At 44.6% G+C, this 112,651-nt stretch overlaps 4 protein-coding genes and 1 pseudogene across 7 annotated transcripts; 2 read left to right on the top strand and 3 right to left on the bottom strand.

Annotated features, from left to right (window-relative positions):
• Nucleotides 1-30,628: 30,628 nt before the first annotated feature.
• Nucleotides 30,629-38,149, top strand: LOC311138836 (potassium voltage-gated channel subfamily B member 1-like; the record flags this gene model as incomplete). The annotated part of the gene is made up of 3 exons (XM_084173641.1): nucleotides 30,629-30,694; nucleotides 35,958-36,168; nucleotides 36,309-38,149. 3 exons carry the CDS (start codon nucleotides 30,629-30,631, stop codon nucleotides 38,147-38,149), a joined length of 2,118 nt encoding a protein of 705 aa, XP_084029767.1.
• Nucleotides 38,150-42,537: 4,388 nt separating this feature from the next.
• LOC311137854 (somatomedin-B and thrombospondin type-1 domain-containing protein-like) lies at nucleotides 42,538-47,356 on the bottom strand (annotated as a pseudogene). Its single transcript, XR_014615476.1, has 5 exons — nucleotides 46,949-47,356; nucleotides 45,158-45,350; nucleotides 44,014-44,092; nucleotides 43,503-43,685; nucleotides 42,538-43,259 (listed from the first exon to the last, which is right to left on the bottom strand). The product of XR_014615476.1 is annotated as a somatomedin-B and thrombospondin type-1 domain-containing protein-like (transcript).
• Nucleotides 47,357-50,836: 3,480 nt separating this feature from the next.
• Nucleotides 50,837-54,447, top strand: rdh20 (retinol dehydrogenase 20; the record flags this gene model as incomplete). Its single annotated transcript, XM_084173642.1, has 5 exons — nucleotides 50,837-51,289; nucleotides 52,875-52,973; nucleotides 53,375-53,520; nucleotides 53,757-53,888; nucleotides 54,318-54,447. The coding sequence occupies 5 exons, from the start codon at nucleotides 50,837-50,839 to the stop codon at nucleotides 54,445-54,447; spliced, it is 960 nt and encodes a 319-aa protein (XP_084029768.1).
• An 897-nt stretch (nucleotides 54,448-55,344) lies between these two features.
• On the bottom strand, nucleotides 55,345-63,160 carry LOC311138086 (double-stranded RNA-binding protein Staufen homolog 1-like). Of its 3 annotated transcripts, XR_014614013.1 has the most exons (17): nucleotides 62,961-63,144; nucleotides 61,720-62,048; nucleotides 61,504-61,625; nucleotides 61,033-61,183; nucleotides 60,658-60,814; nucleotides 60,401-60,575; nucleotides 59,863-59,955; nucleotides 59,475-59,693; nucleotides 59,051-59,194; nucleotides 58,637-58,783; nucleotides 58,384-58,462; nucleotides 57,935-58,092; nucleotides 57,203-57,370; nucleotides 56,967-57,089; nucleotides 56,615-56,709; nucleotides 55,850-56,441; nucleotides 55,345-55,730 (listed from the first exon to the last, which is right to left on the bottom strand). XR_014614013.1 is itself a non-coding variant. In XM_084172745.1 (16 exons), exons 2-16 carry the CDS (start codon nucleotides 61,919-61,921, stop codon nucleotides 56,345-56,347), a joined length of 2,130 nt encoding a protein of 709 aa, XP_084028871.1. In that variant the 5' UTR covers nucleotides 61,922-62,048; nucleotides 62,961-63,160; the 3' UTR covers nucleotides 55,345-56,344. The 3 variants fall into 3 exon arrangements, 2 of the variants coding, with proteins under 2 accessions (XP_084028871.1, XP_084028872.1); XM_084172745.1 differs by having other exon boundaries at nucleotides 55,345-56,441; nucleotides 62,961-63,160; XM_084172746.1 differs by having other exon boundaries at nucleotides 55,345-56,441; nucleotides 60,658-60,811.
• A 2,112-nt stretch (nucleotides 63,161-65,272) lies between these two features.
• On the bottom strand, nucleotides 65,273-112,436 carry LOC311138410 (protein polybromo-1-like). Its single transcript, XM_084173081.1, has 32 exons — nucleotides 112,327-112,436; nucleotides 111,823-111,849; nucleotides 111,479-111,630; nucleotides 108,805-108,902; nucleotides 108,439-108,586; nucleotides 105,959-106,108; nucleotides 105,505-105,690; nucleotides 105,096-105,194; nucleotides 104,739-104,916; nucleotides 104,359-104,575; nucleotides 103,954-104,095; nucleotides 103,299-103,396; nucleotides 102,624-102,762; nucleotides 100,165-100,302; nucleotides 98,895-99,006; nucleotides 98,572-98,779; nucleotides 96,930-97,230; nucleotides 96,532-96,668; nucleotides 96,205-96,416; nucleotides 95,843-96,034; nucleotides 95,581-95,738; nucleotides 87,928-88,170; nucleotides 82,692-82,837; nucleotides 82,249-82,406; nucleotides 81,875-82,058; nucleotides 81,405-81,615; nucleotides 70,503-70,701; nucleotides 70,008-70,148; nucleotides 69,272-69,433; nucleotides 66,933-66,997; nucleotides 66,524-66,731; nucleotides 65,273-66,288 (listed from the first exon to the last, which is right to left on the bottom strand). The coding sequence occupies exons 3-32, from the start codon at nucleotides 111,611-111,613 to the stop codon at nucleotides 66,125-66,127; spliced, it is 4,929 nt and encodes a 1,642-aa protein (XP_084029207.1). The 5' UTR covers nucleotides 111,614-111,630; nucleotides 111,823-111,849; nucleotides 112,327-112,436; the 3' UTR covers nucleotides 65,273-66,124.
• Between the last annotated feature and the right edge of the window lie 215 nt (nucleotides 112,437-112,651).

The raw sequence follows: 112,651 nt of genomic DNA on the forward strand, positions 1-112,651 counted from the left end.
CACATGCACGCATACAGACACAAACACACACATGCAACACCCACATTGTATATTTAAGTGCACACATGGCGCAAGGATGACATTTTGATCTCATTTATCGTCATTCTCCATACCTACACACACTTTTACAGTAGTAGACACACTAACATATATGCAACATACAGTTTATAATGTACACTACTGTATAATCTTACACAGCCAGTCAGTCATAATTCTCTCTATGGGACTTGAACCTCCATCTCGCCCTCATCTTCACTCTTGATACTAGTTTTATGTCTGGCCTTTCAATCCGGTAGCATCCCCTGAACCTACACACACAAACACACACTGAACATGGATATTATCACACACACACCCCTCCCTCCCTCCACACACACACACACACACACACACCCCTCCCTCCACACACACACCCTCCCTCCACACACACACACCCCTCCCTTCACACACACACACCCCTCCCTCCACACACACACCCCTCCCTCCACACACACACACCCCTCCCTCCACACACACACACCCCTCCCTCCACACACACACACACCCCCCTCCCTCCACACACACACACACCCCTCCCTCCACACACACACACACACACCCCTCCCTCCACACACACACCCCCCTCCCTCCCTCCACACACACACACACACCCCTCCCTTCACACACACACCCCTCCCTCCACACACACACACACCCCTCCCTCCACACACACCCCTCCCTCCATACACACACACACCCCTCCCTCCACACACACCCCTCCCTCCACACACACACACCCCTCCCTCCACACACACACCCCTCCCTCCCTCCCTCCCTCCACACACACACACCCCTCCCTTCACACACACACCCCTCCCTCCATACACACACCCCTCCCTCCACACACACACACACCCCTCCCTCCACACACACACACACCCCTCCCTCCACACACACACCCCTCCCTCCATACACACACACACCCCTCCCTCCACACACACACACACCCCTCCCTCCACACACACACACACACCCCTCCCTCCACACACACACACACACCCCTCCCTCCACACACACACACACCCCTCCCTCCACACACACACACCCCTCCCTCCACACACACACACACCCCTCCCTCCACACACACACACACCCCTCCCTCCACACACACACACCCCTCCCTCCACACACACACACACCCCTCCCTCCACATACACACACACACCCCTCCCTCCACACACACACACACCCCTCCCTCCACACACACACACACCCCTCCCTCCACACACACACACCCCTCCCTCCACACACACACACACCCCTCCCTCCACACACACACACACCAGTCTCCAGGCTCTGGCTGCACCTCTCCGCTCCGGGAGCGTTTGATCCAAACACCAGATTTCCACCTGGAAGGGAGTTTAGGCTGACAGATAGAAGAAGAGAATGGAGGGAAGGAGAAGATTATTCATGTCTGCCGTGACGCTATGGCAACAGCGTGCTCTGACTCTGATTGGTTGTAGATAACGCTGCTTGGCTGGCCATCACTTCTCCTCCTGGGAGACTGAGCTGGCGAAATGATGAGACTGTTTTTAAGGCCCTCGCTTTCAATCCCTTCTAAACAACCGCTCCTATTGCCTTATTTAGACTCTTATCTCGTCGCCAGTGTTTTATCAAGCAGTATGGTGGAGCTCTACATCTGTGCGTGTGTGTGTGTGTGTGTGTGTGTGTGTGTGTGTGTGTGTGTGTATGTGTGTGTGTGTGTGCATGCGTGCATGTGTTTAGAAAAGCCTACCGTATACCCTACTGTAATCGATCACACACAACAAACCATCTAATATGTGATTTCACATTACAGAACAAATAGTCTTGTAGGCCTATGTAAATCCATTACTCTTGCATTTAACATGCGACTCACATAGACTTAGACATAATAAACCATAATTTAAATTAATAGACTTTGAGACTATAACATAATGATAAACCAGCTAGGTGGCCACCAATGTAACCATGTAACACTAGGAGAGCCAAGAGTGTCATATTGACTCAAAACATATAAACACAAGTAAAGTAAAGTGTTGGTCCAATGTTTCATGAGCTGAAATAAAAGATCCCAGAAATTGTCCATATGGACAAAAGCTTATTTCTTTAAATGTTGTGCACAAATTTGTTTACATCCCTCTTAGTTAGCATTTCTCCTTTGCCAAGATAATCCACACAACACAATGCCACCGATGTCTCAAGTTTTGAGGGAGCGTGCAGTTGGAATGCTGACTGTAGGAATGTCCACCAGAGCTGTTGCCAGAGAATTGAATGTTAATTTCTCTACCATAATCCACCTCCAACATTGTTTTAGAGAATTTGGCAGTACATCCAACCGGCCTCACAACCACAGACCCTGTGTAACCACGCCAGTCCAGGACCTCCACATCCGCCTTCTTCACCTGCGGGATCGTCTGAGACCAGACACCCTGAAAGCTGATGAACTGTGGGTTTGCACAACCGAATAATTTCTGCACAAACTGTCAGAAAACAGTTTCAGGGAAGCTCATCTATGTGCTCGTCGTCCTCACCAGGGTTTTGACCTGACTGCAGTTTGGTGTTGTAACTGACTTCAGTGGGCAAATGCTCACCTTCGATGGCCACTGGCATGCTGGAGAAGTGTGCTCTTCACGGATGAATCCCGGTTTCAACTGTACCGGGCAGATGGCAGACAGCGTGTATGGTGTCGTGTGGGCGAGCAGTTGGCTGATGTCAACGTTGTGAAAAGAGTGCCCCATGCTGCCGGTGGGGTTATGGTATGGGCAGGCGTAAGCTACGGACAATGAACACAATGCATTTTATCGATGGCAATTTGAACGCACAGAAATACCGTGAAGAGATCCTGAGGCCCATTGTCATGCCATTCATCCGCCGCCATCACCTCATGTTTCAGCATGATAATGCACGGCCCCATGTCACAAGGATCTGTACACAATTCCTGGAAGCTGAAAATGTCCCAGTTCTTCCATGGCCTGCATACTCGCCAAACATGTCACCCATTGAGCATGTTTGGGATGCTCTGGATCGACATGTACGACAGCGTGTTCCAGTTCCCACCAATATCCAGCAACTTTGCACAGCCATTGGAGTGGGGCAAAATTCCACAGGCCATAATCAACAGCCTGATTAACTCTATGCGAAAGAGATGTGTCACGCTGCATGAGGCAAATGGTGGTCATACCAGATACTAACTGGTTTTCTGTTCCACGCCCGTACCTTTTTCTTTAAGGTACACTACATGACCAAAGGTATATGAATACCTGCTCATCGAACATCTCATTCCAAAATCATGGGCATTAATATGGAGTTGGTACCCCCTTTGCTGCTATAACAGCCTCAACCTTTCTGGGAAGGTATTCCACTAGATGTTGGAACATTGCTGCGGGGACTTGCTTCCATTCAGACACAAGAGCATTAGTGAGGTCGGGCACTGATGTTTGGCGATTAGGCCTGGCTCGCAGTCGGCGTTCCAATTAATCCCAAAGGTGTTCGATGGAGTTGAGGTCAGGGCTCTGTGCAGGCCAGTCAAGTTCTTCCACACCGATCTCGACAAACCATTTCTGAATGGACCTTGGTTTGTGCATGGGGCATTGTCATGCTGAAACATTAAAGGGCCTTCCCCAAACTGTTGCCACAAAGTTGGAAGTACAGAATCGTCTAGAATGTCATTGTATGCTGTAGCGTTAAGATTTCCCTTCACTGGAACTAAGGGGCCTAGCCCAAACCATGAAAAACAGCCCCAGACCATTACTCCTCCTCCACCAAACCTTACAGTTGGCACTATGCATTCGGGAAGGTAGCGTTCTCCTGGCATCCGCCAAACCCAGATTCTTCCATCGGACTGCCAGATGGTGAAGCGTGATTCATCACTCCAGAGAACATGTTTCCACTGGTCCAGAGTCCAATGGCAGCGAGCTTTACACCACTACAGCCGACACTTGGCATTGCGCATGGTGATTTTAGGCTTGTGTGTGGCTGCTCGGCCATGGAAACCCATTTCATGAAGCTCCCGACGAACAGTTATTGTGCTGACATTGCTTACAGAGGCAGTTTGGAACTCGGTAGTGAGTGTTGCAATCGAGGACAGACCATTTTTACGTGCTACGTGCTTCAGCACTCGGCGGTCCCACTTGTTTCCACTTCACAATAACAGCACTTAGTTGACCGGGGCAGGTCTAGCAGGGCAGAAGTTTGATGAACTGACTTGTTGAAAAGGTGGCATCCTATGACGGTGCCACGTTGAAAGTCACTGAACTCTTCAGTAAGGTCATTCTACTGCCAATGTTTGCGTATGGAGATTGCATGGCTGTGTGCTCGGTTTTATACACCTCTCAGCAACAGGTGTGGCTGAAATAGCCGAATCCACTCATTTGAAGCAGTGTCCACATACATTTGAAGCAGTGTCCAAACACTTGTTGGCAATCACAGAGGTCAGACATTTCTTGTAGTTGGCCACCAGGTTTGCACACATCTCAGGAGGGATTTTGTCCCACTCCTCTTTGCAGATCTTCTCCAAGTCATTAATGTGCTTCTTCTTGAGCCACTCCTTTGTTGCCTTGGCCGTGTGTTTTGGGTCATTGTCATGCTGGAATACGCATCCACAACCCATTTTCAATGCCCTTATGACACCAGTACACTTCAGCTTTACCTCAGCCTTTGTCCTAGGACTGATAGGACTCGCATTCCACCGCACCCACCTTCTCTCAGCCCTTCTTTGCCTAGAAGGAATAATACTCTCTCTATTTATTGCCCTGTCCCTGTGGGCACTTCAAATAGAAGCAACCAGTTATTCAGTAGCCCCCATGTTACTGCTAGCCTTCTCAGCCTGTGAAGCCAGCGCGGGCCTGGCCCTACTAGTAGCAACTGCACGGACACACGGTACGGACCGCCTCCAAAGCCTTAACCTTCTCCAATGTTAAAAATTCTCATCCCAACACTAATGCTATTTCCCACAATCTGGCTTAGCCCTGCAAAATGACTATGGACAACATCAACTGCCCAAAGTCTACTTATTGCCCTAGCAAGCTTATCCTGGCTTAAGTGGTCATCAGAAACTGTCTGGACCTCCTCCAACCTTTATTTAGCCACAGACCCATCATCGACACCCCTACTGGTGTTAACCTGCTGGCTACTTCCCTTAATAATCCTCGCCAGCCAGAACCACATTAATCCTGAGCCCCTTAATCGCCAACGGACTTACATCTCTCTCTTAGTCTCTCTCCAGATATTCTTAATTTTAGCATTCGGTGCCACAGAGATCATTATATTCTACATCATATTTGAAGCCACACTTCTCCCAACACTAATTATCATCACCCGATGGGGCAACCAGACAGAACGCCTCAGTGCTGGCACCTACTTCTTATTTTACACCTTAGCCGGCTCCCTACCCCTCCTTGTAGCCCTCCTCCTTCTACAAAATGACAATGGAAAACTGTCCATATTAACACTGCAATATATACAGCCCCTTCACCTTCTAACATGAGGGGACAAGCTATGATGAGCTGCCTGTCTCTTAGCCTTTCTTGTAAAAATACCTTTATACGGGGTTCACCTCTGACTCCCCAAAGCCCACGTAGAGGCCCCAATCGCGGGTTCTATAGTCATAGCTGCTGTTCTTCTCAAACTAGGCGGATACGGCATAATACGAATAATAGTCATACTAGACCCCCTAACCAAGGAGCTAGCATATCCATTCATTGTCCTAGCCCTTTGAGGTATTATTATAACCGGATCCATTTGCCTCCGTCAAACGGACCTGGGAAGGAGGTTCTCACCCAAGATTTGACGGTACATGGCCCCGTCCATCATCCCTTTGATGCGGTGAAGTTGTCCTGTCCCCTTAGCAGAAAAACACCCCCAAAGCATAATGTTTCCACCTCCGTGTTTGACGGTGGGGATGGTGTTCTTGGGGTCATAGGCAGCATTCCTCCTCCTCCAAACACGGCGAGTTGAGTTGATGCCAAAGAGCTCCATTTTGGTCTCATCTGACCACAACACTTTCACCCAGTTCTCCTCAGAATCATTCAGATGTTCATTGGCAAACTTCAGACAGCCCTGTATATGTGCTTTCTTGAGCAGGGGGACCTTGCGGGCGCTGCAGGATTTCAGTCCTTCACGGCGTAGTGTGTTACCAATTGTTTTCTTGGTGACTATGGTCCCAGCTGCCTTGAGATCATTGACAAGATCCTCCCGTGTAGTTCTGGGCTGATTCCTCACCGTTCTCATGATCATTGCAACTCCACGAGGTGAGATCTTGCATGGAGCCCCAGGCCGAGGGAGATTGACAGTTATTTTGTGTTTCTTCCATTTGTGAATAATCGCACCAACTGTTGTCACCTTCTCACCAAGCTGCTTGGCGATGGTCTTGTAGCCCATTCCAGCCTTGTGTAGGTCTACAATCTTGTCCCTGACATCCTTGGAGAGCTCTTTGGTCTTGGACATGGTGGAGAGTTTGGAATGTGATTGATTGATTGATTGCTTCTGTGGACAGGTGCCTTTTATACAGGTAACAAGCTGAGATTAGGAGCACTCCCTTTAAGAGTGTGCTCCTAATCTCAGCTCGTTACCTGTATAAAAGACACCTGGGAGCCAGAAATCTTTCTGATTGAGAGGGGGTCAAATACTTATTTCCCTCATTAAAATGCAAATCAATTTATAACATTTTTGACATGCGTTTTTCTGGATTTTTTTGTTGTTATTCTGTCTCTCACTGTTCAAATAAACCTACCATTAAAATTATAGACTGATCATTTCTTTGTCAGTGGGCAAACGTACAAAATCAGCAGGGGATCAAATACTTTTTTCCCTCACTGTAATTCTAACAGTCAGGCATCGAAAATGTATCGCAATATGAAAAAGGATATAATATTTGATCAAAAACGCATGGTGCTGAGTGCTTTTACTTAAACCACACTCAGTAAATGCATTATAATGTTAAAAGGTTAGACATGAAAGCTAGCTACCTAGCAAGTCAATTATTTTCAGTAAATGAATTAATAAGCTTGGTCCCCATTGCTTTTGCTCTATAGTTCTCACCAACATGAATAGAAAAAAGGACATAATGTCCTTGTTCCAAAGAAAAGACAAGGCAGAAAGTCAGACAGAGCCAGAGGGTTCAGGTGTGGAGAGAGCAAGAGAGAGAAGAGAGCCTGCAGAGAGAGAGCAGGAAGACTTGTCCATTGGAGAGACTGAGATTGAAGGCATAGTAGAGCAGGAAAGTGAGACAGATAGAGAGACTGAGGCTGAGGGGGTAGAGGCTGAGAGTGAGACACCAACAGAGGAGCCATGTGCATCCACAAGCAGTGGACCATCAGGTTTGTGATGTTGAATAAATCTGTGGTTACTTGTAAAGCAGTGCAATTAGTCAGTTTATATGGTGTATAGAAATGTGTCGGTTTATGATTTAAATGAATGATCTCATTTAACATGTTATTGGGCTTGTGAAATAGATATCAGATGGATTTCAGAAGTTGTCTGATGGCTATTGTATGTGGCAAAATTTACCCAAATAGATACTTTAAAAAAAATACAAATAAATCGACAGATATCTGCAAATCCCGGGAGGACCCACCGGTGCAGCCAGTGATGAACATGTACCAAGAACTCTGATGGGGGACAGGAGGAGGAGCTTCAAGGCGGCCTGCTACCACATCTACCCCTGGCTTGAATATTCAAAAAAATCTGACTCAGTGTTTTGTTACGCCTGCAGGCATTTTAGCCCTCCCAAAGTCTCAGAGACTGTATTTGATTCAAAATTGGGTTTTAACAACTGGAAGAAGGCAACTTACAAAGAGGGGGGATTTGCAATTCATGCAAGGTCTAAGCGGCACAAACAAGCAATGATTACATGGAGAGACTATCAGAAAGTTGTAAAAAGTAATACAACACTGGTAAATGCCCTAAACAAGGAACACAACAAACAGGTTCAATAAAATCGGGACTATATTAAAACAATAGGATAAGTACTACTACTTACAGCCACACAAAACATTGCTCAAAGAGGACACGATGAGTCTGCAGAGTCTGATAATAAAGGGAACTTCATGGCAATCCAAGGAACAATAGCTAAGCATGACACAACTGTGAAAAAAAGGGTGACTTCCATTCATAATGCAAAATACACAAGCAAAAGGATTCAGAATGAGGTTCTGAGTTGTTTGGCAGACATGGTTCGAACAAAAATTATAGAAGAAGTGAAAGACAGTGAGGTCTTTAGCATAATGGCAGATGAAACAAAAGATGTAAAAAAAGGAGCAGATATCTCTAGTACTCAGGTACTATTTCAGTGGAGGTGTCCATGAGAGCTTTCTCCACATTGAATCGGCTGATCGACTAGATGCAGCAGGGCTTACTGACAAAATCATACACATATTAGAAAGTCATGGTCTTGAATACAAAAACAACCTAGTAGGTCAAGCATCTGACGGGGATTCAATTATGAAACTAGCCGCCGAAATTGTCGCAACCCCTATTACTAGCCTGTTCAACCTCTCTTTCGTAACGTCTGAGATCCCCAGAGATTGGAAAGCTGCCGCGGTCATCCCCCTCTTCAAAGGGGGTGACACTCTAGATCCAAACTGTTACAGACCTATATCCATCCTGCCCTGCCTTTCAAAAGTTTTTGAAAGCCAAGTTAACAAACAGATCACCGACCATTTCGAATCCCACCGTACCTTCTCCGCTATGCAATCCGGTTTCCGAGCTGGTCATGGGTGCACCTCAGCCACGCTCAAGGTCCTAAACGATATTATAACCACGATCGATAATAGACAGTACTGTGCAGCCGTCTTCATCGACCTGGCCAAGGCTTTTGACTCTGTCAACCACCGCATTCTTATTGACAGACTAAATAGCCTTGGTTTCTCAAATGACTGCCTCGCCTGGTTCTACACCAACTACTTCTCAGATAGAGTTCAATGTGTCAAATCGGAGGGCCTGTTGTCAGGACCTATGGCAGTCTCTATTGGGGTGCCACAGGGTTCAATTCTTGGGCCGACTCTTTTCTCTGTGTATATCAATGATGTCGCTCTTGCTGCTGGTGACTCTCAGATCCACCTCTACGCAGACGACACCATTTTGTATACATCTGGCCCTTCATTGGACACTGTGTTAACAAACCTCCAAACGAGCTTCAATGCCATACAACACTCCTTCAGTAGCCTCCAACTGCTCTTAAACACTAGTAAAACTAAATGCATGCTCTTCAATCGAACGCTGCTGGCACCCGCCCACCCGCCTAGAATCACTACTCTCGACGGGTCTGACCTAGAGTACCGTATTTTCTGCACTATAAGGCGCACTTAAAAGCCTTTAATTTTCTCAAAAAACGACAGTGCGCCTTATAATCCGGAGCACCTTATATATGGATCAATTGGTTAATTGGTTGATCCATACTGGTTGTACACGGCGCTCAAGGCGCTCTGTCAAAATGTTTCAGTATGAAAAAACAATAAAAACAATTTAATAATAATTAAATGTTTCAGTACGACTGGTAAACTACAAAGCTGCACCGCTTGCAGCATTACGGCTACCGTAGTCAGTAAACACCGGTACTGTGCTTACTCACAGTCCCACACCACTTGTGTGTGTATAAAGACCCCAAAATGGCACCTTTCAAGAGACACGCTTACGACGCAGAGTTCAAGCTCAAGGCTGTCGGTCACGCAGTAGAATATGGGAACAGAGCAGCAGCGAGGAAGTGGAGGAAGCAAGAAGATGACCTGCGCCAAGTAAAGAAGACTAAACAGAGTTTCCGAGGGAACAAAGCGAGATGGCCACAGTTAGAGGACAAACTCGAACAGTGGGTTGTTGAACAGAGTAGTAGAAGCGTCTCTACAGTCACTATTCGAATGAAGGCAACAGCGCTAGCACGGGACATGATCATCGATGAATTTCGAGGCGGTCCTTCTTGGTGCTTTCGTTTTATAAAAATACGTAATCTCTCCATCCGCACACGAACTACCATCTCGCAGCAACTGCCAAAAGATTACCAAGAAAAACTGGTCACTTTCCGCGGATACTGCAAAAAGAAGATCACTGAAAAGAAGATCCGGCCAGAGCACATCACCAACATGGACGAGGTTCCACTCACCTTTGATATTCCCGTGAACCGCACTGTGGAGAAAACGGGGACCAGTACATTGTCTGTACGCACCACAGGGAATGAGAAGTCATGCTTCACTGTAGTTCTCGCCTGCCAGGCTAATGGCCAGAAACTTCCACCCATGGTTATTTTCAAGAGGAAGACCTTGCCAAAAGAAAACTTTCCAGCCGGCGTCGTCATCAAAGCTAGCCCGAAGGGATGGATGGATGAGGAAAAGATGAGTGAGTGGCTGAGAGAAATTTACATCAAGAGACCGGGTGGCTTTTTCCACACAGCTCCGTCCCTATTGATATACGACTCAATGCGCGCCCATATCACCGATGCTGTCAAAAAACAGGTGAAGCAAACTAATTCGGAGCTTGCCGTCATTCCGGGTGGATTAACTAAAGAACTCCAGCCGCTAGATATTGGTGTCAACAGGGCGTTCAAAGCTAGACTGCGAGCTGCGTGGGAGCAGTGGATGACAGAAGGCGAACACACGTTCACCAAGACGGGGAGACAGCGCCGGGCGACTTACGCCACTATCTGCCAATGGATCGTGGATGCCTGGGCTGATATATCAGTCTCAACTGTGGTCAATGCTTTCACGAAGGCAGGAATAATCTCTGAACTGCCAGGCAACAGCAGCGACACTGACTCGGATAATGACGAGAGGGAGCCGGGCAGGTTGGATGCCGTAGTCGCCCAACTGTTCAATTCGGACACTGAAGAAGAAGAATTCGAGGGATTCGTGGACGGGGAATGAACTGAAAAAGTGAGCTTTACGTGTTATACGTAACTGAACAATGTTGAGTTATGCACTAACGTTTGATTTAGTGGTATCAGACTGTTTCTTTTACTACGTGTTTACTGAATCAGGGAAAAGTTCCCCTCCACGTTTGGGAGAAGAGTGAGCTGGGCTGGGAGATATTGTTAATATGCACATTAACGTTTGAACAACGTTACCATGGGAGTGAACGGAGTTGTCAGAACGCTTAATAAAGTTTGACTTTATCTGACTGTTTTGTTGACATTCCCTTTAGCACAGCTCCATCTAGTGGATGCATAACGAAACCCCAGTCAAACGTTTGACTGCAGTATCTTCTATTCTATGCGCCTCATAATCCGGTGCGCCCTATATATGAAAACAGTTCTAAAATAGGCCATTCATTGAAGGTGCGCCTTATAATCCGGTGCGCCTTATAGTGCGGAAAATACGGTATGTGGACAACTACAAATACCTAGGTGTCTGGTTAGACTGTAAACTCTCCTTCCAGACTCACATTAAGAATCTCCAATCCAAAGTTAAATCTAGAATCGGCTTCCTATTTCGCAACAAAGCCTCCTTCACTCATGCTGCCAAACATGCCCTCGTAAAATTGACTATCCTACCGATCCTTGACTTTGGCGATGTCATTTACAAAATAGCCTCCAACACTCTACTCAGCAAATTGGATGTAGTCTATCACAGTGCCATCCGTTTTGTCACCAAAGCCCCATATACTACCCACCACTGTGACCTGTACACTCTTGTTGGCTGGTCCTCACTACATATTCGTCGCCAAACCCACTGGCTCCAGGCCATCTATAAATCACTGCTAGGCAAATCCCCGCCTTATCTTAGCTCATTGGTCACCATAGCAACACCCACCCGTAGTATGCGCTCCAGCAGGTATATCTCACTGGTCATCCCCAAAGCCAATACCTCCTTTGGCCGCCATTCCTTCCAGTTCTCTGCTGCCAATGACTGGAATGAATTGTAAAAATCTCTGAAGCTGGAGACTCTATCTTCCTCACTAACTTTAAGCATCAGTTGTCAGAGCACCTTACCGATCACTGCACCTGTACACAGCCCATCTGAAAGTAGCCCACCCAACTACCTCATCCCCATATTGTTATTTATTTTACTCATTTGCACCCCAGTATCTCTATTTGCACATCATCTCTTGCACATCTATCATTCCAGTGTTAATACTAATTGTAATTATTTTGCACTATAGCCTATTTATTGCCTTACCTCCATAACTTGCTACATTTGCACACACTGTATATATATTTTCTGTTGTATTTTTGACTTTATGTTTTGTTTTACCCCATATGTAACTCTGTGTTGTTGTTTTTATCGCACTGCTTTGCTTTATCTTGGCCAGGTCACAGTTGTAAATGAGAACTTGTTCTCAACTGGCTTACCTGGTTAAATAAAGGTGAAATAAAATAAAAATTAAAAATAAATAAAATATGAGTGGCAAGCATTCAGGCGTCCAGGCACTCATTAAAAAACAAGCAATGCATGCCTTTTACATCCACTGCAGTGCACACTGTCTAAACATAGTTTTAGTGGATACAGTCAAAGCTGTCCCTGAGGTAGGACAGTTCTTCTCCTTACTAGAAAGACTATGTCTTCACATCTGGGTCATATGTGCATCAAAAATGGCTTAGCGTACAAAGAGAGATGTACCCAGGTGCACCTAGAGAGCTTCAGAGACTTAAGTGACACTCGCTGGGCATGTCGATATATGGCTCTACATACTATTATGGGTAGATTGCCTGCCATTAAGCGAGTCCTGCAAGACATAGTCCAAGAACACAACGGTGACAGATCTGTTGAGGCACGAGGTCTGCTTGCACAGATAGATTTACAATTCATTGTGTGCCTTGTTACACTCCATAAGGTTTTTGGAGAAGCAACATTTCTATCAGATATGCTACAGTCTTCATCACTTGACTTGTCAAAGGCTGTTGATTTAGTTGAAGCCTTAGTTGAATGACTACAGGGATGAGTCATTTTTTGATGACCTATGGAATGAAGTGTTGAACACAGCTGAGCAATGTGATGCTGCAGTACAGCCCCCTGCAAAACGACCAAAAAAGCTCTCAATTGAATGGAGACCGTGTACTCAGTATAGTAGGTCAGATTCAGAAATAGATAAAGACAGTTTTCGTATAACCTTTTTCTACCCTGTCTTAGATCAGATGCTCAATGAGCTTAACAGACGGTTCTCTAGCAAAAACCTGTGACATAATGAATGGCATCCAAACTCTAAACCCCAAAAGTGATGCATTTCTCAAAGAAAAGTCCCTATTTCCATTTGCTAGAGTGTATTAATCAAATATTGAGGACTTGGGGCATGAACTACATCAGTTCAGAAGAATTTTACAAAGGAAAATACAGAGTGGCATGCAGAGACCCTCCAGTGTAGTAGAGCTAGCATTATTCATTGAGTCTTATAAATACGTTTTCTTTGAGCTCTTTAAACTGTGCAACATAGCTGTTTCAATCCCTGTTAGTACCGCTTCTTGTGAACAGAGTTTTTCTGCACTAAAGCTGGTGAAAACGTATCTTAGGTCCACAATGTCAGATGAGAGATTAAGCAATTTAGGTGTATTAAGTATTGAGTCAAGGAGGGCAAAGGCCTTGAATCTAGATGAATTTGCTGATCTTTTTGCAAGAAACCACAAAAACCGTAGAGTTGATGTAACTGATACTGAATATGTCAGGCAAATGTAAAAATGTAATGTAAATGCAAATAATACATTGTTGAATGATTATAAACATGGTCGTTTGCTTATTAATGCCTGCAATGCAGTGAAGAAAACAATATGACAACAATAATGTCTAATGTAACTGGCCCCTCTAACAGTACAACTGGCCCCAGACTGGCCCACCCCCAATTGAAATGGTCTAGAACCGCCACTGGCTACTATCCCCCGGTTTCACACCTCTGGCCCATGGAAACTCTGTTGCTAGGGGCAACTCTCTCCTGACCTGTGTCATGTGACCTGGTCAGCTGATCAGTGGCATAGCCAGGGGCAGGAGAACCCCCAACACAATCTCCGAACTCTTCAGTTGCATTTTGGAGCCAAAGTTGAGCACATCCTGTATACATGTCTCCACACCAACTGATCAGTGAGACCTTTTCTTCCTGGACAATCCTACACCCTGGACCTCCTACCTGTGTGTTAGTGTGTCACTAACATGTTAGGGTTCATGTGTATATTTAATATGTCTGTACGTTATAAGCTCCATAGTACTATAACTGCATGTTTATACATGCCTTATTGAAGTTAGTATGTTGGTATTCATGCCTGGGTACTAGTCATTTTATTTTCTCCTGTTTATGCCCTCATGGCATAGTTTATGTGTATCTTGGCTATTCAGGTCATGAGGTAAAATCTCTCCCCATTAGTTACTATGGGTCAAGATGGCTGCCAGCCAGTCATTGGTGTCACACACCCAAAATGGCCGGCCTATGACGTCATCACGTCCCAGTCACTTCCTAGCCACATCCAAAATGGCCACATTACTTTGGCCAGTTTACATCTTAGCATCTGAGCATGCTTCCGCTAACCATTATCCCCACTAGCAGCTAACTGCTAACTGTACTTCGCATGGGGTTTACACAGCTCTCCATGCTGGTCTATAGCCTGAAGCCTACTAGCCTAGTTTGCTGGTGTCTATTGTACTGTATATACTGTATGCTGTTACCTATAGCCTGAGACCTACTACCCTAGCGTGCTAGCCTCCACTGTATATACTTTGTGCTACTACCCACAGCCTGTTCCCTGCTAGCATAGCATGCTAGCTTCTTTGTATATCTTGTTTATCATGCTAGGTCCCGTGTAGCTCAGTTGGTAGAGCATGGCGCTTGTAACGCCAGGGTTGTGGGTTCGTTTCCCACGGGGACCAGTATGAAAAAATGTATGCACTCACTAACTGTAAGTCGCTCTGGATAAGAGCGTCTGCTAAATGACTAAAATGTCAAATGTAGCCGCTAATTGTATCCTGTGTATTATCCTATGCTATGCTAGCCCAACTGTACAGTGCATTCGGAAAGTTTTCAGACCCCTTGACTTTTTACACATTTTGTTACGTTACAGCCTTAATCTAAAATCGATTAAATTGTTTTTTTCCCTCATCAATCTACACACAATACCCCATAATGACAAAGCAAAACGTTTTTTTTTTGTGTGCGCAAATGTATTACACATTTACATAAATATTCAGACCCTTTACTCAGTACTTTGTTGAAGCACCTTTGGCAGCGATTACAGTCTCGAGTCTTCTTGGGTATGATGCTACAAGCTTGGCACACCAGTATTTGGGGAGTTTCTCCCATTCTTCTCTGCAGATCCTCTCAAGCTCTGTCAGGTTGGATGGGGAGCTTTGCTGCACAGCTATTTTCAGGTCTCTCCAGAGATGTTCGATCGGGTTCAAGTCCGGGCTCTGGCTGGGCCACTCAATGACATTCAGAGACTTGTCCCGAAGCCACTCCTGCATTGTCTTGGCTGTGTGGTTAGGGTCATTGTCCTGTTGGAAGGTGAACCTTCGCCCCAGTCTGAGGTCTTGAGAGCTCTGGAGCAGGTTTTCATCAAGGATCTCTCTGTACTTTGCTCCGTTCATCTTTCCCTCGATCCTAACTAGTCTCCCAGTTCCTGCCACTGAAAAACATCCCCATAGTATGATGCCGCCACCACCATGCTTCAACGTAGGGATGGTGCCAAATTTCCTCCAGACATGACGCTTGGCATTCAGGCCAAAGAGTTCAATCTTGGTTTCATCAGACCAGAGAATCTTGTTTCTCATGGTCTGAGAGTCCTTTAGGTGCCTTTTGGCTTCCGTCTAGCCACTCTACCATAAAGGCCTCATTGGTGGATCGGCCAGCTCTAGGAAGAGTCTTGGTGGTTCCAAATGTCTTCCATTTAGGAATGATGGAGGACACTTCAGAACAAACTTCCTTTAGAATCTTTGTGTACTATCTGTTTATCCATGCATGAAGCTGTTATTCAATGTGTTTCTATGGGCTCATAGCAATAAGGCCAAATTCAATGTTCCAATAAATCATTTTTTAAATATTTTTAGGGGATACCTTAAGGGGTCCTAAATGTCAAAATCAAATAGCTAAATTATCCTTGGTATGACTATCTTTAAACAATTCCATATGTTAGCTTAGTAAGGCCCTCGATTAGATCAATGCAATCAGTGATTTATATAGATGGGGACTGATATCAAATAACTTGGCAAATGCACGGTCTCTTGAAAAAATGTAACCTTGAGCTTTGTTTGGCCATTTTACTTGTTTTTGCTAGCCACGTTGGCTAGTGAGTCTTATCTAGCTAGTTAATGGTGAGTAACCTACACAGTGTAACCTAGCCTGATAAGCAGATGTTTTGTTTTTGGGGTGGGTAAATAATCAAGCATAATTCAAATTCATTACAAAGGCCTAAATGACAATTATTTTATGTACAGCACTAGATTTTATGTAAGATGTCCTTGAGTGTCCTGAAAGGCATCTGCCAAATAAAAGGTATTATTATAATAATTATTCTCAATATATATCCCTTTCGTTTTCCCACCCCCTCCCCACTGCTTGCTATGAATTCCAAGTGGATGGCGTATGCATGTTTAGGCCAGTATTCATTATGGGTGCCGGTACAGTTTATATTTAGGTGCAGGAACTACTCAATACTTTTTTGCTAATATTCTATAGGACGTGCAGGAACCCAAGCAGAAGTAAAGTTGAGGTGCCGGTTCTCAGTTACGGTGAGCTCCTGCCCAAGTCAAGTACTGTGTTAAAGAAAAATGCAAATACGGTCCTGTTTGAAAGACTGACAAGTACATTGCTCAATCTGATTGGGTGGGCCTGAGCCCACCCAGGCCCACCCGTGCCTATGCCCCTGTGGTTGGGTCATCCATTTGTAAACTAGTAATTTTGTAAGACTGCATGTAGTATGGGTGAACAAGGACATAATACAGGTGAGTAATACTACAGATTCAGATTCATTTGCATTTATATTTACATCATTTAGCAGACGCTCTTATCCAGAGCGACTTTCAAATTAGATTCAGTGTTTAATAGTCACATGTGCAGGGTTGCAGGTGTGATTGCAGGGTACAGTGAAAATCTTAGTCTCCGAGCTCCACATGCAGGAGTAAGTGAAATAAAATAATGCGAAAATTATAATAAAAATAAATAAAATATTAAATATATATACAGATGAGTTGGCAAGTTGTCAGGGTGAGTTAAGGATAATGAACGCTGAGTTGTTGGCTAGTAGCCTAATCTACTGATGAGTTGTAGGCCATAGAGTAGCTGTAGCCTAATCTGAGTATGTGAGAGAGAAGAGAGACAGGTGGAAATCTGGACCTTGGAAAAACATAAGCCTATAGGCATTCAAATATTGCTGAAGTAAGTCGTCTGGCTCGAGAGACTAGGACTGGACTGGACTGGCTGGACTTTTCTGGACTAGCTGGACTAGACTGGACTGAACAGTCGGCGGGACAAACAAACACACGTGGGAGCACATTAAATACAAACAGCAATTACCCATCCTAACAAACACACAGTGGTTGGAACAGAAGCAGCAGCATGGGATCATTATAATAGCTCTAAATCCATGTATTAAAGCACATGTCAGTTTATGCTTCTCTGAATCATTATTACTCAGTCAAGTCACTACAGAGGCCTATTGTATTATAATGTCTGGGCTGGCTCTGGGAGCTCATGAAGAGAAAGCATCGGCTGGATTTTTCCCTTTTAGGCTATGGGATTGAGAAGTGCTGATTCCATCATCTCCTCCTAATACTCTTATCAATGGAAAAGGAATGAAGAGCCAGACAGAGTGATATCCTGAATGGTCAGCTAGGGGGAAACATGGATAAGTCACTGTGAGTAATGGGCAGCCAGGCAGGCAGACAGACCGTAAAGTGTTCCCCAGTGTGTGTGTGTGTGTGTGTGCGTGCGTGTGCCTGTGCGCATGCGTGCGTGCATGTGTGTGTGTGTGTGCATGTGTCTGTGTACGCGTGTGACGTGGGAGACTATGGGCTTTTTTTAGACCTGTCACACTGGACTAGCCACACTGAGCCTGAGGCTAACCTTCAGTTAAAGTTTCATAACAAATACACCAGTGGCGGTCGGTGCCGTTTAAGATGAGTGAGGACGATAAAAAAAAAAAACATGAGCATGGCCTTATTTCTATTACAGCATATTGGATGACTGTCATTCATATTCCATTCACCCAGTTCAATGTAACATCGATAGGTTTAGGCTACTACATGATAATTTTCCCTATACCCATCATGAGGTTGCTACAACCTAGCCTATGAACGAAAGTTTGCAACGTAGGTGCACACAGGTCGAGAGAAAGATTTGAGGTGACAGACAGTGACACATGGACAGACAGTGATACATTCAATACCACCTTGCACACTCTTGCCTGCATCTAGCTGATCTAGGGTGTAATCATTAGTCCAACAGTTGCAAATTAGAGTTTCTATTGGACAAATTCATTTATTTTTATGCCTGTTTCGTTCCGTTTAAGAAATGTTTTTCAACAGAATCGGCGGAATGAATACACCCCTGATCACACGTAGACACAGTTCACTTTCATAGCAGCCACGTTGTGTTCCTTCTCTAACCTTTTCCCGTCCCTTGTGTACTTCAATGCACGACACATCAGCTGTATGTGACCAGCCAAAAAAAACTTTCCAAGCCAAACCATATCATAACCTCTACACACAGCCTACATCGTTGTCACTATATTAGCTAAAGTAACATCATAGTCAACGTAGCTAATAGAACTAATGCATTAGTAAACCCACTACAATCATGCAGTACAGTGTACAGTCAGTAAGCAGTTTAGCAGCTACACCTCCGGGCCCCTGTGGCAATACATTTGTAAAACCAAACACTTATATTTACTTGGAAGAGTTCCAGTTTTGTGTTGGATAGTCATAGCCAGCTAGCTAACATAGCATCCCTTTGTTTGAGCCGGGTGTTTGAGTAGGCTAAACTAGCTAGCTGCATTTGCTAGTTAAGTAAGTGAAAGTGAAATATATATATTTTTAACTAAATCTCTCTCTCTCTCGCTTCTCCTTCATTCCTTCATCGAATAAATTAATTTGTTGAAAACTGTTCAACTATTGTCTTTCTCTCTCTATGAGTAATCTACTCACCACATTGTATGCACTGCAGTGCTAGCTAGCTGTTTCTTATGCTTTCAGTACTAGATTCATTCTCTGATCCTTTGATTAGGTGGACAACATGTCAGTTCATGCTACAAGATCTCTGATAGGTTGGAGGATGTCCTCCGGAAGTTGTCATAATTACTGTGTACGTCTGGAAGGGGGTGAGAACCATGAGCCTCCTAGGTTTTGTGTTGAAGTCAATGTACCCAGAGGAGGATGGAAGCTAGCTGTCCTCCGGCTACAGCATGGTGCTACCCTACAGAGTGCTGTTGAGGCTACTGTAGACCTTCATTGCAAAACAGTGTGTATTAATCAATTATTTAGTGACGTGAATATACTTAGTATAGGGTTAACCAAAAATAATAACTTTTTTAATGTTTCACTATTTTTATGAAATTCACGTTCCATACATGCTCTGGAGAGATGGATTATATCCAATGTTACTACAGTTAACCCCAGGTTAAAGCACTACTGTTGTTAGATAACATCAAGATCAGACAACAGTAACCTTGGGACCTATCTTGGGATATAAACTCAGCAAAAAAAGAAACGTCCTCTCACTGTCAACTGCGTTTATTTTCAGCAAACTTAACATGTGTAAATATTTGTATGAACATAACAAGATTCAACAACTGAGACATAAACTGAACAAGTTCCACAGATATGTGACTAACAGAAATTGAATAATGTGTCCCTGAACAAAGGGGGGGTCAAAATCAAAAGTAACAGTCAGTATCTGGTGTGGCCACCAGCTGCATTAAGTACTGCAGTGCATCTCCTCCTCATGGGCTGCACCAGATTTGCCAATTCTTGCTGTGAGAGGTTACCCCACTCTTCCACCAAGGCACCTGCAAGTTCCCAGATATGTCTGGGGGGAATGGCCCTAGCCCTCACGAACAGAACGAGCAGTATTGCTGGTGGCATTGTCATGCTGGAGGGTCATGTCAGGATGAGCCTGCAGGAAGGGTACCACATGAGGGAGGAGGATGTCTTCCCTGTAACGCACAGCGTTGAGATTGCCTGCAATGACAACAAGCTCAGTCCGATGATGCTGTGACACACCGCCCCAGACCATGATGCACCCTCCACCTCCAAATCGATCCTGCTCCAGAGTACAGGCCTCGGTGTAACGCTCATTCCTTTGACGATAAACGCAAATCCGACAATCACCCCTGGTGAGACAAAACCGCGACTCGTCAGTGAAGAGCACTTTTTGCCAGTCCTGTCTGGTCCAGCGACGGTGGGTTTGTGCCCATAGGCGATGTTGTTGCCGGTGATGTCTGGTGAGGACTTACAACAGCCCTACAAGCCCTCAGTCCAGCCTCTCTCAGCCTATTGCGGACAGTCTGAGCACTGATGGAGGGATTGTGCGTTCCTGGTGTAACTCGGGCAGTTGTTGTTGCTATCCTGTACCTGTCCCGCAGGTGTGATGTTCGGATGTACCGATCCTGTGCAGGTGTTGTTACACGTGGTCTGCCACTGAGAGGACGATCAGCTGTCCGTCCTGTCTCCCTGTAGCGCTGTCTTAGGTGTCTCACAGTACGGACATTGCAATTTATTGCCCTGGCCACATCTGCAGTCCTCATGCCTCCTTGCAGCATGCCTAAGGCACGTTCACGCAGATGAGCAGGGACCCTGGGCATCTTTCTTTTGGTGTTTTTCAGAATCAGTAGAAAGGCCTCTTTAGTGTCCTAAGTTTTCATAACTGTGACCTTAATTGCCTACCGTCTGTAAGCTGTTAGTGTCTTAACGACCGTTCCACAGGTGCATGTTCATTAATTGTTTATGGTTCATTGAACAAGCATGGGAAACAGTGTTTAAACCCTTTACAATGAAGATCTGTGAAGTTATTTGGATTTTTACGAATTATCTTTGAAAGACAGGGCCCTGAAAAAGGGACGTTTCTTTTTTTGCTGAGTTTATATACTACCATTGGAATTAATTTGTATTTCAATACAGTTGGAATACTTTTGAATAAAGTTACTGTTACGTATGGCTTGTTTGTTCTAAAACAGGGTTTGTATTCAACCTTTTAGATAGAGAATAAAACATACACTTATAATGTATAATGCCAAAAATAATTTGCATTAATTTACATTTAACAATAGTAGTTTTCTGCATTAGGGCTTCCTTATGCTCTAAAATATGTTTCCATCCATTGTTTGACCTTTTTGTATTTTGGTTGAACTGTCAGATTTATGTTGCCATTCTGCTGGCTAAGCATTATCTGTCACTCTAATGCTTACTCATAGCTAGCTGGCAATTGTAGTCAGATAAGTGGGTCATCAGTTAATAACTGTTCCAAGTCAGTCCCCCTGCATTAGGCTGAGCTTCCAACCAAACACACACAAAGACTTGTCAGCTTTTTTATTGTGGGGTGGTTGATTGGAACCAGCACACTGGCTTCAAGACTCTCCACCATGGCCAAGACCAAAGAGCTCTCCAAGGATGTCAGGGACAAGATTGTAGACCTACACAAGGTTGGAATGGGCTACAAGACCAAAGCCAAGCAGCTTGGTGAGAAGGTGACAACAGTTGGTGCGATTATTCGATATGTGTTATTTAATATTTGTTATGTCTTCACTATTATTCTACAATGTAGAAAATAGTAAAAATAAAGAGAAACCCTTGAATGAGTAGGTGTGTCCAAACTTTTGACTGGTACTGTGTATATATATATATATATATATATATATATATATATATATATATATACACTGCTCAAAAAAATTAAGGGAACACTTAAACAACACAATGTAACTCCAAGTCAATCACACTTCTGTGAAATCAAACTGTCCACTTAGGAAGCAACACTGATTGACAATAAATTTCACATGCTGTTGTGCAAATGGAATAGACAGGTGGAAATTATAGGCAATTAGCAAGACACCCCCAATAAAGAAGTGGTTCTGCAGGTGGTGACCACAGACCACTTCTCAGTTCCTATGCTTCCTGGCTGATGTTTTGGTCACTTTTGAATGCTGGCGGTGCTTTCACTCTAGTGGTAGTCTACAACCCACACAAGTGGCTCAGGTAGTGCAGCTCATCCAGGATGGCACATCAATGCAAGCTGTGGCAAGAAGGTTTGCTGTGTCTGTCAGCGTAGTGTCCAGAGCATGGAGGCGCTACCAGGAGACAGGCCAGTACATCAGGAGACGTGGAGGAGGCCGTAGGAGGGCAACAACCCAGCAGCAGGACCGCTACCTCCGCCTTTGTGCAAGGAGGAGCAGGAGGAGCACTGCCAGAGCCCTGCAAAATGACCTCCAGCAGGCCACAAATGTGCATGTGTCTGCTCAAACGGTCAGAAACAGACTCCATGAGGGTGGTATGAGGGCCCGACGTCCACAGGTGGGGGTTGTGCTTACAGCCCAACACCGTGCAGGACGTTTGGCATTTGCCAGAGAACACCAAGATTGGCAAATTCGCCACTGGCGCCCTGTGCTCTTCACAGATGAAAGCAGGTTCACACTGAGCACATGTGACAGACGTGACAGAGTCTGGAGACGCCGTGGAGAACGTTCTGCTGCCTGCAACATCCTCCAGCATGAACGGTTTGGCGGTGGGTCAGTCATGGTGTGGGGTGGCATTTCTTTGGGGGGCCGCACAGCCCTCCATGTGCTCGCCAGAGGTAGCCTGACTGCCATTAGGTACCAAGATGAGATCCTCAGACCCCTTGTGAGACCATATGTTGGTGCGGTTGGCCCTGGGTTCCTCCTAATGCAAGACAATGCTAGACCTCATGTGGCTGGAGTGTGTCAGCAGTTCCTGCAAGAGGAAGGCATTGATGCTATGGACTGGCCCGCCCGTTCCCCAGATTCTGAATCCAATTGAGCACATCTGGGACATCATGTCTTGCTCCATCCACCAACGCCACGTTGCACCACAGACTGTCCAGGAGTTGGCGGATGCTTTAGTCCAGGTCTGGGAGGAGATCCCTCAGGAGACCATCCGCCACCTCATCAGGAGCATGCCCAGGCGTTGTAGGGAGGTCATACAGGCACGTGGAGGCCACACACACTACTGAGCCTCATTTTGACTTGTTTTAAGGACATTACATCAAAGTTGGATCAGCCTGTAGTGTGGTTTTCCACTTTAATTTTGAGGGTGACTCCAAATCCAGACCTCCATGGGTTGATACATTTGATTTCCATTGATTATTTTTGTGTGATTTTGTTGTCAGCACATTCAACTATGTAAAGAAAAACGTATTTAATAAGATTATTTCATTCATTCAGATCTAGGATGTTGTTTAAGTGTTCCCTTTATTTTTTTGAGCAGTGTATTTATTTATACATACAGTGAGGAAAAAAAGTATTTAGTCAGCCACCAATTGTGCAAGTTCTCCCACTTAAAAAGATGAGAGAGGCCTGTAATTTTCATCATAGGTACACGTCAACTATGACAGACAAATTGAGAAAAAAAAATCCAGAAAATCACATTGAAGGATTTTTTATGAATTTATTTGCAAATTATGGTGGAAAATAAGTATTTGGTCACCTACGAACAAGCAAGATTTCTGGCTCTCACAGACCTGTAACTTCTTCTTTAAGAGGCTCCTCTGTCCTCCACTCGTTACCTGTTTTAATGGCACCTGTTTGAACTTGTTATCAGTATAAAAAACACCTGTCCACAACCTCAAACAGTCACACTCCAAACTCCACTATGGCCAAGACCAAAGAGCTGTCAAAGGACACCATAAATAAAATTGTAGACCTGCACCAGGCTGGGAAGACTGAATCTGCAATAGGTAAGCAGCTTGGTTTGAAGAAATCAACTGTGGGAGCAATTATTAGGAAATGGAAGACATGCAAGACCACTGATAATCTCCCTCGATCTGGGGCTCCACGCAAGATCTCACCCCGTGGGGTCAAAATGATCACAAGAACGGTGAGCAAAAATCCCAGAACCACACGGGGGGACCTAGTGAATGACCTGCAGAGAGCTGGGACCAAAGTAACAAAGCCTACCATCAGTAACACACTACGCCGCCAGGGACTCAAATCCTGCAGTGCCAGAAGTGTCCCCCTGCTTAAGCCAGTACATGTCCAGGCCCGTCTGAAGTTTGCTAGAGTGCATTTGGATGATCCAGAAGAGGATTGGGAGAATGTCATATGGTCAGATGAAACCAAAATATAACTTTTTGGTAAAAACTCAACTCGTCGTGTTTGGAGGACAAAGAATGCTGAGTTGCATCCAAAGAACACCATACCTACTGTGAAGCATTGGGGTGGAAACATCATGCTTTGGGGCTGTTTTTCTGCAAAGGGACCAGGACGACTGATCCGTGTAAAGGAAAGAATGAATGGGGCCATGTATCGTGAGATTTTGTGTGCAAACCTCCTTCCATCAGCAAGGGCATTGAAGATGAAACGTGGCTGGGTCTTTCAGCATGACAATGATCCCAAACACACCGCCCGGGCAACGAAGGAGTGGCTTCGTAAGAAGCATTTCAAGGTCCTGGAGTGGCCTAGCCAGTCTCCAGATCTCAACCCCATAGAAAATCTTTGGAGGGAGTTGAAAGTCCGTGTTGCCCAGCGACAGCCCCAAAACATCACTGCTCTAGAGGAGATCTGCATGGAGGAATGGGCCAAAATACCAGCAACAGTGTGTGAAAACCTTGTGAAAACTTACAGAAAACGTTTGACCTGTGTCATTGCCAACAAAGGGTATATAAGAAAGTATTGAGAAACTTTTGTTATTGACCAAATACTTATTTTCCACCATAATTTGCAAATAAATTCATTAAAAATCCTACAATGTGATTTTCTGGATTTTTTTTCCTCATTTTGTCTGTGATAGTTGTCGTGTACCTATGATGAAAATTACAGGCCTCTCTCATCTTTTTAAGTGGGAGAACTTGCACAATTGGTGGCTGACTAAATACTTTTTTCCCCACTGTACATACACACACACAGGCACCTGACTTTGTCTGAAAGTGTGGGTGCAATTATTCTTTAGCGAATTAAACATTAAAAATTATATATATATATATATATATATATATATATATATATATATATATATATATATATATTTTAATATTTCGGAGGAATCCATATTAATGAACAGAACACAACTTTTTTTCTTAGGTTCTGCCACAATCAATTATATTGAACTCTAGTACTCGAATGAAAAAAGTAAAACATTTTAGAATACAAGGCCAGAAAAACGTGCGCATTTATCTAGGCCTATATGCCAACAGTGCACAACAATGGCACATTTCTCATAACCATTACAGATAACAAATCCTAATTGTTAAATTGCCCCATATACACCAGTTTATTAGGTACACCCATCTAGTACCGGGTTTGACCCCCTTTTGCCTCCAGAACAGCCTGAATTCTTCGGGGCATGGAAACGTTGCTGAATTTATATCAAAGGACCTAACGTGTGCCTGAAAAACATTCCCCACACCATTACACCACCAGCCTGTACTGTTGACACCAGGCAGGATGGGCCCATGGACTCATGCTGCTTAAGCCAAATCCTGACTCTGCAATCAGCATGACGCAACAGGAATCAGGATTTGTCGGAACAGGCAATGTTTTTCCACTCCTCAATTGTCTAGTGTTGGTGATCGCATGCCCACTGGAGCCGCTTCTTCTTGTTTTTAGCTGATAGGAGTGGAACCCAGTGTGGTCGTCTGCTGCAATAGCCCATCTGTGACAAGGATCGACAAGTTGTGCATTCCGAGACGTAGCCTATATTGGGCCTACAGTGGGGAGAACAACTATTTGATACATTTACATTTTACATTTTAGTCATTTAGCAGACGCTCTTATCCAGAGCGACTTACAGTTAGTGATTACATTTTTTTTTTTATACTGGCCCCCCGTGGGAAACGAACCCACAACCCTGGCATTGCAAACGCCATGCTCTATCAACTGAGCTACATCCCTGCCGGCCATTCCCTCCCCTACCCTGGACGACGCTGGGCCAATTGTGTGCCGCCCATGACTCTCCCGGTCGCGGCCGGCTGCGACAGAGCCTGGATTCGAACCAGGATCTCTAGTGGCACAGTTAGCACTGCAATGCAGTGCCTTAGACCACTGCGCCACTGAGGAGTACAAAAAGAAAACAAACAAAAAACGTTTTTTTTGTTTTTAGGGCCATAAGATTAAAAACACCAGCAAATCAGCTCCAAGTGATTTTAATTTTGGAAATCTGTTCCAAAGTATTCCGACGCATAATAGAGATATACAGTATGTGATTATATACAAATGTAAACAAGGTTTGAAATAATTATGTTTTAGTCAAAAATTATATCTGTTTGGGCTTCTTGCGGTCAACAGTCTACAAATTATTTGTAATTATGATCCGGCCCCCTGACCATCCACTCAAGAAAAAAAATTGGACCGTGGCTGACTCTAGTTGATGATCCCTGCAGAACTGAAACCACTGCATCCATGTCACTGCCGATTTTGCAGGTTTTCCTACTTACAAAGCATGTAGAGGTCTGTAATTTTTATCATAGGTACTGTAGTGTAGGTTATTCGTAGGTGTTACCGTCAATCAAGGAGTCTGCTTAGGCTGGATCGTGTTCAAAGGCCTTTATTCAAACCACGAGGTTCCAGCGTAAGTACAGACACAATGTCCGGAGAACCAGACCCAAATAAATCTTGCTGTATTCTAACTCTTCGTCGCTGCTCCCCCCTTTATATAGCCTTCCAAGAGTTGAATAGCTCCCTCTACTGTTCAATCCCCGTATCTTACAACCCACTTCCTGTCTGTCATATGTGACGTCACGCTAAAACCTTCCCTCTTGATAGCAATAATCAACCTTCCATTTCTTCATGAAAAACCTTTAACAAAGACATAATTTTAATACACTACAGTACACTTCAACTGTGAGAGACGGAATCTAAAACAAAAATCCAGAAAATCACATTGTATGATTTTTAAGTCATTAATTTGCATTTTATTGCATGACATAAGTATTTGATACATCAGAAAAGCAGAACTTAATATTTGGTACAGAAACCTTTGTTTGCAATTACAGAGATCATACGTTTCCTGTAGGTCTTGACCAGGCTTGCACACACTGCAGCAGGGATTTTGGCCCACTCCTCCATACAGACCTTCTCCAGATCCTTCAGGTTTCGGGGCTGTCACTGGGCAATACTTTCAGCTCCCTCCAAAGATTTTCTATTGGGTTCAGGTCTGGAGACTGGCTAGGCCACTCCAGGACCTTGAGATGCTTCTTACGGAGCCACTCCTTAGTTGCCCTGGCTGTGTGTTTCGGGTTGTTGTCATGCTGGAAGACCCAGCCACAACCCATCTTCAATGCTCTTACTGAGGGAAGGAGGTTGTTGGCCAAGATCTCGCGATACATGGCCCCATCCATCCTCCCCTCAATACGGTGCAGTCGTCCTGTCCCCTTTGCAGAAAAGCATCCCCAAAGAATGATGTTTCCACCTCCATGCTTCACGGTTGGGATGGTGTTCTTGGGGTTGTACTCATCCTTCTTCTTCCTCCAAACACGGCGAGTGGAGTTTAGACCAAAAAGCTCTATTTTTGTCTCATCAGACCACATGACCTTCTCCCATTCCTCCTCTGGATCATCCAGATGGTCATTGGCAAACTTCAGACGGGCCTGGACATGCGCTGGCTTGAGCAGGGGGACCTTGCGTGCGCTGCAGGATTTTAATCCATGACGGCGTAGTGTGTTACTAATGGTTTTCTTTGAGACTGTGGTCCCAGCTCTCTTCAGGTCATTGACCAGGTCCTGCCGTGTAGTTCTGGGCTGATCCCTCACCTTCCTCATGATCATTGATGCCCCACGAGGTGAGATCTTGTATGGAGCCCCAGACCGAGGGTGATTGACCGTCATCTTGAACTTCTTCCATTTTCTAATAATTGCGCCAACAGTTGTTGCCTTCTCACCAAGCTGCTTGCCTATTGTCCTGTAGCCCATCCCAGCCTTGTGTAGGTCTACAATTTTATCCCTGATGTCCTTACACAGCTCTCTGGTCTTGGCCATTGTGGAGAGGTTGGAGTCTGTTTGATTGAGTGTGTGGACAGGTGTCTTTTATACAGGTAACGAGTTCAAACAGGTGCAGTTAATACAGGTAATGAGTAGAGAACAGGAGGGCTTCTTAAAGAAAAACTAACAGGTCTGTGAGAGACGGAATTCTTACATTTACATTATTTAGCAGACGCTCTTATCCAGAGCGACTTACATTTTAGTGAGTGCATACATTATTTTAATTTTTTATCATACTGGCCCCCCCATGGGAATCAAACCCACAACCCTGGCGTTGCAAACGCCATACTCTACCAACTGAGCTACATCCCTGCTGGCCATTCCCTCCCCTACCCTGGGCCAATTGTGTGCCGCCCCATGGGTCTCCCAGTCGCGGCCGGCTACGACAGAGCCTGGATTCGAACCTGGATTGCCTTAGACCACTGCGCCACCCGGGAGACATCTTACTGGTTGGTAGGTGATAGGTGATCAAATACTTATGTCATGCAATAAAATGCAAAATTAATTACTTCAAAATCATACAATGTGATTTTCTGGATTTTTGTTTTAGATTCCGTCTCTCAGTTGAAGTGTACCTATGATAAAAATTACAGACCTCTACATGCTTTGTAAGTAGGAAAACCTGCAAAATCGGCAGTGTATCAAATACTTGTTCTCCCCACTGTATATGAATTCTAGCTACATTTGATGCACATGTTGTGCCCTAGAAACCAATATGTAACAGTGTAAACACATTAGTTTATTATAAAAGCTAAAATGTTGCTAAGAATACCTGTCATTGAAATTACACTGAACAAAAAATATAAATGCAACATGTAAAGTGTTGGTCCCATGTTTCATGAGCTGAATAAAATAAAAGTGTTCTATACGCACAAAAAGCTGACAGGTGTGGCTTATCAAGAAGCTGATTAAAACAGCATGGTCATTACACAGGTGAACCTTGTGCTGGGGACAATAAAGGCCACTTTAAAATTTGCAGTTTTGTCACATAACACAATGCCACAGATGTCTGAAGTTTTGAGGGAAAGTGCAATGGGCATGCTGAGTGCAGGAATGTCCACCAGAGCGGTTGCCAGAGAATGTAATGTTCATTTCTCTACCATAATCCGCCTCCAACATCTTTTTAAATAATTTGTCAGTACATCCAACCAGCCTCACAACAGCAGACCACGTGTATGGCGTCGTGTGGGCGAGCAGTTTGCTGATGTCAACGTTGTGAAAAGAGTGCCCCATGGTGGCGGTGGTGTTATGGTATGGGTAGGCATAAGCTATGGACAACAAACACAATTGCAATTTATCAATGGCAATTTGAATGCACAGAGATACTGTGACGAGATCCTGAAGCCCATTGTTGTGCCATTCATCTGCCGCCATCACCTTATGTTTCAGCATGATAATGCATGGCCCCATGTCGCAAGGATCTGTACACAATTCCTGGAAGCTATAAAAGTCCCAGTTCTTCCATGGCCTGCATACTCACCAGATGTGTCACCCATTGAGCTTGTTTGGGATGCTCTGGATTGACGTGTACACCAGTGTGTTCCAGTTCCGCCAATATCCAGTAACTTCGCACAGCCATTGAAGAGGATTAGGACAACATTCCACAGGCCACAATCAACAGCCTGATCAACTCTATGTGAAGGAGATGTGTCGCGCAGCATGAGGCAAATGGTGGTCACACCAGATACTGACTGGTTTTCTGATCCACGCCCCTACCTTTTTTTTAAGGTGTCTGTGACCAACAGATGCACGTCTGTATTCCTAGTCATGTGAAATCCATAGATTAGGGCCTAATGAATTTATTTTAATTGACTGACTTCCTTATATGAACTGTAACTTTAAATTGTTGCATGTTCATTGCTATGATTATTGATCTCCTCAATCCTACTTCCCGCAGCTATGCACGACATGGTTTCTGAATGTAAAATGAGGTCCGGGTGATTTGCTATAGGAAGATACAAATGTTGTGCCAGTAATATGGGTCAGGGGCCTCATTTATAAACGTTGCGTTCGCACAAAATATGCCCCGAAACATGCATGCGCCAGTTTTCACGCAAAAGTTGGCATTTATAAAAACTAAACTTCACTTGAGAATGTGCTTATCCCCTGCAAACTTAAATTTAGACCATGCGTAGGCCTAATCACAGTTTCTAGTGGTTTGTCACGGATTCTGCCAAGGCTGCCTCTCCTTGCTCGGGCAGGCTTCGGCGTTCGTCGTCACCGGAATACTAGCTACTGCCGATCTATGTTCTATGTTTCTATGTTCTACCTGTTGTCTGATTGTTACACACCTGTTTCCCATTATGTGATTACTCCTTCCCTATTTAACCCGGTGGCTCCTAATGTGTTTTGTGCGTGTTTGTTTGTTTTTCGTTTCGTGTGTCGTTGGTGAGCGGGTTTGTTCCTCCCTGTGTGGAGGTATCTTGTATTGATTTCTTTACTTATTTCAGTAAAGTGCGTTTCATAGAGTTCTGTGTCCTGCGCCTGACTTCGATCCACCGCATTACACTGACACTCGTGACAGAAACACGCACCAAAGATGGAGTAAACAGGTACAGCCAGTCAGTCCGGATCGATGGAGGAACGCGTCCAACGACAGGAGAGCATGATCCAGGCTCTCGGCACCGCTATGGAGAGGGTGGTGAATGGGAGAGAGGAGAGTGGCTTTCCTACCCCTCCTCCAACCACTCAACCAACCACCCATACCACTGTCCACCCCTTCGCCACCTGGGTCCAGTGGGATTCGGCTCTGGCTCCCGAGGGCATATGACGGTACACCAGCCGGGTGTCAGGGTTTCCTTTTCCAGGTAGGGCTCTACCTGGCAACCATTCACCCGGCACCCTCGGGATACGAGAGCGTTTCCGCCCTCATCTCCTGTCTGTCGGGGAAGGCGCTCGAGTGGGCCAACGCCGAGTGGGGAGGAATTGATGCTACATCTGTCCGCTACGAGGATTTCACCCGCCGCTTCCGGGCGGTATTCGATCATCCACCGGAGGGGAGAGCGGCGGGCGAGCGTCTGTTCCACCTAAGACAGGAGAGGAGGAGCGCCCAGGATTTTGCGCTGGAGTTCAGGACTCTGGCATCCAGCGCAGGATGGAATGAGAGGGCCCTGATCGACCACTATCGTTGCAGCCTAAGGGAGGACGTTCGGCGTAAACTGGCCTGCAGGGATACCAACCTCAACCTGGACCAACTGGTGGACATGTCCATCAGGCTGGATAATCTGTTGGAGACCCGCGGACGTTCTGATCAGGGCCCATTCAATCCATCTCCCAGCACCTCCGACCCTACCCCCATGGAGCTCGGAGGTGCTGCGCTTAGGGAGACCAGGAGAGGGGCCGTTCCCTGCACCAACTGTGGCCGCAGAGGACACACTGCGGGTCGGTGTTGGGGAGGGTTCCCAGGGAGTCGAGGCAGTAGGCAGAGCACTGGTCGACCATCTCAGGTGAGTAAGCACACGACTCACCCAGAGCTCCCTGTTGGTCAGCTGTGTATAGAGGTTGTTTTCTCCTCATTCCCAGCATAAGGCGCTAGTAGATTCAGGCGCAGCTGGGAATTTCATTGATCATCAGTATTCACTTAGTTTAGGGATTCCCACTGTTCGTGTTGATGTGCCCTTCCCTGTACATTCATTAGATAGTCGCCCATTAGGGTCAGGCCTAATCAGGGAGGTTACCGCACCACTCTTGATGAGGATGCAGGGGGGTCATGAGGAGAGGATTAGTCTCTCTGATTGATTCTCCTGCGTATCCTGTGGTGTTGGGACTACCCTGGTTAACCACTCATGACCCCACTATTTCCTGGCAACAGAGGGCTCTCAAGGGATGGTCCAGTCAGTGCTCAGGGAGGTGTGTAGGAGTTTCCTTAGGGGCTACTACGGTGGAGAGTCCAAACCAGGTCTCCACAACGCACATTCCTTCCGAGTATGCCGATTTGGCTCTCGCCTTCAGTAAAAAGAGGGCGACTAAATGACCACCCCATCGTCTGGGGGATTGTGCGATAAATCTCCAGGTAGGCGCTGCACTTCCCCGGAGTCACGTGTACCCTCTGTCACAGGAGGAGAAGGCGGCTATGGAAACATATGTCTCCGAATCTCTGAGACAGGGATACATTCGGCCTTCCACGTCACCTGTTTATTTTTCGTGAAGAAGAATGATGGTGCGTTACGCCCGTGCATTGATTACCGTGGTCTTAATCAGATCACCATCAAGTACAGCTATCCATTACCTCTGATAGCTTGTATGACAGAGTCATTGCACGGGACGCGCTTCTTCACAAAATTGGATCTCAGGAGCGCATACAACCTGGTGCGTATCCGGGAGGGAGATGAGTGGAAGACGGCATTCAGTACTACCTCAGGACACTATGAGTACCTCGTCATGCCATACGGGTTGATGAATGCTCCATCAGTCTTCCAATCCTTTGTCGATGAGATTTTCAGGGATATGCACGGACAGGGTGTAGTGGAGTATATTGATGACATTCTCATATACTCCGCTACACGGGCCGAGCATGTGTCTGGGGTGAGGATGGAGAGTGACCGCATTTTGGCCGTGCGTAATTGGGAGACTCCAACCACGGTGAAGGAGGTGCAGCGATTTTTGGGGTTTGCCAATTACTACCGGAGGTTTATCCGGGGCTTTGGTCAGGTATCGGTGAGGGTTTATGTTTCCTCCTGCTCGGTGTGTGCCCAGTGTAAGGCTCCTAGACACCTGCCCAGAGGGAAATTGCAACCCCTACCCGTTCCACAACGGATCTTCCCCCCTCACAAGGGAACACCACGATCCTGGTCGTTGTGGATCGGTTTTCTAAGTCCTGCTGCCTCATTCCGCTGCCCGGTCTCCCTACGGCCCTACAGACTGCTGAGGCCCTATTTACACACGTCTTCCGGCACTATGGGGTACCTGAGGATATAGTGTCTGATCAGGGTTCACCTCGAGAGTCTGGAGGGCGTTCATGGAACGTCTGGGAGTCTCGGTCAGCCTGACCTCAGGGTTTCACCCCGAAAGCAACGGGCAGGTGGAGAGAGTCAACCAGGAGGTGGGTAGGTTTCTGAGGTTGTATTGCCAGGACCGGCGGGGGGAAGTGGTCAGTTTTCCTCCCCTGGGCAGAAATGGCCCAAAACTCACTCTGCCACTCTTCCACTAACCTAATACACAGTGGAAAGGAGTAAGGTTATCAGCCGGTTCTGGCACCTTGGCATCAGAGCCTGATCGAGGCACCTGCGGTGGATGAATGGTTTCGGCACTCGCAGGAGACCTGGAACTCTGCCCATGTGCGCCTGCAACGGGCCATCGGGCGGCAAAAGGAGAGAGTCACCGCAGTGAGGCTCCCGGTGTATGCCCCGGGGGACCGGGTCTGGCTCTCGACCCGAAACCTGCCCCTTCGCCTGCCCTGCCGGAAGCTGGGCCGGCGGTTTGTGGGGCCATTCAAAGTCCTGAGGAGATTGAACGAGGTATGTTATAGGTTACAGCGTCCTCCTGATTATCGTATTAACCCCTCGTTCCTCAGGCCGGTGGTAGCTGGTCCACTCCAGGAGTCTGAGATACGGGAGGTTCCTCCGCCCCCACTGGACATCGAGGGGGCACCGGCGTACTTGGTCCGTTCCGTCTTGGATTCGAGGCGTCGGGTGGGAGGCCTGCAGTATCTCGTGGAGTGGGAGGGGTACGGTCCGGAGGAACGGTGCTGGGTCCCTAGGAGGGACATCCTCAATCCCTCCACCGCAGTCATCCGACTCGCTGCGTCCTCCTGGCTGTCCCCGAGGCCGGTGTCGACGCACGGCTAGAGCCGCGCATCGGGGGGGAGGGGGTACTGTCACAGATTCTGCCGAGGCTGCCCCTCCTCCTTGCTCGGGCAGGCTTCGGCGTTCGTAGTCACCGGAATAATAGCTACTGCCGATCTATTTTCTATGTTCTACCTGTTGTCTGATTGTTACACACCTGTTTCCCATTATGTGATTACTCCTTCCCTATTTAACCCAGTGGCTCCCAATGTGTTTTGTGCGTGTTTGTTTTTTGTTTCGTGTGTCTTTGGTGAGCGGGTTTGTTCCTCCCTGTGTGGAGGTATCTTGTATTGATTTCTTTACTTATTTCAGTAAAGTACGTTTCATAGAGTTCTGTGTCCTGCGCCTGACTTCGATCCACTGCATTAAACTGACACTCGTGACATGGTTAAAGTATTGCATTGCAAGATGCCAAAAGTAGCCTTGTGCAAATGGGGAATAAATGATGACACTCTTATTCATAACAAAAAAAAACAGGTAGCTTAATATAATAACAAGATGCAATCATTTGCCATTAGTGAGAAGCGCGAAAATCTATTTATTTAAATTTCCATGATCATTGCATAATAAATTCCTCACCTTTTCTGACTGTGATGGTTTCTAACACTGGACAATTGAGGAGTGGAAAAACATTGCCTGTAACAAGACAGCGAGTTCAGTTTACTAGAGTGGCCTGCGCAGTCCCCAGACCTCAACCCAATAGACCATCTTTGGTATGAGATGGAACGGGATCTTCGCAGCATGAATGTACCGCCGTCCAATCTGCAGCAACTGTGTGATGCCATCGCATCCGCATTGACCAACATTTACATTTTAGTCATTTAGCAGACGCTCTTATCCAGAGCGACTTACAGTTAGTGAGTGCATACATTTTTCATACTGTGGAACGTTTCCGACACCTTGAAGAATTCAGACTGTTCTGGAGGCAAAGGGGGGTCTGACCCGGTACTAAATAGGCTATTATAATTTTTTATAGTTTTTGCTCTATGCAGCTGAAAGGGAGTGCGGTTTATAACATACAGTAGAATTTAACAGGAAGAGACAGTTGATATTTTGCATTGACGTGTGTAGGCTACCACTGTAAGTAGGTCTAGGCCTATTGTAGTTTTAAAAAAATTCAGAGTAGACAATGTTTCAGAATTTGCAGGCAGGGCAGCATATTGGTTCGGGAAAAAGTATATGCAAAACAGTATTGAATTGAAACGATCTGTTTACAGGTCCACAACAATTTGCTATTGTTTTTCTTTTTCAGAAATGGTCAGATACAGCAAATGTCACTGCAAAAGACAACATTCTTCCAACACCTCCAAAGACTTTTGATCAAGTTGGCCATTGCGGTTTCCTTTAGATACTGTCTTGGCCTAATTCCAATACTTCCAAAGTATACAGCAAATAAGGGCGTTATTGTCACCATAGAAGGTGAATGATGGGCGTTTTTCAGGAGGAGTTACAATGCTCATTCACACACGCATAGTTTTAGGATAAGTATTTTCAGAAACGGCGCAGGCAGATATTTAGTGTAAAATGTACGCAACTGTTACAAATGAGGTCCCAGATCTTTTGAACTGGTTGGGTTAGATGCAAGCCGTTTTCACTGTAGTAATGGTGCAACCATGACACTAATTAATCTGCACTCGCTTCTTTCTCTAGGGCGCTCAGAAACAACGGTACAGCGAAGCCTTATCATTACAACAATTATTATCTGGGAGATTTTTTCCCAGAGTCGTCCAGTGCTCCCAAAATAAAACTCCCGGTTGCACAGCAAAATATTAGCACTTTAGATTATGATACTGATAATTTATTTGATAATGACACTGAGTCCCATACTATCTGAGTCCCAAATGGCACCCTATGGGCCTTTGTCAAAAGCAGTGCACTATATAAGGTATAGGGTGCCATTTAGGACACAGCCAATGTCTCTGGCTGTGTGTACACAGGCAGCCCAATTCTGATATTTTTTTTCACTAATTGGTCTTTTTACCAATCAGATCAGCTCTGAAAAAGATCTGATGTGATTGGTCAAAAGTTAGTCGAAAAAATATCTGAATTGGGCTGCCTGTGTAAACGCAGCCTTTGTGTCACAGATCCTCCTCACTGATAACATCGCTCTCTTTTCTCCAGATCCTAGCCATCATATCCATCCTGTTTATCGGGCTGTCCACCATCGCCCTGTCCCTCAACACCCTGCCTGAGCTGCAGGACACAGACGAGTTTGGCCACGCCTCAGACAACCCCCAGCTGGCCCACGTAGAGGCCGTCTGCATCGCCTGGTTCACTATGGAGTACCTCCTCCGCTTCCTCTCATCGCCCACCAAATGGAAGTTTATCAAAGGTGAACACTTTAGTTTTTTTAATATGCAATCAATGTCTGTGGCCATTGTAATGTATTTATTGGTGTTGTATGTTTTAGCTGGTGCAAATACATTTCCCCTTATAAGGATGAATAAACGACTGTCTTATCTGATCTTTAAGGTCCCCTGAACGTGATCGACCTGCTGGCCATCCTTCCTTATTATGTCACAATCTTCCTGACCGAGTCCAACAAGAGTGTTCTACAGTTCCAGAACGTCCGGAGGGTGGTTCAGATATTCCGGATCATGCGTATCCTTAGGATTCTGAAGCTGGCTCGTCACTCCACGGGGCTGCAGTCTCTAGGTTTCACCCTGAAGAGGAGTTACAATGAGCTGGGTCTACTCATCCTCTTCCTGGCCATGGGCATCATGATCTTCTCCAGCCTCGTCTTCTTCGCTGAGAAGGACGAGGATGACACCAAGTTCAAAAGCATCCCGGCCTCCTTCTGGTGGGCCACCATTACTATGACCACGGTGGGTTATGGGGACATTTACCCTAAGACTCTGCTGGGGAAGATTGTGGGTGGTCTCTGTTGCATCGCAGGGGTGCTGGTGATCGCCTTGCCTATTCCCATCATCGTCAACAACTTCTCTGAGTTCTACAAGGAGCAGAAGCGCCAGGAGAAAGCTGTGAAGCGGCGGGAGGCACTGGAGAGGGCGAAACGCAACGGGAGCATCGTCTCTATGAACATGAAGGAGGCATTCGCCCGCAGCGCCGAGTTGATGGACGTGGTGGTGGAGAAGAGCGAGAGGCCGCTAACGCAAGACAACCACCTCTCGCCCAGCCACTGGAAGTGGACACCCAAGCGGGCCACCACCGCCTCCGAGACCAGCTCGGCCCACTCCTTCAACCCTGTGGAGTCACAGACGGGTTCCCCCAGCAAGGCCAGGGCCTCCAGTCCTCAGGGGCTCAATGCTCAGAATCTGGAGGAGATGTATAACCAAATGGCCAAGACCCAGTCACAGCCCAACCTCAACGCCAAAGACAAGAGCTCCAGGGCTGGCAGGCAGAGGGATAGGGATGAGATGGAGCTGGGGACCATCCCTGGGGGTCCAGGGGACCCTATGCTAGGGGGCCGAGAGGGGGTGGGGGACATGAAGAGCCTGTCTAGTATTGACAGCTACATCAGCTGTGCTGCAGACTTCCAGGAGAATCCACGTGTTGTCTACGCCCATAGTCCAGCCTCCGGCCTGGCCCTCCTGGCCCAGGAGACCAGCCGCTTCTCCCACATCAGCCCAGTCACGGCCCTCTCTGGGCGGGTCAGCACCAACCCTGGCCTCCAGACAACACTGGAGCATGAGCCCTTGCTGGATCCACTCTCTGCTGTGAAGGCCGCAGGTTCTGGCAACACTCGTCACTTTAATAACCCTCTGAAAGGTGGCGGCCTTTCCTACAAGGTGAACTACCGGAGCAGTGGAGGGGAATCAGTGCCAGGACCAGGACCAGGCCCTTCCCCCAGCAGCGGTGGTCCTCTCTCAGACAGTTCCGTCCTGTCTGACCACTCCCTGCTCAGCCCAGAGACGTCCATCTACACCACGGCCAGCAGCAGGACCCCTACCAAGTCCCCTGACAGCTCCACCCTGACCACGGTCCTGACCTCCACACCGGCCGTCTTCACTTTCCACGACTCCTCCATCAGTAAGTACATTGACGCCGACACAGACGAAGACGAGCACCTACGGGACATGTCGGAGGCCACCAGCCCTTCAGAGCGCCTGCTGGCCGGCTCCAGTCCCCCCAAACGCAACAGAAACATCAACAGCGGCTACAACCAGAGAGGCATCAACCACCTGGCACCAAGCACCACCCAGCGGATGCTGGGGCAGAACTGCCTATTCCCCGGCCTGGATGGGGGGACGCGGGGGAGCGGGGGCCACACGGAGAACCATGTGGTTCCGGAGCTGCCCCGCAGGCACAAAGGGGACAGAGGAAAGTCTAGTACCATCGACAAGAGTCTCTGAACTACAGAGATAGGGCAGAGTAGAGGATAGCATGGCCAGCGTTAAGGGAGCTGGAGCAAGGAAGACTTACGTCAGGGACATCCAGTGAAACACGGACAAGGTGCTGTGTGGAAGGCAGAGAAAGTGATAGAGAGAGAGAAAGAAAGAGAGAGAAGGAAAGAGACACTGTGCAGAATCCCTTTACAAACTGACAGAAAGGGCCAGGAAGTGAGAGAGATTCAGGGCAGCGTTTGGGCTTTGGTGTGGTATTGAATACTCTGGGAATAGACTTGTAGGATAGATAAAGAACACCACTCTCCCTCCTCTCCCTCCCTTCCTGTTAGCCACAGTACACTAGCTACCACAGAACTGGGCAAAGAACTCCCACAAACCCAAATGAGCAGGGGCCCCACAGGGAGACGTGGGAGCAGGTCAAAGCAAAGCATGCTGGGAAGGGACATGGTCTGTTGGTTGGTTGAAGCTGTGGTGGTCCAATTCAGCAGTGAGGCAGGATGAGGGGGGAGGCAGGAAACAGCAAGACAGTCATCCCCTATATTCTCCTACAGGTCTATCTATCTCAGCTGACCACTGTCCCATTCCACCCTGAGCCCCAGCCCAGCTCACACTGTAGTAAACTACACTCTTAGAAAAAAGGGTTCCAAAAGGGTTCTTTGGCTTTCACCATAAGAGAACCCTTTTTGGCTCCAGGTAAAAAACCTTTTTTGTTCCAAGTAGAACCATTTTGGGTTCCATGTAGAACCCAATTTGAAACCAGAAGGTTTCTACCTGGAACCTTTTAGGTTCTAGGTAGCGCCTTTTTTTCTAAGAGTGTAGGGATTCCAGAAGATGCCAATAAGCTACTTACTAGTGCCCCCCTAGTCCCAAACCTGGCCTTAGTCATATGTGAGTATGTGTTTGAGCCTGTGTGTGTGTGTGTGTGTGTGTGTGTGTGTGTGTGTGTGTGTGTGTGTGTTGAGTGCACGTGTTTAAAAGATATCCACACTTTTAGATTGTCTTACCTGATTTATTTTTATATAGATAAAGGAGGTTACCTATAGGAATTTGTGATTTGCTAGTCTGTTGTGTCATGACCATATCTGTTTGAGTAATTCTGTATGACATATTTCTAGACAAGTTACAGTTGCTGGAGGTTTACAATCCAGACTCCTCTTAGAGAAAACCACAGTCTGTCAAATATAGTCTTGTTCGTCTTGGTAGTTTCTTTATCACATAGTAAGAGTAGAGGACCACATTTGATCTGACATTTCTGTCTGTGAATATGTCTTGATTGTATGTCGTTTTATTTTTATTACATTGGGTTTGAGTCAGAGGGGAATGGTTGAAGAAACAGAATCTTTTTGGTATTAAAGTCAGGAATCATAAATATCCCTGAAGATCTTTTGCATCAAACACACATTTAGGAGAGCTCTCTTCCAAGACATGCATGTACCAAACAGCCTGCCTCTTCCTCCCAGTCATACCACCAAGACACAAGGGGCTCGATTCAATCCATATCGCGGGAATTCAGCATTACTGCGTTATTGAAATTGAAAGGCAATGTTCCCGCGTTAGCAGAGACTGCATTCACGGTAAACGCTGTAAGTGTCAGCTTAATAGGAAATTAGCTTTACATTTCTAGTGCGCTTTCTGTAACGCTTCAGCAATACAGATTGAATAGAGCCCAAGAGTTCAAAAGAATCACTTCAACTGAAATGCTGAAATATGTAAAAGAAAAATGACCTGTTTATTTTTATAGTACTTTATAAAGAATGTGGTGAATGGATTTATGAGTCTATATTTCCAAATCCAAGCAAACATTACCGATATATGTTCATATTTAAAGTGAAACATTGATAAAGCTGCCATCACACGCATCATCATCATTTTCCTTTCAACAACATAGAGCCAAAGAGTGGTCCATTTAGAACTGTGGTTGGAATGAGAGAGAGAGAGCAAGAAAGATAGAGAGAGGGGAGAAAAAGAGAGAGTAAGAAAGAGAGAGATATCCCCTATGCAGTACTCCTTGGGCTTGCAGTATAATTCATACATTTTTCCAGAATGCTATCTGAACAGCATATTAATTCAAAGAGGGAAAAGTGTTAAGTCTCACTTATCCAGGAAACCCGGTTACCGGTTGGGATTGAATAGCATGTCTAGTCTTTTTGAGTGCATCTACATTCATCCACACACAGACATATTGAAAGGCCAGCCCATACACAGGTATAATATAGTAGACAATATCTACAAGATAGCTCCAGGCCAGCCCAGTTTCCATAGTAACAAGCTCCATCCTGGCAAGGCTGATACCAGAGCTGCATAACTCTGCTAATTGGGGTGGGAATGATGCCTAATTGTATCAAAATGGATCCATTCTTTACCTTTACACAGTTTGCACACTCAAACATACAGTAGCTGTTCCACAGGAATACACATAGATACAAAACCTCCTGTAGCCACCTACACCCCTCTGCCTAGTTTGGAATATATGCAAGATAATGCATTCTGAAGAATAGACATCACAGTGCATAGATATCACTGAAGATGCTTATAAATACAAAGACAGACCCACAACACTGTCCACATACACGTCCATGCGTTTGTCCTTTGCTCTCTTCCTCTCACTCTCTCTGAGAAAAGTCAGAGTGAAAAAGGGAGATTGTCGCATGCATTTTTCGCACCCATTCCTGTCTGAGCTGGATCCGAGCGAGGGGAGCTGTGTGAACTGAACAGTAATGACTGCAGAAGGGGCAGAACCTCTGAAACACTGTGTGTGTGTGTGTGTTATCATGTTTAAAGGGACTGCTGCTCAGCCAAACTGCTCAGCCAAAGGCTTCCACTTTGTTAGACATTAGCTAGGTTTCCATCCAATTGGCGACATATTTTTATACGAATATTCTAAAATCGACATAACAGCAATATGCGCATTCCCCCCTCCCCCCCAGGTTTTGGCATGTGTGCTCTAGCCAACAGGCTACCTACCTACATGATGATGAGATTATTATGGATTTATTTGTCAAACGGCAGCCAAGCATCGATCATCATGTCACTAGAATGAGACCCTCGATATTTATTGGAAAGGAGCAAGCTCATCATCTTGCACTTTCACCACCCTGTGAAGTTCACCATCATTTATTTCATCTGTAGCCTAATAAACTGTATGCTTTCCCGTCATAGCGGGAGAACCACACAACATATCGCATGCCCTACTCATAGCGGGAGAACCACACAACATATCGCATGACTCTAGATTTACTTAGATCTGATGGTTATTATTAATATTTGCCATAAACGGTTTCCATCACCAATTATTGCATAATTCATTTTACCAACACAAAAAGATGCCACCTTGTCTAGCATATTCTGTTTTGTCGACATTTGGATAGTTTGCCGACAAATTTGCTGTTTCCATCCGACATGTACTTTACTCGCATAAAAAGTTTGGCTGGAAACCTGGTTAATGTTAACATCCACTGGGCACACTGGTTGAATCAACGCTGAACCAATGTGGAATAGACGTTGAATTGATGTCTGTGCCAGTGGGATGGATGATTTGAACTGTAAGGGGACATACTGTTCTATGTTCACAATGCATTTCAAATTCTTCTCGTTAAATTGTCTGTCCTCTGCACTGTGCTGGCTTCTCGTGCTTGGCTCTGATATTGAGCATTATCTAATACTGAGTTGTGATGCTGTCCCCTGTGTTTCACATAACCAGGCATCAAGTTATGCTCCCACTGTAAGAATACATAGTGGGAGTCAGGGACTGTTTTGTCATGTTGTGTCAAATATCTCTTTAAAGAAAGATGACAATCATAGACACTTACAGGAAGGAAGTATCTACTGATAGTCTTTACATCTTTTTGTTTTGGTAGAATGATTCTGGACAATGTTCTGACAAGGTGAAATGTGTTTACTGCTATACTGTGACCACTGACCAGTATGTTTAAAAAGGTTAATGTAAATTTGCTGCTAGTCTTTGTGTTTTTTTCTTAAAGGGCACTTTATACATCAGTCTCTCTCCATCTCTGAATGAGTCACCCAAACGTCCTGTAGCATACAATAGCTTTAACTTTTACTAGTCCTGAACAAGAGGGTTTCTGATGTCAAAGGATTCATAAGTGTTATGTTTTAATGAGAAAGCACAATCAAGTTACTTTTTTTTTATTTATCTTCTTTTTTTGATAAGATATGAAAAACATACAGTTTAGGAATTAGACAAATGCCATTGAAATTGATGTGGGATTTCAGGGTAGTGGTCCATTTGAAATGCTTTGGTACATTATAATTCAATTCAAGAATTGGATTTGGAAATTGAATAGATTTGAAAGAGATGAAATTGATCCCAAACAGTCATTCCCAAACTGTCATTGTAACATACACAAATTCCAGGGAACTGAAGGAAAAAAAAGATTCAAGACTTTCTGACTTTCCCCACCTCTTCTTCTACTGTTGTTTGTAGGTCTCCAGGCTACTATTTGTTTTGTAACATTTCTACCTGTTGACTTTCTAATGCTGTAAGTTGTTGCTGTATAAATGTTCTGTTGTTCGATCGATGCATGTCGTAAATTTGTAGCCGTGACTGGGTGTGAAACACATGCACAACGGCAGTTTACCTGTCCTGTAAAAAGTGTCTCAATGTCCCAAGATCTTTCTATTTCTTTTAGAAAGGCAACATTCCCTTGGATGACTGAAAATTAAATAAAAGTCTAATTAATTAATGGTTTGATTTTTGATTATTTACATGTATTACAGGCATTATCGAAGGCTTTTGCTGATACAAAGAAAAAGTTACATACTCTTAGAAAATAATCTATAATACCATTTCTTCGGAAGAAAGATTCTGTCCAACCAGAGAACAAAATTAGCCGAATCAGCCACATAATCAAGATTAAATTGTTGGCAGAGGTTTCATATCAATTGTTATGTGAGACACTGGTATGGGCCAGTCCATACGGATGCACACACAGCACTGTCTGTGCTGCTTTTTGATTATGCCTGATCCATGTGCTGTCCGGTCTGTCCGAAGCTGTGGATGGTGGGACAGGAGCAGGAGTCTAGTCTCCCGACACGCCTCCACACACCACGACACCTGGGGTTACCCACCGCCTGCCATTGCAGAGACTGCCTGCCACTGCAGAGGAGGGCAGGAGCAAGAGAGACTGTCATTTACTAGACAGTTTCTATATGAGGCACTAGTCTAGACTAAGACTGCCACCTAGTGGCTGAAATCTGACTCTTCAAACAAGAAACCCAACATTGGGTTATTAGTATGTAAACATGATTTAAACGGAATGTCCTAATATCTTTACCACATATGTATAGCATCAAGCTCTCATTTTCTCTCCTCCCTCCTCCCCTCCTCCCCTCGTCTTACCTCTCCTCCTCGTCCTTATCTCCGTCTCCAGAGCAGTGGGTCTGCCCGGCAGCGAGGGCTGGAGGCTGGCACTCCACACAAACTTGGTGGCCCTCCTTCAGGTACTGCATCCAGCGGGTGTGTGGCCCCACACTACGCTGGCACCCAGGGGTCAGGGAGGTCAGCTGGAACTGCACACAGTACCTGGATAAGTATACACATTACACACACACACATACAGACATACACCCACACACAATCACATTCACAGTACAGTGGAGGCTGCTGAGGGGAGGACGGCTCATAATAATGGCTGGAACGGAGCAAATGGAATGGCATCAAACCATGTGTTTGCTGTATTTTATAACAATTCCACTTATTCCGCTCTAGTCATTACCACGAGCCCGTCCTCCCCAATTAAGGTGACACCAACCTCCTGTGCGGTACACAACACATTCATATACGCACAGGGGTCAGAACATATGACAGGAATACTTTGGAAGGACACAAACACATAGACCGGATCTCTCACCCTTGGACATCATCGTTATCTGGGATGTCTCTCTTCTTCCTGGCATTGCCATAGTCACCGGTAGTGATGAGAGCCGGGACTGCAAAGACAACATCCATAATGACAAAACCATGACAACAATACCACAGCTTTAGCTCCCACACACACAACATGTTTTTTATTTAACCAGGTAGGCCCATTGAGGTCAGAAGACATCTTCTGCAAGGGAGACCTGGAAATGTAACATTTACTTGAAGACAGAGGGATATCTGACAGAGACAAGAGCCCATTAAAGGCATATGGGTATGGTCCTTACCAGAGCCATTTAGATATGTAGCCTAAGGCAATATACACTGAGTGTACAAAACATTAAGAACCCCTGCTCTTTCCATGACATAGACTGACCAGGTAAATGCAATGATCCCTTATTGATGTCACCTGTTAAATCCACTTCAAACAGTGTAGATGAAGGTGAGGAGACAGGTTAAATAAGGGTTTTTAAGCCTTGAGATAATTGAGACATGGATTGTGTATGTGCCTTTCAGAGGGTGAATGGGCAAGACAAAAGATTTCAGTGCCTTTGAATGGAGTATGGTAGTCGGTGCCCAGTGCACCGGTTTGTAGCCGGTGCCCCCGCACATTGACTATGCAACGGTACCCCCCTGTATATATAGCCTCCCTACTGTCACTTTATTCTATTGTATATATAGCCTCCCTACTGTCACTTTATTTTTTACTTCTGCTCTTTTTTTCTCAACACTTTTTTGTTGTTGTTTTATTCTTACTTTTTTGTTTAAAATAAATGCACTGTTGGTTAAGGGCTGTAAGTAAGCATTTCACTGTAATGTCTGCACCTGTTGTATTCGGCGCATGTGACCAATAAAATTTGATTTGATTTGATTTGAACTGCAACGCTGCTGGGTTTTTATGCTCAACTGTTTCCCATGTGTATCAAGAATGGTCCACCACCCAAAGGACATCCAGCCAACTTGAAACAACTGTGGGAAGCAGTGGAGTCAACATGGGCCAACATCCCTGTGGAACACTTGACACCTTGTAGTCCATGCCCGACGAATTGAGGCTGATCTGTGAGCTAAAGGGGGTGCAACTCAATTTTAGGAAGGTGTTCTTACTGTTTGGTACATTATATGGCTGTGGTGCTTACCTAGTGATTTGCTGCACTGCCGGTGGTGGTTCCTGTACTCTGCACAGCCTGCGTCCTCCTCCACGCGTGGACAGGGTTTCCCCCCCGTTTTGGGGCTCCTGCAGGACCTGCCTGCTCCTTATCCGAACTGTGGCCCTGCAGGGCTCACCACAGCCAGACCACGCAGTCCACTCACTCACCACACAGGACACCGCTAGGACGGAGGGGGAGGACATGCAGGGCCAGCTCCAGGCATAAGCAACATATATTCTTTTTTTGGAACTCAGTCAGGGTCTCAATTTACTGTTGAGAGTTAGAATATTTGAATACACAAGGTGCAGCTTTGAAATTTGGTTGTGCATCATCACTTTTGCTTTTGTTATGTCAGTCAATGACAGTCACTCAATTATCACTCACTAAAAATGTTTAGATTGGTAAGTTAGTCTAGCCAGCATGCCCAGGGGCCAGCTGCAGGTAGCCTAGTGGTTAAGAGCATCAGGCCAGTAACCTAAAGGTTGCTGGTTTGAATCCCCAAGCTGACTAGATGAAAAACCTGTCGTTGTGCCCTTGAGCGAGGTACTTAACACTAATTGCTCTGGATAAGAGCGTCTGCTAAATGACAAAATGTAATGGATCTGACCTCCAGGGGCCACCATTGATTTTGTTAGTCAATCTCACTCAGATGTCATTTTAACATGGCATAAGTCATGGCAAAATATGTAGAATGTTCTACTAAATCTCGCATAGGGACCCCAAAAGGCTAGACCGGGCCTTGAGGACAGGACAGGACAGCAGAGCATGAGGACACGGCAGGGGTAAATGAAAGCAAGTACAAGCATGACTCAATGGTAGAGTGCCCTGAGGTCAGGACTCTGTGCAGGCCAGTCAAGTTCTTCCACACCGATCTCAACAAACCATTTCCATGGATTACGCTTTGTGCACGGGGTCACTGTCATGCTGAAACAGGAAAGGAACTTCCCCAAACTGTTGCCACAAAGTTGGAAGCACACAATCATCTAGAATGTCATTGTATGCTGTAGCGTTAAGATTTCCCTTCACTGGAACTAAGGGGCCTAGCCCAAACCATGAAAAACAGCCCCAGATCATTACTCCTCCACCACCAAAGTTTACAGTTGGCACTATGCATTGGGGCAGGTAGCGTTCTCCTGGCATCCGCCAAACCCAGATTCGTCCATCGGACTGTCAGATGGTAAAGCGTGATTCATCACTCCAGAGAACGCGTTTCCACTGCTCCAGAGTCCAATGGTGGTGAGCTTTACACCACTCCAGCCCGATGCTTGGCATTATGCATGGCGATCTTAGGCTTGTATGCGGCTCCTCTGCCATGGAAACCCACTTCATGAAGCTCCTGACCAACAGTTATTGTGCTGAAGTTGCTTCCATTGGCAGTTTGGAACTAGGTAGTGAGTGTTGCTACCGAGGACAGCCGATTTTTATGTGCTACGCGCTTCAGCACTCGGGGGTCCCGTTCTGTGAGCTTGTGTGGCCTACCACTTAGCGGCTGAGCCAGCCGCTGTTGCTCCTAGACGTTTCCACTTTACAATAACAGCACTTATAGCTCTAGCAGAGCAGAAATTTGACGAACTGACTTGTTGGAAAGGTGGAATCCTATTATGGTGCCACGTTGAAAGTCACTGAGCTCTTCAGTAAGGCCATCCTTCTCCAAATGTTTGTCTATGGACATTACATGGCTGTGTGCTCTTTTTTTATACACCGGGTGTGGCTGAAATAGCCGATTCCACTAATTTGAAGGTTGTCCACATACTTTTGTATAGTGTATGTGAAACTTACCTGGGCAGGCGAGTTCATAATCATGACAGCAGTCCAAAGTAGAGGTACAAACCTGGTCGCAATAGCATGTGCCATACGAACGGTCAGCTCTCCATCCCTTACTGACGCACGACCGGTCGTGGCCGGTGCAGCAAAAACCCGTGTCCTGACACCCTGCCTCGCTCGGGACGAGCAGGAAAACTAGCAGCACGACACAGGAGTAGATCCAGCGGCCGGTAACAGTATAACTGAACTGGGGCATGACTAATGGCATAGAGGAGTACTTCTGCGCGCGCCTTGCTTCTGTAGGACTTGGCACCGCGGCCAACAACCTGTAAAATCGCAGAGCTGTGTTCACACGCCGAAGTTGATACTAGGGGACTTTCGGATGTCGTTTATCTCTGTAATTCTGTAAAGTTTTTGACACAGAGTTTGTTCAGCCAAATATCCCATAAGAATGGGATTCAACGTGTAATCGGTCAATATGCTGCAATCTCTGGCCTCTCCAATGTCTTTTGTCAACCGCATGTCTCTCTCTTTCGCTCTCTTAAAGGGACAGTTAGTTTCTCTGACCACAGCGCTACCTACAAGGAAGCTCATTTGCCTCAAAACTAAATAAAAGAAAACAGTACAGCTGTGAAGCATAGGCTTCTCTTAATTTAAAATAACATGGTAATTAAGCAGGCTACTGTTTACTATATGGTGATTCTATAATTGCATGACATGTGGGTGTCCGTTTAACAATGTTAATGAATGATCACGGTAGGGATGTAAATGTGCATGCCTGTGAGCATCTTTACTTATATCCATGAGGTTTTATTATGCTAAGTAGCCTACAATGACAGTGACAGTATGTGTAGAGGAGGCCCCATGTCCATTTTCCCTGGCTAAATTAATGAGTAGCTTGTTTGCTTTGCACAGCCCATTCTTTCTACCCCTGTTGGCTTAAGCTGCCAGCGTTCCTGGTCCTTGTGCCTCAACATGTGAAAATAATGAATAATGATCAAATTCCTAAGGCCAGAACCATTCATGCAGCATGGAGCTTCCGTTCAGATACACATTTCCCAGCTACTCAGTACTGAGTGTGTGTATGAGGACGTGTGTGTGCGTGGCGGGGCAGATTCCCAGGCATTGACCTGACTGCAGTGCCTCTCTCCACACACACACAGACACACAGACACGCACACACACACACACACAGACCTAGAGAGCGGCTCCATAGAAGGGCTCTGTACTGGTGTAGTCTGGGAGTTCTATAGAACCTCTGCATTTACCGCTCTAATAAACACTGATCAGCTCTAACTGTCACAGACAATCCAAAGGCACAATTCACAGTCCAATCAAATGTTACTTGGGTAGTTATCATATTTAAATAAGCATGGCACATAGTAAACTCATTCAATGGTTAAAAAAAATAGTCAAATCTTTACATGGTACCTGTTGAAGGATTTGTATTCTGGATATTTGCACATGTTGAATAAACCACAAGTAAGCCAAGTAAGTTATTTGGATCAACATTTGGATAATGTTTATAATCTGAAAGCGGCTTAGAGTATGTTTTTCTTATACTGCAGTGAACAAAATGCTCCAGAGTGGCGCAGCGGTCTAAGGCACTGCATCTCAGTGCTAGAGGCGTCACTACAGAGCCTGGTTTGATTCCAGGCTGTAACAATTGTCCCAGTGTCATCTGGGTTTGGCTGGGGTAGGCCGTCATTGTAAGTAAGAATTTGTTCTTAACTGACTTGCCTAGTTAAAGAATAAAAAAACAGATGCCCAATGCAGTAAATAACACTAAATAGGGCCTATTGACCTCTATGAGTGGCAGAAATGTGCGTAGCTGCAATTACTCCACCTCCATCACTCTCAAACTACTTCTGTTCTTCTCTCTTTGTTTCTGTATCAAGCATCTTATCAGAGCTCTCTCTTGTTAACCATTAACACCTGGAGTTGAATCAGACACCAACACCCATCCAGCCGACACCACCACCACACAGTCTAGGATCAGTTTTGCCTTTTATATCATAATGAATAAGAGGGGGGACCTGATCCTAGATCTGCATTCCTTCTCCGAGACACTTTATGAATATGGGCCCAGATTATACTGTAAATTTATCAGCAGTGAGGTTTCCTTTTAAGGGCACCTCTCACCTCATTTAACGACTGACAAGTATGTTGACTAGCCTTTTAGGTAATGTACATTATCTCATATTTACATAGTCCAGCTTCTTAAATTAATTTTGCATTATAAGGTATTATCATAGTCCTTATCCTGACTCACAATATAAAAAACATATCAACTGCAAAATCTAAATCAAGATTACTGCATTGAGGAAAACATGGTTTGATTTGATTATCCCCACAGGTAGCAATATTGTAATGATTAAACTGATTCAGGCTTAAGGGCCTAACCTGCTATCTCACTGGCCTGAGCAGGACTTGGCTGGCTGGCACACCATCAGGCAGCACTACGTGCCAACAAGGCAGCCTGAGCTTTGGATTCAAATCACCTGATTTAGAAGCCAAGATTTAGACCTACTGTAAGTACCGCTGGACGTACGGCAAATGGAGGCTTTGATAAATTATTTGCACCGTTTCCAAGTATATCCCAACAGATGTCAGGCCATGCCAGCCACTCTGTAGTTTCATATAAAGTTGACCTGGTTCCAGTACTGTAAGCGAAGGCCCGTGTCTGTTAATGATTATTTATCTGACTGGGCCAGCCAGGTGTCATTCAAGGTGTTTAGTTCAGACATGATCAGACAACAACACCCTGATGAATAGTCTGGCTGACACCAGCTCTCGCTCTTCGCTGTGTAGTCACGTGGGTCACGTCAGCCAGGCTAGCTCCCCTCCCATAACACTCTGCAAAGTAATTACCTTAAATAGCCTTTAGTCTTTACATTCAGATTACCCAACCCTGATTCACGTGCATGCATTTGTGTCTTGCATTTCCCTTTGTTCAGTCAGTCGGATGTGTGTCTTAAATTCATGTTAGATGCTTAGGAGTTTTAAGGTTAAACAAGGGAGGTGGTGTTCACTTAAACAATGCAGGAACTTTATAGAAACATACTGCATGTAAGCAGGCAGGATGTAAGCATCTATACTGAGGTTTACAGTTCATGTACGCATAATCTTCTTATGACGTTCACATTTCATACATTCTGGCTAGTGACTAAACACTCCCCCAATACTACAGTACTCAACACTGTGAGTAAGTGATAGAGTTGAGAATAATTATTATCTATAACCTTGAACGAGTCCAGTATGCCTGCCATTTGTTGTCCTATCTTGTCAAGTGTGTGTGACGGAGGTGTGGGGTTGAAAGTCTATGTGCATGTTGATACTGTAAGTATCATATAACTATTAGACATAATGCCAGATATCTATTTTAATTATTTCTTATTGACAAAATCAATACTGTTTGTACCTTCATTTTAAATAAGAATCTGTTCTTAATTGACCTGCCTAGTAAAATAAACGTGTTTCTTATTTGCACATAAGAAAATTGGGCTGAGAGTTCCTCAGCCCAATTTTCTAAAGTAATAATGAACATGCAGTACATGGTGTACCTCTCAACAACAAAAATAATCTATTGGGGGCTCAAGGAGAATTTCCTTTGAACCTAATCCTGAAGGAGAGTGTTTAAATAAAGTGAGAAGGCAGGCCTGAGTCACAGAGTGGAGCAGCGGGAGGGAACCAAACACCAGTTTAGATCTGCATCCTTAGCACTCTCACTTAGAACTCTCAGTACTCTCAGATACACCTTTATTTTATACCTTTATTTAACAAGACAGTTCAGAACAAAGTCCTCGCATCTGAGCACAACAGACCTTAGCTAGCTGCTTTCATACTTAAACGTGACACACACTGTACAGTCAGGACACCAAACCCCCAGGACCACTAGACAAGATGATCTTTCTGATGGACCTCCAGATGATGCTACTGGACGTGATCTACTTTATCCTGCGTGGATCCGTGCGGATCGTCTTCCGGCCGCGCACCAAGCCCATTGACGGCGAGCTTGTCCTCATCACAGGGTCAGGGGGTGCCCTGGGGCGTCTCTTCGCCCTGGAGTTCACCAAACACGGGGCAGAGGTGGTGCTGTGGGACATTGACGCTAACAACAATGAGGAGACAGCCAGGCTAGTGAGGGAGGCGGGGGGCAAGGCGTACCCCTACAGGGTGGACGTCACCAACCGGGTGGAGGTGTACCGCACGGCGGACAATGTGCGGACGGACCTGGGCCGTAATGTCACCATGCTGGTGAACAACGCCGGGGTGGTTGCCGGGGAACGGCTGATGGACTGTCCGGATGAGCTGTTGGAGAGGACCATGAAGGTCAACTGTCACGCCCTCTTCTGGGTAAGACTGCTGCTTCTACTGTTGTTACTCTGTAGGCCAGATAACACTTTATAGAACTGGGCCAGGGGACTCTTATCAGCTGGTGGAAGAGAGGGTGGCATGCGGGTATCATCCAACTGTAATCTCAGAACCCAGAACCAAATCTGGTGTGTGCTGGCCAGCTACTCAATTTGACATTTGACATATATGTTAATAGTCTGTCACAAGAGACTAATTCCACTGTGATACTCTGTAGTGATGATGACAGTTAAATTCTGTCCATATAGTAAATGTACCATATAGTTCTGTTGACGGTCAGGCTTTAGGATGTGGGGGTTGAGGATTCCATGACTTATTGTCATTGATGTTAATCAGACGGATTATTAAAATCTATAATTATACAGGCTCCCATCACCAGCAAATAGCATCATTTTGTACAAATTTGATATGCAATATGCAGTCATATCAATAATAATAGGTTTTATATACAAATGTTTCTGTTTCCAGGCTCTGTCCTAGCTGGCCGTGACCGGGAGACCCATGGGGCGGCGCACAATTGGCCCAGCGTCGTCCAGGGTAGGGGAGGGAATGGCCGGCAGGGATGTAGCTCAGTTGGTAGAGCATGGCGTTTGCAACGCCAGGGTTGTGGGTTCGATTCCCACGGGGGGCCAGTATGAAAAAAGTAAAAAATAAAAAATAATGTATGCACCCACTAACTGTAAATCGCTCTGGATAAGAGCGTCTGCTAAATGACTAAAATGTAAATGTTTCTCAGAGCAGGATCCTACAGGCTGCGTTTACACAGGTATGCCAATTCTGATATTTTGCCACAAATAGTTTTTTTTGACCAATCAGATATTTCAGATATTTTGTCAATAATTGGGAAAAATATCAGAATTGGGCTGCCTGTATAAATGCAGCCATAGTGATACAAGCGCTATAGGGGTAACATGAAGAAGAAAAACCTACTGGTATGTGAAAACAGACTATCAGACTATAACTTTACTCCTAAATCTTTGCATTGCGAAAGAGAAATTCCAAGCCGTTTTATCCCTGTGTACGTCAGTATTATCCCTCCCTATACGTCAGCTATAGTCAGACGTATACAGTGCAGTTTATTGTTCTTAATGTGTCACATGACACGTGTGAAATGTACAACTTTAATAAGTTCTTATCCCCTTAGCTGAGCGACAACACCCCATACAGCGAGCCTATTAAAGTGACACACACACAGCCAATTAAAGGGCTAGGGGATTCCCTCCCTGATCCTCTTACAGTGGGGAACCGTAAGCCTGCTTCACATTAAGCAACTTTTAAGAAGCTTAGCTAGACAGAACTCCCATAAGGACTGCAGTACAATAATACTGCATCATTTTGCTCATTCAAAATGTTCATGGACTATTTAGCTATTAATCTCATTATTTCTACTCCTGATAGTCAGTAATTGTGTTTATCGAATAACAGTCTCTGTGTATGTGTGTGTGTGTTTGTGTGCATGTCCACCTGGTTGTGTGTCCGTGATTGCCTGTGTGTGCCTGTCTGTCCGTGTGTGTACCTGTCTGTCCGTATGTGTTCGTGTGGACCTGTCTGTCTGTGTGTGTCCCAGATGGCGAAGGCCTTCGTTCCCCAGATGAAAGAGCAGAACCATGGACACATCATCACCGTCGCCAGCGTCCTGGGTCTCTTCAGCACTGCCTGTGTGGAGGTGAACCAGGGAGGATATAACACCTATGAGAGAATATGACTGATGTTTATTACTGTCTTGTTGCTGTTTATTACCGTAAATATTATTTAACTAAGAATGGTATTACTACAGTTATTACTGTGTAGTGACATAGGTACAAGGGTAACCTATGGTAAAGTGTAGTGTATCTTAGCCTCTGTAACTTAGCCTACTGTATGTATGTGTTACTGTGATGTTGTAAATGTGTTCATATTCACAAAGCATCTCAGAGTAGGAGTCCCTGATATACGATCAGTTTTGCCTTTTAGATCATAATGAATAAGATTACATGGACAGGATGGACCTGATCCTAGATCAGCACTTACTCTGAGACTTCATGAATATGGGCCCTGATGTCTCAGTGGTGTTTCTGTTTGAGCCAGGATTATTGCGCCAGTAAGTTTGCGGCGGTGGGATTCCACGAGTCCCTGGCCCACGAGCTGCTGACTGAGGAGTTTGATGGAGTCAAGACCACTCTGGTGTGCCCCTATATTGTCGACACGGGCATGTTTGACGGGTGCAAGATCCGGTGAGAGAAACTATGGGCTGGAGAAAAGGCGGGACTAAAGAGGGACTAAGGGCAACTTTGTTGTGGGTCAATCACAGACTGATATTGCAGGTGTAAGCCTACCTCATACAATCATACACAGTGGTTTATCATTTGACACAGAACATAGGCTTACTACAGTATGTTTCAGAAAGTTGTAGTTGTATGTCTAACATTCTGATGTGGTGAAACTCTTTGCTCTCTGCTGCCCCCCTCAGGGATGAGGTAGCACTGTTCCTGGCACCGCTTGAGCCTAGGTACTGTGTGGAGCAGGCCATGAACGCCATCCTGATCGACCAACCCCTGGTTTGCATCCCACGCCTCACCTACCTGCCCGTCATCTCCCGAGCGTGAGTACACATTGATTGAATAAACTTTATAGATCACCCACTCACTTGTCTTCGCTAGCTCCTTGGAGCGGTGCGGAGCGCCTCGACATTTGTCTCTCCACAACCTCCTGTTCTGGGCCAGGTCCCAGGCTGATGTGGTGTTGAGTCCCAGGTTGTAGGTCTTCCTTCATTTGGTCAGACCAATTGTTTTTTCACCAGCAGCACCCTCAGGTGCTCTGATGAAGGCATAGTGCCACCATTTCCCAATGTTCTTTAACTTGAGATTTCATTTGAAGTCATTGTCCTATATGGCAGAGCACCCAGCTAATAAAGCGAGATAGCGCACCTGTTACCCACTTTCACATCAAACATAGTGTTTGTAAAGGACACCCTGACATGATACAGCCAGATTTTACCTTTGTAACTGCACTCTTCTTCCTCATCCTGCAGGCTGTTGCCGTGGGAGTCTAACGTGGTGACCTATCGGTTCATGGGGTCAGACAAGTGCATGTACCCCTTCATCGAGAGCAAGAGGAACAAGCTGACCAATGGAGGACCTACCCTGATTGCAGCTAACTAACTCTCCCTGTCAATTCAGTCTCTACAGATAAAATCTAAGGGCCAGTTTCCCAGACATATTAAACCTAGTCCTGGACTAAAATTCTCCATTGAGCATGCTTTTTATTCCAGGAAGAGGCTTAAACTGTGTCCAGGAAACAAGCCCTGTGTAGATAAAGACATATTTAATGGGATAAAAATGATAGAATAGGGAAATAAAATGGCCACTTTTTTCACACTATTCTGCCGACTCTAACTGTAATCCTCTCATGGCTGGCCTTCCTGTGAGTATGGTCCAACATAAGGTCAGTCTGCATTTGTAATATTATTATTCCCAGGTGGTTTGAGAAGGGCATCGCCAGCCAACCATGCCCCTCAACTGGTTTAAAAGCAGGCAGGCACCATCGGTCCTGTTCAGCACGCTTTAAGCAACCCTAGCAGTGCTGGAACCGTGCTGGAGAGGACAATGTGAAAATTAAATATCTGAGCCAGCACAGTATGGTTTGGGTCTGTACAATTGTGTGAAAAGGTTATATGTGCAACACCTCTGATTAGTGGTCCTCTGATTGCATGTGATGGAATGGAAGTAATGGTCATCGGCCAGCAATGAAGTCTTGCAGGACTGGGTGGTTGTACCATGTGTTTGACAGGTCAATAATAATGTGTCAGCCGTTTGTTTGGCTAACCTACCATCCTGCTGCCACAGAACTGTTTACATGGAGTAAAAACATCTACTACTGTCACAGTAAAAACACTGTGTGCCTGGTTTGTTTTCTGTCACTGATATCACATCTGTATAGGGCTAGACATGCTTTGCCAGAAACACACACATCTGTCGATAGAGAGCACAAAAAAAGTATCCACCTTTCTCTATCCTCTACAATATTCTCTTGGAACACATGAAAAAAAACAACTGATGGTTTTGTTTTGTTCGTGACAGCACACACGTTTTACTTACATTCCATGGGGAGCAGAGAGGTGGTTTGACACCGAGGGAGGGGGAGAGACGAAAGGGGAGAGCAACACAGATTTATACTGCCCCGCCACCTCTCAGTGGGGATAGACAACATCACACACACACACACGCGCTACACTTAGTCTCAAAACCTTCCCAGTCCTACATGGTAATGTAAATAAACACTGTTCACTTGTGGTGGTTGTTGTTATAAAGCACTCTAGGAAAATCAACAGTGGTTTGCTAGCTGCATCCTATCCTTCCATGGGGTAACATACTTCACAAGTAAACACTATTGTAACAACTACAGTAGACCTGGGTTCAAAAGCCATTTCAAATCATTTCAAATACTTTAGCTGGGATTGATTGAGCTTGCCTGGCACAATGGAACAAATGGAATAGTGGCTTAACTGCAAACCTGTCCATCTGGCACTCCAGTCAGACTAAAGTATTTGAAATATTTCCAAACGTTTTTTGAAGCCATGTTTGTGAACAACCCGCCAAGAATTCCAGGCCCCGGGTTAAAGAAGAACAATAAAACAACATTTAAAAACAAGAGAAATAAATTTTCGTTAACAGAAAAGGGAAAAAAGAGAGAAAACGCTTCTACTCAAAACAAAGCTTCTTTTCACAGTTATAACATTATCCCATTCTATCTCAACAGAGCGGACTGCCATTACATATCGGATACGATGCAGCTACATTTTTCTATCAAGCAACCAAAAAATTATAAATGTGTACAATTAAACAACATTAAGGAGGAGGAAATAAACTTACTTTTTATTCTATCAATCTTGTTTAACTGTGAACATTTTGGAACATTTAATATAATATAAACACTAGTGATGCTTTAGAGCCTACAGTTGCCCTGAGCTTCCTGTATAATTCTAAAACAGCCTATCAGAACACAGTGTCAGAGTTTTCTTTTAGTGCTTCTTTCAAACAACCAATGGTGTGCATCTGCCTACACAGTGCCATCCAGAGTCTGTTGTCCCAAGGTGCTTGAGTTAGCCTGTTTGATAAGGAGAGAGTCGCTGCCGTCCATGTCCTGTTTGCCACACCTACAGAAGCAACACAAGACAGATCAGCGTTACCAAGTCATACAGACCAAATTCTCCGGTTGGAGGGAAAGTAGTTCCCAGTTTTGCAACCCTATGAAAAAACGTATTATTCAACCGCAATAATAGTGTTCTCATACTGGTCCACATCTGACCTATCAGACATGTGGTCTTACCCAGAGGTTGGTCTGCTCCCTGTCCTTTCATTGGTCTGCTGCTGGTGCTGGTGCTGGTCCAGCTCTGACAGTAACTTCAGGATATTCAAGGCTGCCTGTGGATGGGGGGGGGATTGGAACATTTGATATAGCCTATATCATAATTTCCCTAGTGCTAGTGCCAATATATGTCTGATTTAAAGCATCTGGGTCGTGTTCAGAGGGCACAGGTGAAACAGGGAAGTACATTCTGAACATGTCCAATATGCTTTTTTCCCCCCATATCAAAATGTTTAGCTATGGTGTGCCCTAATGAAAAAGATTCTGGTCTAACCATCAGAGCTCCTTCAGTGTGGTTGTCTGTGTGTCTCACCATGTCGTGACAGGACTCCACGTCCTTGCCAATGCCGTGGCTGATAAGAGGCGGCTGGGAGGAGCAGTTAATCAGCGATACAAATTCATTCTTGTTGTTTTTGGGGAAGTCTTTGTAATCCACCTGCAAGGAAAAAAACAAAGGGTTTTTAATACTAACAATCCAGAATACATTAATAAAAAGTTTCATTGTGTGTGTTCGCACACATGCTTGCGCGCCTCTGCGTCTGTGTTTACCTGCAGGCCTTGTACGTTGGCTAGGTAGCTGAGCTGTTCGGAGGTTCTGGTCAGGGGTCCATGAGGTACTAGATGAGCCATACCATTCTGACTCTTCAGGATGGTATCGGCGGTCAGGGAAGTACCAGCGTACAGCAGCTCGTTGGCGATCATGGCCGTCAGGGTGGCCTTAATATAATAATAACATTAAAAAAGGTGCAATATGCAGAAATCGCTCCGCCATTTCCTGGTTGCTAAAATTCTAATAGTATGCCTACTTTCAGTTTATGTGACAAAACAAGCAATGTATAGTGTAGAGAATCATTGTACCATATCTTTTAAATAACCAAAAACATTGTATTTTCAGCTGTTTGAAGCTGATGTACAACACTGAAATTAAAAGACGCAAAAACAAAACTTAAGAACGGGAAGCATAGAAAAAGCGCACATTGAACAGATATCGCTTCTTACACTTGCTGTCAATAAGAACAACAGATCTATAACTCATATTTCTATGTGAATTTGGTTGGGTCACCCAAAAAGTTACATATTGCAGCTTTAACAATAATAACAGTTTATTTGCATAGTGCTTATCTTTATACAAAGACACATTTCATCAAAACATTTAAGAAGTAACAGAGAACATCACAGGACTAAAATAAATATACAAAGGAAACCGAGCTAAAATAATATCATCAAGACTAATGTCGATAACTAAAAACACACACTAGACACAGACTGACACACACACACCTTGGCTGGGTTGGTCCGGGGGCCGTAGCCCTTGTTCTGGTGCCCCTGACTGGGGCTGGCCCCTATAGCCTGGGCCACCTCTGCCACCATGGGCAGGATACCTGCTGGGAGCTGCTGGTGGCTGAGGTAGGGCTGGCGGTAGTCCTCTGCCTTGGAGCCTGAGAGATAGGGGGCGCCAGAGAGACAGACATGTAAAACACTGGGCAGGAAGGAGAATAGGGGATGGAACACCCATGTAATGTAAAAGCATCCCTCATGTCAAAATACTAAATCTGTCATCCCGCACAACACCAAGCCCGCTGGAGGAAGATTGTGAATTACCTATGCTCCCCAAAGAGCCAACAGGGTTTAAGTCAAATAAGTAAAATCTCTAATATCAAATCCAAAAGCAAAGTCTACTACATAAATCTGAGTCCATATCAAAGCAACCCTGCCCCTGAACCACTCACCCAGCGACTGGCTCTCCTCCACAGAGCCCGGCTCAAAGAAGGTCACTTTCCTCCCGTCTCCATTTTTCTTCTGCGGGACCTTGGGTCACATGATCAACAGAAAGAGCACATGTCAGTTGGCTGCTCAATGGTCATTCAAGTCAACACAAACTCTCTACTGTGTACTGCTGGCTAGATGAGCACATGATTAGGGTCTAACTAAACCAGATGTCTGGCTGGGATGCCTCTGGTGGCTCTTTGGGACCTACTGTACCTTTTCGTCCATTTTGAGCGCAGGTTTGTGGGGCTGAGGCTGAGGCACTTTGAAACCTAGAAGCTCCAGCATCTTCTCTGCTGCGTTCCTCTTTGCTACCTTCTTACTGGGGCCCAAGCCCTCCGCACACTGGCCACACACCGTCACCTGGTGACCACAACCACAGGTCAGGAAGAGAGGAAAGATTGGTCCCAAAACCGACCATAGACACTTATGGAGATCTGAGGGAACTAGCCTAGATAGGCATACGCAATATGGTGCTAAATTGTCCTCTGATAGGATGGGTGTCATGTTTGCCATATTTGTTCACACCTGTTCAATCCCCTTAGACCTCTACAAGCGCCCTAGGCCTCGAGAATAGGCGCTATGGGGCAAGAGCATGTAGGACTAGGCTATTTGAGCCTCCTGTCTTACCTGCATGACAAACTCCCTGCGTCTGGGCAGCCCCCTCTCTGTTAACATGCTGTACTCTGGCTCCTTCTCTTTCTTAGCCTGCTGGATCTGAGCCAGTCTGCTAATGGGGTTCATGCCCTGCCCATACTCTGGACTGGTCTGCAGCTAGGGGCGTAGGGAGAGAGAGAATGAGAGAGATATTAGGCATTACACACGAGAACAAACATTCCTTAGAAACAATTTTCCAACCCTCCAAAAGCTTTCCCCATCAGCCCTCCTGTTGCCCTTTAAAAATGAATAAAATGGCCATCTTAGAAGCCCTTGTTCTTTGTTTATGATGTACAGTACCTTTACTCACTGTTAGCTAGCAAATTTCCCATCTGGGATAATAAAGATGCTCTATCGCTCTCTACTCTCCCTGACCTCATCCCCCTGGTCCTCTCACCTTAACGATGGACTTGGTTTTCTTCTTGATGCGTGCTGGCTGAATCTTCTCCACGCTGGGGGGCAGCTGGGGCAGTCTCCTCAGTTCCTCCAGCACAGCTGTAGCTGCCAGCTTCTTAGCCATCTTCTTACTCTTGCCCTCGCCCTCACCACAGAACTCCCCCACCGCCACACGCACCATGAAGCTCTTCATGTGAGGCGGACCTGCCTCCTTCAGAACCTGTGGGTCAGAGAAGGAAAGGAGGGAGGAGGTTAGAGAAAGACAAATAATTAGAAAAAGGCTTAGCAATGTAAAGGTATGTCACCAGGAGAGAAACAATTATTCGTTCAAACTGGACTTGATCAATCTAAATGACTGCTAGCTAAGCCAATGCAGGACTATAGCCTACCTCAAAGTTGACAGGCATGTTCCTCTTCAGTGCGATCTCAAACACCTGGCTGATTTCTGATTTATTGAAGTTCTCTGTGTCTTCTCCATTAGTCTGAAATCAACAAAGTTTGTGTCAAAACATTCTGTCTGACAGTTGTGTATGTTGCAGCGGCGTGGCTATATGATACAGCGGAGTTGCTTTGTGTGGCAGTATTGAGTCACATATGTGCCCTTCCTTCACATTGTGAAGCAGACCGGTGTAGTGATCCATGTAGCAGGTGTTGCCCTGTGGGTAAAATACTAGAAACCTTCCCAAAGTTCCACCCAACTTTTTCCAGGAATTCCTGTTCGAGGATTCCCAGAAACAGAAGGGAATAAGCAAGGAAGGAATCCTAGAAATGGGAATCTTCCAACCAGGATTTCTGGAAAAACCCTGGAACTTTGGAAAAGTTACCAGAATTTCCCTCCAGTGCTGACCCCAGGCAGCTCTGACTGACCCCAGGCAGCTCTGACTGACCCCAGGCAGCTCTGACTGACCCCAGGCAGCTCTGACTGACCTCAGGCAGCTGCTGCAGCAGTATGGGCTCTTTCTGCAGAGTCTTCAGTGCCTTGGCGGCGGCGTCGTGTTTGGCGAGCTGCCGCGTGCGCCCCTTCCCATGGAACTGTTGGCCCCCGATGTTCAGCTCCATGTGGTACAGCACCGGCCCCACCGGGGGAAACGGGTAGTAGTACCTGACCACACAGAGAAGACAGGAGACGCTCAGGTATAGCTTTTACTGAGAGTGACTAATGACCCTCCCCAGAGTGGACATACTGTTGCATGGAGCGTTGGTAAGGCCCTGGGGCCCTGATGTTGTAGTTGAAGCTGGATGGTCTCATCCCAGGGTAGGGGTCTATGGGCTTGTACATGGGCTTCATCCCTAGCTTCATACAGAGGGCATTCAGCTCCACCGTGTGTGTCATGCAATCTACTGTGTTAGGACACACACAACAGAAAACACAAACATTACAGAACAATAGGGACCAAAACTTGAATACACCTGGTGATCAAACTCTTTTGAATGTAGACTACTTAACGCCACTGACTATCAATGTTTCCCCAATCATGATACTCAGCGACTCAAAGTGATGACCTGAGCCTCTCTCAGAAATACGCATGCACACATGGCCAGGCGTGCTGGGTTCTTGCCTGTGTTGTTGCGGGGGTTGTTCTTCATGCTAGGTTTGGGCAGTGTGGTCTGGGCCAAGGCTGTGGCAGCTGCAGAGTGCTGGGCCTTCTTTATACTGGTCCCCTCTGCCTCCCAGTGCTGATCCCCCAGCGATAACCGCACTGAGAAGATCTGGGGGAGGAAGAAAAGAGACAGAATAGAGAGAAGTAGAGAGAGGGATTCACATCTCTGTTATTGAAATGAACAAGTATTTAAGAGCAGGGAGGTAGACATAAAAATGCACAGTGATGACTGATCTCCTAGGGTTATGTTCAGTAGGCACAAAATTACAGAAAAACGCCAGAAATGATGAGGTACTATGTGAAGTTAAACTTCAACAAGAAACACTTGCTTTTGTTTTCAGTTGCAAAACCCTTTGCTACAGTGAGTGTACTCTAATGAACATGCCCCATGCTTGCTAGTGAGTGTCAGTGGTTGGGTTGTTGAGTTACCTTGGAATGAGCTGGTCCTTGCTCACAGAGCAGCTTATACTCAGGCTGGATCTTATTGAAACGGGCTAACTCATTCACCAGACACATGGGGGTCTTCTCTTTAGGGTTTGCCATGTTAGATACTAAAAACAAATAAACAAAAACAGATAAGTCCATTGAGAGAGACACAGACATACAGCTTTGGTGCACACACACAACGCACGCACACCGACAGACCTGTGGAGGCGGGGCTGAAGGGAGTGGCTGAGCCCGAGGGCAGGGCTGAGCTCAGGAGCGGGTGACTGGCGCTCTCGGAGGGTAGGGGGCCAGAGGCACAGGGGATACTGTACCCTGGCTGGTGTTGAGACAGCTGCTGCATGGGGCTGGCAGCATCGCTCGACATAAGGTTACCCGGACACTGGAACTGGAGCTGGGACATACTGGCCAGTTGGGTTTGGTGGAGTCAGGCAGTAGGTAGGTAGGTTCGAGGTGGGAACTCTTCAGTGCAGCAGCGATAGACGTTTAAGGTTTATTTGACTTTGAGGTGAGTGACTGCAAAGCCCTGCCTGAAAAGAGGATAACAAAGAGAATGGTTTAGACAGAGGGTTTGTTTTGGGGTAGATTGTTCCCTGCAATTTAAGGTTATGAGATACAGATTAATTAATTTGTAACACCTAACAACACCCATGCATGAAAAGGTCATAAGGGTGCTGTAAATTTGCATCATAAAACAAGAATGAATGGACCGCAATAAATCCAATAAACTGTCAGTTATGTACTATGTTTCCCTGCAATACAATAATGGCTAGCTAGTAATTTAGACATCATCTGGCTGTTGTGACAATCGTCATTCTCTACAGACTGTAGAACTTAATGCCCAACTTGCTAAGAGGACAAGTTTACAAGAGAAAGTCGTTTGGAGGATCTTTGTAAGGTGTGTTCTGCTAGCTACTTAGCCAACCTAGACAACGAACGTTAGCTGTCTGGCTAGTTGGCAAGTAACTAACTAAATATCCAGCTGAACTAGTTAATGTTCGTTTCATATACGAACATTACACACTCACGTTAGTTGTCATTTTTGTTTTTGCAAAACGTTGTCAAGTGTTATTGATTGCCCCGGTCTTGCTAGACAAGTTATTGCAGTTGTGCCATTTGTTTGCACGCTTGTCAAGTACCGGCGGCAGCTAACTAGTTAGCCTAGCCAAATATCTAGCGAGCTAACAATCTAATTATCTGGGCGACGTCAACACATTTGACACTCATGTCATGTGTATTAGCATTTTAAATATTATTCTAAAACAGTCATTAACTATATATTTAGCAATAAAAGGTTTGAATCCGGCATAAATCTGAAGCCGCTAGCTTATCTAACTCCTGTCCTGCAGGAATTGATGGATCATGGATGTCTAGCCTAGGTAGCTCGAGACGCTAGCTAAGCAAACTAGCTAGCTAGTCAGGAGGCATCTAATAAACCTCACCTCGTTATCCTTCTGTCCAGTTCTTAGTTACTCCATTGGATACGTTGCTTAAATGTTGTATTGGTTTGGTTTTGCTCCAATTGTGTAGGGTTTCCCGTGTGATTTTGGATCAAAATGTTGGTAGTGAAGAGGTGGGGAAAAGGCATACAAGGCAAACACTAAAGAGAATGGCCCACTCTTGGCTGTCTCTTCCGGGAAATGACATCGTTCAGCTAGGAGGAAGTCTGCTTGGAAAGTGGGCTACTTTGTAGCTAATGAATGAATGATCATAAGATAGTTATGATCAAGTTCATATCTGATGTTCGTTACAGACGAGCACATCCATAGCTCCAATAAAGGACCTGGAACATTTAGTAAAGAAGATTACATATTGTAGTAGACTAGTCTCATAGATTAGATGCAACATGGGTCTCTCAAACTAGCTAGTATGGTATGTTACATTTCGTATGGTTACATTAAATAGATGGAAGCAGGTTGTATGGGTGGGTGGGTGTATAAAGCGAACGTCTAGGTTGCGTGTTCGATCTCATCATGGATAACTTTAGCAACTTTGCAACTATTTAGCATGTTCGCTAACCATTCCCTTAACCTTAACCCTTTTAGCTATCTCTTCCCTTAACATGAACCCCATCCCCTAGAGATAACATTAGCCACCTAGCGAACGTTAGCCACAACAAATTGGAATAAGTTACATATACATTATATGGCCAAAAGTATGTGGACAACTGCTCCTAGAACATCTCATTCCAAAATCATGGGCATTAATATGGAGTTGGTCCCCCGTTTGCTGCTATAACACCCTCTACTCTTCTGGGAAGGCTTTCCACTAGATGTTGGAACATTGCTGCGGGGACTTGCTTCCATTCAGCCACAAGAGCATTAGTGAGGTGGGGCACTGATGTAGGCGATTAGGCCTTGCTCGCAGTCTGCGTTCCAATTAATCCCAAAGGTGTTCGATGGGGTTGAGGTCAGGGCTCTGTGCAGGCCAGTCAAGTTCTTCCACACTGATCTCAACAAACCATTTCTCTATGGACCTCGCTTTGTGCACGGAGGCATTGTCATGCTGAAACAGCAAAGGGCCTTCCCCAAACTTTTGCCACAAGGTTGGAAGCACAGAATCGTCTAGAATGTCATTGTATGCTGTAGCGTTAAGATTTCCCTTCACTGGAACTAAGGGGCCTAGCCCGAACCATGAAAAACAGCCACAGACCATTGTTCCTCCTCCACCAAATTTTACAGTTGACACTATGCATTGGGGCAGGTAGCGTTCTCCTGGCATCCGCTAAACCCAGATTCGTCCGTCGGACTGTCAGATGGTAAAGCGTGATTCATCACTCCAGAGAACGCGTTTCCACTGTACCAGAGTCCAATGGCGGTGAGCTTTACACCACTCCAGCCGACGCTTGGCATTACGCATGGCGATCTTAGGCTTGTGTGCGGCAGCTCGGCCATGGAAACCCATTTCATTAAGTTCCTGACGAACAGTTCTTGTGCTGACGTTGCTTCCATTGGCAGTTTGAAACTCAGTAGTGAGTGTTGCAACCGAGGAGTTGTTGCTCCTAAATGTTTCCACTTCACAATAACAGCACTTAGTTGACCGGGGCAGCTGTAGCAGGGCAGAAATTTGACAACCTGACTTGTTGGAAAGGTGGCATCTTATGACGGTGCCACGTTGTAAGTCACGGAGCTCTTCAGTACGGGCCATTCTACTGCCAATGTTGTCTTGGATTTACGTACAGAATAATACAAAATTCTCTGAGAGCATGTTGCAGACAGACAGATGAGTGGCCACACCTACAGTATGTGATATCTCCATTAGTGATGGGTCGTTCGCGAACTAACGGCTCTTTTTGGTGAACGTTGGGAACCGAATCGGGGAAAGAGATGTTGGTTTGGCTCCCTGATTTGCATACTGTTGTTACTACTATTTTTTGATATTCAAACTACAGATTATCTGAAAATAACGTTACAAAATCATTCTCATTTCCATTTTTTGCAGGCTATCTAATAATTTGGCCAGGTAAAAATGTATTTGAACGTGCATATCACATTCTGAAATCATGGTCGCCTACGTTTCGGGCTTTACATTAGATTTTTATTTTTATGTCATGGTGCTAGGTCAATTTTAAAGCATTTTAAATGAAGAGCCATTTGGGAGTCAAATGATGTGTCTTTTACGTGAATGGAGTCAAATGATAATGCTCATCGAAAAGACTCGGAATGCCCATCACTAATCTCCTTGAGGGATATCTCCCATTATAAACCTAATGGTGCATGGGTTGATCAAACAAACAAATCAAACGAAACAACCATAAATGTCCTCAGCACATTTATTTTGGCAGTGAACGACCATAAGCTGCTAAGAACTTTAACTTACATTGAGAAATCTTTACAACCATGATAGAAAAGAGAAAAGTCACACACACAAACCTAAGCTTATTATGCTCTAAAAATAGAAAATCCATGATTGAATCACTATAAAATATTGCTTCTCTATAACATAATTCTTCTTCCTGTGTCTGTCCATTCCATGATGAGGACAGTGAGTGAGAGACTGTGTTCGAGAGCATCAAAACTGTGATGTATCATGGGTAAATTGTGACTGACTGATGTACAAGTAATAATGAGTCATTATTTATGTTGCAAGGTTAATAGTAGATCAGTCAGTCAGCAGTCGCCTGCACTGTCGCTGCAATGTTGAACATTTCACATTTACATTTTAGTCATTTAGCAGAAGCTCTTATCCAGAGCAACTTACAGTAGTGAGCGCATAATTGTTATTGTACTTTTTCGTACTGATCACCCGTGGGAATCGAACCCACAACCCTGGCGTTGCAAGCGCCATACTCTACCAACAGCCACACAGGACCCGAACAAGCCCAGTGGTTGCATAGCTGTGGAAGTAGGGGTGCGGAGGGTGCTGCAGCACCCTCTGAAAAATCCCCCAAAATAATAAAACGTTTTTTGTATTTATTTCTTATATTTTTCCACAAAAGTAGTGGACTGGGCCTTTACTAGTCCTGTATTAGCGGACCGATATAGCTGTCTGTTGCATGGGCAAAGATGTGGTTAGCTAATATGTTAAACACCTATCCAGGCATTGTGAGATCTGACAGGTGTCTGCAATGAAGTCAGCCAGGAACACGGCCAGTGGTTTGAGGTTTCTACAGGTTGTATGTCTGACGTATGTTCAGTGAGTCTCGAAGCATCAGGTCCCGCAGGCGCCACAGTGCGTCTGCCATCGTCGTGTGGGCTCCCTTGCTCTTCAGCCAATGGGAAGGGAGCCTGCTCTCCTGGTCTTTGGACAGGTGGGCATCTCTCCGACGCGCTGTGGAAATGACAGACTTTACCCATTTTGCTCACATGCCACAACACACACCCACAAACAGAAGTGTAGAAACTCAGCAATAAAGGACACCTAAGAGGACAGCTATTCAAGAGACAGATAATACATGGGAGTAGAGTGAGAAGGAAATTGTTGCGCTCAATTCATTGGAGTTAATTCAGTATGCTGCAGTACAGGTGCGTAGAGAAGAACAGCACATTTATGAGTAGAAATATACCTTTGAGAGATTGGTCCCACTTGCTGACCGTGTCAGTCTCCGCGTTCAGGCCCTCGATGTACTTGAGGTAGGCCTCAGAGTGGAGCACCCTCTGTGTCTTGGGCGGTGGAGCCACAAACATGGGAGTCATGGGCTGGAGGTGAGAGGGCTGCCCTAGCTGGCCTGGGTAGGGTGGAGGAGCCTGCTGCCCCGGGCTAAACATCCCAGGCTGAGGGAGATACAGGAAAACAAGATAAGGGCACTGCTTTTCCACTGCATTTGGGTACAATATACAGTCTATGGAACTTTTGGAAAATCCAAACAGGGGAATTCCCAACAACAACAAAAAATCATGTCCCACAAGTTATAGAAAACAGTATCAGAGTGCAGTAGCTCATTGGTAGTCCTTAGTAATCAGTTAGGCTTTTACCTGTTGCATGTAGTAGTGGCCTCCGGGACTTCCTTGCATGCCATTCATACCAGGACCCATCGTGCCTATCACAAAAACAACAATGAGTTTCCACACACAATCATGACAAAACAACAAGCATTGTTAGTGTAGGATGTATAACGTATGGTGGATGTGCATAGAATGCATGCTGTAGAATAAATGTGTGCGCTTTTTTTAAATACAGAAACTGGTGGTGAGACTGAGGGTTTATTTGTAGTCATATCACCACATGCATTACATGTTTGTTTGTGTGTTAATTGAGTGGAACATGGATTCTGAGATATGCGAGTAAATACAACAGAGTAATACTGTGCGAATGTGTAGAGAAGAGGTAAAGGACGGTGGAACCCGTGTAGTGCTTGACCGCCTGGCGGACAGACAGACAGTTTGAAGAGAAGGTAGCCACACACTATAAACAGTGCCTATAGAAAGTCTACAACCCCCCTTGGATTTCGTCACATTTTATTGTGTTACAAAGTGGGATTAAAATGAATTGAATTTTCATTTTTTGTCAACGATCTACACAAAATACTCTAATGTCAAAGTGGAAGAAAAATGCTTACTTAAAAAAAAAGATAGATGAAAAATAAAGCACAAATATACCTTGATTAGCTAAGTATTCACCCCCTGAGTCAATATATGTTAGAAACACATTTGGCAGCGATTACAGCTGTGAGTCTTCTTGGCTATGTCTCATAAGAGCTTTGCACACCTGTATGGTGCAATACTTGCACATTATTCTTTTAAAAATTATTCAAGCTCTGTCAAGGTGTTGGGGATCATGGCTAGACAGCAATTTAAGTCTTGCCATAGATTTTCAAGGAGATTTAAGTCAAAACTGTAACTTGGCCACTCAGGAACATTCACTGTCTTCTTGGTAAGCAACTCCAGTGTAGATTTGGCTTTGTGTTGTAGGTTCTGGTCCTGCTGAAAGGTGAATTCCTCTCCCAGTGTCTGGTGTAAAGCAGACTGAAGCAGGTTTTCCTCTAGGATTTTGCCTGTGCTTAGCTCCATCCAGTTTATTTTCATCCTGAAAAACTCCCCAGTTTTTGCCGATGTCAAGCATACCCATACCATGATGCAGCCACCACCATGCTTGAAAATAAGGAGGCAGTTACTTAGTGATGTGTTGTGATTGCCCCAAACATAAGGCTTTGCATTTAGGCCCAAAAGTGTATTCCTTTGCAGTATTCCTTTAGTGCCTTTTTGCATACATATGCATGTTTTGGAATATTTGTTTTCTGTATATTTGTATTCTTCTTTTCACTCCGTAATTTAGGTCATTATTGTGGAGTCACTACAATGTTGTTGATCCATCCTAAGTTTTCTCCCATCACAGTCATTGAACTCTGTAGCTGTTTAAAATCAAATGGCCCAATGGTGACATTTACATTTACGTCATTTAGCAGACGCTCTTATCCAGAGCGACTTACAGTTAGTCCCTAAGCAGTTTCCTTCCTGTCCTGCAGCTCAGTTCAGAATGACGACTGCATCTTTGATGTGTCTGGGTGGTTTAATACATCATCCACAGCATAATTATTAACTTGACCATGTTTATAGATATATTCAAATGTCTGATTTGTTATTCTTACCCATCAACCAATCACTACCCTTCTTTATGAGGCTTTCGAAAAGCTCCCTGGTCTTTGTAGTTTAATCTGTGCTTGAAATTCAATACTTACAGATGTATGTATGGGGGACAGAGGAAGGGGTAGTCATAAAAAAATAATGTCAACCCCTATTATTTCACACAGAGTGAGTCCATATAACTTATACGATTTGTTAAGCCACATTTTACTTCTGAACTCATTTAGGCTTATGCAACAACTATATTTCATTTATTTAATTTGTATTAATTTGTAAAAAATATATATATAATTTTCTTTTCACTTTGCCATTATGGAATATTTTGTGTCGATCGATGACCAAAAATTACAATTAAATCTATTTCAATCCCACTTTGTAACGCAACATTTTTTGAAAAAAGTTCAAGAGGGTGTAGACTTTCTATAGGCACTGCAGCTCTGATGCAGAGCAATAGAATGTTCAGCTACCTTCTTTACTTTTCAAAGTGTTTTGTTAAGCAACCTTTACCTCGCCAACTCAGGTATACGTTTTCCCGTCTCAGAACAGACAGACAGACAGACAGACAGAGACCAGGCTTGGCAGCCTGAGTGGTCAGTGGGCCACCACAGCACAGCCTGTCTGTGGACCAGGTAAACCCCTCCAGCAGGAGAGACCAAGACACGACTGACTGGAAGCTAATGACTGACCAGGACAGGTATGGCCTTGGCCTGGAGTGTGAGTGGGGTCCTTACCCAGGTAGGGCATGCCAGGGTGGTACCCTGGCATACCTGGCTGGAGGTGTTGGGGGGGCATCGGGCCCATATGGTGAGGTGGCATTGGGCCCATACCCAGCAAGCCCTCATGGGGGCCCTGCATGGGCATGCTGTAGGGGGGGCCGTAAGCTCCCATCATGCCTTAGGAGGAGGAGGGGGGGCCGGGAATGACAACAAGATAACCATGCATAAGTGACATGCAACTGACTATCCAAAAGACATGCACTACATATTAATGATAAAAGATTAAGTTAAACCAGTTAGTAAGTAAAACAAGCATGGGTGTTACTGTAAAGAAGAGGTTAAATAATACAAATACAATTTTTGGTCATGCTGTTAATTTGGATCATGCAAACTTTGATTCAATGCATTTGATGCAAAACAAAATATAAAACAGATGAAATAATATTAAATAAAAATTATCAGCAACAGAAACTAAAACAATCACAGCCTATAATGAAGATGCAGTTGAAAGCCAATGGACAATTTTGAATGGGCAATTTCCGGATAGGGGAAGAGGGTAAATAAATTAAGGTTGAATTGTTTTAGCAGTCCAGCTTAATTATTTCCCGGGTAGTTGCTAAGTCCCAAGCAATCGTGCCATCTCCCTGAATCCCAAATCTCCCCTAGCCACTACCCATGAGGCACTGTATATCTGGGTGCTTAGGGGCTAGTGGTTGATTTGGGATGTCTGTCTCTGTGAGGAAGGGGTTACCTGGACCAGGCATCATTCCCATGTGGCTAGTTGAAGGCACCACCCCCATCATGGACCCTACTGGGGTACCTGCTCTAGGGGACGCTTGCTGCTGGGCTACCCTCTCCCTCTCCTGCTGCTCCACCACTCTGGCTGCCCGCTCTGGAACAAACAGCAATACGCACGCTTGGATTAATTCATAACGCTAACATTGAAGGGACATAACACTCCAAGATCCAAGTTTGTCAGATGTTTGGCTAGGGATATGGACTAGCGTATTTTGTTTTGTCGACATTTGGAAAGTTTACAGACAAATTTGCTGTTTCCATCAGGCCGGACGTTACATTTTTTATCCAACATGTACTTTACTCGCAGGAAAAGGTTGGATGGAAACATGGTTATTGTCATCACCAATCTGATTCTGATTGCAGATCTCAACCTGTGTATGAATTCACTGGTGAAACAAAGTCTCCATAGAGATGCCTCAGTACTAGCATGCTTCCCTGGCCTTCCTACCTTCATACTCTACTTTCTTGGGAGCCTCCAGGTTTCTCCACTCCGTGCCCACCAGACGGCTGAGCTCCCCGAAGGAGAAGTCAGGGTGGCGGGTCTTGATGACCGAACGCATCTCACTGCTGAATAGGATGTAACCACTCATGTTAACCTTCCTCTTGGCTCCTTCCTTCTTAGACACGCCCTTCGCCTTGGGAGTGGACTGTGGAGAGAAACAGGGGGTAGACCGGTCAATCAACAGTAACACCTATGTTAATTAATAGAGTGGATGTCCACGCCCCCGCTGAAATCTAACTAGCATAATAAAAACATCCCACAAAATCCATCTGTTTAAGCTAAAGATACGTTATTTTTTTAGCATGGGCTGCGTCTCAATCCACCACATCCGCCAATGTTGGCCTTCCGCATCCTAAGTGAAAGGTGGCATAGCTACAGCGGTGTTTGTCAGACTAGGAGACATCTGAAAATCTCTCTCACAAAAACGTCTGTAGTGTCCGAGAGATAGAGATAGACAGTGCATTCGGAAAGCATTCAGACCCCTTGCAAATAAAAAAATGATATATCACATTTACATAAGTATTCAGACCCCTTACTCAGTACTTTGTTGAAGCCCCTTTGGCAGCGATTACAGCCTTGAGTCTTCTTGGGTATGACGCTACAAGCTTGGCACACCTGAATTTGGGGAGTATCTCCCATTCTTCTCTGCAGATCCTCAAGCTCTGTCAGGTTAGATGGGAAGCGTCGCTGCACAGCTATTTTCAGGTCTCTCCAGAGATGTTCGATCGGGTTCAAGTCTGGGCTGTGGCTGGGCCACTCAAGGACATTCAGAGACTTGTCCCGAAGCCACTCCTGCATTGTCTTGGCTGTGTGCTAAGGGTCGTTGTCCTGTTGGAAGGTGAACCTTTGCCCCAGTCTGAGGTCCTGAGCGCTCTGGAGAAGGTTTTCATCAAGGATCTCTCTGTACTTTGCTCAGTTCAGCTTTCCCTAAATCCTGACTAGTCTCCCAGTCCATGCCACTGAAAAACATCCCCACAGCATGATGTTACCACCACCATGCTTCACCGTAGGGATGGTGCCAGGTTTCCTCCAGACGTGACGCTTGGCATTCAGGCCAAAGAGTTCAATCTTGGTTTCATCAGAGCAGAGAATCTTGTTTCTCATGGTCTGAGAGTCTTTAGGTGCCTTTTGGCAAACTCCAAGCGGGCTGTCATGTGCCTTTTTACTGAGGAGTGGCTTCCATCTAGCCACTCTACCATAAAGGCCTGATTGGTGGAGTACTGCAGAGATGGTTGTCCTTCTGGAAGGTTCTCCCATCTCCACAGAGGAACTCTGGAGCTCTGTCAGAGTGACCATTGGGTTCTTGGTCATCTCCTTCACGAAGGCCCTTCTCCCCCAATTACTCAGTTTGGCCGGGCGGCCAGCTCTAGGAAGAGTCTTGGTGGTTCCAAACATCTCAAGGATGATCAATAGAAACAGGATGCCCCTGAGCTCAATTTCAAGTCACATAGCAATGGGTCTGAATACTTACGTAAATAAAGTATTTCTGTTTCTTTATTTTCAATAAATTAGCAACATTTCTAAAAACCAGTTTTTGTGCTTTGCCATTATGGGGTATTGTGTGTAGATTGAGTACATTTTATTTTTGTAATACATTTTAGAATAAGGCTGTAACGTAACAAAATGTGGAAAAAGTATCTCAAAATGTTTGGACACACCTACTCATTCAAGGGTATTTCTTTATTTTTTTAACTAATTTCTACACTGAAGAATAGTAGTGAAGACATCAAAACTATGAAATAATACATATGGAATCATGTAGTAAGCAAAAAAAGTGTTAAACAAATCCAAATATATTTTATATTTGAGATTCTTCAAATAGCCACCCTTTGCCTTGATGACAGCTTTGCACACTCTTGGCATTCTCTCTACCAGCTTCACCTGGAATGTTTTTCCAACAGTCTTGAAGGAGTTCCCACATGCTGAGCACTTGTTGGCTGTTTGTCCTTCACTCTGCGGTCCGACTCATCCCAAACCATCTCAATTTGGTTGAGGTCGGGGGATTGTGGAGGCCAGGTCATCTGGTGCAGCACTCCATCACTCTCCTTCTTGGTAAAATAGCCCTTACACCGCCTGGAGGTTTGTTGGGTCATTGTCCTGTTGAAAAACAAATGATAGTCCCACTAAGTCCAAACCAGATGGGATGGCGTATCGCTGCAGAATGCTGGTTAAGTGTGCCTTGAATTCTAAATAAATAACAGACAGTGTCACCAGCAAAGCACCCCCACACCATAACACCTCCTCCTCCATGCTTTACGGTGGGAAATACACATGCGGAGATCATCCGTTCACCCACACCGCGTCTCACAAAGACAGCGGTTGTAACCAAAAATCTCCAATTTCGACTCCAGACCAAAGGACACATTTCCACCGGTCTAATGTCCATTGCTCGTGTTTCTTGGCCCAAGCAAGTCTCTTCTTATTGTTGGTGTCCTTTAGTAGTGGTTTCTTTGCAGCAATTCGACCATGAAGGCCTGATTCACACAGTCCCCTCTGAACAGTTGATGTTGAGATGTGTCTGTGACTTGAACTCTGTGAAGCATTTATTTGGGCTGCAATTTCTGAGGCTGGTAACGCTAATGAACTTATCCTCTGCAGCAGAGGTAACTCTGGGTCTTCCATTCCTGTGGCGGTCCTCATGAGAGCCAGTTTCATCATAGCGCTTCATTGTTTTTGCGACTGCACTTGAAGAAACGTTGAAAGTTCTAGAAATGTTCCGGATTGACTGACCTTCATGTCTTGAAGTAATGATGGACTGTCGTTTCTCTTTGCTTATTTGAGCTGTTCTTGCCATAATATGGACTTGGTCTTTTACCAAATATGGCTGTCTTCTGTATACCAACCCTACCTTGTCACAACACAACTGATTGGCTCAAACGCATTAAGAAGGAAAGAAATTCCACAAATTAACTTTTAACAAGGCACACCTGTTAATTGAAATGCATTCCAGGTGCCTACCTCATGAAGCTGGTTGAGAGAATGCCAAGAGTGTGCAAAGCTGTCATCAAGGCAAAGAGTGGCTACTTTGAAGAATCTCAAATAAAAAATATATTTTGATTTGTTTAACACTTTTCTGGTTACTACATGATTCTATATGTGTCATTTCATAGTTTTGATATCTTCACTATTATCCTACAATGTATAAATGAGTAAAAATAAAGAAAAACCCTGGAATGAGTAGGTGTGTCCAAACTTTTGACTGGTACTGTGTATGTATGTATGTACACTGCTAAAAAAATAAAAGGGAACACTTAAACAACATTCTTATTAATCTTATTAAATACTTTTTTCTTTACATAGTTGAATGTGCTGACAACAAAATCACACAAAAATGATCAATGGAAATCAAATTTATCAACCCATGGAGGTCTGGATTTGGAGTCACCCTCAAAATTAAAGTGGAAAACCACACTACAGGCTGATCCAACTTTGATGTAATGTCCTTAAAACAAGTCAAAATGAGGCTCAGTAGTGTGTGTGGCCTCCACGTGCCTGTATGACCTCCCTACAACGCCTGGGCATGCTCCTGATGAGGTGGCGGATGGTCTCCTGAGGGATCTCCTCCCAGACCTGGACTAAAGCATCCGCCAACTCCTGGACAGTCTGTGGTGCAAAGTGGCGTTGGTGGATGGAGCGAGACATGATGTCCCAGATGTGCTCAATTGGATTCAGGTCTGGGGAACGGGCGGGCCAGTCCATAGCATCAATGCCTTCCTCTTGCAGGAACTGCTGACACACTCCAGCCACATGAGGTCTAGCATTGTCTTGCATTAGGAGGAACCCAGGGCCAACCAAACCAGCATATGGTCTCACAAGGGGTCTGAGGATCTCATCTTGGTACCTAATGGCAGTCAGGCTACCTCTGGCGAGCACATGGAGGGCTGCCACCCCACACCATGACTGACCCACCGCCAAACCGGTCATGCTGGAGGATGTTGCAGGCAGCAGAACGTTCTCCACGGCGTCTCCAGACTCTGTCACGTCTGTCACATGCTCAGTGTGAACCTGCTTTCATCTGTGAAGAGCACAGGGCGCCAGTGGCGAATTTGCCAATCTTGGTGTTCTCTGGCAAATGCCAAACGTCCTGCACGGTGTTGGGCTGTAAGCACAACCCCCACCTGTGGACGTCGGGCCCTCATACCACCCTCATGGAGTCTGTTTCTGACCGTTTGAGCAGACACATGCACATTTGTGGCCTGCTGGAGGTCATTTTGCAGGGCTCTGGCAGTGCTCCTCCTGCTCCTCCTTGCACAAAGGCGGAGGTAGCGGTCCTGCTGCTGGGTTGTTGCCCTCCTACGGCCTCCTCCACGTCTCCTGATGTACTGGCCTGTCTCCTGGTAGCGCCTCCATGCTCTGGACACTACGCTGACAGACACAGCAAACCTTCTTGCCACAGCTCGCATTGATGTGCCATCCTGGATGAGCTGCACTACCTGAGCCACTTGTGTGGGTTGTAGACTCCGTCTCATGCTACCACTAGAGTGAAAGCACCGCCAGCATTCAAAAGTGACCAAAACATCAGCCAGGAAGCATAGGAACTGAGAAGTGGTCTGTGGTCACCACCTGCAGAACCACTTCTTTATTGGTGGTGTCTTGCTAATTGCCTATAATTTCCACCTATTGTCTATTCCATTTGCACAACAGCATGTGAAATTTATTGTCAATCAGTGTTGCTTCCAAAGTGGACAGTTTGATTTCACAGAAGTGTGATTGACTTGGAGTTACATAGTGTTGTTTAAGTGTTCCCTTTATTTTTTTGAGCAGTGTATGTATGTATGTATGTATGTATGTACAGTCGTGGTCAAAAGTTTTGAGAATGACAAGTATTGGTCTTCACAAAGTTCGCTGCTTCAGTGTTACGAGATATTTTTGTCAGATATTACTATGGTATACTGAAGTATAATTACAAGCATTCCATAAGTGTCAAAGGCTTTTATTGACAATTACACTCAGTTTATGCAAAGAGTCAATATTTGCAGTGTTGACCCTTCTTTTTCAAGACCTCTGCAATCCGCCCTGGCATGCTGTCAATTAACTTCTGGGCCACATACTGACTGATGGCAGCCCATTCTTGCATAATCAATGCTTGGAGTTTGTTAGAATTTGTGGGTTTTTGTTTGTCCACCCGCCTCTTGAGGATTGACCACAAGTTCTCAATGGGATTAAGGTCTGGGGGGTTTCCTGGCCATGTTTTGTTCCCCGAGCCACTTAGTTATCACTTTTGCCTTATGGCAAGGTGCTCCATCATGCTGGAAAAGGCATTGGTCATCACCAAACCGTTCTTGGATGGTTGGGAGAAGTTGCTCTCAGAGGATGTGTTGGTACCATTCTTTATTCATGGCTGTGTTCTTAGGCAAAATTGTGAGTGAGCACACTCCCTTGGCTGAGAAGCAATCCCACACATGAATGGTCTCAGGATGCTATACTGTTGGCATGACACAGGACTGATGGTAGCACTCACCTTGTCCTCTCCGGACAAGGTGTTTTCAGGATGCCCCAAACAATCGGAAAGGGGATTCAGAGAAAATGACTGTACCCCAGTCCTCAGCAGTCCAATCCCTGTACCTTTTGCAGAATATCAGTCTGTCCCTGATGTTTTTCCTGGAGAGAAGTTGCTTCTTTGCTGCCCTTCTTGACACCAGGCCATCCTCCAAAAGCCTTCGCCTCACTGTTTGATGTACTCACACCTGCCTGCTGCCATTCCTGAGCAAGCTCTGCACTGGTGGTGCCCCGATCCCGCAGCTGAACTTTAGGAGACGGTCCTGGCACTTGCTGGACTTTCTTGGGCGCCCTGACGCCTTCTTCACAACAATTGAACCTCTCTCCTTGAAGTTTTTGATGACCAGATAAATGGTTGATTTAGGTGCAATCTTACTAGCAGCAATATCCTTGCCTGTGAAGCCCTTTTTGTGCAAAGCAATGATTACAGCACTTGTTTCCTTGCAAGTAACCATGGTTAACAGAGGAAGAACAATGATTTCAAGCACCACCCTCCTTTTAAAGCTTCCAGTCTGTTATTCTAACTCAATCAGCATGACAGAGTGATCTCCAGCCTTGTCCTCGTCAACACTCTCACTTGTGTTAACGAGAGAATCACTGACATGATGGCAGCTGGTCCTTTTGTGGCACGGCTGAAATGCAGTGGAAATGTTTTTTGGGGGATTAAGTTCATTGTCATGGCAAAGAGGGACTTTGCAATTAATTGCAATTCATCTGATCACTCTTCATGACATTCTGGAGTATATGTAAATTGCCATCATCAAAACTGAGGCAGCAGACTTTGTGAAAATTAGTATTTGTGTCATTCTCAAAACTTTTGACCACGACTGTATGTGTGTATGTATGTATGTATGTATGCATGTATACTACCGTTCAAAAGTTTGGGGTCACTTAGAAATGTCCTTGTTTTTTAAAGAAAAGCAATTATTTTGTCCATTAAAATAACACAAAATTGATCAGAAATACAGTGTAGACATTGTTAATGTTGTAAATGGCTATTGTAGCTGGAAACGGCTGATTTTTAATGGAATATCTACATAGGCGTACAGAGGCCCATTATCAGCAACCATCAGTCCTGTGTTCCAATGGCACGTTGTGTTTGGTAATCCAAGTTTATAATTTTAAAAGGCTAATTGATCATTAGAAAACCATTTTGCAATTATGTTAGCACAGCTGAAAACTGTTGTGCTGATTAAAGAAGCAATAAAACTGGCCTTCTTGAGACTAGTTGAGTATCTGGAGCATCAGCAATTGTGGGTTCGATTACAGGCTCAAAATGGCCAGAAACAAAGAACTTTCTTCTGAAACTCATCAGTCTATTCTTGTTCTGAGAAATGAAGGCTATTCCATGCGAGAATTTGCCAAGAAACTGAAGATCTCGTACAACGCTGTGTACTACTCCTTTCACAGAACAGCACAAACTGGCTCTAACCAGAATAGAAAGAGGAGTGGGAAGTGGACAACTGAGCAAGAAAACAAGGACATTTCTAAGTGACCCCAAACTTTGGAACGGTAGTGTATATACAGTGAGGGAAAAAAGTATTTGATCCCCTGCTGTTTTTGTATGTTTGCCCACTGACAAAGAAATTATCTGTCTATAATTTTAATGGTAGGTTTATTTGAACAGTGAGAGACAGAATAACAACAGAATCCAGAAAAACGCACGTCAAAAATGTTATAAATTGATTAGCATTTTAATGAGGGAAATAAGTATTTGACCCCCTCTCAATCAGAAAGATTTCTGGCTCCCAGGTGTCTTTTATACAGGTAACGAGCTGAGATTAGGAGCACACTCTTAAAGGGAGTGCTCCTAATCTCAGCTTGTTACCTGTATAAAAGACACCTGTCCACAGAAGCAAACAATCAATCAGAGTCCAAACTCTCCACCATGGCCAAGACCAAAGAGCTCTCCAAGGATGTCAGTGACAAGATTGTAGACCTACACAAGGCTGGAATGGGCTACAAGACCATCGCCAAGCAGCTTGGTGAGAACAGTTGGTGCGATTATTCGCAAATGGAGGAAACACAAAATAACTGTCAATCTCCCTCAGCCTGGGGCTCCATGCAAGATCTCACCTCGTGGAGTTGCAATGATCATGAGAACGGTGAGCAATCAGCCCAGAATTACACAGGAGGATCTTGTCAATGATCTCAAGGCAGCTGGGACCATAGTCACCAAGAAAACAATTGGTAACACACTACGCCGTGAAGGACTGAAATCCTGCAGCGCCCGCAAGGTCCCCCTGCTCAAGAAAGCACATGTACATGCCCGTCTGAAGTTTGCCAATGAACATCTGAATGATTCAGAGGAGAACTGCGTGAAAGTGTTGTGGTCAGATGAGACCAAAATCGAGCTCTTTGGCATCAACTCAACTCGCCGTGTTTGGAGGAGGAGGAATGATGCCTATGACCCCAAGAACACCATCCCCACCGTCAAACATGGAGGTGGAAACATTATGCTTTGGGGGTGTTTTTCTGCTAAGGGGACAGGACAACTTCACCGCATCAAAGGGACGATAGACGGTGCCATGTACCGTCAAATCTTGGGTGAGAACCTCCTTCCCTCAGCCAAGGCATTGAAAATGGGTCGTGGATGGGTATTCCAGCATGACAATGACCCAAAACACACAGCCAAGGCAACAAAGGAGTGGCTCAAGAAGAAGCACATTAAGGTCCTGAAGTGGCCTAGCCAGTCTCCAGACCTTAATCCCATAGAAAATATGTGGAGGGAGCTGAAGGTTCGAGTTGCCAAACGTCAGGCTCGAAACCTTAATGACTTGGAGATCTGCAAAGAGGAGTGGGACAAAATCCCTCCTGAGATATGTGCAAAGCTGGTGGCCAACTACAAGAAACGTCTGACCTCTGTGATTGCCAACAAGGGTTTTGCCACCAAGTACTAAGTCATGTTTTACAGAGGGGTCAAATACTTATTTCCCTCATTAAAATGCAAATTAATTTATAGCATTTTTGACATGCGTTTTTCTGGATTTTTTTGTTGTTATTCTGTCTCTCACTGTTCAAATAAACCTACCATTAAAATGATAGACTGATCATTTCTTTGTCACTGGGCAAACGTACAAAATCAGCAGGGGATCAAATACTTTTTCCCTCACTGTATAGATAGATATATAGATAGATATATACAGTGGGGGAAAAAAAGTATTTAGTCAGCCACCAATTGTGCAAGTTCTCCCACTTAAAAAGATGAGAGAGGCCTGTAATTTTCATCATAGGTACACGTCAACTATGACAGACAAATTGAGGAAAAGTAATCCAGAAAATCACATTGTAGGATTTTTTATGAATTTATTTGCAAATTATGGTGGAAAATAAGTATATGATCACCTACAAACAAGCAAGATTTCTGGCTCTCACAGACCTGTAACTTCTTCTTTAAGAGGCTCCTCTGTCCTCCACTCGTTACCTGTATTAATGGCACCTGTTTAAACCTGTTATCAGTATAAAAGACACCTGTCCACAACCTCAAACAGTCACACTCCAAACTCCACTATGGCCAAGACCAAAGAGCTGTCAAAGGACACCAGAAACAAAATTGTAGACCTGCACCAGGCTGGGAAGACTGAATCTGCAATAGGTAAGCAGCTTGGTTTGAAGAAATCAACTGTGGGAGCAATTATTAGGAAATGGAAGACATACAAGACCACTGATAATCTCCCTCGATCTGGGGCTCCACGCAAGATCTCACCCTGTGGGGTCAAAATGATCACAAGAACGGTGAGCAAAAATCCCAGAACCACACGGGGGGACCTAGTGAATGACCTGCAGAGAGCTGGGACCAAAGTAACAAAGCCTACCATCGGTAACACACTACACCGCCAGGGACACAAATCCTGCAGTGCCAGACGTGTCCCCCTGCTTAAGCCAGTACATGTCCAGGCCCGTCTGAAGTTTGCTAGAGTGCATTTGGATGATCCAGAAGAGGATTGGGAGAATGTCATATGGTCAGATGAAACCAAAATATTACTTTTTGGTAAAAACTCAACTCGTCGTGTTTGGAGGACAAATAATGCTGAGTGGCATCCAAAGAACACCATACCTACTGTGAAGCATGGGGGTGGAAACATCATGCTTTGGGGCTGTTTTTCTGCAAAGGGACCAGGACGACTGATCCGTGTAAAGGAAAGAATGAATGGGGCCATGTATCGTGAGATTTTGAGTGAAAACCTCCTTCCATCAGCAAGGGCATTGAAGATGAAACGTGGCTGGGTCTTTCAGCATGACAATGATCCCAAACACACCGCCCGGGCAACGAAGGAGTGGCTTCGTAAGAAGCATTTCAAGGTCCTGGAGTGGCCTAGCCAGTCTCCAGATCTCAACCCCATAGAAAATCTTTGGAGGGAGTTGAAAGTCCGTGTTGCCCAGCGACAGCCCCAAAACATCACTGCTCTAGAGGAGATCTGCATGGAGGAATGGGCCAAAATACCAGCAACAGTGTGTGAAAACCTTGTGAAGACTTACAGAAAACGTTTGACCTGTGTCAATGCCAACAAAGTGTATATAACAAAGTATTGAGAAACTTTTTTGTTTGACCAAATACTTATTTTCCACCATAATTTGCAAATAAATGCATTAAAAATCCTACAATGTGAGTTTCTGGAGAAAAAAAATCTCATTTTGTCTGTCATAGTTGACATGTACCTATGATGAAAATTACAGGCCTATCTCATCTTTTTAAGTGGGAGAACATGCACAATTGGTGGCTGACTAAATACTTTTTTCCCCCACTGTATATATATATATTTTTTATATATATAGATTATATATATATATATATATATATATATATATATATATATATATATATATATATATATATATACACATATATTTATAGATGTGTGTATATATATATATACATATATTTATAGATGTGTGTATATATATATACATATATTTATAGATGTGTGTATTATTATATATATATATATATATATATATATATATATATATATACACATACATACATACACACATATATACACCTAAAGGGGACTTAAAAATCAAAATCAAATAGCTAAATTAGCCTTTTTATGATAATCTTAAAACAATTCCACATGTTAGTTTAATAGAAGCGTTAAGATCTTGGGGTAATGATGGTAATGGGTGTATAGTCTGGGTAGGGCTATGTGTGATGTATGAGTGGCTGAATGGAATGGTTAGGTGGGAGTAGGTATACGAACTGGATGCTTGGATGAAAGTAAGACATTGGGCTAAGGGTGTGCGAGTGGGTGTATATGAGGGAGGGGTAAGATATTTGGGGCGAGGAGAGGCGTGTGTGTGGAAGGGTACAACACTTGTTCATTGGGTGCGTGTGGATGCGTGTAAGACCTGGGGAGGAGGGGTGTAAGGCATGATGTCCAAATCGCTTGCCAGAGGGGTCTGAATGATGGGCATGGAGGGGGTCTCTGGAGCCTGGTCCTCATCCTCCAGGTCATCCAGATCCTCACCCCCCTCATCCATGTCTGCCAGCTTCAGCTCCAGCTCCTCAATCTTCTTATTCAGCAGAGGAGACGGTTCCTTCTGGGGCACTATCATCTTCCTGGATATGGACCAATCAGAGAAGAGGGTTGATACCAGCTAAACAATAAAATATATCTATCTAACCAAGTCTTTGGCTACAGTCCGATTCTCTTCCCTTGTTCTCCCCGAAGTAAGCAGAGAATCTTCCTTAGCCTGTATATACACCAGTCCAATCCATGAGGGGGAATGAATTAGTTCAGTGCACACTTTAGGAGGAGAAAGGGGACCAGGCTTTTGCCAGTTCTATGTTAAATGTACAGTATGTGAGTCACTCCCACCTGAAGTAGTAGACCTCGTCGTCCACCACCTTAGCGTGGAGGGAGAAGCGCTTCAGACCCTTAAACTTCTTCATCTGCTTTTCGCTCTCGATGTAGCGGCTCTCACATAGCAACACGTCCTCCTCAGACACCTCAGTGGGCCGACACGACAGGTAGTCCTTAAAGGACGACACTACACATTTACCTGCAGGGCGGAGGGATGGAGAGAGTGATGGTTAATTACAGGGCCAATTATACTGCTACTGAACCTAGTTTTCCTGGGGGTACTTGATGTCTGAAACAGTTTGCAGAGACTAGTCTAGGAAAGGTTTGATAATGAAAACAACCATAATGAATGCATATTGAGTGTAGAGAGCATGTGGAATGCAGGGTACCTAGGACGCAGGTCATGGGGCAGGTTTCCTCCACGTTGCTTAGGAACACCTCTCTCTTGTAGAACATCCTAGTGGGCTCGTGTCCTGTCTCCTCTGGGTGGATGAAGATGGGTCCGAAGAAAAACGCTGCTCCGTCACGCACCCACAGCTTCTCTATCCTGTTACAGCGCAATCCATTAAAACAGGCCTGTTGTCTTCCTAATGGCCACATTCACAGACATACACCACATCTCCATATTCAAAACACAAAGGCTTTATCTCAATTCATATTTCTGTGATTTCTCACATCTTATCTTATCTCATCGGGTCCCTCCCCTCAGACCTTGTTCTCCAATGCATTTTGATACAGTGGCGAGAGGATTCGAGGAAAGAGCCCCTGACACCATCTATACATTAAAGAGTTCTGTAGAGAAACCAAATACTAGAAGGTGTGATTGACGTACCTGCCGACACGGGGTTTAGTGAGCCCATGTGACTGGACGTAGACACAGTCTCCCACCTTCAGCCACATGTTGTTGTGGTGGAGCTGGTCGTAGTACTGACAGCCTGCCTCCCCTCCACTCATCTCTACCGGGACATCCTCATGCTCCTACACACAGTCACATAGTATGAAAGCACACACTCAGTAACACTGGTACACCTTTTAAACTATTGTGTCAACCCAAACTGTACTGGCTCAGATATTTTCCTTTCACATTGTCCTTTCCAGCACAGCTCCAGCAACTATGGCGGATGCGTAACCAGTGCAGCTTGGCTCTGTTCAGTTCGGCTCAGAAATATGGAACGGGTATGTTAATACATTCCAATGTTTCAGTGTTGTTTACGATGAAATTACAGATAAGAAGTAGGGTTGAATGGTGCGAACCCGGTTACCGAGACCTTGATTTTTTTATTGCAGCTACTGAATATCGTTGCACATGCGAGCACTCTCTCGCAGTCTTTCTCTCTCAAATAGTGTATCTATATATAGTGTATGTGGACAGCCCTTCAAATTAGTGGATTCAGCTATTTCAGCCACAACCGTTGCGGACAGGTGTATAAAAGCACACAGCAATGCAATCTCCATAGACAAACATTGGCAGTAGAATGACCTTACTGAAGAGCTCAGTGACTTTCAATGTGGCACTGTCATAGGATGCCACCTTTCCAACAAGTCAGTTCGTCAAATTTCTGACCTGCTAGGGCTGCCAAGGTCAACTGTAAGTGCTGTTATTATGAAGTAGAAATGTCTAGGAGCAACAACGGCTCAGCCGCGAAGTGGTAGGCCACACAAGCTTACAGAACGAGGGTGCTGAAGCGTGTAGCGCGTAGAAATAGTCTGTCCTCGGTTGCAACACTCACTACAGAGTTCCAAACTGCCTCTGGAAGCAACGTCAGCACAAGAACTGTTCGTCGGGAACTTCATGAAATGGGTTTCCATGGCCGAACAGCCGCACACAAGCCTAAGATCACCATGTGCAATGCCAAGCATTGGCTGGAGTTGTGTAAAGCTCGCCGCCATTGGACTCTGGAGCAGTGGAAACGCATTCCCTGGAGTGATGAATCACGCTTCACCATCTGGCAATCCGACGGATTAATCTGGGTTTGGCGGATGCCAGGAGAACGCTACCTGCCCCAATGCATAGTGCCAACTGTACAGTTTGGTGAAGGAGGAATAATGGTCTAGGGCTGTTTTTCATGGTTTGGGCTAGGCCCCTTAGCTCCAGTGAAGGGAAATCTTAACGCTACAGCATACAATTACATTCTAGACGATTCTGTGCTTCCAACAGTGGTAACAGTTTGGGGAAGGCCCTTACCTGTTTCAGCATGACAATGCCCCCGTGCACAAAGTGAGGTCCATACAGAAATAGCTTGTCGAGATCGGTGTGGAAGAACTTCACTGGCCTGCAAAGAGCCCTGACCTCAGCCCATCGAACACCTTTGGGATGAATTGGACTGCCGACTGCGAGCCAGGCCTAAATCGATCAACCTCACTAATGCTCTTGTGGCTGAATGGAAGCAAGTCCCCGCAGCAATGTTCCAACATCTAGTGGAAAGCCTTCCCAGAAGAGTGGAGAATGTTATAGCAGCAAAGGGGGGACGAACTCCATGATTTTGGAATGAGATGTTCGACAAGCAGGTGTCCACATCTATCTATCTCCTACCCTACCTCTTACAGATAATACATTCAATGCAGTATTAGCCTTATATTTAGCTAATTAATGATAGGTTATGCATAATACGCTTCTAACTTATAGCCTCTGTTTCTTGCGCAACACGCCAACACCTGTGCTTCGTTGGCCTCTCCTTAAATGTTTTTACAAATTTCTAAATACCAATAGACTATTCTAATAGGGACGCAAGCTCTTTTTTTGCTGAATGTTAAATCCAGCAGCCAATATAACTCACGGGTAGTGTAAAAGAAGAGCGAACACGCGATGGCGGTAGGCTATAGCAGTTATTTATTCAGACCCATAACCATTCAATTTATTTTATTTCACCTTTATTTAACTAGGCAAGTGAGTTAAGAACAAATTCTTATTTACAATGACGGCCTACACCGGCCAAACCCGGACCACGCTGGTCCAATTGTGCGCTGCCCTATGGAACTCCCAATCACGGCCGGTTGTGATACAGCCTGGGAGCCTGGAATCGAACCAGGGGGTCTGTAGTGACACCTCAAGCACTGAAATGCAGTGCCTTAGACCGCTGCGCCACTCGGGAGCCCAAAATGATGCAACAATAGAGAGAGAAAGAGAAGGTAGGCTAATAACATTAGGCTAAATATTATGAAAGTTATATATGCGTTAGCCTACTAATTATACAAATAGACTATTATATTTCAAAATTAAAATCTAATTCGCTAGCCTATACTTGTAAATTTGTAGGCCGCATGGGCTGCACCAGAATCGCATATTCTCTCCCTGCTTTATCATGGTTTGAACGATGTGCGTAATTCCAGTCCATATAATACAGTATAGTAATACAGTTCACAGTAAAATGATTAGCCTAATGGAGCTAGTTTCATTTATTTACCCAAGAGGACATATAGCTAGCTACATCTATGGGCTTTTATGTTTTTCTGTCGTGCATAATGTGTAGTAGTATATGTACTGGATAATGGCACAAACATTTTGGCTTTTTTGGGCTTGGGCTCATGAAATGCCGTTCATGTAGGGCTCATAAAATGCATTTAATATATGGCTCATCAGGCTCAGGTAGCATCAGGTTAGAATTTTCATGCTGATCAAAGCTCTAATCAAATCCAGACATATTTATATGCTTTATAATGCTTTTGAATGACACTTCCGGTTTTGGCAGGAAATACCGGGTTACCTGGGAGAAAGCGATTTAATCTTGGGATGGAACATTTGTAAAATACCGGGAAGATATTCAACCTTAATAAGATATTTTTTGTGAATGTCCAATAAGCATGACAAATGCATTTCACTCTCTAAAATAAAATAAAATAATTAAGGCTGTCAAAGTTAAAACTGCAATATGTAACTTTTTGTGCGTCCAGACCAAATTCACATAGAAATGGGACTTATAGATCTGTCATTACATTTTACATTTTAGTCATTTAGCAGACGCTCTTATCCAGAGCGACTTACAGTTAGTGAGTGCATACATTTTTATTTTTTTTATACGCAAGTCTGATACAGATTATTTTGTGTTTCTTCCCTTACAATCAAAGCATAGTATGCCTGTAACTTAATGCACTGCTATATATATATAAATATATACACAAATACAATGAGGGGGAAAAAGTATTTGATCCCCTGCTGATTTTGTGCGTTTGCCACTGACAAAGAGATGATCAGTCTATAATTTTAATGGTAGGTTTATTTGAACAGTGAGAGACAGAATAACAAACAAATCCAGAAAAACACATGTCAAAAATGTTATAAATTGATTTGCATTTTAATGAGGGAAATAAGTATTTGACCCCCTCTCAATCAGAAAGATTTCTGGCTCCCAGGTGTCTTTTATACAGGTAACGAGCTAAGATTAGGAGCACACTCTTAAAGGGAGTGCTCCTAATCTCAGCTTGTTACCTGTATAAAAGACACCTGTCCACAGAAGCAATCAATCAATCAGATTCCAAACTCTCCACCATGGCCAAGACCAAAGAGCTCTCCAAGGATGTCAGGGACAAGATTGTAGACCTACACAAGGCTGGAATGGGCTACAAGACCATCGCCAAGCAGCTTGGTGAGAAGGTGACAACAGTTGGTGCGATTATTTGCAAATGGAAGAAACACAAAAGAACTGTCAATCTCCCTCGGCCTGGGGCTCTATGCAAGATCTCACCTCGTGGAGTTGCAATGATCCTGAGAACGGTGAGGAATCAGCCCAGAACTACACGGGAGGATCTTGTCAATGATCTCAAGGCAGCTGGGACCATAGTCACCAAGAAAACAATTGGTAACACACTACGCCGTGAAGGACTGAAATCCTGCAGCGCCCGCAAGGTCCCCCTGCTCAAGAAAGCACATATACATGCCCGTCTGAAGTTTGCCAATGAACATCTGAATGATTCAGAGGAGAACTGGGTAAAAGTGTTGTGGTCAGATGAGACCAAAATGGAGCTCTTTGGCATCAACTCAACTCGCCGTGTTTGGAGGAGGAGGAATGCTGCCTATGACCAAGAAAACCATCCCCACTGTCAAACATGGAGGTGGAAACATTATTCTTTGGGGGTGTTTTTTGCTAAGGGGACAGGACAACTTCACTGCATCAAAGGGACGATGGATGGGGCCATGTACCGTCAAATCTTGGGTGAGAACCTCCTTCCCTCAGCCAGGGCATTGAAAATGGGTCGTGGATGGGTATTCCAGCATGACAATGACCCAAAACACACGGCCAAGGCAACAAAGGAGTGGCTCAAGAAGAAGCACATTAAGGTCCTGGAGTGGCCTAGCCAGTCTCCAGACCTTAATCCCATAGAAAATCTGTGGAGGGAGCTGAAGGTTCGAGTTGCCAAACGTCAGCCTCGAAACCTTAATGACTTGGAGAAGATCTGCAAAGAGGAGTGGGACAAAATCCCTCCTGAGATGTGTGCAAACCTGTTGGCCAACTACAAGAAACGTCTGACCTCTGTGATTGCCAACAAGGGTTTTGTCACCAAGTACTAAGTCATGTTTTGCAGAGGGGTCAAATACTTATCTCCCTCATTAAAATGCAAATCAATTTATATTGATTTGAGCTGTTTTTCTGGATTTTTTTGTTGTTATTCTGTCTCTCACTGTTCAAATAAATCTACCATTAAAATGATAGACTGATCATTTCTTTGTCAGTGGGAAACGTACGAAATCAGCAGGGGATCAAATACTTTTTTCCCTCACTGTATGTATGTATGTATGTATGTATGTATGTATGTATGTATGTATGTATGTATGTATGTATGTATGTATGTATGTATGTATGTATGTATGTATGTATCTATATCTATCTCTCTCGGGCCAACATTTTAACAAATTCTAAAATTGCGAGAAACTACAGAAAATCACGCGATTAATTGTTTTAATCGTTTGACAGCCCTAAAAATAATATATGCCATTTAGCAGACGCTTTTCTCCAAAGCAACTTAGTCATGCGTACAACATTTGTACTTACGGGTGGTCCCGGGAATCAAACCCACTATAGCACCATGCTATACCAACTGAGCTAATATCCTCCTGTGCTCAGACTTCTCACCTTGTCGACAATGCTGCGGCTGCCGTTATCGGCCACGGCCAGCAGTTTCTCCTGATCACGTTTGGCATACATGGAGGCCACCCGGACGACGGGCAACGGCACATCCCGAAGGACAAACCTCACGCCGGCTGGCACGGCCCACATCTTGATTTTCTTGAAGGCCTTGTTCCTGGCAGAGTAACGGGACTCACATACGTACACGTCCTCTGGTCTGACTCCCTCAGGCTGAAGCTTGAAGTAATCCTGTAGAGAGGGAGCACACAGTTGGTCAGTGTGTTGGAGGGGATCAGTTTGAGCAAGGCGATGTGCAGAATCGCTAATCAAGACAATCGTTCAAAACAAGACTCTGGGACAGTCCTAGAAAGAGATCCAAAATTCATACAACCACTGCACATAAAAATAATTTAAAAGCAATGAGGATGATGCAACAGATCAGACTGTTTAGCTTAAAATGTTGATACAGTTTTATTTCTTCATATTATAAGCTCAGCAATGCGCACATTGCTGTAGGCTACGTGTGAATGCTCCAAAATGCAATTAGCAGGAAAACGCCGGTCTCAAAAAGCGCACCACAAGTGCGAGCGGTTTCATGTGACAGAGAAGAAAATATTTGTTAGAAATTAAGAAAAAGGGGCGACCTAAAGATGCATCAACTAGTATGAATTACTAATATGACTAGGATTGTGCTTTTGGCTGTTGGAAAATAAAATAAAGTTGAGAGAAATGCTGGTTTCAATGGCATATGAAGTGTTTATAAAATTATTTCCTCAACATTTCTATGGTCATATTTTGGCTAGCTTAGGCTACTTTGAAAAAGGTAAGACATGCTTCATAAAATGACAAAACGTCCAGGTTTAAATAATTAAGTTTGGTTTAAAAATGCTGACTGCCTCCGCTCAGATTCAAGGTGGCTGATGTGTGGTGCACAACAGGCACTGTCCTTCACTCTCTGGTCTTGTGACCATTTGATCTAAACAAGCAGTGCCTCGAGTATGTCGATAGAATCAAGCCTTTAGACGTTAATGTTAATTATCCTTCATTATATTTGTCAAACATTACTGCTGTTTAGCCTATATTCGTGTCACAGGAGGTTGGTGGCACCTTAATTGGGGAGGATGGGCTCGTGTAAATGGCTGGAGTGGAATAGTATCAAATACATCTAACACATGGTTTCTATGTGGTTGATAACATTCCATTCGCTCCGTTCCAGCCATTATTATGAGCTGTCCTTCCCTCAGCAGCCGCCATTGATTTGTGTAATTAATAGTCTCATTAAAAAGTTTGGCTACATTTTCTGGCAATTCCCTCATGTCAGCATCGGTTTGGACATGAGCCTGTAGTTAATATGCATATCCCCTACACTTTGACATTCGGACAACTTAAATCTATGTTCTTGTTGTCCGACTAAAAAAATGTCTTGTCCTGGACAAGCGTTAATGTCGAGACCTGAACAGTCATCAAAATTGTTAAAAGGTTTCTAAATGCAAAAGTTGGACAATGGATGAAGACACTCCAAAAAAAATCCATCAGATATTGACGGAATGATAGCACATTCACTGGCACTGACAAATAATGGGGACGTTTCCACTTCACAATAAGTTTTCCGGGGCAGCTCTAGCAGGGCAGACATTTTACAAACTGACATGGTGGCATCCAATGACGGTGCCACATTGAAAGTCATTGAGCTCTTCAATAAGGCCATTCTACTGCCAATGTTTGTCTATGAAGATTGCATGGCTGTGTGCTCAATTTGATACACTTGTCAGCAACGGGTGTGGCTGAAATAGCCGAATCCACTGATCTGAAGGGATGTCCACATACTTTTGTATATATAGTGTATCTGTGACCAATAGATGCATATCTGTATTCCCAGTCATGTAAATCCATAGATTAGGGGTTAATTAATTTATTTCAATTGACTGATTTCCTCATATGAACTGTAACTCAGTAAAATCAATTAAATGTGCATTTATATTTTCGTTCAGTATGTATATATATATACACACACACAGTGGGGGAAAAAAGTATTTAGTCAGCCACCAATTGTGCAAGTTCTCCCACTTAAAAAGATGAAAGAGGCCTGTAATTTTCATCATAGGTACACATCAACTATGACAGACAAAATGATAAAGAAAGATCCAGAAAATCACATTGTAGGATTTTTAATGAATTTATTTGCAAATTATGGTGGAAAATAAGTATTTGGTCAATAACAAAAGTTTCTCAATACTTTGTTATATACCCTTTGTTGGCAATGACACAGGTCAAACGTTTTCTGTAAGTCTTCACAAGGTTTTCACACATTGTTGCTGGTATTTTGGCCCATTCCTCCATGCAGATCTCCTCTAGAGCAGTGATGTTTTGGGGCTGTCGCTGGGCAACACAGACTTTCAACTCCCTCCAAAGATTTTCTATGGGGTTGAGATCTGGAGACTGGCTAGGCCACTCCAGGACCTTGAAATACTTCTTACGAAGCCACTCCTTCGTTACCCGGGCGGTGTGTTTGGGATCATTGTCATGCTGTATGACCCAGCCACGTTTCATTTTCAATGCCCTTGCTGATGGAAGGAGGTTTTCACTCAAAATCTCACGATACATGGCCCCATTTATTCTTTCCTTTACACGGATCAGTCGTCCTGGTCCCTTTGCAGAAAAACAGCCCCAAAGCATGATGTTTCCACCCCCATGCTTCACAGTAGGTATGGTGTTCTTTGGATGCAACTCAGCATTCTTTGTCCTCCAAACACGACGAGTTGAGTTTTTACCAAAAAGTTCTATTTTGGTTTCATCTGACCATATGACATTCTCCCAATCCTCTTCTGGATCATCCAAATGCACTCTAGCAAACTTCAGACGGGCCTGGACATGTACTGGCTTAAGCAGGGGGACACGTCTGGCACTGCAGGATTTGAGTCCCTGGCGGTGTAGTGTGTTACTGATGGTAGGCTTTGTTACTTTGGTCCCAGCTCTCTGCAGGTCATTCACTAGGTCCCCCTGTGTGGTTCTGGGATTTTTGCTCACCGTTCTTGTGATCATTTTGACCCCACAGGGTGAGATCTTGCGTGGAGCCCCAGATCGAGGGAGATTATCAGTGGTCTTGTATGTCTTCCATTTCCTAATAATTGCTCCCACAGTTGATTTCTTCAAACCAAGCTGCTTACCTATTGCAGATTCAGTCTTCCCAGCCTGGTGCAGGTCTACAATTTTGTTTCTGGTGTCCTTTGACAGCTCTTTGGTCCTGGCCATAGTGGAGTTTGGAGTGTGACTGTTTGAGGTTGTGGACAGGTGTCTTTTATACTGATAACAAGTTCAAACAGGTGCCATTAATACAGGTAACGAGTGGAGGACAGAGGAGCCTCTTAAAGAAGTAGTTACAGGTCTGTGAGAGCCAGAAATCTTGCTTGTTTGTAGGTGACCAAATACTTATTTTCCACCATAATTTGCAAATAAATTCATAAAAAATCCTACAATGTGATTTTCTGGATTTTTTTCCCTCAATTTGTCTGTCATAGTTGACGTGTACCTATGATGAAAATTACAGGCCTCTCTCATCTTTTTAAGTGGGAGAACTTGCACAATTGGTGGCTGACTAAATACTTTTTTCCCCCACTGTATGTATGTATGTATGTATGTATGTATGTATGTATGTATGTATGTATGTATGTATGTATGTATGTATGTATGTATGTATGTATGTATGTATGTATACACACACACACACACACACACACACACACACATACATACACAGTTGAAGTCGGAAGTTTACATACACCTTAGCCAAATACATTTAAACTCAGTTTCTCACAATTCCTGACATTTAATTCTAGTAAAAATTCCCTGTCTTAGATCAGTTAGGATCACCACTTTATTTTAAGAATGTGAAATGTCAGAATAATAGTAGAGAGAATGATTTATTTCTGCTTTTATTGCTTTCATCACATTCCCAGTGTAACTGAGTCAGGTTTGTAGGTCTCCTTGCTCGCACACACTTTTTCAGTTCTGCCGACACATTTTCTATAGGATTGAGGTCAGGGCTTTGTGATGGCCACTCCAATACCTTGACTTTGTTGTCCTTAAGCCATTTTGCCACAACTTTAGATGTATGCTTGGGGTCATTGTCAATTTGGAAGACCCATTTGCGACCAAGCTTTAACTTCCTGACTGATGTCTTGAGATGTTGCTTCAATATATCCACATAATTTTCCTTCCTCATGATGCAATCTATTTTGTGAAGTGCACCAGTCCCTCCTGCAGCAAAGCACCCCCATAGCATGATGCTGCCACCCCCGTGCTTCACGATTGCGATGGTGTTCTTCGGCTTCCAACGGCCCCCTTTTTCCTCCAAACATAACGATGGTCAGTATGGCCAAACAGTTCTAATTTTGTTTCAACAGACAAGAGGACATTTCTCAAAAAAGTATGATCTTTGTCCCCATGTGCAGTTGCAAACTGTAGTCTGGCTTTTTTATGGCGGATTTGGAGCAGTGGCTTCTTCCTTGCTGAGCGGCATTTCAGGTTATGTCGATATAGGACTCGTTTTTCTGTGGATATAGATACTTTTGTACCGGTTTCATCCAGCATCTTCACAAGGTCCTTTGCTGTTGTTCTGGGATTGATTTGCACTTTTCGCACCAAAGTACATTCATCTCTAGGAGACAGAACGCGTCTCCTTCCTGAGCGATATGACGGCTGCGTGGTCCCATGGTGTTTATACTTGCGTACTATTGTTTGTACAGATGAACGTGGTACCTTCAGGCGTTTGGAAATTGCTCCCAAGGATGAACCAGACTTGTGGAGGTCTACATTTTTATTTTTCTGAGGTCTTGGCTGATTTCTTTAGATTTTCCCATGATGTCAAGCAAAGAGGCACTGAGTTTGAAGGTAGGCCTTGAAATACATCCACAGGTACACCTCCAATTGACTCAAATTATGTCAATTAGCTTCTAAAGCCATGATATCATTTTCTGGAATTTTCCAAGCTGTTTAAAGGCAGTCATCTTAGTGTAAGTAAACTTCTGACCCTCTGGAATTGTGATACAGTGAATTATAAGTGAAATAATCTGTCTGTAAACAATTGTTGGAAAAATTACTTGTGTCATGCACAAAGTAGATGTCCTAACCGACTTGCCAAACTATAGTTTGTTAACAAGAAATTTGTGGAGTGGTTGAAAAACGAGTTTTAATGACTCCAACCTAAGTGTATGTAAACTTCTGACTTCAACTGTAATATACAGTGGGGAAAAAAAGTAATTAGTCAGCCACCAATTGTGCAAGTTCTCCCACTTAAAAAGATGAGAGAGGCCTGTAATTTTCATCATAGGTACACGTCAACTATGACAGACAAATTGAGACTTTTTTTCTCCAGAAAATCTCATTGTAGGATTTTTAATGAATTTATTTGCAAATTATGGTGGAAAATAAGTATTTGGTCACCTACAAACAAGCAATATTTCTGGCTCTCACAGACCTGTAACTTCTTCTTTAAGAGGCTCCTCTGTCCTCCACTCGTTACCTGTATTAATGGCACCTGTTTGAACTTGTTATCAGTATAAAAGACACCTGTCCACAACCTCAAACAGTCACACTCCAAACTCCACTATGGCCAAGACCAAAGAGCTGTCAAAGGACACCAGAAACAAAATTGTAGACCTGCATCAGGCTGGGAAGACTGAATCTGCAATAGGTAAGCAGCTTGGTTTGAAGAAATCAACTGTGGGAGCAATTATTAGGAAATGGAAGACATACAAGACCACTGATAATCTCCCTCGATCTGGGGCTCCACGCAAGATCTCACCCCGTGGGGTCAAAATGATCACAAGAACGGTGAGCAAAAATCCCAGAACCACACGGGGGGACCTAGTGAATGGCCTGCAGAGAGCTGGGACCAAAGTAACAAAGCCTACCATCAGTAACACACTACACCGCCAGGGACTCAAATCCTGCAGTGCCAGACGTGTCCCCCTGCTTAAGCCAGTACATGTACAGGCCCGTCTGAAGTTTGCTAGAGTGCATTTGGATGATCCAGAAGAGGATTGGGAGAATGTCATATGGTCAGATGAAACCAAAATAGAACTTTTTGGTAAAAACTCAACTCGTCGTGTTTGGAGGACAAAGAATGCTGAGTTGCATCCAAGGAACACCATACCTACTGTGAAGCATGGGGGTGGAAACATCATGCTTTGGGGCTGTTTTTCTGCAAAGGGACCAGGACGACTGATCCGTGTAAAGGAAAGAATGAATGGGGCCATGTATCGTGAGATTTTGAGTGAAAACCTCCTTCCATCAGCAAGGGCATTGAAGATGAAACGTGGCTGGGTCTTTCAGCATGACAATGATCCCAAACACACCGCCCGGGCAACGAAGGAGTGGCTTCGTAAGAAGCATTTCAAGGTCCTGGAGTGGCCTAGCCAGTCTCCAGATCTCAACCCCATAGAAAATCTTTGGAGGGAGTTGAAAGTCCGTGTTGCCCAGCGACAGCCCCAAAACATCACTGCTCTAGAGGAGATCTGCATGGAGGAATGGGCCAAAATACCAGCAACAGTGTGTGAAAACCTTGTGAAGACTTACAGAAAACGTTTGACCTGTGTCATTGCCAACAAAGGGTATATAACAAAGTATTGAGAAACTTTTGTTATTGACCAAATACTTATTTTCCACCATAATTTGCAAATAAATTCATTAAAAATCCTACAATGTGATTTTCTGGAGAAAAAAAATCCTCATTTTGTCTGTCATAGTTGACGTGTACCTATGATGAAAATTACAGGCCTCTCTCATCTTTTTAAGTGGGAGAACTTGCACAATTGGTGGCTGACTAAATACTTTTTTCCCCCACTGTATATGTGTTAAAAATAATATATACACGTACGTCATTTGCATAAATACACTGGGTTCATTTGCATACATTAACACATTAACACATTAACATAAAGGGGTGGAACAGGGTTGCAACCACCAAAAACTTGCTCTGTCTAGCTGCCTACCTGCACTCACCTGCGCTATCTAGACTGCCTGATAAATTACTGTTATCACGTTCTGTTGCATACTTCAACAGCAGGATACAAATAGCATTCAATAGCAGGATACCCTCAGATAAAAAATGTACACGCTTGGCTCTAGATTACACCCATCTTCATACTTAACATTGTTTGCGAGATCAGACATGATATCAGTATAATCTGAATGTTTATTTTTGGAAGCATCTACATTTGTTTTAAATGATGACTTTTTTCAATTCCACAAAAAAATTAAAAGAAAGTTATTTCTTCTCTTTCTTGTGATGTAAGTCTTGAGACGATAGGCCTACGTTAAATCCCCGACGAAGCTTTAGCGTTCTTATAGATAAGGAAAGAATGTATTCCATTGAGCCCATTTCAGCAATTACTGGGGTGTGTTTGACAGGTCATTACAAACATTTCTGCAGTCGTAACGCATGAATGAGTCACAGGAGTTAAATAAAAGCACCCCTCAAACACAGGAAGTAGATGGCTGAAAAAGACATATCCTTAGGTGGGCAGGGCATGCGTGTTGCTACAATAATAAGCTAAAATAATGATGTAATCTAATCCAATATATGAGCATAGAATTGCATACATCTATGGTCCAGGTGTGTGTATTATCAAAACCGTTCAGATATATAGATGGCCTTACCTTGACAAACATGACCATGCATTTGCCCAGTATCTTGCTGACTGGTACTTTGTTGAAGTAGTCACTCTTGAAGACCTCTTGCTTGAGGAACTTGCGTGTGGCCAGATGGAAGGTCTCACTAGGCCTGTAGAACCAACAGCCATACAGCCACTTCTCACCTACACACACACGCATTACTAACAGGAGGGAGAGGCAGAAAGCAGTAGGAGTGTGTGTGTGTCTCAAAGTGTGCATGTCTAAACCTGCATGTTGAGTTGGTTACCTGCTTCGTCCTCCCACAGGCGCTCGATGCAGACGATGTGAGGCTTGAGGTTGGCCTCGGCTGGCTGCACGTAGACACAGTCACCCACGTGGTAGGTGCTGTTCTCAAAGCTGCAGTCCTGACGGTACGTCCTCTCTGGCCCCGCTGGCCATGCACCTCCCCCAGCTGGGTCCTCAGCCTTCGCTCCCTCCTCTGGAAGTACATTTGAATATTATAATACATCCATCAACCTCACATTATATACACGATTCAGACTCAGAGTCAATGTCACATCAATCACCTGCACTGACAATCACACACCAGTTCAGAAAAAAACACTTATTCTACACACGCATACCCGGCCACAACTCCATCACACACACCTTTGTTCTCCTCCTCACTCTTCAGTTTGTCCTCCTCCATCTCCTTCGGTAGTTTCTCTCTCTTCTCCTGCTCCACGTCACTCTGCAGGTGTTTGGAGTTGTAGCTGAGCGCTGGGGAGAGGAGGATCTCTCCGTTCTTACACAACTCATCTCGGATCTTTATAAAGAATTGATGCAGCTCCACCGCATCCTCAAAGATCTCAGAGTCTGTCCTGTGAAGGGACAGGGCAAGGCATGCAGGGTCAAAGGTGAGGGTTCATGGGGGGAACTCAAAGGTTGGAGAGCAATTCAAATAAAGGCCTTTCTAATGATGTGTAGACTACGTACCTGTGCAGGCGCCTGGCTTTCTCCAGCACTTCGAACATGTGCTCCTGGAACACGTCCAGCCTGCGGTAGCGCCCTCGGTCCACGTTGGCCCGGATCACGTCGAAGTTGAGCGGAGGCTTCTCCGGGCTGTTTGGGTCCTGTTGAAGTCAGTTAACATAGTTTATTGGTCGTTCAGAAAAACTCTGAATGACTTTGCTGATATCTTAAAAATCGGTTATTTTTAAGAGCCTAACCAAGGGCCATATGAGCGCTGAATTATGATAATTTTTTCCTTTTAGATCCCAATGATTAAGATTACATGGACAGTGGGGGACCTGCTCCTAGATCAGCACTCCTACTCTGAGACACTATGAATACGGCGGCCCCAGGTAGGGTATGGGCGATCACCTCTCTCTTACCTGGGCAGGGATCTCAGCCAGTGAGTCGCTGTAACACCTCCCCTCCTCGTCCTGGTGCCCCAGCACAGACACAAACAGGTTCCTGATCAGTTCCATGACCAGGGGCCCTACAGCAGGGGGCGAGCCGCCCTCCTCCCCTCCCTCCTGCCGCCGCCGGGTATCCAGGAGCACGCGGTGGAGGAGCAGAGCGTCGCGGTAGATCAGGGACTCTGGCTCGTTGTAGGTACAGGCGTTGTTGAACATCACTGCAAAGTCTTCCACCAGAGCATCCACGTCCTGGTAACGGCCGCCCACCATGTGGCTGGAGAACAAGAAGATAAGATCATTTCATTTTCTATTGAAACAGGGAGAAACAGATGTATTTTGTTGTTTTATCGGATCCCAACCCCAAGTGCCACTGGAGCAGTTTAGGGGATAAGTGCCCTGTTCAAAGGCACAACACCAGGATATAGTATCTAGGATACTGATATCAGCAACCCTCCAGTTGCCGGCTCACTCCACAGAAGCTTTTCCCCGTAGGAGCTGAGATTCAAAAAGGGCAAACTTACAGCTCCTGGCCCACCTCTCTAACCCCCCAGAAACCTAACCACACACTAGTGGTGCACGGGTCAGCTGTTTGTTCACCCGCACCCACCCACAATTGCTAATAACCCACTGTCAACCGCCCCACTATATGTAATAAAGTGAAAATCTGAGGCACATACCCGAGCCTAACCCGCTAATATAGAAAATGCACTGTAGGCTACAGTCAGAGACGGCGGAAAGATTTGACAGGAGGTGCAGGAATTTCTTGCCTGATTTAGAGATATGTTTCTGCTTATAATTTCCAACATTTTGGTAGGCTATTTGTTAGTCAACTTGTCTATAATTAGATACATGCAGCTTCTCTTCTGTCATTATATCATATTTCTCTCAACTCCTGTTCCCAAGTCAAAATTTAGCCTACATTTGGTGCATAGCCTAATTTTACTGCAAGAAATACTTAATTCTTCAGGAGATAATATTAAGGCTATGTGAGAGGTTATAGACCTACAGTCAATGTCCATATTTCAGTTTCCATTTAACCCATCTGAACAGTAGACTACAGTTCCCTTGACGTACCATAGGCCTATTTGAAGTCCCCTCTTTTTGATTTGTATAGCGCCTCACAATCATCACACATAACATAGCTGGCACTGCTATCATCCTCTTTTACCACTTCACCAAATATTTCCCAAACATTACTTTTCTGGCCCTCCCTTCTCTTTATTTTCAACTCTCCATTTCGCAGCTTTCCTCTTATTGAATTCAACTCCGACATTGTCCTTTTTGCCTCCGTGGATTGACGTTCCCGAAAGCATTTGGCAATTGGCGTGTAGACTATTTGGCACGCGTACAGTTAGCCTAATGCCAGATAGCCTCAAATAATTTAAGAAAAACCTCAATGTAGCCTATAAATATAAATTGCACAAGAATGATACATTCATGGATGTTTTAAGTTATTGTTTTCTCTTTAATCAACCCACCCTTCATCCACACAATATTATTTCATAATCCTAAACCCGCCCGCCCCGCGGATATAACCGCGGGGACTGCGGGTTATGGGTCAGCCCGCACATCACCACCACACACACACACACACACAGGTTAGCCTCCAGCTTACCTGCGCAGGCGCTCCATGTCGATGGGCCTCTTGATGGTGGCGTAGTAGTCAGGCAGCTCGGCGCGGGAGGGCAGGCGCAGGAAGATGGTGGAGATACGTCGCCCCCTGGCGTCTGTGTAGTTCCTCACAGCGTCATACAGCTCGTTGAGGCACTGCTGCAGGGGGGTCAGGTACTTATTGGACTTCTTAGGAGACCCGCCACTCTTCCCTACAGAGAAAATTCCATGTAAATGTAATCAAAACAGCAAGATATATATAGCCTATGTTTTCTTCGTATTTTTCACAAGTGCTGTTAAATGCCCATAAAGAAGACTCAAACATACTTAGTTTGAGCTTCGGAGATCCCATGTTGTCAGTGTCCTCCTCGGGAGAAGCTCCTAGCTCCTTCCTTTTGTCCTTCACTATCTTCTCCAGGATGTTAGCATCGTTATAAACCTTCACAGCAAAACAACATCAGAACATGTCACTCAACCCTCCCCTTTGTTGTAAATTTAGCTCAGGGTCGTGGTCATTAGGGAATACAATAGACAACATTCAGTTTCTTATTGGACAAGTTCAGGTAGTCAGTCCCACCCAGTTGTACTTTGTTTTTTGCCTACTAGGGATGTAGCAAATGGGAAAAATTATCTTAACGTTTAAACTGACATTTATGTTTTATTTCTTCAATCGGTTTTCTGTTATAACAATAAGAAAACAACATAAAATGACACATGAATTCACAATGCAGCTGCGCTGCTGCCAGCAATGGTTTGGGTCTCACGGTGCATCCATTTCAGATGTTTAAGCATTACTGTACCTCAATTCCACCTTGCAAAGTTTGCATTTTCTTCTCATTTAACTTCTCAAAGTATTGCCATACAGGACTTTGCTGCTGTCGCTTGCCTTTCTCTGCCATTTTTCCAACTGTTAACAACGATGACAGTGATGGAGAGTCGACTCCAAAATATTGATTCCTCGACTCCTTGCACATCGACTCCCATTTCTAAGTGTCAAGATTAGATTCCGCTAGGAATCGACTCCTAAGATTCAGTATTTTTGGAACGGAGGAGACTGATTAGTTGCCATAACACAAACACTCTCATAGCAAGCTAGCGAGGGACAGAGAGAGAGGGAAGGGGCACTGTATAGGCAGGTCGGCCACCAGGCAGACAGTCAAAACCACTAGGCCTATCTTTATTTTTATTTTTTATTTAACCTTTATTTAACTGGGCAAGTCAGTTAAGAACACATTTTTATTTACAATGACAGCCTACACCGGCCAAACCCGGACGACGCTGGGCCAATTGTGCGCCGCCCTATGGGACTCCCAATCACGGCCGGTTGTGATACAGCCTGGAATCGAACCAGGGGGTCTGTAGTGACGCCTCAAGCACTGAGATGCAGTGCCTTAGACTGCTGCGCCACTCGGCAATCAAAAGCTGTATCTTGCAATGCAATATCTCGCAATTTCAGTAAAGCAGGGCCTATCATCAATGGATATAGGATATTGAGATGAGCGAGATCCAACACATCGCTCTCACACAGTATCTGCACGGGTTCGCTTCACACTGTTCACAGCGACATGGCCCTGTGAGTGATTGGCTGTGGTCCCACCTGAGATCCCTCCTCGTTGTAGTGACGTGCATTGCGGAACATCAGCCTCATGTCGTCCATCAGGGCCTCTTCGGTGGCGTAGCGCTTTGAGCGGACGTTGTGCTCGATGGTCTTAAGGTCCATGGGCTCCAGGATCACCTGGTAGTAGGGAGGAGTTAGGTTAATAGATGAGTCAATCCACGGCATCCATATCGATTCCAACATTATAAGAAATCCCGCTATGCCCTCCGACGAACCATCAAACAGGCAAAGAGTCAATACATGACTAAGATTGAATCGTACTACACTGGCTCTGACGCTCGTCGGATGTGGCAGGGCTTGAAAACTATTACAGACTACAAAGGGAAGCACAGCCGTGAGCTGCCCAGTGACACAAGCCTACCAGACGAGTTAAACCACTTCTATGCTCGCTTCGAGGCAAGCAACACTGAAGCATGCATGAGAGCACCAGCTGTTCCGGATGACTATGTGATCACGCTCTCCGTAGCCGATGTGAGTAAGACTTTTAAGCAGGTCAACATTCACAAGGCCGCAGGGCCAGACGGATTACCAGGACGTGTACTCCGAGCATGTGCTGACCAACTGGCAAGTGTCTTCACTTACATTTTCAACATGTCCCTGACTGAGTCTGTAATACCAACATGTTTCAAGCAGACCACCATAGTCCCCGTGCCCAAGGACTCTAAGATAACCTGCCTAAATGACTACCGACCCGTAGCACTGACATCTGTAGCCATGAAGTGCTTTGAAAGGCTGGTCATGGCTCACATCAACAGCATTATCCCAGAAACCCTAGACCCACTCCAATTTGCATACCGCCCCAACAGATCCACAGATGATGCAATCTCTATTGCACTCCACACTGCCCTTTCCCACCTGGACAAGAGGAACACCTACGTGAGAATGCTATTCATTGACTACAGCTCAGCATTCAACACCATAGTGCCCTCTAAGCTCATCACTAAGCTAAGGATCCTGGGACTAAACACCTCCCTCTGCAACTGGATCCTGGACTTCCTGACGGGCCGCCCCCAGGTGGTAAGGGTAGGTAACAACACATCTGCCACACTGATCCTCAACACGGGGGCCCCTCAGGGGTGCGTGCTCAGTCCCCTCCTGTACTCTCTGTTCACCCATGACTGCATGGCCAGGCACGACTCCAACACCATCATTAAGTTTGCCGACGACACAACAGTGGTAGGCCTGATCACCGACAACGATGAGACAGCCTATAGGGAGGAGGTCAGAGACCTGGCCGTGTGGTGCCAGGACAACAACCTCTCCCTCAACGTGACCAAGACAAAGGAGATGATTGTGGACTACAGGAAAAAAAAGAGGACTGAGCACGCCCCCATTCTCATCGACGGGGCTGTAGTGGAACAGGTTGAGAGCTTCAAGTTCCTTGGTGTCCACATCACCAACGAACTATCATGGTCCAAACACACCAAGACAGTCGTGAAGAGGGCACGACAAAGCCTATTCCCCCTCAGGAGACTGAAAAGATTTGGCATGGGTCCTCAGCTGCACCATCGAGAGCATCCTGACTGGTTGCATCACCGCCTGGTATGGCAACTGCTTGGCCTCCGACCGCAAGGCACTACAGAGGGTAGTGCGTACGGCCCAGTACATCACTGGGGCCAAGCTTCCTGCCATCCAGGACCTCTATACCAGGCGGTGTCAGAGGAAGGCCCTCAAAATTGTCAAAGACTCCAGCCACCCTAGTCATAGACTGTTCTCTCTGCTACCGCACGGCAAGCGGTACCGGAGTGCCAAGTCTAGGTCCAAAAGACTTCTCAACAGCTTCTACCCCCAAGCCATAAGACTCCTGAACAGCTAATCATGGTTACCCGGACTATTTGCACTGCCCCCCCACCCCATCCTTTTTACGCTGCTGCTACTCTGTTAATTATTTATGCATAGTCACTTTAACTCTACCCACATGTACATATTACCTCAACTACCTCAACTAGCCGGTGCCCCCGCACATTGACTCTGCAACGGTACCACCCTATATATATAGCCTCCCTACTGTTATTTTATTTTACTTCTGCTCTTTTTTTTCTCAACACTTTTTTTGTTGTTGTTTTATTTTTAAAAATAAATGCACTGTTGGTTAAGGGCTGTAAGTAAGCATTTCACTGTGATGTCTGCACCTGTTGTATTCGGCGCATGTGACCAATAAAATTTGATTTGATTTGATTTGAACATTAGGGAATAAAAATAACAATTCTAAGATATTTTCCATTGCTGGACCGAGATATGTGTTTAAAATAAACAAGATTCTGCTTGGATATAAAATGTGTGGCTTTTCTCCACTGCAATAGGATATGTCTAGTACACTGGACTACATTCTGGCAGGGAAAGTAAGATTTGTATGTTTAAAGAAAAACGTTGATTAATTGGCCCTAGCAACCACCAATTAGTGGATTGTGAAAGCCTTGTGTTGACCTCATATCTACCTTGTAGTAGTCTGGGTAGTTCTTCTTGGAGGGCTTGACCATGAACAGATCACAGAGCCTCCGGTTGGTCCCTGCCTCTCTGGCTTCAGTCACTGCAGCATACAGTGCCTTCATACGGTTCTTCACATTCTTCTTATGGCTGCAGGGCAAGAGAGGCCTGGGTCAGTAAAGTGCCTTTTTATATATATATATATATATATATATAAAATATGTATAAATGCAATATTGGCTAACACAAGTTATGCCAGGATAGCAAATTAATGCATTATAGATTTGATTTAAAAAACATGGCCGCCTGTAGGCCATTTGAGTTGCAAGTGTTGCAGGTCTACTTAGCTTGACAAAGGGTAAACTTATAACACAGGAGGCTGCTGAGGGAAGGACAGCTCATAATAATGGCTGGAATGGAGTCAATAGAATGGTATCAAACACATAGAAACCATGTGTTAGATGATTTCGATACCATTCCATTGATTCTGTTCCAGCTATTACTATGAGCCCGTCCTCCCCAATGAAGGTGCCACCAACCTCCTGTGACTTATAAGCATGAGGGCAGCTGTTGTAGATCGACAAAGAAAGTGAGAACGAAAGCGATAGGTGGTTGACTTGGTGTGAGATGACAACAATGGCATCTATGTAGATGTGGTAAGGAAAGAGAACGAGAGGTGGTCCTACATTTTCCTCTTGGTGGCACTGCCAGTTCCTGTGTCAGAGGACAGAATGCTGTCCTGATCCTCTTCGTCACCTCTCCTCAACAGCTCCCTCTTCTTCAGCTGCAAAACATACTGCATTTAACAAGAACAATACTGTACTACTCACCATTCAGTCTTTATATTTTGTATACAGCACAGGAGGTTGGTGGAACCTTAATTGGGGAGGACGGGCTCGATGTAATGGCTGGAGCGGAATGGTATTAAAAACATGGTTACCATGTGTTTGATGCCAATCCATTCGTGCCGTTCCGGACATTATTATGAGCCGTCCTCCCCTCAGCAGCCACCACTGTTATACAGAAACCCTAACAGAATTAGCATTTTTATGTCTTGTATTCCTACAGTTGCAGTTCCAACCCACCACCAGAAAGAAATCCTACCAGGGCTCTCCAACATTGTTCCTGGAGTGCTACCGTCCTGTAGGTTTTTGCTCCAACCCTAATCTAGCGCACCTGATTCTAATAATTAGCTGGTTGATAAGCTATGTCATGTTAGTTACAACTGGGATTGGAGTGAAACTCTACAAGAAGGTAGGTCCCCAGGAAAAGTGTTGGAGAGCCCCATCCTAAACCATCAACAGCATAAAGGGCAAACAAGATCCAAGTCCCCCTACTGACCAGCAGGATCTGCTGCAGCCGGAGGGCCCGTTTGGAGATGCCTGAGGTAGGCACGTTGTAACGCTTGGCATTCTCAAACATCAGAGTAAGGTCAGAGTCCATCTGATCAACGTTTTCGTACTCCCCGTTCTTCATCTTCTCCCTGAGACAGGGACAAACAAGTTCCTCATTTCACTGAATCGATGGGTTTTACGTACATCGGAAATAGCAACAGGAGCTGGACAAAAACAAGATCCATAGTTTTGCTCCTCGCAAAAAAATTAACAATAAAATAAAATTGCATTTGGGAGCAGCAACACTGAGTGGACATTCTCTTTTTCATCATTCACTGACGTTAGCTACACGGACACCAACTCTCCATGTACAGTGCCTATAGGACGATGTACTGTAGTAGCCTATTCCTACCTGATCTGCTGCAGGGCGATGGGCTGTTTGATCTGCTGGTAGTAGTCAGGGTATTCTTTCCTGGAGGGCAGCTGGAGGAAGGGTTCAGAGAGGAGCGGTCCCTGGCTGTTCCTGCCCCCCCTCACAGCCTCGTACAGCTGGAACACTGGGTTACCCATGTCCATACTGGAGCTCAGGCACTCCGCCTCAGACTCACCCTCCTCATAATGCACAGAGCCTGGAACACATGATACACAGAGAAGTGCACACATTTACAAATCACACATACTTAACCATACCGAAACAACATAAAGCTATGAAGAGGGTTTGGTCTCAAAGACTAAACAATGCAAATCTTGTTAGTGTGTGTGTGTGCGTTTGTTGTGTTGACGCAAACTCACCAGAGAGCAGGGCATCCTCGTCATTCTCTGAGCCATACTGCAGAGCCAGGGTGATGGCAGAGAGACGGTCTCCCTGGGCTGACCTCCGGTTCCTGATGCGGACACTGGTCTTAGTGGGCTCAGCATGGTCTATCTCAGTCTTTCTCTGGATGAAGACCTTCTTGATGATGTTAGCATCCTTGACATCAAATAAGGAAGAATTGAGATTAGTGTGCTTTCTATAACATCTACAAGTTGTAGACATGCAGTAAAATCTTGAGTACAACATAGCTCTACTGAAACTAGGCTTTCCGCGCAACTACTCACAAGAACATAAGATAACAATATATCATCTGTCGTATAGGAGGATAAATATACCTTAAAAACCTGAGATCCTGGTTCATTGTATGTTTTTGCATTTTTCACCAGAAGGTCAACATCCTTAGCCATGCCGGTGACACTTTTGTAGTATCCAATCTGACAAATATTCACAAAAGATCATGCGTAGGTTGCAGAGTTAACATTTGAGTCATTTAGCAGACGCTCTTATCCAGAGTATACATTTTCGTACTGGTCCCCCGTGGGAATCGAACCCACAACCCTGGCGCTAAAAGTGCCATGCTCCTCGAACTGAGCTACACAAGACTCATATGATATCTTATGACTACACAAAATAACAAATTATGTCCAGTAGGTCTATATTCATGTGTTTATGTATTAACACGCTTAATCAATTCGATGTCAATCAATACTACACAAATCTCAATGCCTCAGGTGAATAGGATACCTGTATTCTCTCAGTGATGGCTCTAAGATCAAGGGGCTCCTTGATAACGGCATAGTAGTCTGGGTAGTGCACTTTGGAAGGCAGCTTCTGGAAGAGCTCACTGATGACCCTTCCTGAGGGGTCCGTGTATGACACTACAGCATCTAACAGCTGCTCCAAAACCTCCTTCAGGCAACTCAGTGGGGTCTGCAGATCAGCACATACAGGAACAACCACAAGCTATGATCCCACGCACATCCAGTACTTATGGATCCTGAGTTGCAAGTCTACGGAGCTTGTCAACAATGAGTAAACTTGTTGTAGACACAGAAAAGGTGAGAATAAAAGGCATATGTGGTTGACTTGACATGATGTAGTTTGTCCATGATAGATAGACATACACAGCAGGAAGGAACTGGAAGATCTCATGATATATAGAGGTAAATGGATATGTCTGATGATCTTTTATCTTTACCTCGTCTTCAGTGGAGAGAGCAGGATTATCCAGCATGTCTTCACCATCGTCATCATCTTCATCACCATCCCCTGGCTGCACAAACTCATTCCTGGTGTGGACATAGAGTTCCCACAGCCTGCAGGCCTCTTGGTACTCCTCACCATCAGCCTGACAAGTCAGAGATAAAACAGGGTTTCCGTTAGCCGGTAATTGCCGGCTTTTGGCCGGTAAAAAAAACAAAAAGACGATAAATACAAATTGTTGCCGGCAAAACTGACCAGGAGAAAAAACAATGGTAGGCAGGCTATCAGCGCATCACCCACCACTTTAGCTGGAGGCAGTATGCATTTTGAAAACATACTTAATTGTTTGAAACCTGAACGTTTTACTTCATATTATGAGGCATGTCTTACCTTGCTTGAAAATCCGACCATAGAAATGTGGAGGCAATTATTTTATCAAGACTTGTTTCAAGTTTGGGGAAGCATACAATTTATCCTACCACTTCTACTGATCTGTGTGCCAGTTATGATTTTCATATGCGCATTTTCGTGGAACAGTTTCATTTCAATAATAATGTTTTTGTTTCTCAAAATCATTGTCACGTGGTTAATCATAAAAATCGTAATTCAAATGATAAAAATTCAACTAATGCGAGAGCACCAGCATCTGCCATATGGACACATTTATCCACCGTGATCATTGGCGGCTAAATAGCCTAAATGAGTGCATGGAAGTCAGAGATGGCCAATGCAGCCGGTGGCCTAGAACTTATTGTCAACTAAGTAAAGATACATAAAGCCGACAAATAAAAACAGTAGAAAATATACTGATGAAAACTCAGGTACTTTCAATCCCATTCATCACTCTACTCAGCCTGTCTGCCTCCCTTTCCTATTGGTCTTGACTCAAGCTATTATTGCTAGTGAAGTGCAACATTGTATCAAATCAATCAACTGGATCCAGCCTGAAGCTGTCTCTAGCGAACTTGCAACATTGTATCAACTAGCCTATTACGGCTCTCACACAGCCGTTTTTGCGGCCCTCAGACAGCTGTTTTTGCAAAAGGGAAAGGTATTTTATGACTTTTCCACTGGATATATGGGATCATCAGATCATGATATATTGCCCTTTCACACTGAGGCTTGGTGATTATCGAGGGGGAAATTGTTGGAAATATTTTTCAAATAGGCCTACTGTGAGGAACTATTAGGCTATCATTTGTAATGGATGTAAAAAATAAAATAAAATAACTTCATTGACTTACTGTGTGAGGTGAAGAAAAAAAATGACTGAGAAGCTCAGTTTATTAGTGGTGGATGTGGTGCGTTAAGACAAGCAGAAAACATCCCCAAATGGGCACTTTCCTACATTTGCACGCAGCAGGCCAGGTAGGCTACTTCTATGCGTGCTCAGGCGCGCCCGCTCCCTCAACATTAACAAGACAGAGAAACCAGACCCATGCTCATTGCTCACATGGAGCACTCCAAACAAAAGACAATGAAAAAATTGGCTAAACTTGTAAATTATGCTTATGAAATAACCCAAAACTTGTTTCTCACATGTGTAGCAGGTTGTGAACTCTGCAAACAATGTTTCCACTCCAAGAATGGTAAATTACTGTAGGCCTAATTAGTAAAACAATGCATTAACAGAAATTAATGTAACCAAATGATGGGCATTAACGGTACATTTACTACTGGTGACATATGGGGAATTTATCAACAATTCACACAATGAAACAGCAAAATAATTGGCGGGAGACAGCTGAGTGCATTCTGGAGAGAGACGCACCTATAGGCCATCTTCGCCACTCCTCCCCTTCTTCTTGTCGCAACATTTTAAATTATACTCAAGACACACGCTGCCTATGAAAGACTTCCTCATATGCCATTTCTCTCCTGTTCTATTTGTTTTCATATCAACTTTATTTTGTTGTCCAGAAGCCAAATGCATGATCCTAGTCATATTAGCAACCCATCCTAGTTGTTTCATCTTTAGATTCACCCTCTTTCTAAGTTTCTAAGGAGATTTTCATCTCTGTCATATACTGCTGGCATCAGGTGCACTGTTAAGAATGGTGTTTTCCCGCGAATTGCATTTTGGCAAATGTTTGAAAATGATATTTCATTGGTTGCTTCATTACAGGAGTTGCATGTTCTGTTAAGATGAATTTCCATAATGTAAATGTTATTTCTGTCATTCTGAGCACCGTGGGTGGACGCCCTAATGGGTTACGAACCCAATGCATATGGGTCCGGTATATTTCTCAAAATGGCCAGTAAATGTAAATCTTCCCGGTCACGTTGTCCGGCACCACATTATCCTAACGGAAACCCTGAGATAAAAGCATTACTAACCTGCTGTGTCTAAAGGATGTGTTTCCTACTAGTCAAATACTAACAATGTGTGTTTTCACAAAGTGTAATAGCACAAAGTACAGCACAATCAGGTTTGCAATCGATTTTCATCTTAGACTTAGAGTATTCAATCAACACCTTATAGTAGGTCTTGGCGTTGTTGAACATGAGCTGGAAATCAGCAGTGAGCTGCTCCACATCTTGGTAGTCCTCTGACTTGAGCTTCTGCTGGATCTTGGTCATGTCTATGGGCTTGGACACCACCTCATAGTAGTCTGGCTGTTTCCTGAGGGAGGAAGAGGCGGTGATAAGTCACCTGGGGCCTTTTCCTCTACATTTAGTCTATGGTCATTTGGCACCAAATATTAGAAAATGGGTTGAAACAGGGAGGGACTACATGGACTTGTCCAATGAGAAATGCTAGTTAAGTTTTCTGCTGCAAATGTTTTGTTATGGTCATCGCTAATGAACATGACCCATCTCTTGTTATACATGCTAGCTTACCTTCTCTTTGGTACCCTGATGAACAGCTCACAAAGCAGCCTTCCCTGGTTGTCCTTGTGGTCCCTGACAGTGTTGTACAACTCATGGCACACAGCAATCTGTTGAACACAAAACATAATCCAACAATGTGTGTCAAAGCAGGTTACAGTAGACAAAACATGGCAAACCTGACCAAGAGTAAAACAAGGATGTTGATAAAGATTACCACAAGCATTATCAGGGGGATAGGTAGGGTGCGTTCGTAAATTCACTCTGGAGTGTCGGAGTGCTGGTTAGACTGTTTACATGTTACCTGTGCTGCTAGCAACAATTTAATTCAGTTTTTTGCTGACGTTTACTGATGCCTGTCAAATTCAACGGGTGTTGCACGTTCGTACATTCATCAGTTATTCTGCGCTCTGGCGCACTGAAAAAGGGGGGTCTCTGAAATCGGAGTAGATAGCCAAAGTGAATTTACGAACGCACCCTTAGTTGGCTAGTTTGGTCTGATCTCACTATCCATACATCAGAGCAGTGGTGACCCGTCATTCAGGGCAGGTGCAGCCCCACCTGTTTTGAGCCCCACCTGTTTAGCTATATATATATATATATATATATATATATATATATATATATATATATATATATATATATATATATATATATATATATATATATATATATATATATATTATAAAACAATTTTGCCTGTTATTTTGGCATTAATACGTGTCACATATCAGTTTGCAAACAGTGTAAAAAAAATAATAATAATAGAGTTAATAAAGTCGCATACAAACATGGTCTTTTTTTTTTGCTTTCTTGAGTAGGGCAGCTCCAAAATGCAGGTGTTTCAGCCTAGCTCAGTGCTTTCTGTAGTGGTGGGGCAGCCAGCGGAAAATACGGAGTGTAGGGGTTGGTAATGTTCTCTAGTTGCGCCCTGATTAGCTCAGTGTTCTGTCACTCATGGGGACACTACGTTACCGCAAAATGTACGTGGAGAGCTCAAAAATTCAAGCCCCTTGGGTGCTGCCATAGATTTACATTAGAAGTGCGCATCCAAGAAGGCTCAAGGTCACTGGCCACAGATAAAATGACATCAAATCACATTATATCTACCGTAGCTTTGATTGGACTGATCATGTCAACATCATACTTTCAAAATTTTAGCAAGCAAGCTCGACAAGCAGTCATCATCATGAATCAAGTCTACAATCTACTGGCATATGAAGAAAAAATTATAGATAAAACGTATCGGTGCTCATCTGCCATTGAACATAAACATTACACAACAAGTTGGAAATCGCAAATTCAGCAATGAGTGGTTTGGAAGGAATCAGTGGCTAACTGCAAGCGTTGCAAAGCAATCACTAGCCTGCTATTCAGTGGAGTGGGTGTGCGGTCCAAGTCTAGATTTGTGGTCCTCTGTAGCTCAATTGGTAGAACATGGCGCTTGTAACGCCAGGGTAGTGGGTTCGATCCCCGGGACCACCCATACGTAAAAATGTATGCACACATGACTGTAAGTCGCTTTGGATAAAAGCGTCTGCTAAATGGCATATTATTATTTATTATTATAGGTTTACCGGTCTCTTTTCCAAGCTTAAAAGGATAAACATTCACATGCAACATTGGCCAAGCTCTCAATCCAGCATGATTTCTGCCACGTTCAAAACAACTGGAAACTCGGAACTGGGCAATCTCAGACTTCAGTGAGTTCAAGACAACTGGGAACTCTGAAAAAAAACGAGCTCCAACTAAGAAAATAAGTTTTGAACGGTCATCCAACTCGGAATTCCAAGTCGGGAACTCGTGCCTCTTTCTAGAGCTCCGACCTGAAGATCACTGACGTCATGAATCATCGTCATGTATTGTATGCTGCTGCATAATGATGTAATATGCCAGGGAGATATGTATACTGTAGCTATGAAAGTAATACTAAGTGTATGTTGTGTAGTAAGCTGTTAGTAGCCCATGTGCCTCACCCTAATAATTTGGTCCCTTCCCCCTCTTAACTTAGCATACTGTTCCAACTTAGTAGTGCACATGTAGCCTATAGCCTGTTTTAGAGAAATGTAATCATTGAATATTGTAAGAGCTTTCATTGTCTGCTTATATGCCCCCTTTATTTATCCTACGGTTCTGACTTGGTGTACAGGGAGAATACTGTAAGAATGGCCCATGTTCTGAATTCTGTCGCTGTACATTTCAAAAGTGCTGAACAAATAGTTATATTGACTACATCCATCCTAGCTCGCTCATTAATGTCTTAATCGAAATTACGCATTGCCTCTTATCCGCTCGTCGTTCCATTATGTCATAATTTATACATATCAGTTGTCAGTAGAAACCACATTTGTTTAAGCAAGTCAGCCATATCAGCTATGTTTTTTTTAAAGGCAGTAAATGAGGCTGAATGAACTGTTACACTGACAGACATAGCTCCGCTGATAGCCAGGTGTAGCGGTGGTGAAAAGAAAGCTCTGCTGTTGGGACAGCTTTATGTAGGCCATTACAGTTTGTGGGCACCATTTGTCCCCGTTATAGTGCAATTAATATATTGTTTAATGTTGTGTTCTGTAGTGGCTTTGCTGGCATGCATTAAAACATATTGGGAGGAAAGTTTGCCCCACCAAGATTTACACGCTAAAATCGCCACTGCATCAGAGCTAGAAGAGTAAGAAATTCAACTCACAGGGTCTACTGCAGGGAGATTAGAGGGTCTTCTCCTCTTTCGCCCGCTTCCAGGAGTGGAGGAGGAGGCATCGTCAAAGTCACCTCCGCTCACACTACTGGAGGGAGAGATGGCCCTTCTCCTTTTCGAACTCATTGGTAAAACTGATGGTACTTTCAAAACAACAACACACAAACACAGTTAGCTTGCTGGCTAGGTAACTATCCAACATATAATATTATAAACACTGACTAGCCCTGTAACGTTACAGAATGAAGTCTTTTTTATTATAATTACTTTATTTAACCTGTATTTAACTAGGCAAGTCAATTAAGAACAAATGTGTATTTAAAATGACGGCCTACCAAGAGAGAGTCCTGCGGGGACCGGGGCTAGGATAAAAAATAAAATGTACTGTAGTAGGGCAAAACACACATCACGACAAGAGACACCACAACACTAGCTACATAAAGAGAGACCTAAGACAACACAGCATGCCAGCACAACAACACGGTAGCTACACAAACATTGTGAGAGACTAACTCTGAAAATCATGTAAACACGTCCGTGTTAACTTTAGCTGTCTACCGGTAACGTTAGCTAGGTAGCCGCTAGTTATCAAACATGGGATACTGGGATCTTCGACGTAGAATATTAGCTAGTTTATCTCGCTACCTATCTAGCTAACCATTCATCTGCTGGTAACAACTAGAGTTAGCAGTAACGTTGTTAGCTAGATGACTAAGTACCAACAAAGGCGAGCGCCTAACATTTAAATGTTCGCTACACGGTCAAAAAGCGCAAATCGATTGCTAGTTGTAGCGTTACTTTGATAAACTAATTTAAAGCAAAATGCAAACCCGGTTTACCTCAATTTTAGTATATTTCCCTGAGCAAAATTGTTTTGTTAAAAAAAGTATATTCATTCGAAACGTTAGCTAGTCAAGCTCCTCCCCCGTGACTGTAAATTGCCGGATGTGACCCTATAAAGCTGCGAATCATTTGGAAAAAGTGGAGGCGACATTGGATTTACAAATAAAAATATCCGTAGGAGTGTCGCTGTTGTGGTGGCGAAGCGTTTCTGTCTGACGGTGGGTGGTGGTGCTTGGGAAACATGGCGGAAGTGGATAATGAAGTTCGAATCAAGCAGCTCGTCGAGCAAAGTTGGTGAAGACGAATGTTCTGAATGGACGA

This window comes from Coregonus lavaretus (assembly GCF_964263955.1).
Source record: "Coregonus lavaretus genome assembly, chromosome: 12".
In the NCBI taxonomy this organism is placed as follows: Eukaryota; Metazoa; Chordata; class Actinopteri; order Salmoniformes; family Salmonidae; genus Coregonus; species Coregonus lavaretus.

Excerpts from the sequence above, each read along its gene's own strand:
- LOC311138086 (XM_084172745.1), bottom strand. The coding sequence starts at position 61,921 with ATGTCCCAGCTCCAGTTCCAGTGTCCGGGTAACCTTATGTCGAGCGAT. Across the intron at positions 61,626-61,719 it reads CTTCAGCCCCGCCTCCACAG|TATCTAACATGGCAAACCCT; the intron begins GTCTGTCGGTGT and ends ATTTGTTTTTAG. Across the intron at positions 56,710-56,966 it reads TGGAGTCCTGTCACGACATG|GCAGCCTTGAATATCCTGAA; the intron begins GTGAGACACACA and ends CCCCATCCACAG.
- LOC311138410 (XM_084173081.1), bottom strand. The coding sequence starts at position 111,613 with ATGAGTTCGAAAAGGAGAAGGGCCATCTCTCCCTCCAGTAGTGTGAGC. Across the intron at positions 106,109-108,438 it reads ACGCCAAGACCTACTATAAG|GCTGATGGTGAGGAGTACCA; the intron begins GTGTTGATTGAA and ends CTGACTTGTCAG. Across the intron at positions 66,289-66,523 it reads GTGGGACCAATCTCTCAAAG|CGCGTCGGAGAGATGCCCAC; the intron begins GTATATTTCTAC and ends TCATTTCCACAG.